General features: G+C 46.8%; 2 protein-coding genes across 3 annotated transcripts; one reads left to right on the forward strand and one right to left on the reverse strand.

The window, feature by feature from the left end:
• Positions 1-320: 320 nt before the first annotated feature.
• On the reverse strand, positions 321-72,905 carry LOC115140282 (zinc finger SWIM domain-containing protein 6-like). The gene is made up of 14 exons (XM_065026778.1): positions 72,040-72,905; positions 24,317-24,673; positions 23,748-23,896; positions 22,542-22,692; positions 19,192-19,371; positions 18,083-18,253; positions 16,062-16,208; positions 15,697-15,843; positions 13,583-13,843; positions 9,022-9,157; positions 4,410-4,567; positions 4,144-4,307; positions 3,976-4,057; positions 321-2,003 (listed from the first exon to the last, which is right to left on the reverse strand). Exons 1-14 carry the CDS (start codon positions 72,464-72,466, stop codon positions 1,138-1,140), a joined length of 3,396 nt encoding a protein of 1,131 aa, XP_064882850.1. The 5' UTR covers positions 72,467-72,905; the 3' UTR covers positions 321-1,137.
• Positions 72,906-76,892: 3,987 nt separating this feature from the next.
• Positions 76,893-78,609, forward strand: LOC115140603 (small integral membrane protein 15-like). 2 transcript variants are annotated; one of them, XM_029678953.2, is made up of 2 exons: positions 76,893-77,004; positions 77,962-78,609. In XM_029678953.2, the coding sequence occupies exons 1-2, from the start codon at positions 76,908-76,910 to the stop codon at positions 78,216-78,218; spliced, it is 354 nt and encodes a 117-aa protein (XP_029534813.1). In that variant the 5' UTR covers positions 76,893-76,907; the 3' UTR covers positions 78,219-78,609. The 2 variants fall into 2 exon arrangements, with proteins under 2 accessions (XP_029534813.1, XP_029534814.1); XM_029678954.2 differs by having other exon boundaries at positions 76,944-77,008.
• Positions 78,610-144,179: the final 65,570 nt, after the last annotated feature.

Raw genomic sequence — 144,179 nt, forward strand, 5'->3', positions numbered from 1 at the left:
CTGGTCAGCCGAACCTCCCCCTCGGGTCCGACCCTGGTCAGCCGAACCTCCCCCTCGGGGCCGACCCTGGTCAGCCGAACCTCCCCCTCGGGGCCGACCCTGGTCAGCCGAACCTCCCCCTCGGGGCCGACCCTGGTCAGCCGAACCTCCCCCTCGGGGCCGACCCTGGTCAGCCGAACCTCCCCCTCCGGGCCGACCCTGGTCAGCCGAACCTCTCACTCGGGGCCGACCCTGGTCAGCCGAACCTCTCCCTAGGGGCCGACCCTGGTCAGCCGAACCTCTCTAGGGGCCGACCCTAGGGGCCGACCCTGGTCAGCCGAACCTCTCCCTAGGGGCCGACCCTGGTCAGCCGAACCTCTCCCTAGGGGCCGACCCTGGTCAGCCGAACCTCTCCCTAGGGGCCGACCCTGGTCAGCCGAACCTCTCCCTAGGGGCCGACCCTGGTCAGCCGAACCTCTCCCTAGGGGCCGACCCTGGTCAGCCGAACCTCTCCCTAGGGGCCGACCCTGGTCAGCCGAACCTCTCCCTCGGGGCCGACCCTGGTCAGCCGAACCTCCCCCTCGGGGCCGACCCTGGTCAGCCGAACCTCCCCCTCGGGGCCGACCCTGGTCAGCCGAACCTCCCCCTCGGGGCCGACCCTGGTCAGCCGAACCTCCCCCTCGGGGCCGACCCTGGTCAGCCGAACCTCTCACTCGGGGCCGACCCTGGTCAGCCGAACCTCTCCCTAGGGGCCGACCCTGGTCAGCCGAACCTCTCCCTAGGGGCCGACCCTGGTCAGCCGAACCTCTCCCTAGGGGCCGACCCTGGTCAGCCGAACCTCTCCCTAGGGGCCGACCCTGGTCAGCCGAACCTGTCCCTAGGGGCCGACCCTGGTCAGCCGAACCTGTCCCTAGGGGCCGACCCTGGTCAGCCGAACCTCTCCCTAGGGGCCGACCCTGGTCAGCCGAACCTGTCCCTAGGAGCCGACCCTGGTCAGCCGAACCTATCCCTAGGGGCCGACTCTGGTCAGCCGAACCTGTCCCTAGGGGCCGACCCTGGTCAGCCGAACCTGTCCCTAGGGGCCGACCCTGGTCAGCCGAACCTGTCCCTAGGAGCCGACCCTGGTCAGCCGAACCTGTCCCTAGGGGCCGACCCTGGTCAGCCGAACCTCTCCCTCACCAGCATCATGAGTTTCTTCTTTCCCTTATAGATCTGTTTGAGGTTGTCTATGAACTGTGTGAACTGGATGTGTCCATCTTGGGCCATGAGGAACGTCTCCCGGGTCTTCACCAGGAACTCTATGAACTCGCTGTAGTGGCGTGGGCTGATGTGCGTGAGGCGAGAGTGCGTGGTGTTGATGTAGGCCCCGATGGTAGCATCCAGCAGCTGCCTGAGAGGAGCTTTGTCCAGTGACATCAGCTTCCCAGAGTTCCTGCGGCTGTGCAGTGCGGACACCAGCCCCGGTGTGGTCAGTGTGCACCGCCGCAAAATATCCGACAGCACCGTGGCACACTTCACACTCTTCACCACCAGGGGGATGACGGCGGCCAGCTCGTTCTTTCCCAGCGAGTGACTCAGAGCGCAGGCCCACAGCACGTCGTTGATGGCTGGGTGGGTATCCTGGTTGTAGCTGAGGCTTAGATGAGCCATGGCTAGCGTGGCTAGCTTGTACGCCCTCATAGGGTACCCCCTGTGCTCCATGTACCTGGCTATCGTGAACAGCTGTGTGTAGCTCATCCCCGTGGCGGCCGCGTCCAGAACGATCTGGTAGGCCGTCTCGAAGGCTATGTGGTCCTTCTCGCAGAGCGTGAGGGCGGAGAGGGCACAGTTCTGGGGGTCCTTCATGGCACACTGCAGGGCCAGGGTCCGGGCGGAGGAGGCCAGGTTCTCCTGCTGGTGACAGTCCAGGTGCAGCCGGACGATGGTGGTGTTGGACATGACGGTGGTGGCCACGATGCTGGTGGCCTCAGTCGGGGTGAAGAGGGTGAACCAACTCTGCATGATGCTGTCCAACGCATACACCCCTGACACACACACAAACACACACACCACACACACACAAGAACGAGAAGTCAGAGAGTTAGCAGAGTAATTTGAATAACAATATTTATTTTGAAGCCCTCATTCTGAACTAAATATATACTTAACTAAATATGAACTAAATACAGTGAGCTCCAAAAGTATTGGGACAGTGACACATTTGATGTTGTTTTGGCTCTGTACTCCAGCACTTTGGATTTGAAATAATAAAAAGGGGGTTCTACTAAAGTAATGTACGGAATTGTTTTAAGATGGCCATAGCAGGGATCATTTAGCTATTTGATATTGAAATGTAAGACCCCTTAAGGGGTTTATTTGATGAAACATTGAATTTGGCATCACTGCTATTAACAGATTCACTACATGGAACAAGATAGTCCCCCCAAAAAATCTAAAGGAAGTTTGTTCTGAAGTGACTGTCCTATATCTGAGTGAGATACAGTATAAGAAAGATCAGGAAACATTTTACACACATTGTAGGCCAAACCGTTTGGATACTACAGACATTTTCGTGAGAAGACCGATTTTCGGGATGTCTCACGGTCTGACGAACACCGCTCTAGCTCTGCCACCTTTCACCACAGATGTCTCACGGTCTGACGAACACCGCTCTAGCTCTGCCACCTTTCACCACAGATGTCTCACGGTCTGACGAACACCGCTCTAGCTCTGCCACCTTTCACCACAGATGTCTCATGGTCTGACGAACACCGCTCTAGCTCTGCCACCTTTCACCACAGATGTCTCATGGTATGACGAACACCGCTCTAGCTCTGCCACCTTTCACCACAGATGTCTCATGGTCTGACGAACCCCGCTCTAGCTCTGCCACCTTTCACCACAGATGTCTCACGGTCTGACGAACACCGCTCTAGCTCTGCCACCTTTCACCACAGATGTCTCGCGGTCTGACGAACACCGCTCTAGCTCTGCCACCTTTCACCACAGATGTCTCGCGGTCTGACGAACACCGCTCTAGCTCTGCCACCTTTCACCACAGATGTCTTATGGTCTGACGAACACCGCTCTAGCTCTGCCACCTTTCACCACAGATGTCTCACGGTCTGACGAACATCGCTCTAGCTCTGCCACCTTTCACCACAGATGTCTCATGGTCTGACGAACACCGCTCTAGCACTGCCACCTTTCACCACAGATGCGTAAGGGCGATATCGGCGGATGCAGTAGATTGAGCCCACGCAAAATAGCAGATATCTCTAGCTTAAACGGGTGTTCATGATGATTTTTGTATTATGTTCATTCAATTTCCGCGGGGCCGGGGAAATTGTCAGCTTTAATTTGGGGGTATTTTTATCCATATTGGGTGAACCATTTAGAATTGAAAGCACTTTTTGTACATAGTCCCCTATTTTAGGGGACCAAAACTAAATGGGACAATTTCACTTGGGTATTAAAAAAAGTATCATATTCATAGCACAAAAAGGTCCCATATTCATAGCACACAATTGTGACTCTACAAATTTGTCAGATGCATTTGCGGTTTGTTTTGGTTGTGTTTCAGATAATGTTTTACGCCCAATAGAAATTAATGTTAAATAATGTATTGTGTCATTTTGGAGTCACTTTTATTGTAAATAAGAATAGAACATGTTTCTGAACACTTCTACATTAATGTGGATGTTACCATGATTACGGATAATCCTGAATTAATTGTGAATAATGATGAGGGAGAAAGTTAGAGGCACAAATATCATACCCCCAAGACATGCTAACCTCTCACCATTACAATAACAGGGGAGGTTAGCATTTTTGGGGTGTATGATATTTATGCCTCTAACTTTTCATACATTTGTTTAGTAGAACCCCCCTTGTATTATTTCAAATCCAAAGTGCTGGAGTAGAGAGCCAAAACAATCCAACATGTGTCACCGTCCTGATCATTCTGGAGCTCACGCTTTGTGGTATATCATAGGAAGGGAAACGTTGTACACTTACCTACTTCAGTGGCACAGGTAACTAACCACCGTACCATCTCCCTCCTCCTCCAGTTCAACGTAGACAGGGTTATCCTCATCACCTGTGAATGAGAGACAGTTAGGGATGGTAGAGAGGTGTAAGTGTGTGTGTGTGTGTGTGTGTGTGTGTGTGTGTGTGTGTGTGTACCTGTAGCCCCAGCTCCAGTGAGACTTTGAGCAGTGTGATGTCTGGCAGGCTGTCCATCAGAGTAGCGATCTTGAAGGCATCCTGGCCCAGTTTAAAGATGTGAGATGAGGAATGGATGTTCTTCTGGATGGACTCTAGTACAGTCTCCAGCTTACGACTATCACCTGGACCAACAGAACAACCACATACAGTACAATGACAAAGGGACCAAAATGTATGTATGTGTGTGTTTGTGTATGTGTGTGTGTGTGTGTATGTGTGTGTACCTTTGGCTGCAGTGAGCATGGTGGAGGCCAGTTCACACTGCTGGGACTCTATGTGGGTGAGTGTGAACCAGCGAGGGTAACGGTTAGGGACCACAGACACCATGTGATGGGGTCGCGACAGGTCACCTGACGAGGCGGTGGACTCCAACACAGGCAACCTGAGGAGCACAGAAAAACCACAAGGCTGATTTGGATCAAACACACACAAACACAAGCACGTGTACAAAGTATAATCAGCAAGATTGTGTCAGTGTTCTGGAGTACATTAAAGGTGTTGGCATACTGCAATTTACTTCCAACCAAGTCCTTCATTACAGAACTGAAGCAACAGTAGCATAATGACTGTTTTCTTGACTTGAATTACTGGTAATTAAGAACATAGGCCTGCTATACCTGCTTGCCAAAATATATCACAATATTTTTCTTATTTTTGATGGCATTTTCTGTTTCTGAATAATAAAAGTCTAAATATGTTATGAGTAGTGCATGACCCTAGGATGGCAGTAAGTTCATTATAAGTTGTTTTAATGTCTTTCTCTATTCTTATGGTTTTATACTCAACCAAACTGACAGTTAAGTAGTCCAATTTGCAGAACTTTTCATTTACTTAGCACTTTATACAAATACCGTTATAGACAGTATTGTAAAGATCCATACCGGTATGTGGATCCATACCAGTGTACATTAAAAGACGATGCATCACCCAGCCCTAGTGTAAACAGGCTTTATAGGTCTTACGCATCAGCAGACAGACAGACATTGAAATATACAATATTCTTGTCTTTATGTGTGCTACTGTGGGCAGCTCATCTCAGTTTCAAACCTCATCTTCCAGCACAGTTGCAAAGGTCTCTCTTGCTGCCTTGGAAAGAGAAGAGAACCTGGGCAGATCTCAACCAATCACAAAGCTAATTGAGTCCATGGGGAAATGAGCGGATTCATCTTCCAGCCCTCTATGCCTGGACACACATCAAACCCATACGCACCCACCCACACACACCCACCCACCCACCCACCCACACACATAAAAGCAACGTTACAAGACTATGCTAAATGGCAATTTGATTTCAGAGAAAAGGGCCAGAGACACTATTGCTACGTGAGGAATACCTCCAAGTCTGGTTCTAATGTTGATTATTAGCTGAAGTATGTCAGGCCCAGACAAGGTAAACGCCTGGCCAACAGTCTGACTAGATAAAGGTGAGCGAAAGCAAGACGAGACTTGGTGTGAAATGGAGACGTGCCGATGCCAAAGCGACAAGGGGTCCGTTCCAAACACATCTAAAGATCTGCTAAAACACTGGGGGATTCTGGACCATTGTGGGGTGGAACTAAGCAAAATGTCTCTCCCTAAAGATGGAACCCTCGTCAACATTCCTACCTTTGTGTGTCTTACAGAGACCCACTGGTGGGGACTGATTGTGGAGATTTTATAAGCCAAGCTTGGAAAGTACTTCATGTTTGAGTCAAAATCTGAACTGTCTGGGCTATTGGCCATCATATCTGCCACCAATTCTCCTTATAGGACACATCACTGCACTCTATACTCCTCTGTAAACTGGTCATCTCTGTATACCCGTCGCAAGAACCACTCGTTGATGCTTATTTATAAAACCCTTTTAGGCCTCATTCCCCCCTATCTGAGATATCTACTGCAGCCCTCATCCTCCACATACAACACCCGTTCTGCCAGTCACATTCTGTTAAAGGTCCCCAAAGCACACACATCCCTGGGTCGCTCCTCTTTTCAGTTCGCTGCAGCTAGTGAATGGAACGAGCTGCAGCAGACACTCAAACTGGACAGTTTTATCTCAATCTCTTCATTCAAAGACTCAGCCATGAACACTCTTACTGACAGTTGTGGCTGCTTTGTGTGATGTATTGTTGTCTCTACCTTCTTGCCCTTTGTGCTGTTGTCTGTGCCCAACAATGTTTGTACCATGTTTTGTGCTGCTACCATGTTGTTATTGTGTTGCTACCATGCTGTGCTGTCATGTGTTGCTGCCTTGCTATGTTGTTGTCTTAGGTCTCTCTTTGTAGTGATGAGTTGTCTCTCTTGTTGTGATGTGTGTTTTGTCCTATATTTATATTGTATTTATTTATTTTAATCCCAGGCCCACGTCCCCGCAGGAGGCCTTTTGCCTTTGGGAGGCCGTCATTGTAAATAACAATTTGTTCTTAACTGACTTGCCAAGTTAAATAAAGGTTCAATACATTTAAAAAATATATATTGTTGTTCAATGCAATGACACAGAAGGGGCATCATCTATTCCACATCAAAACGAATCCATTGCTAGTGTAAAGTACGTCACACTGCTCACTTCCTCCCATACCTAGAGCAAACTCGGGACCTCTGCCTTGTTAGCACACGTGACCGCCCTCCTGATGCGTTTTACCAGTCGGCGTCCGACGAAAAGCTAGCTATTCACTGGCACAAGTGGGAACACACATACTTTCATGAAGACACTTAGCCTTGACTTGAATCCATTTAACAGTAAGCCATAACACACCATCAGTCCCAAGCGACTGATGAGGGCAGCTCTGGTGTCAGATTGGTCCTGAGGCACTATAGCGCCCTGTCACAGCAGGGTGGGATGCTTTGAGAGAGAGGGGGAGAGGAACATATATTGTCCCGAAGCCACTCCTGCGTTGTCTTGGCTGTGTGCTTAGGGTCGTTGTCCTGTTGGAATGTGAACCTTCACCCCACTCTGAGGTCCTGAGCGCTCTGGAGCAGGTTTTCATCAAGGATCTCTCTGTACTTTGCCCCGTTCATCTTTCCCTCGATCCTGACTAGTCTCCAAGTCCCTGCTGCTGAAAAATACCCCAACAGCATGATGCTGCCACCACCATTCCATCTCTGCAAGCGGGCTGTCATGTGCCTTTTACTGAGCAGTGGCTTCCGTCTGGCCTGATTGGTGGAGTGCTGCAGAGATGGTTGTCCTTCTGCAAGGTTCTCCCACCTCCATAGAGGAACTCTGCTGCTCTGTCAGTGACCATAGGGTTATTGGTAACCTCCCTGACCAAGGTCCTTCTCCCCCGATTGCTCAGTTTGGCCAGGCGGATAGCTCTAGGAAGAGTCTTGGTGGTTCCAAACTTCTTCCATTTAAGAATGATGGAGGCCACGGTGTTCTTGCTGACCTTCATTCCTGCAAACATTCTTTGTTACCTTTCCCCATAATCCTGTCTCAGAGCTCTACGGACAAATCCTTCGACCTCGTGCCTTGGTTTTTGCTCTGACATGTACTGTCAACTGTGGGACCTTATGTAGACAGGTGTGGGCCTTTCCAAATCATGTCCAATCACTTGAATTTACCACTGGTGGACTCCAATCAAGTTGTAGAAACATCTCAAGGATGATCAGTGGAAACAGGATGAACCTGAATTCAATATCGAGTCTCATAGCAAAGGGTCTGAATACTTATGTAAATAAGGTTTCTGTTTTTTACATTTGCAACAATAAAAAATGATGGGGTATTGTGATGTCATTATGGGATATTGTGTGTAGGTAGATTGATGAGGGAAAACATGTATTTAATCTATTTTAGAATAAGGCTGTAACGTAACAACATGTGGAAAAAGGGAAGGGGTCAGAATACTTTCAGAATGCAAAATAGATAGAAGTGAAAGAGAGCAACTATATATCCAGTTCTTTCATAGTCTGGTCCTGGTTTCTGGTGAACATCAGTGAGACTACTGAACTCTTTACCTCCTGGTTTTCACCCTCAGACAAAGTAAACACTTCACAAACGTCATTTCACTTCCCCAATCTATCCATCACAGGAGCCGCTGGAAACCTCTTCTCAAGACATCTTCCTGATATACAAAAGCTCCCCAAGCCACCGCAGACTATCAGTGGAGGCTACATGGAACAGTCATTTCACACTAGCGGGATACCAATCTTCATAAATTCAGGTGTTATTCCAACGCCCCTGCACTAGTGAAATCAGCAGGGTGTGTGTTCAGTACATACACACTACTTCCTTGAGCTGAATAGAACTCCTTAGCACTAAGCAGTGGTTTGAATAAGGAGAGGCTGCGTAAGTCTATCATAGTGTTCTAATGGGTTGATAAAAGCCAGTCCTTTTACCTGGCCTCTATATTTAACCAGCAGCCCCTGTCCCGTGGGAGAGGGAAGGTATACGCTGCCATCACATTAAACCAGCACCACATTGAACACATGTATTATGTGACAGACAGACAGACACCCAGGTCCCTGGAGTAGCTAGACGTGGCCACAATATTCTACCTCACCCTCTCCTTACACAGGGCGAGGCGAGGCCTGACTAAGGTATAGTTTGGGCACTACTCAAGCCAAAGTTTTTCGGCTTGCATATTTCAGTGCCCAATGATACGTGACGTAGCTCTCATTCATTGACAATCATTAAGCGTCGCCAGTGTTAGCAGTGTTCACAAAGCATCTCAATGAGAAGCCAATGGCAAAGAGGTTTTGGTGTTAGCCATGTAGCTGTCCTGACACTGTTGACCAGGTGTGTGAGAGCCATCTCATAACACAGTCATTAAAATCTCATTAACATCATTCATCCAGCTCCCCCTTCCAAAAAGAATATCAAAACAGAGCCACTCCGCAACTAATAATAAAAGAGAGCCTCACCGCATGGCTCTGAGTGCAATCTTGTACGCCAGTTCAGCGTCGTGAGGTAGGAGAGAGGTGAAGAGGTAGCGGGTGAAGGTGTGCATGGGAACACTCTCTCTGTGGACAATCTCTCCGTGGCCGCTGTACGGCCCACCTGGAGGTACAAGGAGAGAAGAAGAACACGGGACAGAAGACATGTGGTTCAGACAGGAAGTCAGGGTGACACAGTTCGCTGATGGAACAAAGACAGAAATATCAGTTGCAAAAACAGGAAATGCATTTAATTTAACATTGGTGGAGTTAAGGAGAATGTTTTAATTGCTAAATTGTAATTACTTCGCCACAACGGCCTATTTATTGCCTTACCTCCCTAATCTTACCTCTTTTGCACAAACTGTATGTAGATTTTTTTGCCTATTGACTGTATGTTTGTTTATTCCATGTGTAACTCTGTGTTGTTGTTTGTGTCGCACTGCTTTGCTTTATCTTGGCCAGATCGCAGTTGTAAATGAGAAATTATTCTCAACTGGCCACCTGGTTAAATAAAAGGTGAAATATATAGAGTATAAATATACAGTATGTCACAAAAGTGAGTACACCCCTCACATTTTGTAAATATTTGAGTATATCTTTTCATGTGACAACACTGAAGAAATGACACTTTGCTTCAATGTAAATTAGTGAGTGTACAGCTTGTATAACAGTGTAAATTTGCCGTCCCCTCAAAATAACTCAACACACAGCCATTAATGTCTAAACCGCTGGCAACAAAAGTGAGTACACCCCTAAGTGAAAATGTCCAAATTGCCAATTAGCCATTTTCCTTCCCCGGTGTCATATGACTCATTAGTGTTACAAGGTCTCAGGTGTGAATGGGGAGCAGGTGTGTTCATTTTTTGGTGTCATCGCTCTCACACTCCCTCATACTGACTGGTCACTGGAAGTTCAACATGGCACCTCATGGCAAAGAACTCTCTGAGGATCTGAAAAAAAGAATTGTTGCTCTGCATAAAGATGGCCTGGGCTATAAGAAGATTGCCAAGACCCTGAAACTGAGCTGCAGCACGGTGGCCAAGACCATACAGCGGTTTAACTGGACAGGTTCCACTCAGAACAGGCCTCGCCATGGTCGACCAAATAAGTTGAGTGCACGTGCTCAGCGTCATATCCAGAGGTTGTCTTTGGGAAATAGACGTATGAGTGCTGCCAGCATTGCTGCAGAGGTTGAAGGGGTGGGGGGTCAGCCTGTCAGTGCTCAGACCATACACCGTACACTGCATCAAATTGGTCTGCATGGCTGTCATCCCAGAAGGAAGCCTCTTCTAAAGATGATGCACAAGAAAGCCCACAAACAGTTTGCTGAAGACAAGCAGACTAAGGACATGGATTACTGGAACCATGTCCTGTGGTCTGATGAGACCAAGTTAAACTTATTTGGTTCAGATGGTATCAAGTGTGTGTGGCGGCAACCAGGTGAGGAGAACAAAGACAGGTGTGTCTTGCCTACAGTCAAGCATGGTGGTGGGAGTGTCATGGTCTGAGCCTGCATGAGTGCTGCCGGCACTGGGGAGCTACAGTTCATTGAGGGAACCATGAATGCCAACATGTGCTGTGACATACTGAAGCAGAGCATGATCCCCTCCCTTCGGAGACTGGGCTGCAGGGCAGTATTCCAACATGATAACGACCCCAAACACACCTCCAAGACGACCACTGCCGTGCTAAAGAAGCTGAGGGTAAAGGTGATGGACTGACCAAGCATGTCTCCAGACCTTAACCCTATTGAGCATCTGTGGGGCATCCCCAAGCAGAAGGTGGAGGAGTGCAAGGTCTCTAACATCCACCAGCTCCGTGATGTCGCTATGGAGGAGTGGAAGAGGACTCCAGTGACAACCTGTGAAGCACTGGTGAACTCCATGCCCAAGAGGGTTAAGGCAGTGCTGGAAAATGATGGTGGCCACACAAAATATTGACACTTTGGGCCCAATTTGGACATTTTCACTTGGGGTGTACTCACTTTTGTTGCCAGCGGTTTAGACATTAATGGCTGTGTGTTGAGTTATTTTGAGGGGACAGCAAATTTACACTGTTATACAAGCTGTACACTCACTACTTTACATTGTAGCAAAGTGTCATTTCTTCAGTGTTGTCACATTAAAAGATATACTCAAATATTTACAAAATGTGAGGGGTGTACTCACTTTTGTGATATACTGTATATACACTGCTCAAAAAAATAAAAGGGAACACTTAAACAACACAATGTAACTCCAAGTCAATCACACTTCTGTGAAATCAAACTGTCCACTTAGGAAGCAACACTGATTGACAATACATTCCACATGCTGTTGTGCAAATGGAATAGACAACAGGTGGAAATTATAGGCAATTAGCAAGACACCCCCAATAAAGGAGTGGTTCTGCAGGTGGTGACCACAGACCACATCTCAGTTCCTATGCTTCCTGGCTGATGTTTTGGTCACTTTTGAATGCTGGCGGTGCTTTCACTCTAGTGGTAGCATGAGACAGAGTCTACAACCCACACAAGTGGCTCAGGTAGTGCAGCACATCCAGGATGGCACATCAATGCGAGCTGTGGCATGAAGGTTTGCTGTGTCTGTCAGCGTAGTATCCAGAGCATGGAGGCGCTACCAGGAGACAGGCCAGTACATCAGGAGACGTGGAGGAGGCCGTAGGAGGGCAACAACCCAGCAGCAGGACCGCTACCTCCGCCTTTGTGCAAGGAGGAGCAGGAGGAGCACTGCCAGAGCCCTGCATAATGACCTCCAGCAGGCCACAAACAGAAACCGACTCCATGAGGGTGGTATGAGGGCCCGACGTCCACAGGTGGCCAACACCGTGCAGGACGTTTGGCATTTGCCTGAGAAGACCAAGATTGGCAAATTTGCCACTGGCACCCTGTGCTCTTCACAGATGAAAGCAGGTTCACACTGAGCACATGTGAAAGACGTGACAGAGTCTGGAGATGCCGTAGAGAACATTCTGCTGCTTGCAACATCCTCCAGCATGACCGGTTTGGCGGTGGGTCAGTCATGGTGTGGGGTGGCATTTCTTTGGGGGGCCGCACAGCCCTCCATGTGCTCGCCAGAGGTAGCCTGACTGCCATTAGGTACAGAGATGAGATCCTCAGACCCCTTGTGAGACCATATGCTGGTGCGGTTGGCCCTGGGTTCCTTCTAATGCAAGACCATGCTAGACCTCATGTGGCTGGAGTGTGTCAGCAGTTCCTGCAAGAGGAAGGCATTGATGCTATGGACTGGCCCGCCCGTTCCCCAGACCTGAATCCAGTTGAGCACATCTGGGACATCATGTCTCGCTCCATCCTCCATGGATGCTTTAGTCCAGGTCTGGGAGGAGATCCCTCAGGAGACCATCCTCCGCCTCATCAGGAGCATGCCCAGGCGTTGTAGGGAGGTCATACAGGCACGTGGAGGCCACACACACACTACTGAGCCTCATTTTGACTTGTTTTAAGGACATTACATCAAAGTCGGATCAGCCTGTAGTGTGGTTTTCCACTTTAATTTTGAGTTTGACTCCAAATCCAGACCTCCATGGGTTGATACATTTGATTTCCATTGATAATTTTTGTGTGATTTTGTCAGCACATTCAACCATGTAAAGAAAAAAATATTTCATAAGAATATTTCATTCATTCAGATCTAGGATGTGTTATTTTAGTGTTCCCTTTATTTTTTTGAGCAGTGTATATATATTTTTAAATGTGTTTAAAAAGAATGGAGAATGATTGCATACAGTATACTTGTGTGTGTTTTTAAGTAGCTAGACGGTGGCATTCATAGTTTCCTCCTCCTAGTCCCGACGAGAAAGGGTCACACATCACAAAGCGCTCTCCATGGCAGTGTTGAATGGGAGACTAGGCCTCCCTCCCCTTGCCTCCGCGGGGTTATTTTACACTGAACAGGCCCCCCAACCACAACACACCCACTAGTCTCTCTTAGGCTTTACAGCCTGGGACTCAATTACCAACCAGGCCAAAGGTAGTTGGTTGTCCTAGGCAGAGGCAGAAGTTAGGGTGGGACTGGCAGTTTGAGTGCTGGGTCTCCGAGATGGCCACCATCTCTCCCACAACCAAACCCCAGCAGTCACATTCTGTCCCAGTACAAGATTATAGTACAATCTGTCTGTGTCAACACAATGTCCCCGGTGTTACTTTGTGAGGTGAGGGAAGGAGAAACTATGGAGAGAGGAGAGAGACTTGGAGAGAGTCTTGGAGAGAGGGAAGGATAAGCTATGGAGAGACTAGGAGAGAAGAGAGAGGAGAGAGACTAGGACTGGAGAGAGGGAAGGAGAAACTATGGAGAGACTAAGAGAGAAGAGAGGAGAGAGAGGAGAGAGGGAAGGAGAAACTATGGAGAGAGGAGAGGAGAGACTATGAGAGAGGAAAGGAGAGAATAGGAGAGAGGAAATGACAGACTAGGAGAGAGAGGAAGGAAAGAGAAAAAGCCCTTTCTGCTTTCACAGCTACAGTAACACACATATCCAAAGCAACCCTATGGAAGATTATTGTACACTTTAACCAATAGTGTGTCCTCACTCTCTAACAGGAAGACGGCTTGCTTGCGGAAGATCTTGACCAGCATGTCATCAAGCTCCACTTCCTGCAGCTTGGCTAATAGCTGCTCTTCGTTGCGACACACCTTCTCCTGGGCATACAGCCCGTCAGGCATCACCCTCTGCTGGCCTAAGCCAATCAGAGCAGTCTCTACGGCCAGCGCCACATACGATTCCCCCTCGCCTAGCAAACGCTGCACTGGAAACCGCTGCAGCTCCGCATGACTCACCACGCTGGAACAGTCTGAGAGAGAAGAGAAAGAGAAAAACAAGAGAAAGAGGGGAGAGAGAGGTCAATGTTCAATAGTCAGTTTATCTGTTCTTTGAGGTTTGGAGGCTCCCTCCTATTCCACATCACTGAGGGCCAGGGCGTCCCAAATAGAACCCTATTTCACACCACTGAGGGTCAGGCCGTCCCAAATAGAACCCTATTTCACACCACTGAGGGTCAGGCCGTCCCAAATAGAACCCTATTTCACACCACTGAGGGTCAGGCCGTCCCAAATAGCACCCTATTTCACACCACTGAGGGGCAGGCCGTCCCAAATAGAACCCTATTTCACACCACTGAGGGGCAGGCCGTCCCAAATAGAACCCTATTTCACACCACTGAGGGTCAGGCTGTCCCAAATAGAACCCTATTTCACACCCCAAATAGAACCCTATTTCACACCACTGAGGGTCAGGCCGTCCCAAATAGAACCCTATTTCACACCACTGAGGGTCAGGCCGTCCCAAATAGAACCCTATTTCACACCACTGAGGGTCAGGCCGTCCCAAATAGCACCCTATTTCACACCACTGAGGGGCAGGCCATCCCAAATAGAACCCTATTTCACACCACTGAGGGGCAGGCCGTCCCAAATAGAACCCTATTTCACACCACTGAGGGTCAGGCTGTCCCAAATAGAACCCTATTTCACACCACTGAGGGTCAGGCTGTCCCAAATAGAACCCTATTTCACACCACTGAGGGTCAGGCTGTCCCAAATAGAACCCTATTTCACACCACTGAGGGTCAGGCTGTCCCAAATAGAACCCTATTTCACACCACTGAGGGTCAGGCTGTCCCAAATAGAACCCTATTTCACACCACTGAGGGTCAGGCCGTCCCAAATAGAACCCCATTTCACACCACTGAGGGTCAGGCCGTCCCAAATAGAACCCTATTTCACACCACTGAGGGTCAGGCCGTCCCAAATAGAACCCTATTTCACACCACTGAGGGTCAGGCCGTCCCAAATAGAACCCTATTTCACACCACTGAGGGTCAGGCCGTCCCAAATAGAACCCTATTCCACACCACTGAGGGTCAGGCCGTCCCAAATAGAACCCTATTTCACACCACTGAGGGTCAGGCTGTCCCAAATAGAACCCTATTCCACACCACTGAGGGTCAGGCCGTCCCAAATAGAACCCTATTCCACACCACTGAGGGTCAGGGTCCCTGAACCCTATTCCACACCACTCCTGTCCCAAATAGAACCATATTCCACACCACTGAGGGTCAGGCCGTCCCAAATAGAACCCTATTCCACACCACTGAGGGTCAGGCTGTCCCAAATAGAACCATATTCCACACCACTGAGGGTCAGGCCGTCCCAAATAGAACCATATTCCACACCACTGAGGGTCAGGCCGTTCCAAATAGAACCCTATTTCACACCACTGAGGGTCAGGCCGTTCCAAATAGAACCCTATTCCACACCACTGAGGGTCAGGCCGTTCCAAATAGAACCCTATTCCACACCACTGAGGGTCAGGCCGTCCCAAATAGAACCCTATTCCACACCACTGAGGGTAAGGCTGTCCCAAATAGAACCATATTCCATATATAGTGCACTACCTTTGACCACAGTATTTGGGACAGGCCCGAGATCTCCAGATACTTTTTTTCCATATCACTGGGCCAAGCTTAGGGTATGCCTTGACTATGTTTGACTAGGAGAGGAGAAAAGAGAAAGACAAGAGGAATGTGAGCGAATGGTGAGCGGTGAGAGGTGGAGGAAAGGGACCATCTGAGTGAGGGAGATGAGAAGAAAAAATTCAAAGAGAAGTAGAGAGAGAGACAGAAGACTAGATGAATATGTTTAGTACCTGAAAGGTCAAGGCATGTGTTGGCCCCCTCCTCTGCCCCCCGTCCCATCTCAGTGAGGGTGCTGAACAGGGTGCCGATGGGATCTAGAGGGTGACCCACCCAGCCCTCCATGTTGGTTATGGAGGTGATACCTTTATGGAGCAGCTCTGTCACGAACAGGACAACACATGTAAACTACCGCTCACAACCCTATTAGGCTGCAGCAACGTCCCAATTAGCAACACTGTGTGCCTCAACTATTTATTGTAGAAACGTTTTCAGCAGGTAAAAGTCCCATTAAATTGGTGGACAACACTTTAGTACTTAATGGGGGTATAGAACGGTGGTATAATATTCATATTCGGTCACTTAAGGGCAGTCTGACCTTTCTTATGTCTGCGGAAATGCTCCAGCTGCCTCTGCTGCTGCCGCCGTAGTGTATTCACCACGGCAATGGCCAATCGCAGTGCTTCACGGGGGTAACCATGGGAACGCAGGGCGTCCACCCGAGCACACGCCGTCGGAACGTGTTCTGAGAGCGAAAGAGACAGATGCTACGTGTCTTGATCACATTCTATAAGGCTTTTGGCTTGTGACCACTCATATTGGCAAAGGGCAACAGACACACACACGCACCGTCCACACAGACAGTCACAACGTCCAACCACACACACAGTCACAACATCCACACACACACAGTCACAACGTCCACACACACACACACCGTCACACACACACACACCGTCACAACGTCCACACACACACACACACCGTCACAACGTCCACACACACACACACCGTCACAACGTCCACACACACACACCGTCACAACGTCCACACACACACACACAGTCACAACGTCCCACACACACACACAGTCACAACGTCCAACCACACACACAGTCACAACGTCCACACACACACAGTCACAACGTCCACCACACACACACACCGTCACACACACACACCGTCACAACATCCACACACACACACCCACCGTCACAACATCCACACACACACACACACACACACACCCACCGTCACAACATCCACACACACACACACACACACACCGTCACAACGTCCACACACACACACCGCCACAACACACACACACACACCGTCCACACACACACACAGTCACAACGTCCACACACACACACAGTCACAACGTCCACACACACACAGTCACAACACACACACACAGTCACAACGTCCACACACACACAGTCACAACACCCACACACATAGTCACAACACCCACACACATAGTCACAACGTCCACACACACACAGTCACAACGTCCACACACACAGAGAGAAACACCGTCCACACACACTCTCATTGTCCACACACACCGTCCACACACACAGAAACACCGTCCAGACACACACAGAAAAACCGTCCACACACGCAACCTTCCATACACACACACAACCACACCCTGATAGTCCACACACACAACTACACCCTGATAGTCCACACACACAACCACACCCTGATAGTCCACACACACAACCACACCCCGCCAATCCACACACACACCGACAGTCCAAACACACACCGACAGTCCAAACACACACACCGACAGTCCACACACACACACACCAACAGTCCACACACACACACACCAACAGTCCACCCCCTACCGTCCACACACACACCCCACCCCCTGTCCACCCACACACCCACCCACACCCCGCCCCCACACATATACGTCCAAACAAACACACACCCACGTCCACAATCCACACAAACACGCACCATCCATACACACACCCACCGTCCATCATCACTCAACACACACACACACCCTGCCCACCACACCCCCACAAACACACACACAGCCCTGCCCCCCACACACACCGCACTGCCCCCACACACACACCCCGCCCCCACACACAACGCACCCACACCCCGCCCCCACACACCGCACCCACACCCCGCCCCCACACATATACATACATACACCCCACCCCCACACCCCCTCCACACACACCGCACACAGACACAGCCCCCAAACACACAGCCCCCCACACACACACACACACCACCCCCCCCCACACATATACATACATACACCCCACCCCACACCCCGCACACAGACACAGCCCCCCACACACACACAGCCACCCCACACAGCCCCCCCCACACACACACCCGCCCCCCCCCCACACATACACCCTGCCCCCCACACACACAGACACCCTGCCCCACACAGACACCGCCCCCACACCCCACCCCACACACATACACCCCGCCCCCCACACATCGCCCCCATACCCCACCCCGACACCGCCCCCACACATACGCACACTGCCCCCCACACAAACACCATCCACACTGTCCTCTTTACACACCCATCATCCCGATACACCCCCCCCAAAAAAACACACACACACTCACCGTGCCACATGGGCCATCCGCGTGTGTCGAAGAGCGAGCCATCCTGGTTGTCGTGGTAACAATAGTTGGCGTAGAGGCCACTGGCGATAATGTGCTGCAGGTGACGGTCCTGCCAATGGAGGTCACACGCCTCGATGGCCCGCGTGAACACCGTCCTGTGGGGACGCAACTCTGACAGGAGAGAAACTAGCATTAGATTGAGGGGAGGGAGGGAGAGAGAAACTAGCATTAGATTGAGGGGAGGGAGAGAGAGAGAGAAACTAGCATTAGATTGAGGGGAGGGAGGGAGGGAGAGAGAGAAACTAGCATTATATTGAGGGGAGGGAGGGATTGAGGGGAGGAGGGAGGGAGAGAGAAACTAGCATTATATTGAGGGGAGGGAGGGAGGGAGAGAGAGAAACTAGCATTCAATTGAGTGGAGGGAGGGAAAGAGAGAAACTAGCATTAGATTGAGGGGAGGGAGGGAGAGAGCGAGAGAAACTAGCATTAGATTGAGGGGAGGGAGGGAGAGAGAGAGAGAAACTAGCATTAGATTGAGGGGAGGGAGGGAGAGAGAGAGAGAAACTAGCATTAGATTGAGGGGAGGGAGGGAGAGAGAGAAACTAGCATTAGATTGAGGGGAGGGAGGGAGAGAGATAGAAACTAGCATTAGATTGAAGGGAGGGAGGGAGGGAGGGAGGGAGGGAGGGAGGGAGGGAGGGAGGAGGGAGGGAGGGAGGGAGGTAGAAACTAGCATTAGATTGAGGGGAGGGAGGGAGGGAGAGAGAGAGAAACTAGCATTAGATTGAAAGGAGGGAGGGAGGAGGGAGGGGGAGGGAGGGAGGGAGGGAGGGAGGGGGAGAAACTAACATTAGAATGAGGGGCGGGAGGGAGAGAGAGACACTAGCATTAGAATGAGGGGAGGGAGGGAGAGAGAAACTAGCATTCGATTGAGGGGAGGGAGGGAGAGAGAAACTAGCATTCGATTGAGGGGAGGGAGGGAGAGAGAAACTAGCATTAGATTGAGGGGAGGGAGAGAGAGAGTTCAAACATTAGCTGCAGGCTAACAACAGAGAGAGAAACACAGGGGAGGGGGAGAGAACGAAAGAGAAAAGAGACCTGTCTCGCACCTTGGTTGCCATGGGCACCCTGAGGCAGGGAGTGGGTGAGGTTGGGCAGATCGTTGCCATGGTTACCGTCCTCCCAGGGACACACGTCCACGCTGTTCCACCTCCTCAGCTGTTTTAGCCACCAACACTTCTGCTCCGTCTTACAGTGGGGGTTTAGCACGATGCACATCCACAGAGCACCTGTACACACACACACACACACACACACACACACACACACACACACAAAATGTGTCCAGCGTTGTTATTTAGCGACACTAAAGAAATGGGTTTTAAAGTCCATCCAACTTTTCAAAGTCTAGGGTTTAGAAAGTTATCCGATCAATTCTTTCACTCCAAACAATTTGAAGGTAGTCGCATACTTAGTAGATGCAGTCTTGAACTGACACACATTACAACTGTTCACATACTGTCACAGACACACATCAATACTAGCTAGGTAAACAGAAACAAACTAAAGACTAAAAGTGAAGAAGTCTCAGAGGATATCACAACACATTCAGGGATATATAGGACGATGGTGTCACAAAGACAAACCAAAAACACATGCACGTGTACACACACACAGCTGTTACAACTACAATTGGACATTAGGCAGCGATTGATGGACGAAAGGAGGAGAAAAATGTTGAGAAACGCGGAGATGGACAAGGAGGGAGGGAGAGAAAAAAGAAATGGAGATTAAGTAGAGAAGGAATGAAGGAAGGCTTTGTGTCTGGAGGAGACAAGTAACGGCCCTGAGGTGGAGGGAAAAACAAAAGAAGAAAGCAGCCGAGAGGCAGCATTTGCCACACATCAAGCAGGCAGAGAAGGACTCTGGGAGAGACTGATGTCTGGACTTCAAAGCATCGTTACACTTCCAAAAACACAAACTAAAGCAGCCAAACTTCCACAATGTGGGTGTGTGTTCATCTGTCTGACGAAGCCATCCCTAAAAAGCAGAGAACAAGGCCAGAAGCAAAAGAGACAACTAAAACAAAACAACAAAGGCTGGAGATAAAACAGCAGTCATTGTCATGGTAACAGACCAGTGGGATTCGGAGTTCTGACTGCCCGTCTAGTGATTAGGAGTAAACAACCAGTAATCCATTCAAAGACCGAAGCTTAGTCTCTGCGCCCACCCGCTGGGGCGGTCCTCATTCACACATGAGCAGGAGAGCAGAACCAACATAACACAGGCTACACACGTGTGTGTGTGTGATCTGTACTAACGCGAGTACTTCCTATCCACAGTAGTATGGTGGATAGCATGTGTCGGTGACAGTGGCATAGATTCATAATAAAAACAACAGCAGGCAAGGAAGATCGTTTGTTGTACAGTACATACAATTTGCCTCCAGGACAGCCTGAATTCTTCAGGGCATTCTATAAGTTGTTGGAAACGTCAAGCTGACGCAATGGCATCACGCAATTGCTGCAGATTGGATGACGGTGCATTCATGCTGCGAACAGCCCGTCCCATCTCATCCCAACCATGCGAACAGCCTGTTCCATCTCATCCAAAAGATATTGGGTTGAGGTCTGGGGACTGACCAGGCCACTCAAGTAAACTGAACTCGACGTCATGTTCCAGGCAACGTTTGCCCCTCCTCAATTGTCCAGTGTTGGTGATCACATGCCCACTGGAGACGCTTCTTCCTGTTTTAGCTGATAGGAGTGGAACCCGGTGTGGGCGTCAGCTGCAATAGCCAATCCGTGACAAGGACCGATATGTTGTGTGTGTTCTGAGATGCCATTCTGCACACCACTGTTGTACTGCGCCATTATTTGCCTGTTAGCTTGCACGATTCTTGTCATCATCTTCAACCTCTCATCAAAAAGCTGTTTTTGTCCACAGGACTGCCGCTGACTGGATGTTTTTCGTTTGTTGCACCATTCTCTGTAAACACTAGACACTGTTGTGCGTGAAAAGCCCAGGAGGCCGGCCGTTTCTGAGATACTGGAACAGGTGCGGCTGGCACCAACGATCATACCACTCTCAAAGTCACCTAGGTCCCTCGTTTTGCCCATTCTAACTTTCAATCAAACAGTAACTGAATGCCTCGATATCCGTCTGCCTGCTTTATATAGCAAGCTAAGGCCATGTGGCACACTGTCTGTAGGAGCGATCCATTTTCGTAAACGGGGTTGTGTACCTAATAAACTGTCCGGTGAGTATGTGTGTACTCACCGGCCAGGAAACACCAGTGCTCAGGTCTTTTCAACGCAGGTCTGACCAATCGGATTCCACGCTTCAAAATTGCTTCGATCACGTGGACTGGGATATGTTCCGGATAGCCTCAGACAACATTGATGTATACGCTGACTCGGTGAGCGAGTTTATTAGCAAGTGCATCGGTGATGTTGTATCCATGGTGACTATTAAAACCTTCCCTAACTAGAAACCGTGGCAGCATTCGCGCAAAACAAAGCTCGAACCGCTACTTTTAATCATGGCAAGGCAACCGGAAACATGACCGAATACAAACAGTGTAGCTATTCCCTCTGCAAGGCAATCAAACAAGCTAAGCGTCAGAATAAAGACAAAGTAGAGTCGCAATTCAACGGCTCAGACAAGAGATGCGTGTGGCAGGGTCTACAGTTAATCATGGATTACACACAGTAAATCAGCCCCGTCGCGGACATCAACGTCTTGCTTCCAGAAAAATTAAACAACATCTTTGCTCGCTTTGAGGACAGTGCCACTGACACGGCCCGCAACCAAAAGCTGTGGGCTCTCCTTCACCGCAGCCAATGTGAGTAAAAGCCTGCCGGCCCAGACGGCATCCCTAGCCGCATCCTCAGAGCATGCGCGGACCAGCTGGCTGGTGTGTTTACGGACATATTCTGCAGTCTGCTGTGCCCACATGCTTCAAGAGGGCCACCATTGTTCCTGCACCCAAGAAAGGTAAAGTAACGGAGCTAAACGACTACCGCCCCGTAGCACTCACTTCCGTCATCATGAAGTGCTTTCAGAGACTAGTCAAGGATCATATCACCTCCACCCTACCGGACACCCTAGACCCACTGCAATTTGCTTACCCAATAGGCCCACAGACAACACAATCACAATCACATTGCCCTAACCCATCTGGACAAGAGGAATACCTATGTAAGAATGCTGTTGATCGACTACAGCTCAGCATTTAACACCATAGTACCCTCCAAACTCTCCATTAAACTTGAGACCCTGGGTCTCGACCCCACCCTGTGCAACTGGGTCCTGGACTTCCTGACGTGCAACTAGATGCACAAGCATTTCGCTACACTCGCATTAACATCTGCAAACCATGTGTACGTGAATATTAAACATTTGATTTGAATGAACTCAATCTGAATTAATTATGCTGCTCATTAGTGTGTGTGCTCACCTAGTTCATCCCAGAGCTGTCTGTACTTGTCTGTCATGGTGGTGCCCTGCTGTCTCCACAGTGCCAGGCGAGGGTCGGCCATGAACTGTTCTGTGATCAGTGTTAACATCCTGGCACCATTGGAGTCACGCATACGAAGCATCTCCCTCACCTATGGGACAAGGAGGACAGCATCCGTGTGTGTAAAGGAATCAGAAAGCAGGCAGATATTAAAACCAGGGGTGTTAATGGTCAGCCAGTCTTTACATAACGGTCAAGACATTAGTGCTAACGAAATATTTCCTATTAGCGCTAGGGTTTAGGCTGTGTCCCTAATGGCACCCTATCCCTATGTAATGCACTACTTCTGACCAGAGTCCATAACATATTCATTATGTAATGCACTACTTCTGACCAGAGTCCATAACATATTCATTATGTAATGCACTACTTCTGACCAGAGTCCATAACATATTCATTATGTAATGCACTACTTCTGACCAGAGTCCATAACATATTCATTATGTAATGCACTACTTCTGACCAGAGTCCATAACATATTCATTATGTAATGCACTACTTCTGACCAGAGTCCATAACATATTCATTATGTAATGCACTACTTCTGACCAGAGTCCATAACATATTCATTATGTAATGCACTACTTCTGACCAGAGTCCATAACATATTCATTATGTAATGCACTACTTCTGACCAGAGTCCATAACATATTCATTATGTAATGCACTACTTCTGACCAGAGTCCATAACATATTCATTATGTAATGCACTACTTCTGACCAGATGGGTCCAGATCAAAAGTAGGGAATTGAGTTTCAGGCTATAATTTGACATTAGGTTAAATCTACACTAGAAGTGCATATGACAATGCAGAAGTTGACACAGCATTTAGTCTTCTCTACACAAGAGGAGTGTAAGTGTACATCAAGGACTAAAAACAACGTCAAACCTCAACAATGTCACTGTTTAATGTACATGCCAACTGCCATGGTAATGGGCCTTCAGACTAACAGAGGCTTTGATATGAACAGAAACAACGCAGCATTTTGATGTTAATGAGTTTGTATATGAAAGGAGTTGTTTCAGCTAGTAATACTAGTCGTTTTAAAGTTGTACATAGAGAAGCTGTGAGGAGGAGAGTAAGTACTCTGTACCAGACTGAAAATATTCAGTGTCTAAAGGAGGAGAGAGGGGGGGGGGGTTACCTTACTGAACAGCAGGTTGAGTTGTTTCCCAGAGCCGTGGTATCCTCCCTGAGAGAGGAAGAGTTTCACCTGCTCCTGGACCTGCTCCTCATCCAAGTGCCAACAGTTCTCATCATCTACACTGGCTCCTGCCGTGGGATCCGGGGCCCCTGCACACAGAGATACGACACAATTTATTAATTTAATAAATACCTCTAAAATAATATATCTACTTCAGGCAACTTGTGGAGCTGGGTAAACCTGAGAGAGGAGTCATATTCCTCTGTATATTTGTTCTATTGTTTTCCTCTCTGCCTTGTTGGGAAGGGCCTGTGAGTAACCATTTCACCGGCTACATCGGTTGTTCACCAAGCATGTGACAAATACAATCTGATTATATCCCTCCCTCGACCTCTCCCTCCTTTCTAAGGTAAATAAAACCCAGGTCTATAGTGTTGTTTAGAGATGGACAGAGTGTTTCGTTTGCAGGCAGCATCAGACTAATGAGCAGCATTGAGCTGCCTTTACCTTTAGCTCACAATCAATGTCCTCAGTGGGGCCTACGTGCACACACACACACACACACACACCGTGGACCTGGTTGATCTCGGAGTTAGTTGACAGTATCTCATCAGCCAGTTTCTGTGCGGTGGGCAACACCTCCGTATGATGCACTGATATCAGGTACTGGACAAACTTCTGCAGCTGATCTCGGCTCATCTGGAACAGTGTCTCTGAGATGGGCAGGTGCAGTTTGACCTGATCGGGCTTCCGTACGCGGTACAGGGCCAGCGCTACAACGTGGGCGCAGTAGAAGATGTCCTTGTTGCCGCAGCTACAGGTTACTGCGGTGATCTTACAGCGGTCGAAGCTGACGCTCACGCTGCAGATTATCTCAGGCTGAGAGGACGTGGCCGGGTCTGTTACCGTGCCACTCAGATGAAACCCTGGGAAGGAAACAAAAAGAGTGAGTTTTTAACAAGCCTTTATTGTACAAGCCTTCAACGTGGCATCGACTATAAAATAAAAGTGAAGGAGGGAGAGAAAGAGGGAGGGAGGATATAGAGGGAGAGAAAGGAGGGAGGGAGGATATAGAGGGAGAGAAATGAGGGAATGAGGATATAGAGGGAGGAGGGAGGGAGAGAAAGAGGAAGGATAGAGGAGAGAGGGATAGAAAGGGATAGAAAGAGGAGAGAGGGAGGATATAGAGGGAGACAGAGGAGAGAGGGAGGATATAGAGGAAGGATATAGAGGGAGAGAAATTGGAGAGAGGGGGGAGAGGGGGGATAGAGGGAGAGAGAGAGGAGAGAGTGAGGATATAGAGGGAGAGAAAGAGGAGAGAGGAGAGAGGGAGGATACAGAGGGAGAGAAAAGAGGAGAGAGGGGGAGAGGGGGGATAGAGGGGGGAGAGAGAGAGAGGAGAGAGTGAGGATATAGAGGGAGAGAAAGAGAGGAGAGAGGGGGATAGAGGGGAGAGAGAGAGGAGAGAGTGAGGATATAGAGGGAGAGAAAGAGGAGAGAAAGAGGAGAGGGGGAGGATATAGAGGGAGAGGGAGGATATAGAGGGAGAGGGAGGATAGAGGGAGGATATAGAGGGAGAGGGAGGATATAGAGAGGATATAGAGGGAGAGGGAGGATATAGAGGGAGGATAGAGGGAGAGGGAGGATATAGAGGGAGAGAAAGAGGAGAGAGGGAGGATAGAGGGAGAGAAAGAGGAGAGAGGGAGGATAGAGGGAGAGAAAGAGGGAGGGAGGATATAGAGGGAGAGAAAGAGGAGAGAGGGAGGATAGAGGGAGAGAAAGAGGAGAGAGGGAGGATAGAGGGAGAGAAAGAGGAGAGAGGGAGGATAGAGGGAGAGAGGATACAGAGGGAGAGAAAGAGGGAGAAAAAGAGGAGAGAGGGGGGGTAGAGGGAGAGAGAGAGAGGAGAAAGTGAGGATATAGAGGGAGAGAAAGAGGAGAGAGGGAGGATATAGAGGGAGAGAAAGAGGAGAGAGGATATAGAGGGAGAGAAAGAGGAGAGAGGATAGAGGGAGAGAAAGAGGAGGGAGGGAGGATAGAGGGAGAGAGGATATAGAGGGAGGGGGGATATGGAGGGAGAGAAAGGAGAGAGGGAGGATATAGAGGGAGAGAAAGAGGGAGAAAGAGGAGGGAGAGAGGATAGAGGGAGAGAAAGAGGAGAGGGAGGATATAGAGGGAGAGAAAGAGGAGAGAGGGAGGATAAAGAGGGAGGGAGGAAACAGAGGGAGAGAAAGAGGAGAGAGGGAGGATAGAGGGAGAGACAGCGGAGAGAGAGAGAGGAAATAGAGGGAGAGAGAGGGAGGATATATAAAAAAAAATTACACCTTTATTTAATCTTTATTTAACTAGGCAAGTCAGTTAATGACGGCCTAGTGGGTTAACTGCCTCGTTCAGGGGTAGAAAGACAGATTTTCACCTTGTCAGCTCGGGGGACCCAATCTTGCAACCTTACAGTTAACTAGTCCAACGCAATAACGACCTGCCTCTCTCTCTCATTGCACTCCACAAGGAGACTGCCTGTTACGCAAATGCAGTAAGCCAAGGTAAGTTGCTAGCTAGCATTAAAGTTATCTTTTAAAAAACAATCAATCATAATCACTAGTTAACTACACATGGTTGATGATATTACTAGATATTATCTAGCGTGTCCTGTGTTGCATATAATCTGACTGAGCATACAAGCATACAAGTATCTAAGTATCTGACTGAGCGGTGGTAGGCAGAAGCAGGTGTGTAGACATTCATTCAAACAGCACTTTATTGCGTTTTGCCAGCAACTCTTCGTTGTGCGTCAAGCATTGCGCTGTTTATGACTTCAAACCTATCAACTCCCGAGATGAGGCTGGTGTGACCGAAGTGAAATGGCTGGCTAGTTAGCACGCTAATAGCGTTTCAAACTTCACTCGCCCTGAGCCTTGGGGTCGTTGTTTCCCTTGCTCTGCATGGGTAACGCTGCTTCGATGTGGTGGCTGTTGTCGTTGTGTTGCAGGTTCGAGCCCAGGGAGGAGCGAGGAGAGGGACGGAAACTATACTGTTACACTGGCAATACTAAAAGTGCCTATAAGAACATCCAATAGTCAAAGGTTAATGAAATACAAATGGTATAAAGAGGAAATGGTCCTATAATAACTACAACCTAAAACTTCTTACCTGGGAATATTGAAGACTCATGTTAAAAGGAACCACCAGCTTTCATATGTTCTCATGTTCTGAGCAAGGAACTGAAACGTTAGCTTTCTTACATAGCACATATTGCACTTTTACATTCTTCTCCAACACTTTGTTTTTGCATTATTTAAACCAAATTGAACATGTTTCATTATCTACTTGAGGCTAAATTGATTTTATTGATGTATTATATTAAGTTAAAATAAGTGTTAATTCAGTATTGTTGTAATTGTCATTATTACAAATACATTTTTATTTATTATTATTATAAAAATAAATTAATTTAAAAAAGGCAGATTAATCGGTATTGGCTTTTTTGGTCCTCCAATAATCGGGATCGGTGTTGAAAAATCATAAATCGGTCGAACTCTAGAGGACATAGAAGCCCAAACCTCTAAAACCTTTAAACTTCATACACAAAAACATCAGGCATGGGAGATGTATATTAAATCAAACAATTCATTACAAAGCCATGTCCTCTCAATAAAGGCATGCCATGTGTAACGGAAGACCTTCATAAACCTTATGAAAGAGGTGCAAAGATATATTCCATATACCCCTAACATCAAATTATGACCACATTGAATACAGAGCGAAGTCCTGTGGCACGGAATCAAATCAACGGAAACAGAGACTGCAGGTTGGGTCAGCAATGGTAGCAAGACAGATACTGTGTGTTAGAGTGAATAATAGAGCTGGCTCATTTTAATAGTGTTTGATCTCCTGAGCTCTGCATTTCCAGAGGCGGGGGGTTACTATGCATCTATGAATATGCATGAGGAGGGCGGGGCTGCAAGTGCCAGTCTAGAACACACACTGATGAGCATATGAAAGAGACCCAGCCAGCGTGAGACCATGCATTTATTAATATTGGGGAGGGGCCAGGGAGACAGAGTGTGTTATTAATTAATTTATGCGCTGAGGAGAGAGTTAGAGAGATAAAGATGAAAACGTATCGGGGCCAAGTGGAGACATGCATGTATAAATCCACTTATCAAAGATCTGTGAGTGCTGTGATTTCAGGCGTGTATTAACAGGGATATCTAAGCTGCCACAGCTACTCGACATGGGGCCTGTGTGTGTGTGTGTGTGTGTGTTCTCCAGCCTTTCCCAGTCCAACGAGTTGAATAACAGAACATCAGAAACATGCGGCTCAAAGACAACTTGGCAGCTCTGATACACCCCTTTGGAAATGTAACACCTACTGTAATTTATCTTTAGCAGACCCGAAATCCACAACAGGCTGAATAGGAATAAAAAGTAAAACAAAAAGTTAAAAAGAATACAAAACGTATGCCAATCTCTTACAAGCAGATAAATTCCATAACATAACAAACACCAAGGTGTATCCCATTAAGACTGCTACCGGGGCTCTTTAGTGGGTCCTCCATCCATCTTAGTTCTCTCCCTCTCTGTTTGACAGATGGGTCAGTAATGACCTTTCTTCTTTCTCTCCTGTACATCGGTTTGGCCACCACAAACTAGTCCCACGTGAAAAATGCACTTTTAATTGAGCTAATTGCTGAGCACAGGAATGTAACTATTTACACACCCTTCTCTCCCTCTTCTTCCCATCTGCTGGTTGGTATGAAATCTTCAGTATCTCATGTGCTAGCTATTAGACTGTGTTCCCCTCCCTGCCCCCCTCAGCCCCCTCCCAAAGTGCAGCTAAGGGCTGCTGTGTGTTGGAGAGGCCAGGGCAGACATTTTTAGAACAAGGCCTGTGCGAGGTTGCCCTAGAAACACCCTCATGACCACTCTGGTGAAATCACACTTGGCTTCGAGAGAGAAACATAGAGCGTGAAAGCGCAAGAAGTAGAGAGTGTGTGTGTGTAAATGTACAAGGGCCCCCAGACCACCCATACACTTGGGGGCCCACATCAAAGCACTAGCCCAGATACTCCCTCTGCGCTTTGGAAACTGCATGAGTGGTGATAAGCCAGCAAGCTCTCTTGACCAGCTACAAGCCCTCCTTCCTCACATTCAACAACATGGGGCCCCCAAAATACCAAACCCCTGCTCTCATTTCAGGGAGAAGGAGAGGCCACAGCCCCCTCCAAAATTAACCCATGCAGACCCACAGGAGCAAGAATGTAGCCTTTATATATGGGGTCTTATAATAAAATTGGGTTGAGCATTCCCACATTAAGAGACCTAGTCGAGGCTGGAAGGCTGCTTGCCGAAGCACAAAAGCTCTCAGTGTGCAACCATCCACTAGGATGAATTAGATTGGGGAAATATATGTGTGATACTCAATCAAATTAAGATTCCAAGTCGATGGAGAAAATTCAGCCACAGGGGCAGTTGGCTCATTAACATTATTTGCAGAATTGGTGATGGTCACTTCAAATCTAATATGACAGTCGTGTGTGTGTGTGTGTGTGTCTTTTTCCTCAATTGGATTTGCTCAACTCCTGTGTCCTCTCTCCTCCGTCTTCTCTGGCCTCCTTTAGAAAAAAGGTCAAAGGTAATCGACGAGAGGAGAGGGAAAGTGGTAGAAAATATGCTTGTATGAAATGAGACTCTCCTTCTCCAATCGTGCGGCATCATGCCAATGATGTTTACAGCGTGGAATCCAAAGTATAAAAGGTGATAACTATTTTGCTAGTAGTTGTGTATCGTAAGTGGTGTATCGTTTAAACGTTTGCATGCTTTTCTCCTTCGAAGAAAACAATAGCTGTTTCAAATGGGGTTTGGCAGATTTCAAAACTCTTCCGCAAAAATTTCAGAAAGGATACACTTGTGCTTCCTCACCTAAGGGAGGCTATCGAGGAGGGGAGGACCGTCTGTTGCCTACTAACGAATTCTCCTCAACCACTTAGAGACAGAGGAGAGAAGACAGAGCAGAGAGGACGGAGGAGAGACGGCAGATTTGTCCAAATAAGAAAAGGCCTGTGTGTGAAAGAAAGAAAGATGTAGGCCTATATAGACAAGGATAGAGAGAGGACAAGAGAAGCGAGGCTTTAGCTTTGACATTTAATCACATTACCACATGAGCAACAGACAGACAGGGAACAGCTCAATCCAGTTCTGTACCAAAGCAAGCCAGAGCCAAGGTCCATTTCAGCTCAGTAGAAGACCGCGGTAGAAGGGGAATGGATCCTATGTTAGTCAGAGGAATCGTCCAGTAGATCTAAAAAAGCACAGAGCTCGAATTCCATATGGCCTGAATCAGAGGACCTGAGAGGAGATCTGACCAGCATGTGAAGAATGGTGCTCTACTGCAGGAGAGGAAAGAGGGTGGGGTGGGTGGAACCATAGATGGGATGAATATCCCTATGGGCCCTGGTCAAAAGTAGTGCACTAGATAGGGAACAGGGCGCTATTTGGGATGGACAATTGGAGGTCTAGGGGGAAACGAAGAACCCTTTGAAAAGTGAGTGAGCAATCTGTTCAGCCCTTAGGCCTATATTAGTGATGTCATTATCTAAAACAACCTCCGAAGGGCTGGCTGTATAACTCCAGAGGAAATCTGAGAAGGAAAGATTCAGAGGTTTTAGGGCGTGGGTGTACACCTCAGTCTTACTGGGAGTGGAGGGGCTTATGTGTATTCCAGTGGTGGCTGCTGAGGGGAGGACGGCACATAATAATGGCCAGAACGGCACAAATGGAATGGCATGCATTTGATACTCTTCCACTGATTCCCCTCCAGTCATTACCACGAGCCCCAATTAAGGTGCCACCAACCTGTGGTGTATTCCCATATGAGAGAGAGCCAGAGAATGAGAGTGGTCCTATAAGGAAGCCCTCATACAGAGACCATAAACACTGATCAATACATTTACACAAGGGACGCTGCTTTAGGAGTGCTGTAGTGTGTGCGTGTGTGGTCTAGGTGAAGGTCAAGCTGGAATAGCACAGCTGAGCACCAAGGGTGGCCATGTTTGTGCTATGACCTCTCTGAAACATCAAAGGTCCTCCACAGGAGCAGTCACACCAACCAGAGCCAGCTGTAGCCTAGAAAAGTAACCCTTTTCTGATTTTTTCAATTCCATTACTTCTACATGTGAATTTGACAGCAAATGTGCATATTGATCATCAGGAGGGTGTGTGGTGTGTGTGTGTGTGTGTTTGGAGGTGTCATCCTGCGGCTACTTAACTGACAGTCGACTCTGGTCTAGCCGGGTGAAGCAGCCACGCGATCCATCAGGAATGACTTGCAATTTCCAAACTATCACTTACAAAATGGAGTCTAATTTTGTTGGATTGGACAGTCAGACCCAGTCTGTTTTACTGGCCTGTTGAGTGATTCTGGAGCTTGGCAGAGGACGGCTGTCTGACTAGCCGTGAGACATTCAACTGAATTATTTGGACAGCAGGGTTTTAGCAAGCCTCTTTGAAACCACATGCCTGCTTTGGACTCTCGGTCTATACATCCGTCAAACCATGTGAAGAGTTATGGGGGAAATTAGAGATGTATGGAAATTAGCATGTGTAATTACCAAGAAAAGTCCCTCAAGAGAGTCTCTTGGCTGAAGATGAACGCAAGTGGTTGGTGTTTGTGCGTGTGTGTGTGTGTGTAAGTGTGTCTGAAGATGAATGTACTGAGGATCCATTGAAAAGCCATTGTCAGCTCTTTAAAGCAGGCTAAGTGTGTTTGTAAGGACAAGCCTCTACATCAGGAGGGGGATTACAGACAGTGACACATGAGGCTAGACCTAAACAGCTACAATGTCACGAGACGGGTACAAATCCAAACACAAAAGAAACACATGAAAAATATGGTTGGGTTTTGATGACGATGGCCAAGGGAAATCTGAATGTGCTTCTCACACACCTTCGAACAGAGAATCAGAGGGGAAGTAAAAAGAGCGTGTGTGTTAGGGGCGACTAGTCAGGAAGTAACCTTCCCTTTGCCCCTCCCATTCCGTTGGAAAAATCAACTGACAGGCTAGACTCCCCCAAGCGCGCACACAAAATAAATTGTCCCTAAACCCTATCAAGGATAGTAAAACCAAACACACACACCTACCTGACTACTAAAGTATGCTTCCTACTCCCACAAACACAGCCCCTCTTTCTTTCTCCCTCCTCCCAACAGTCACTCAGTGCTGCCTTGCCCTAAACTGACCTGCTGTGTGTGTGCTGACGTCACACACCAGACAAGAGGCACCACTCCAGACACACACATATAACGGCCTTAGACGAGGGGGAAGCAGCATTCCAGCACTGTGTTCACAAACACACAGGAAGCACTCAGCTGTAGCAAAGGGTGAGGGATGGAGGGATTTGGCCGTGAGCCAGAGTTCCTCTGAGCTCTTCCCCTTTCTGCTCCAGCCAGCCACAGTTTGTGTAAAGCAGCCCTGCCAGTTCGGACTTAACCCCTTCCTTTCTGGAGTCACCCAGGTCATTTACCAGCATCTAGAGTGTTCCAATTCTGATTTACCAACGCCACAACCCCCACACCGCACACACACAAGCAGCCCACAGTCCAAGATAACGATGGCTAAAAGCACACACATACATTTAACAACTAGCAAAAAATATATATTTGACCTTTATTTAACTAGGCAAGTCTGTTAAGAACAAATTCTTATTTTCAAATGATGGCCTAGGAACAGTGGGTTAACTGCCTTGTTCAGGGGCAGAACAACAGATTTTTACCTTGTCAGCTCGGGATTCAATCTTGCAACCTTTCACTTACTAGTCCAACACTCTAACCACTAGGCTACCTGCCGCCCCAATCCAGAATGCATGGGTGAGAGAAGGAGTGGGGATACCTTGGAACACACAAGCACGGAACCCCCGCGTCCTGTCACGCAGAGAGAAAAATGAAACAGATAATGGCAGCTTGGAAGACAACCCCACGAACCCCAATATCTTTGTTTGGCATTTTGCATTCACTGTAGTGGTGCGTTTCCTGCTTACTGTCCTGAGAGCCCATATCAATAAGACTACACCTCTCAAACTCCCACACTACTCAAACATTACTCCTATCATCTCTTGGTTTGCAGTCACACAATGAATATCCATTTATGAATGACATGGTTTCAAGTGGTAGCCTATACACAACTCCTAATTCAAAAGACAAAGAAGGCTGCAGAGGGCTCAGAAGCACAACGTCCCATACACTAATTCCCTCACTGCTCCAGGAGCTGATCATCTCCCATACGAATCACATACGGTGCGAGACACGCGAATCACTACGCCGTCTTATCTTTACATTTAGGCGACTTCACATAGACCTACACTGAGCCCGGTTGCTCAAATGACTCCCTATTCAGTGCACTACTTTCTACCAAAGCCACTGGGGAATTTGTTCAGGATAGGGTGTTATTTGAGCTCGTCTTTGTCCTTCCTGAACCTGCCTTTGTCTAGCTATGTATCCCAGAGTGGGCCGTGCGGCGCTGAACCTGTACCATGTCAGAGGTAATACATCAGACATGACATCTTCTACCCCCAAACAGAGATGACAAGTGTCATTCTTCACACTAACCACACCGGACAAAGCCAGGAACAGGAGGAAGGATGGAATGGAGGACGGGATGGGGGGGGTGCTCACGTTTAATATCACTTGACACGCGTCATCTAGCATCTCTCAGCCCTCCGCTGAGGCTGTGTAAAAGCCTCAGCAGTCATACACACACATCAAACAAAGACCAAAACAAACATCTCACGAGCCCAGCGCTGCTATCGACAGATACTGAAGAGGAGAAGAGAGAGAAATACAGTTCTATTCACCTGCCTGTAAATACTGTGGTCGAAACTCCTGCCTGTAGGCAATTCCTGTAAATACTGTGGTCGAAACTCCTGCCTGTAGGCAATTCCTGTAAAAACTCCTGCCTGTAGGCAATTCCTGTAAATACTGTGGTCGAAACTCCTGCCTGTAGGCACTTCCTGTAAATACTGTGCTCGAAACTCCTGCCTGTAGGCAATTCCTGTAAATACTGTGGTCGAAACTCCTGCCTGTAGGCAATTCCTGTAAATACTGTGGTCGAAACTCCTGCCTGTAGGCAATTCCTGTAAATACTGTGGTCGAAACTCCTGCCTGTAGGCAATTCCTGTAAATATTGACATTGAGGTTAAGGATATTCTCTCATGGGCAGGCGATCAATGGATAGCCAACATTGTCTCTTAACACTGTAAGCATCTTACATTATACAGTACCACTTTTCTTATCTCACACAAACACATGGAGGCAAAGAGTGGGCCTACTAAATGAGTCGATGACTTGCCTAAGAGCGGTTACTAGAATAGGGAACTGAGTCCTCCGAATAAGTCTGTAGATACTTTAGGTTTCGTCTCTCCAGCTAAACGCAGACAGCTGATCTTATCAAAACCCTTTCAGAACCCTATTCCGGTGAAATGGCTCTCATTGCATGTAAATAACTACTCTTTATTGATGGATGATTGAGAGAAATTGCCCACTACTAGAGAGAAGGGAATATTTCCCCTAGAGCTCTTTGTTGACATGGGAGTAGCCATGATAATGCTGTCTGGTTGTCTAAGTGATCCCCCACAGGGAGTGGTATTTGACCATCACCAGGTAGGCAGCCACAACACACCGTCTGGCAGGTCAGCCCACCAATGATTCACAAGTCTAGCTGGTGTCTATTCTATTCTATTCAATTCCATTATATTCCATTAGACAACACAATACTATGTTATTGACTGCTTGAATCAACACCATCTGTAAATATGTTACCTCTGACTAATCATATTAATGAAATGTTTCATCTGTTGTGTGTTTGGAGATCGTCATTAGTTCCATTTGAGATGATACAGTGGATACACAGGGCAGGGATTGGGTGGGGTTGAGAGATCCCCCCCTCCCAGCTGATCAAGATGGCATCCATCCTTGAATTAGGTCAATGAGTTTGTCAAAATGAGAGAGCGAGCGAGATCTCTGGACTAATGGGGTTATGGGAGCAGAACCAAGCAGCTGGTTTAAGCAGAGTTCATCATATTCATCACATTGGTTAGACAGCTAATTACAGATACAGGCCAATACACTCACATGTGGAAACACACACACACTAAGGCTGGGCGATATGGCCTAAAAATCATGGGGGTTCAAAATATGCATCTCGATTTTTGGGCCATATATCTAAAAGGAGCTTTGTTGTACATCTAACTCTAGAGTTTAAGCTGGGGGGGGGGGGGGGGGGGGTCTGCTCAGCTAGCATATAGAATCATTTATAGTGCCTTCAGAATATATTCACACCCTGAATTTGAAATTGATTCAATTGAGATGTTTTGGCCTCCACACAATACCCCATAATGTCATAGTGGAAGTATGTTTTTTTTACTAATGATTTACAAATGCATCAATAAGTATTCAACCCCTTTGTTATGGCAAGCCTAAATTTGCTTAACACGTCACTGTGTGCAATAATAGTGTTTAACATGATTTTTTAATGACTACCTCATCTCTGTACCCCAAACATACAATTATCTGTAATGTCCTCCAGTTGCGCAGTGAATTTCAAACACAGATTAAACCACAAAGACCAGGGATGTTTCTCAATGCATTGCAAAGGGCCCCTCTATTGGTAGATAAACAAAAGCAGACAATGAATATCCCTTTAAGCATGGTGAAGTTATTAATTACACTTTGGATGGTGCATCAACACACCCAGTCACTACAAAGATACAGGCGTCCTTCCAACTCAGATTTCACCATGAGGCCAATGGTGACTTTAAAACAGTTAAATTTCAACAGCTGTGATGGGAGAAAACTGAGGCTGGATCAACCACGTTGTAGTTACTCCACAATACTAACCTAATTGACAGAGTGAAAAGGAAGCCTGTACAGAATAAAATATTCCAAAACATGCATCCTGTTTGCAAAATGGGACTAAAGTAAGTACTGAAAAAAATATGGCAAAGCAATTTTTGTCCTGAATACAAAGTGTTATGTTTGGGGCAAATACAACACATAACTGAGTATCGCTCTCCATATTTTAAAGCATAGTGGTGGCTGCATCAAGTTATGGGAATGCTTGTAATCATTAAGCACTGGTGAGTTTTTCAGGATAAAAAAAATAAAACAGAATAGTGCTAACCACTGTCAAAATCCTAGAGGAAAACATTGTTCAGTCGGCTTTTCACCAGACACTGGGAGATTAATTCACCTATCAGCAGGACAATGTACTAAAAACACAGGAAGTTTATTTTAAAGTGTCTGTCCTATTTCTGAGAGATATAAGATCAGGATATTTTTTAAATGGACACATATTTGACCCCTTTTTAGGCACTACTTCCATATTTAACAGGTACCAGACTACCTTCAGGCAAGTCTTGTGGGTGTCCTAGAGCAAAACAAGCAACATGTACATTCCATATAGGGGCCATAGTTTGTAGGTCAAACCGTACATACATTTTCGTGAGAAGAGCGATTTTTTCTGACACACTTCTGTAGCTCTGCCACCTTTCACCGCAGATGCAGAAGGCCAAAATCGATAACTCTCGCTTAATTAAAGCTACCCCCTACTTTTTTCAATTCCCGCCTGAAGACATACCCAAATCTAACTGCCTGTAGCTCAGGCACAGAACCAAGGATATGCATATTCTTGGTACCATTTGAAAGAAAACACTCTGAAGTTTGTGTAAATGTGAATTGAATGTAGGAGAATATAACACAATAGATATGGTTTCGATAATACAACAATAAAATGAACAATATAAAACAAACATTCAGATAGGATGATGGGGACAATTTCAGTGTAAAATGATTTCAGAATGATAACTTCCAAAATGAGTGTGCTACATGACATTTATCATTAAGTCACCCAGGTGTCCCACACAAGTAGCCCAAATGTACCCAAGTGGCCAAATTGGTTAAGTTATACATTTTGAATGGAACAACTATATACAAAATACCAAAATGGTATTCTAACACACACCCCCAAAAAAATGGAGAAAAAAATAATGGAAAAAAATATATACATTTACAAAAAAACACTTTCAATATTTGGAAGACCCTCAGTCCTCTACATAATATTATGCTGCTGATGCCAGGTGCCATAGCACATCCATGCCTGCAGAAATACATTTGGGCAGATGAACACCACTTGTGGAAGGAACTGGATGAACCAGCTTCAGTGGAGGATGGACACCTTGGCACTGGGGGCTCCCATTCAGAGTCAGTGTCACTGAAAGAAAATGTTCAGTTAGAATAGTTTCACATATGAGCCCTGTATCAACAGGTATAATAAACAGATATATATAGAGTACAGGGAACATAAGGTTGAATATATTATTATAGACCTGCTAGATCTACCGTCTCATTTATATTATGACAGACCAGCTAGATCTACTGTTTCTATTATATTATGACAGACCAGCTAGATCTACTGTCTTTATTATACTACAACAGACCAGCTGTATCTACTGTCTCCATTTCACTTTGGCCATTGTTGTGTAACTGCCCTCCCCTCAACAGCCTCAAATAGGCTATTTCATTTCACATATAATATTTTATATTATTAATTTCAAACAACATTACATTACATTTACATTTAAGTCATTTAGCAGACGCTCTTATCCAGAGCGACTTACAAATTGGTGCATTCACCTTATGACATCCAGTGGAACAGTAGTGCATCTAAATATTTTAAGGGGGGTTAGAGGGATTACTTTATCCTATCCTAGGTATTCCTTAAAGAGGTGGGGTTTCAGGTGTCTCCGGCATTAGCATGAGAAGAACTTACCAGTCCAAAACGATGTCCTCTCCGTTCAAAAAAATATTCCTCCATTTGGGAATCGCTAAATGAATCGTCCTCAATCAATTTCTTCTAAAACTGTGTGTACATCTGTATATCTAGACTTAGATTTCCCTGACTTAGTCGCCATACTGATTGATATACAAACAGCTGAAAATGCGCTTTAACAAAACAACGCTGTGCGTGACTCCTTTGGGTATGAATCGTCAATGGCGAATGACCCTCTTTACGCCGGAGTTTACTACATGGGTTGGTCTTCCAACACATAAACATTACATATTGCCGTTTACCTCAGCTCATAGGCTATCTACCCAGCTAGATTTCAAGACGATCAGTGGTCATTGGGTTAAAATACAGTCAATCAACGAAACAGCGGGCAAATCATTGGTGCACAATGATATCATTACTTGTCAAATCGGTTTCTTTCAGTCAATACGTCCTGCGAAATGACCCATCAGGTTTGCTTGTGTTACAAACAAACCAGTTGATTGCAATGAAACCAAACATGACTGGAAAAGTCACGTTTTGTGTGTGTATTTACCTCGAATGTGTCGTCGAAAATGGAACGAGACGGAATTCACGACACAAGCGGATCACAAAATGTTGTGTTAGGCTATAAAAATGGATTTTATCAAACAAAAGACCATTCATTGTGTAACAAGGAGCATTGGGATTGCAAACAGAGGAAGATCGTCAAAGGTAAACTATTTATTTTATTGCAGTTTGTGATTTTGTTACGCCTGTCCTGGTTGAAATAGTTGTTTTTTTAATGGGGCTCTATCCTCAGATAATCGCATTGTATTCTTTCGCAGTAAATCCTTTTTTAAATCTGACAACGCAGTTAGATTAGCAAGATTCTAGGCTTTCGATACATGTGAGACACTTGTATTTTCATTCATGTTTAATATGACTATTTATGTAGCAATCACCGTATGTTGTCCAATTTCATCCCGCTACCTACCGGGTTCGGTGCGCAGAGGTTAAACAGATAGATTTTTTATGTTTTTTTTTTAAATTATGCAATTAGATTTCCGTGGGGCTGTGGAAATTGACTCAAGAGGGCGTAAAATGTCAAATACACAGCATTTCAAACAGTCAGCAATAATATAATGAATTCAGAGTTCGTGAAATTATACAGAGGCTGAATATAAACCTTCCACAACCTGCTTTCTTTGCTATTCACACGAATCTGGCTTTCAAGTCGGCCTATAAAAATGCCCTTTTTGCTACAAATTTAACCAGAACCATGCATAATACACATTCACTATTGACAAACCTCTTATAGCATTATTGAAAATGAACACAGGCCTCTTAAACAATCTCTCAAGCACCACGTGCTAGTGAGTAGCCAGCTATGTTTTTATATTTGAAGTTTAGCCAACTTGGATCTGCTAGCTAACATGGTAGAACAGTTGAACTGTTACGAACACACCCTTCTGTCCATCTCCAACTTTTAACAGCATGTTCAATTTGTTCACATGTTGAAATCAAGTGGCTTACCTTCTTTCTCAGAATGAGAACGAGTTGCCAATTCCATATATAAAATTGTGTTTTATGATTATTGCACATTTATAAAACAAAGACTAGAAAGCTAGTATAACATTCTTTGGCTAAAATCTTGCAGCGGTATGTGCACACAACAAACTGAACATTTATTTTCCAGAATCAATTCCAGATCAATGAATGGACAAATCTAGATACCGCCCAAGTTTAACAGGCCTTCCTTCATACCCGGATTTAAGGTATTACCAGCATAGCACACAAGGGGCTGCTAAACACACCAGAAAAGCACATCTTTTACCAGAATGCTAAAAGAATTAGCACAAAGTAATAGCGAAATCACATCAACAATGTTAGCTAATTGCTTACTTTTTTATTTTATTTTTTATTTCACCTTTATTTAACCAGGTAGGCTAGTTGAAAACAAGTTCTCATTTGCAACTGTGACCTGGCCAAAATAAAGCAAAGCAGTTTGACACATACAACAAAAGAGAGTTACACATGAAACAAACAAACGTAGTCAATAATACAGTAGAAAAAGTCTATATACAGTATGTGCAAATGAGCTAGGATAAGGGATGTAAGGCACTGGTGACCAGTGAGCTGAGATAGGGCGGGGCTTTACCTAGCAGAGACTTGTAGATGACCTGGAGCCAGGGGGTTTGGCGACGAGTATGAAGCGAGGACCAGCCAACGAGAGCATACAGGTCGCAGTGGTAGGTGGTGTATGGGGCTTTGGTGAGAAAACGGATGGCACTGAGATAGAATGCATCCAATTTGTTGCATAGACTGTGGGGGGCTATTTTGTAAATGACATCGCCAAAGTCGAGGATCGGTAGGATGTCAGTTTTATGGGGGTATGTTTGGCAGCATGAGTGAAGGATGCTTTGTTGCGAAGCCGATTCAATTTTGGATTGGAGATGCTTAAAGTGAGTCTGGAAGGAGAGTTTACAGTCTAACCGTCCAGAGTAGTGATGCTGGACAGGCGGGCAGGTGCAGCAATCGATTGAAGAGCATGCATTTAGTATTACTTGCATTTAAGAGTAGTTGGAGGCCACGGAAGGAGAGGTTTGTTAACACATTTAAGTCATTTACATTTACATTTAAGTAATTTAGCAGACGCTCTTATCCAGAGCGACTTACAAATTGGTGCGTTCACCTTAAGACATCCAGTGGAACAGCCACTTTACAATAGTGCATCTAAATCTTTTAAGGGGGGGTGGTGAGAAGGATTACTTTATCCTATCCTAGGTATTCCTGAAAGAGGTGGGGTTTCAGGTGTCTCCGGAAGGTGGTGATTGACTCCGCTGTCCTGGCGTCGTGAGGGAGTTTGTTCCACCATTGGGGGGCCAGAGCAGCGAACAGTTTTGACTGGGCACAGTGTCCAATGGTGTCAGAATGGTGTCGTCTGCGTAGAGGTGGATCAGAGACTCACCAGCAGCAAGAGCAACATCATTGATGTATACAGAGAAAAGAGTCAGCCCAAGAATTGAACGCTGTGGCACCCCTATAGAGACTGCCAGAAGTCCGGACAACAGGCTCTCCGATTTGACACACTGAACTCTATCAGAGAAGTAGTTGGTAAACCAGGCGAGGCAGTCATTTGAGTATCCAAGGCTGTTGAGTCTGCCGATAAGAATGTGGTGATTGACAGAGTCGAAAGCCTTGGCTAGGTCGATGAATATACGGCTGCACAGTACAGTCTCTTATCAATGGTGGTTATGATATCATTTAGTGGCTGAGGTGCACCCATGACCAGCTCTGAAACCAGATTGCATAGCGTAGAAGGTACGGTGGGATTCGAAATGGTCGGTGATCTGTTTGTTAACTTGGCTTTCGAAGATCTTAGAACAGGCAGGGTAGGATAGATATAGGTCTGTAGCAGTCTGGGTCTAGGATGTAGGGGGATGACTGCAGCAGCTTTCCAATATTTGGGAATCTCAGACGATACGAACGAGAGGTTGAACAGGCTAGTGATAGGGTTTGCAACAATTTCGGCAGATCATTTTAGAAAGAGGGTTCAAATTGTCTAGCCCGGCAGATTTGTAGGGGTCCAGATTTTGCAGCTCTTTCAGCACATCAGCTATCTGGATTTGGGTGAAGGAGAAATGGGGAGGCTTGGGCGAGTTGCTGTGAGGAGTGGAGGGCTGTTGATCGGGGTAGGGGTAGCCAGGTGGAAAGCATGGCCAGCCATTGAAAAATGCTTATTGAAATTCTCAATTATCGTGGATTTATCAGTGGTGACAGTGTTTCCTAGCCTCAGTGCAGTGGGCAGCTGGGAAGAGGTGCTCTTATTCACCGTGGACTTTACAGTGTCCCAGAACCTTTTGGAGTTTGTTCTACAGGATGCAAATTTCTACTTGAAAAAGCTAGCCTTAGCTTTCCTAACTACCTGTGTATATTGGTTCCTAACTTCCCTGAAAAGTTGCATATCATGGGGACTATTCGATGCTAATGCAGAATGCCACAGGATGTTTTGTGCTGGTCAAGGGCAGTCAGGTCTGGTTCTACATTTTCTGAATGGGGCATGCTTATTTAAGATGGTGAGGAAGGCACTTTTAAAGAATATCCGGGCATCCTCTACTGACGGGATTAGGTCAATATCCTTCCAGGATACCCAGGCCAAGTCGAATAAAAGGGCCTGCTCGCTGAAGTGTTTTAGGGAGTGTTTGACAGTGATGAGGGGTGGTCGTTTGACCGCAGACCCATTATAGACACAGGCAATGAGGCAGTGATCGCTGAGATCTTGGTTGAAAACAGCAGAGGTGTATTTGGAGGACAAGTTGGTAAGGATGATATCTATGAGGGGGCCCGTGTTTACGGATTTTGGGTTGTACCATTGTGGTTTCATTGATAATTTGTGTGAGATTGAGGGCATCAAGCTTAGATTGTAGGATGACCGGGGTGTTAAGCATGTCCCAGTTCAGGTCACCTAACAGCACGAGCTCTGAAGATAGATGGGGTGCAATCAATTCACATATGGTGTCCAGGGCACAGCTGGGGGCAGAGGGTGGTCTATAGCAAGCGGTAACGGTGAGAGACATGTTTCTGGGAAGGTGGATTTTTAAAAGTAGAAGCTCGAATTGTTTGGGTACAGACCTGGATAGTAAGAAGGACTCTGCAGGCTCTCTCTGCAGTAGACTGCAACACCGCCCCCTTTGGCAGTTATATCTTGTTGGAAAATGTTATAGTTAGGGATGGAAATTTTAGGGTTTTTGGTAGTCTTCCTAAGCCAGGATTCAGACACGGCTAGGACATCCGGGTTGGCAGAGAATAAAACCAACTTAGGGAGGAAGCTTCTAATGGTATCATGCATGAAACCAAGGCTTTTACGGTTACAGAAGTCAACAAATGAGAGCACCTGGGAAGTAGGAGTGGAGCTAGGCACTGCAGGGTCTGGGTTAACCTCTACATCACCAGAAGAACAGAGGAGTAGGATAAGGGTACGGCTAAAGGCTAAAAGAACTGGTCGTCTAGGACGTTCGGAACAGAGAGTAAAAGAAGCAGGTTTCTTGGCACAATAGAATAGATTCAAGGCATAATGTACAGACAAAGGTATGGTAGGATGCGAGTACATTGGAGGTAAACCTAGGCATTGAGTCATGAGAGATATATTTTCTCTAGAGACGTTTAAACCAGGTGATGTCACCGCATATGTGGGAGGTGGAACTAAATGGTTGGTTAGAATGGTTGGTGAGCAGGGCTAGAGGCTCTACAGTGAAATAAGACAATAATCCCTAACCAGGACAGTAATGGACAAGGCATATTGATATTAATAGGAATTAACAATTAACAGGGCTCCGGGCAGCCGAGCGGAAATGGAGGAAAACTCGCCTCCCTGCGGACCTGGCATCCTTTCACTCCCTCCTCTCTACATTTTCCTCTTCTGTCTCTGCTGCTAAAGCCACTTTCTACCACTCTAAATTCCAAGCATCTGCCTCTAACCCTAGGAAGCTCTTTGCCACCTTCTCCTCCCTCCTGAATCCTCCTCCCCCTCCCCCCCCTCCTCCCTCTCTGCAGATGACTTCGTCAACCATTTTGAAAAGAAGGTCGACGACACTCCCGCTATCTCTCTCAGAATGACCTTCTTGATCCAAATCAGTCAGGTTTCAAGACTAGTCATTCAACTGAGACTGCTCTTCTCTGTATCACGGAGGCCCTCCGCACTGCTAAAGCTAACTCTCTCTCCTCTGCTCTCATCCTTCTAGACCTATCGGCTGCCTTCGATACTGTGAACCATCAGATCCTCCTCTCCACCCTCTCCGAGTTGGGCATCTCCGGCGCGGCCCACGCTTGGATTGCGTCCTACCTGACAGGTCGCTCCTACCAGGTGGCGTGGCGAGAATCTGTCTCCCCACCACGCGCTCTCACCACTGGCGTCCCCCAGGGCTCTGTTCTAGGCCCTCTCCTATTCTCGCTATACACCAAGTCACTTGGCTCTGTCATAACCTCACATGGTCTCTCCTATCATTGCTATGCAGACGACACACAATTCATCTTCTCCTTTCCCCCTTCTGATGACCAGGTGGCGAATCGCATCTCTGCATGTCTGGCAGACATATCAGTGTGGATGACGGATCACCACCTCAAGCTGAACCTCGGCAAGACGGAGCTGCTCTTCCTCCCGGGGAAGGACTGCCCATTCCATGATCTCGCCATCACGGTTGACAACTCCATTGTGTCCTCCTCCCAGAGCGCTAAGAACCTTGGCGTGATCCTGGACAACACCCTGTCGTTCTCAACTAACATCAAGGCGGTGGCCCGTTCTTGTAGGTTCATGCTCTACAACATCCGCAGAGTACGACCCTGCCTCACACAGGAAGCAGCGCAGGTCCTAATCCAGGCACTTGTCAACTCGCAACTCGCTGTTGGCTGGGCTCCCTGCCTGTGCCATTAAACCCCTACAACTCATCCAGAACGCCGCAGCCCGTCTGGTGTTCAACCTTCCCAAGTTCTCTCACGTCACCCCGCTCCTCCGCTCTCTCCACTGGCTTCCAGTTGAAGCTCGCATCCGCTACAAGACCATGGTGCTTGCCTACGGAGCTGTGAGGGGAACGGCACCTCAGTACCTCCAGGCTCTGATCAGGCCCTACACCCAAACAAGGGCACTGCGTTCATCCACCTCTGGCCTGCTCGCCTCCCTACCACTGAGGAAGTACAGTTCCCGCGCAGCCCAGTCAAAACTGTTCGCTGCTTTGGCCCCCAATGGTGGAACAAACTCCCTCACGACGCCAGGACAGCGGAGTCAATCACCACCTTCCGGAGACACCTGAAACCCCACCTCTTTCAGGAATACCTAGGATAGGATAAAGTAATCCTTCTCACCCCTCCCCCTTAAAAGATTTAGATGCACTATTGTAAAGTGGCTGTTCCACTGGATGTCTTAAGGTGAACGCACCAATTTGTAAGTCGCTCTGGATAAGAGCGTCTGCTAAATGACTTAAATGTAAATGTAAATGTAATATTAGGGAGAGGCATGCGTAGCCGGGTGATCATAGGGGTCCAGGGAGTGGTTGGGCTGGCTGGAGACACGGCGATTCAGACAGCTAGCAGGCCAGGGATAGGAAGCTAGCAGAAGGGCCTTAGAAGGACATCTCAATGTAGGAAAGTGTTTTAGCCTCCACGTGCGGTGACGTCGATAGACTAGTCGTGATGGATTAGTAGGGTTCTGAGTAGCAGAGGGGTCCAAGTCCAATTGGAAAAATAGGTATAGTGGCCCAAGAAATTGGCTGATGGATCTATTCAGCTAACAGTCCAATATGCTCTAGACAGCTAGCTGGCCACAGCTAGCAGCTAGCAGGCGGTGGCTAGCAGATTCAGGGGACAATGCGATGTAGAGGCCAGTTGAGTACCCCCCTCGAGCAGATTACGTTGTAATCCAGTTGTGAAGGATCGGCGCGGTTCCGTGCCCCGTACCGGCAGTAGAAGTGGTCTGGGTATTGTAACCCAGGAGTGGCTGATGGGCCTCTTCAGCTAGCCGGGAGAATGGGCCTAGCATGGGCTAGCTTCAGGCTAATTGGTGCTTGCTTCGGGACAGACGTTAGCCAGGAGTAGTCACTCGGGTGGCAGCTAGCTAGCTGCGATGATCCAGGTGAAAAGCTAAAATGAACAAACTAATTGCAGAAACAGGCAAATCCAGCTCATAAAGTTATACAAGCGTAGTTAGTAGCTACGAATGTCATTTTCGGTGTGTGTGGACATATACAAGCGAAAGTGAACAAGAGAAATTGTGCAAATGAACAAAGTTGTGATAGATGCTTTTCTGAAGGAAGAGCAGCATGTGTACATAATGTGACAGGTGAAATGTTCTGGGGAACTACGGTAAGCTTCATCATTTAAAATAATGTGACAGGTGAAATGTTCTGGGGAACTACGGTAAGCTTCATCATTTAAAATAATGTGACAGGTGAAATGAAGAATGCAATCTTTATCTCCTGAGGTATTGCACAAGTCGCCTGCAGTTAATAACTTAAAAAAGGTAACAAAAAATATTTACATTTATTGTAAAACTGCAAATAAATTGTTGACGGTATTGAAAAAACATCCCGTTGCTATTTCCAAATACCCCAGTAAACGCTATATACGGTATACCACCCAAGCCTATTCATTGATACTTCTGTTTTAGTAGTGTCTGCTCTGTGTGCAGTTTGAGGAGTATAATTAGAAAGGTTAACTTGTCATCTACAGTTAAATAATGTCTCTGTATCTCTCTCCATATGACCCATTCTGTTGGACCACACCTTAAATAGCGAGTTGAATCCACTTGTCCGAGAGGCACGACGACTCCCATTGTTAGGGTGGAGACATGAGCATCTCGTCATTATATATAGATCTGTAGTGGAAATGGGAAGGTGCACAGAGCACAGAAGGAGACGAGACCAAAAAGACAACATTAGAACAAGCAGACAAACGCAAAAAAAATGTAAATAAAAACTTGATTCTGTGATAGACATTTGGACATTCGCATAAAAAAATTAATTCGATATATCACCTAGCCCTAACGCACACGTACATACGTATGCATACATAAACACTCCCTAAACCACAAGTTCTGACAAGTCACACAAGTCAACACAAGTCAACACAAGTCAACACAAGTCAACACAAGTCAACACAGGTCAACACAGGTCAACACAGGTCAACACAGGTCAACACAAGTCACCACAAGTCAACACAGGTCAACACAGGTCAACACAAGTCAACACAAGTCACACAAGTCAACACAAGTCAACACAAGTCACCACAAGTCAACACAAGTCACACAAGTCAACACAAGTCAACACAAGTAGGAAAGTTCTTATCATCAACCTTCAGCCAAAACACTTTCTCTGCCCAAAACTCTCTGATCACAAACTCTGCATCACAAACTCTGCATCACAGCTTTGATTTCATTGATCAGTTACAACAGTTTTAGGCCTAACTATTTGCCTCTCCTTTCCCCTCCTTCCCACCCTCTCCTCCTCCCTCCTTTCTGTTTGGTTGTTTTCGTCATCACTTTGTGTGTGTGTGGGGGGGGGGGACAGGCATTTTGAAGAATCCATATATCAGGTGGGAGGTTGTTCTGCGTCGTAGGTAATAAACGGCAGAGCAGTGAAGGCTACGAAGTCCGACAGGTTTGATTGGTTTTCATTGTCAGCGCTGTCAGTGCCTGGTTTGAAATGTTCGAAGTGGGACTCCAAAAGGTGTCCAAAAACAAATTTTGTACTGAGAATGAATATCTAATTATCAGTGTTACTGTACAAGAACTAGGGTTACAACAGTAGGGTATATTACCGGTAACTTTCTAAGTTTACCAGTAAACTACCAGAATTTTGGTACCTTTCAAGGATTTTATCACAAGAAATCGAGTGGCCTTTTTGGGTTCTTCATATTATCACAGGTGTCTAATTATCTCTGGCCCTCTGTCATATATTTACTTGTGATGATGCCACACAATCAAATAAGATGGATTTAAAATACAAAATTCAACGACAAAGATGTAAAACATTCTCCTAAATATAAACCATAAACTTAATGAATACCATTGGTGTTTAATATGAGGGGTTCAGCTTGAAATGTCCTTCCTATTTTTTTTGTAAAGTTTTTTTTTACTATGTCTTTGTTTTAAATGTTTTAGCACAAAACTGGTGGCTGTTGTGAAAAAAGTAAATAGTTGAATGAGCAGAGGTAATAAATAATTACATTTTCAATAATGAGGCTATCTACTAGAAACTCATGGACAATATGGTCATATTTTATTTATTTTTTTATTTTTATTTCACCTTTATTTAACCAGGTAGGCTAGTTGAGAACAAGTTCTCATTTGCAACTGCGACCTGGCCAAGATAAAGCATAGCAGTGTGAACAGACAACACAGAGTTACACATGGAGTAAACAAGTCAATAACACAGTAGAAAAAAGGGGCAGTCTATATACAATGTGTGCAAAAGGCATGAGGAGGTAGGCGAATAATTACAATTTTGCAGATTAACACTGGAGTGATAAATGATCAGATGGTCATGTACAGGTCGAGATATTGGTGTGCAAAAGAGCAGAAAAGTAAATAAATAAAAACAGTATAAAAACAGTATGGGAATGAGGTAGGTGAAAATGGGTGGGCTATTTACCAATAGACTATGTACAGCTGCAGCGATCGGTTAGCTGCTCAGATAGCTGATGTTTGAAGTTGGTGAGGGAGATAAAAGTCTCCAACTTCAGCGATTTTTGCAGTTCGTTCCAGTCACAGGCAGCAGAGTACTGGAACGAAAGGCGGCCAAATGAGGTGTTGGCTTTAGGGATGATCAGTGAGATACACCTGCTGGAGCGCGTGCTACGGATGGGTGTTGCCATCGTGACCAGTGAACTGAGATAAGGCGGAGCTTTACCTAGCATGGACTTGTAGATGACCTGGAGCCAGTGGGTCTGTCGACGAATATGTAGCGAGGGCCAGTCGACTAGCGCATACAAGTCGCAGTGGTGGGTGGTATAAGGTGCTTTAGTGACAAAACGGATGGCACTGTGATAGACTGCATCCAGTTTGCTGAGTAGAGTGTTGGAAGCCATTTTGTAGATGACATCGCCGAAGTCGAGGATCGGTAGGATAGTCAGTTTTACTAGGCGGCGTGAGTGAAGGAGGCTTTGTTGCGGAATAGAAAGCAGACTCTTGATTTGATTTTCGATTGGAGATGTTTGATATGAGTCTGGAAGGAGAGTTTGCAGTCTAGCCAGACACCTAGGTACTTATAGATGTCCACATATTCAAGGTCGGAACCATCCAGGGTGGTGATGCTAGTCGGGTGCAGGCAGCGATCGGTTGAAAAGCATGCATTTGGTTTTACTAGCGTTTAAGAGCAGTTGGAGGCCACGGAAGGAGTGCTGTATGGCATTGAAGCTCGTTTGGAGGTTAGATAGCACAGTGTCCAATGACGGGCCGAAAGTATATAGAATGGTGTCGTCTGCGTAGAGGTGGATCAGGGAATCTCCCGCAGCAAGAGCAACATCATTGATATATACAGAGAAAAGAGTCAGCCCGAGAATTGAACGCTGTGGCACCCCCATAGAGACTGCCAGAGGACCGGACAGCATGCCCTCCGATTTGACACACTGAACTCTGTCTGCAAAGTAATTGATGAACCAGGCAAGGCAGTCATCCGAAAAACCGAGGCTACTGAGTCTGCCGATAAGAATATGGTGATTGACAGAGTCGAAAGCCTTGGCAAGGTCGATGAAGACGGCTGCACAGTACTGTCTTTTATCGATGGCGGTTATGATATCGTTTAGTACCTTGAGTGTGGCTGAGGTGCACCCGTGACCGACTCGGAAACCAGATTGCAGAGCGGAGAAGGTACGGTGGGATTCGAGATGGTCAGTGACCTGTTTGTTGACTTGGCTTTCGAAGACCTTAGATAGGCAGGGCAGGATGGATATAGGTCTGTAACAGTTTGGGTCCAGAAGAGGGGGATGACTGCGGCAGCTTTCCAATCCTTGGGGATCTCAGACGATATGAAAGAGAGGTTGAACAGGCTGGGGTTGCGACAATGGCGGCGGATAGTTTCAGAAATAGAGGGTCCAGATTGTCAAGCCCAGCTGATTTGTACGGGTCCAGGTTTTGCAGCTCTTTCAGAACATCTGCTATCTGGATTTGGGTAAAGGAGAACCTGGAGAGGCTTGGGCGAGGAGCTGCGGGGGGGGGGGGGGCGGAGCTGTTGGCCGAGGTTGGGGTAGCCAGGCGGAAGGCATGGCCAGCCGTTGAGAAATGCTTATTGAAGTTTTCGATAATCATGGATTTATCGGTGGAGACCGTGTTACCTAGCCTCAGTGCAGTGGGCAGCTGGGAGGAGGTGCTCTTGTTCTCCATGGACTTCACAGTGTCCCAGAACTTTTTGGAGTTGGAACTACAGGATGCAAACTTCTGCTTGAAGAAGCTGGCCTTAGCTTTCCTGACTGACTGCGTGTATTGGTTCCTGACTTCCCTGAACAGTTGCATATCACGGGGACTATTCGATGCTATTGCAGTCCGCCACAGGATGTTTTTGTGCTGGTCGAGGGCAGTCAGGTCTGGAGTGAACCAAGGGCTGTATCTGTTCTTGGTTCTGCATTTTTTGAACGGAGCATGCTTATCTAAAATGGTGAGGAAGTTACTTTTAAAGAATGACCAGGCATCCTCAACTGACGGGATGAGGTCAATGTCCTTCCAGGATACCCGGGCCAGGTCGATTAGAAAGGCCTGCTCACAGAAGTGTTTTAGGGAGCGTTTGACAGTGATGAGGGGTGGTCGTTTGACTGCGGCTCCGTGGCGGATACAGGCAATGATCGCTGAGATCCTGGTTGAAGACAGCGGAGGTGTATTTGGAGGGCCAGTTGGTCAGGATGACGTCTATGAGGGTGCCCTTGTTTACAGAGTTAGGGTTGTACCTGGTGGGTTCCTTGATGATTTGAGTGAGATTGAGGGCATCTATCTTAGATTGTAGGACTGCCGGGGTGTTAAGCATATCCCAGTTTAGGTCACCTAACAGAACAAACTCTGAAGCTAGATGGGGGGCGATCAATTCACAAATGGTGTCCAGGGCACAGCTGGGAGCTGAGGGTGGTCGGTAGCAGGCGGCAACAGTGAGAGACTTATTTCTGGAGAGAATAATTTTCAAAATTAGTAGTTCGAACTGTTTGGGTATGGACCTGGAAAGTATGACATTACTTTGCAGGCTATCTCTGCAGTAGACTGCAACTCCTCCCCCTTTGGCAGTTCTATCTTGACGGAAGATGTTATAGTTGGGTATGGAAATCTCTGAATTTTTGGTGGCCTTCCTGAGCCAGGATTCAGACACGGCAAGGACATCAGGGTTAGCAGAGTGTGCTAAAGCAGTGAGTAAAACAAACTTAGGGAGGAGGCTTCTGATGTTGACATGCATAAAACCAAGGCTTTTTCGATCAAATATATATAAAACATGTAAACTGCAGGCCTACGACATGAAGGCACGAGCACTAGTGCTCCAACTGTCAGTTGACCTTGAGGTCAGGAAGAATGTTTCAGGCCTACCAGAGTTACTCATGTAAACTGACAATATAATGCTTATCTATATAATGAATCCTTCCGCACGCCTACATCTGTAAATCAGACTCAGTAGCCTATCTGACAAGGATTTACACACAAAAAAAAATGCATGTTGTCATAGCATCCCACCAACATCTCTGTCTGTCTGGGACTAGGCACAGCTTCTCTTCCTTTAGATGCATGTTTACATGATCATATCAAACAGTGGACTAAGCCTATAGTACTACTCATGCTACATATACATACCCTGATACATTTAGTACTCAAATCTCTGACAGCTGAACAGTGAGGTGGACAATTATTGTTTAAAAAGTAAAAAACAATAGACTATAAAGTTTGGCATATACTACACAACCCCACCCTACACAACCCTATACTACACACGCTACACAACCCCACGCTACACAACCCCACGCTACACAACAATATACTACACAACCATATACTACACAACCCCACACCACCCAACGCTACACAACCCCACAACCATATACTACACAACCCCACGCTATCAACCCCACACTACACAACCATATACTACACAACCCCACGCTACACAACCCCACACTACACAACCCCACCCCACGCTACACAACCCCACAACCATATACTACACAACCCCACACTACACAACCCCATGCTACACAACAATATACTACACAACCATATACTACACAACCCCACACCACACAACCCCACAACCATATACTACACAACCCCACGCTATCAACCCCACACTACACAAACATATACTACACAACCCCACGCTACACAACCCCACCCCACGCTACACAACCCCACAACCCCACGCTACACAACCCCATGCTACACAACCATATATTACACAACCCAACGCTACACAACCCCACGCTACACAACAATATACTACACAACCCTATACTACACACGCTACACAACCCCACGCTACACAACAATATACTACACAACCCCACACCACACAACCATATGCTACACAACCCCACGCTACACAACCCCACAACCATATACTACACAACCCCACGCTACACAACCCCACGCTACACAACCATATACTACACAACGATACACAACCCCACGCTACACAACCATATACTACACAACCCCACACCACCCCACGCTACACAACCCCACAACCATATACTACACAACCCCACGCTACACAACCATATACTACACAACCATATACTACACAACCCAACGCTACACAACCGTATACTACACAACCCCACGCTACACACGCTGCACAACCGTGCTACACAACCCCACGCTACATAACCCCACGCTACACAACCATATACTACACAGCCCCACGCTACACAACCCCACACTACACACGCTACACAAAGCCACGCTACACAACCATATACTACACTAGCCCACGACACAGCCCCACGCTACACAAACACTACACAACCATATACTACACAACAAACCCACGCTACACAACCCTATACTACACAACCCAACGATACACAACCATATACTACACAACCATATCCTACACAACCCAACGCTACACAACCATATCCTACACAACCCAACGCTACACAACCGTATACTACACAACCCAACGCTACACAACCGTATACTACACAACCCCACGCTACACAACCCCACGCTACACAACAATATACTACACAACCATATACTACACAACCCCACACCACCCCACGCTACACAACCCCACAACCATATACTACACAACCCCACGCTATCAACCCCACACTACACAACCCCACAACCATATACTACACAACCCCATGCTACACAACCCCACACTACACAACCCCACTCCACGCTACACAACCCCACAACCATATACTACACAACCCCACACTACACAACCCCATGCTACACAACAATATACTACACAACCATATACTACACAACCCCACACCACACAACCATATACTACACAACCCCACGCTATCAACCCCACACTACACAACCATATACTACACAACCCCACGCTACACAACCCCACGCTACACAACCCCACAACCCCACGCTACACAACCCCATGCTACACAACCATATATTACACAACCCAACGCTACACAACCCCACGCTACACAACAATATACTACACAACCCTATACTACACAACCATATACACAACCCCACGCTACACAACAATATACTACACAACCCCACACCACACAACCATATGCTACACAACCCCACGCTACACAACCCCACAACCATATACTACACAACCCTACACAACCCCACAACCCCACGCTACACAACCCCACAACCATATACTACACAACGATACACAACCCCACGCTACACAACCATATACTACACAACCATATCCTACACAACCCCACACCACCCCACGCTACACAACCCCACAACCATATACTACACAACCCCACGCCACACAACCATATACTACACAACCATATACTACACAACCCAACGCACACAACCGTATACTACACAACCCCACGCTACACACGCTGCACAACCATGCTACACAACCCCACGCTACATAACCCACACGCTACACAACCATATACTACACAGCCCCACGCTACACAACCCCACACTACACACGCTATACACAAAGCCACGCCACACAACCATATACTACACAAGCCCACGCTACACAACCCCACAGCCCCACGCTACACAACCCCACACTACACAACCATATACTACACACGCTACACAAACCCACGCTACACAACCCTATACTACACAACCCAACGATACACAACCATATACTACACAACCCAACGCTACACAACCATATACTACACAACCCCACGCTACACACGCTGCACAACCATGCTACACAACCCCACGCTACACAACCCCACGCTACATAACCCCACGCTACACAACCATATACTACACAGCCCCACGCTACACAACCCCACACTACACACGCTACACAAACCCACGCTACACAACCATATACTACACTAGCCCACGACACAGCCCCACGCTACACAACCCCACACTACACAACCATATACTACACACGCTACACAAACCCACGCTACACAACCCTATACTACACAACCCAACGATACACAACCATATACTACACAACCATATCCTACACAACCCAACGCTACACAACCATATCCTACACAACCCAACGCTACACAACCGTATACTACACAACCCAACGCTACACAACCGTATACTACACAACCCCACGCTACACAACCATATACTACACACGCTGCACAACCATGCTACACAACCCCACGCTACGCAACCATATACTACACACGCTACACAACCCCATGTTACACAACCCCACGCTACACAACCACACGCTACACAACCCCATGCTACACAACCCCACGCTGGGCTAGACAATCTGGACCCTCTCTTTCTAAAATGATCCGCCACAATTCTTGCAAACCCTATTACTAGCCTGTTCGACCTCTCTTTCATATCGTCTGAGGTCCCCAAAGATTGGAAAGCTGCTGCGGTCATCCCCCTCCTATATCCATCCTGCCCTGCCTTTCTAAAGTCTTCAAAAGTCAAGTGAACAATTTTGAATCCCTCTGTACCTTCTCCACTATGCAATCTGGTTTCCGAGCGGGTAATGGGTGCACCTCAGCCACGCTCAAGGTCCGAAACAATATCATAACCGCCATCGATAAAAGACAATACTGTGCAGCCGTATTCATCGACCTGGATTTCAGTGTGTCAAATCGGAGGGCCTGTTGTCCAGACCTCTGGCAGTCTCTATGGGGGTGCCACAGGGTTCAATTCTTGGGCCGGCTCTTTTCTCTGTATACATCAATGATGTTGCTCTTGCTGCTGGTGATTCTCTGATCCACCTCTACGCAGATGACACCATTCTGTATACCTCTGGCCCTTCTTTTAACTAACCTCCAGACGAGCTTCAATGCCATACAACTCTCCTTCCGTGGCCTCCAACTGCTCTTAAATGCAAGTAAAACTAAATGTATGCTCTTCAACCAATCGCTGCCTGCGCCCGCCCGCCGAGCATCACTACTCTGGACGGTTCTGACCTAGGTGTTTGTAGTTGTCCACATATTCTAGACTGTAAGCTCTCCTTCCAGACTCACCTTAAGCATCTCCAATCCAAAATTAAATCTAGAATCGGCTTCCTATTTCACAACAAAGCATCCTTCACTCATGCTGCCAAACATACCCTCATAAAACTGACCATCCTACCAATCCTTGACTTAGCTGATGTCATTTACAAAATAGCCTCCAACACTCAGCAAATTGGATCTCAGTGCCATCCGTTTCGTCACCTAAGCCCCATATACTACCCACCACTGCGACCTGTATGCTCTCGTTGGCTGGCCCTCGCTTCATATTCGTCGCCTAACCCACTGGCTCCAGGTCATCTATAAGTCTTTGCTAGGTAAAGCCCCGCCGCCCTAGCTCACTGGTCACCATAGCAGCACCCACCCGTAGCACGCACTCCAGCAGATATATTTCACTGGTCATCCCCAAAGCGAACTCCTCCTTTGGCTGTCTTTCATTCTAGTTCTCTGCTGCCAATGACTGGAACGAACTGCAAAAATGACTGAAGTGGAGTCATATCTTCCTCACTAACTTTAAGCATCAGCTATCAGAGCAGCTTACATATCATTGCACCTGTACACAGCCCTTCTGTAAATAGCCCATCCAACTACCTCATCCCCATATTGTTATGTTATTTCTCATTTGCACCCTAGTAGCTCTACTTGCACATTCATCTTCTGCATATCTATCACTCCAATGTTTAATTCCTAAATTGTAATTATTTTGCCACTATGGCCTAACTCCCTAATCTTACGACATTTGCACACACTGTATATAGATTTTTACTATTGTTATTGACTGGACATTTGTTTATCACATGTGTAACTCTGTTTGTCGCACTGCTTTGCTTTATCTTGGCCAGGTCGCAGTTGTAAATGAGAACTTGTTCTCAACTGGCCTACCTGGTTAAATGAAATAAATAAAAATATGCTACACAGCCATGTGTTTTATGTATTTGATACCATTCCACTCATTCTGCTCCAGCCATTACAATGAGCCAGTCATCCTCAATTAAGGTGCCACTAACTTCCTGTGTGTCACAGCTATGGGTGTCTCTGAACCTTCCTTCATGTGTCAGTAATACGGTTTGATGTGTCCTGCTGCCGTTGACGAGTCTTACAGTGGGCTGTCAAACACACAGAGAAACACCGACAGGTGTCTTACGTAGTACACGTCTCCCACTGATGTGCCTCCCACTGAGGCCTGGATGGGCCTCGTCACAGCATCCTCCAGTCTGACAGACAGCGATGGGGAATAAAGGCACTCCCCCTCCTGGGCAACCATCAAACTCAAGCCCCTGGTCTGGCTTGCCTCGGGAAGTGACAAGGCCCACTATTCCTGGCCATTGTGTTTCCCTACCTCTCCCACCGTCAAACGTATTTCACATGTTTCATTCCCAAAGAGTGAGTGTGTGTGCGCGTGCGCATGCGTTTCCAAACCTTCCCTGCTGTCAATCATATGTCACATCATATGTACAGTGCCTTGCGAAAGTATTCGGCCCCCTTGAACTTTGCGACCTTTTGCCACATTTCAGGCTTCAAACATAAAGATATAAAACTGTATTTTTTTGTGAAGAATCAACAACAAGTGGGACACAATCATGAAGTGGAACGACATTTATTGGATATTTCAAACTTTTTTAATTAACAAATCAAAAACTGAAAAATTGGGCGTGCAAAATTATTCAGCCCCCTTAAGTTAATACTTTGTAGCGCCACCTTTTGCTGCGATTACAGCTGTAAGTTGCTTGGGGTATGTCTCTATCAGTTTTGCACATCGAGAGACTGAAATTTTTTCCCATTCCTCCTTGCAAAACAGCTCGAGCTCAGTGAGGTTGGATGGAGAGCATTTGTGAACAGCAGTTTTCAGTTCTTTCCACAGATTCTCGATTGGATTCAGGTCTGTACTTTGACTTGGCCATTCTAACACCTGGATATGTTTATTTTTGAACCATTCCATTGTAGATTTTGCTTTATGTTTTGGATCATTGTCTTGTTGGAAGACAAATCTCCGTCCCAGTCTCAGGTCTTTTGCAGACTCCATCAGGTTCTTCCAGAATGGTCCTGTATTTGGCTCCATCCATCTTCCCATCAATTTTAACCATCTTCCCTGTCCCTGCTGAAGAAAAGCAGGCCCAAACCATGATGCTGCCACCACCATGTTTGACAGTGGGGATGGCGTGTTCAGGGTGATGAGCTGTGTTGCTTTTACGCCAAACATAACGTTTTGCATTGTTGCCAAAAAGTTCAATTTTGGTTTCATCTGACCAGAGCACCTTCTTCCACATGTTTGGTGTGTCTCCCAGGTGGCTTGTGGCAAACTTTAAACGACACTTTTTATGGATATCTTTAAGAAATGGCTTTCTTCTTGCCACTCTTCCATAAAGGCCAGATTTGTGCAATATATGACTGATTGTTGTCCTATGGACAGAGTCTCCCACCTCAGCTGTAGATCTCTGCAGTTCATCCAGAGTGATCATGGGCCTCTTGGCTGCATCTCTGATCAGTCTTCTCCTTGTATGAGCTGAAAATTTAGAGAGACGGCCAGGTCTTGGTAGATTTGCAGTGGTCTGATACTCCTTCCATTTCAATATTATCGCTTGCACAGTGCTCCTTGGGATGTTTAAAGCTTGGGAAATCTTTTTGTATCCAAATCCGGCTTTAAACTTCTTCACAACAGTATCTCGGACCTGCCTGGTGTATTCCTTGTTCTTCATGATGCTCTCTGCGCTTTTAACGGACCTCTGAGACTATCACAGTGCAGGTGCATTTATACGGAGACTTGATTACACACAGGTGGATTGTATTTATCATCATTAGTCATTTAGGTCAACATTGGATCATTCAGAGATCCTCACTGAACTTCTGGAGAGAGTTTGCTGCACTGAAAGTAAAGGGGCTGAATAATTTTGCAAGCCCAATTTTTCAGTTTTTGATTTGTTAAAAAAGTTTGAAATATCCAATAAATGTCGTTCCACTTCATGATTGTGTCCCACTTGTTATTGATTCTTCACAAAAAAATACAGTTTTATATCTTTATGTTTGCAGCCTGAAATGTGGCAAAAGGTCACAAAGTTCAAGGGGGCCGAATACTTTCGCAAGGCACTGTATTATTCTCTCTGTGTGTTAGTGTGTGGGGTCAGGGTGGGGGGAGACAGGCAGAACAGGCTGTGTGTGGGGCCAGGGTGGGGGGAGACAGGCAGAACAGGCTGTGTGTGGGGTCAGGGTGGGGGGGGCAGGTAGAACAGGCTGTGTGTGGGGTCAGGGTGGGGGGAGACAGGCAGAACAGGCTGTGTGTGGGGTCAGGGTGGGGGGAGACAGGCAGAACAGGCTGTGTGTGGGGTCAAGGTGGGGGGGACTGGTAGAACAGGCTGTGTGGGTCAGGGTGGGGGAGACAGGTAGAACAGGCTGTGTGTGGGGTCAGGGTGGGGGGGGGGGGTCCCAGACTGTGTTCTTTTTTCGCCCACTGACTGTTGTGTTAACATTGAGGCAGAGAGGCTCAATTGGAAGGTTGGGGCCGGGATTCGATCCCGGGTCAAGTCGTACCGAAGATTTAAAAAGTGGGGGATGCGATGCCTATGCTTGGGACTCAACATGAAGGAGATGGATTGGGGGTAAGACCCAGACTAGCATCCTGTCCAGGGTGTGCACTTGTACAATCTGCCTCACACTAGCCTACATAAACAGGAGATGGGCTCCTGCCCTATGGGCCGTTGTGGCTGGGACTTACTAGAGAAGCAGGGTTGGACCCAGATTGTAGTAGTAGTACTGTACATAACAGTATGTTAGTGGAAGGGAGGACAGTAGTACTGAACATAACAGTATGTTAGTGGAAGGGAGGACAGTAGTACTGAACATAACAGTATGTTAGTGGAAGGGAGGACAGTAGTACTGAACATAACAGTATGTTAGTGGAAGGGAGGACAGTAGTACTGAACATAACAGTATGTTAGTGGAAGGGAGGACAGTAGTACTGAACATAACAGTATGTTAGTGGAAGGGAGGACAGTAGTACTGAGCATAACAGTATGTTAGTGGAAGGGAGGACAGTAGTACTGAACATAACAGTATGTTAGTGGAAGGGAGGACAGTAGTACTGAACATAACAGTATGTTAGTGGAAGGGAGGACAGTAGTACTGAACATAACAGTATGTTAGTGGAAGGGAGGACAGTAGTACTGAACATAACAGTATGTTAGTGGAAGGGAGGACAGTAGTACTGAACATAACAGTATGTTAGTGGAAGGGAGGACAGTAGTACTGAACATAACAGTATGTTAGTGGAAGGGAGGACAGTAGTACTGAACATAACAGTATGTTAGTGGAAGGGAGGACAGTAGTACTGAACATAACAGTATGTTAGTGGAAGGAGGACAGTAGTACTGAACATAACAGTATGTTAGTGGAAGGGAGGACAGTAGTACTGAACATAACAGTATGTTAGTGGAAGGGAGGACAGTAGTACTGAACATAACAGTATGTTAGTGGAAGGGAGGACAGTAGTACTGAACATAACAGTATGTTAGTGGAAGGGAGGACAGTAGTACTGAACATAACAGTATGTTAGTGGAAGGGAGGACAGTAGTACTGAACATAACAGTATGTTAGTGGAAGGGAGGACAGTAGTACTGAACATAACAGTATGTTAGTGGAAGGGAGGACAGTAGTACTGAACATAACAGTATGTTAGTGGAAGGGAGGACAGTAGTACTGAACATAACAGTATGTTAGTGGAAGGGAGGACAGTAGTACTGAACATAACAGTATGTTAGTGGAAGGGAGGACAGTAGTACTGAACATAACAGTATGTTAGTGGAAGGGAGGACAGTAGTACTGAACATAACAGTATGTCAGTGGAAGGGAGGACAGTAGTACTGAACATAACAGTATGTCAGTGGAAGGGAGGACAGTAGTACTGAACATAACAGTATGTCAGTGGAAGGGAGGACAGTAGTACTGAACATAACAGTATGTCAGTGGAAGGGAGGACAGTAGTACTGAACATAACAGTATGTCAGTGGAAGGGAGGACAGTAGTACTGAACATAACAGTATGTCAGTGGAAGGGAGGACAGTAGTACTGAACATAACAGTATGTTAGTGGAAGGGAGGACAGTAGTACTGAACATAACAGTATGTTAGTGGAAGGGAGGACAGTAGTACTGAACATAACAGTATGTTAGTGGAAGGGAGGACAGTAGTACTGAACATAACAGTATGTTAGTGGAAGGGAGGACAGTAGTACTGAACATAACAGTATGTTAGTGGAAGGGAGGACAGTAGTACTGAACATAACAGTATGTTAGTGGAAGGGAGGACAGTAGTACTGAACATAACAGACAGTATGTTAGTGGAAGGGAGGACAGTAGTACTGAACATAACAGTATGTTAGTGGAAGGGAGGACAGTAGTACTGAACATAACAGTATGTTAGTGGAAGGGAGGACAGTAGTACTGAACATAACAGTATGTTAGTGGAAGGGAGGACAGTAGTACAGAACATAACAGTATGTTAGTGGAAGGGAGGACAGTAGTACTGAACATAACAGTATGTTAGTGGAAGGGAGGACAGTAGTACTGAACATAACAGTATGTCAGTGGAAGGGAGGACAGTAGTACTGAACATAACAGTATGTTAGTGGAAGGGAGGACAGTAGTACTGAACATAACAGTATGTTAGTGGAAGGGAGGACAGTAGTACTGAACATAACAGTATGTTAGTGGAAGGGAGGACAGTAGTACTGTACATAACAGTATGTTAGTGGAAGGGAGGACAGTAGTACTGAACATAACAGTATGTTAGTGGAAGGGAGGACAGTAGTACTGAACATAACAGTATGTCAGTGGAAGGGAGGACAGTAGTACTGAACATAACAGTATGTTAGTGGAAGGGAGGACAGTAGTACTGAACATAACAGTATGTTAGTGGAAGGGAGGACAGTAGCAGGATACCCAACTGTTAGTACTATGATTTCCCTTTGTAGCGAAGTCAATTGCAGAAATTCAGTTAACGTTTTTTCAAAATTCTGTTACCAATAACAGAAGAGTTTTAATCAATAATTAATAAACAAAAAAACGCAGGTGTAGGCAACTACATTCAGCCAAGGGCTGATTTATGTCAGAGCAGATGGTCGACCATAATTATAATAATTTGTACACTACAAATTGAACCCCCCAAAAAATAAAAGGCCAACAATAGATTGTATTTGAAAATAACAATAATTTCATAGCTTGATTACATTGAGACACAATCACATGATGAAGAAAACACTGTGTGTGTGTGTGTGTGTGTGTGTGTGTGTGTGTAAATTATTACTAAAAACACTTGTGAGATCATTTTGGCCCACCTGTCACCTGTTGCAGATCCCTACCATAACTAATTAATAGGTGTACCTTTACTTGTTACTTCCGTGTAAAGAAGGGGGGCGGCGTCCAGAACTAGGGCCTCCACAGAGGTTTGATGCCCACACAGACCCTCCCATATCGGTTTAGGTTTGCGGCCGGGAGTCCGAACCTTTTGGGGGGGGGAGGGCTGTGTGGGCATCAAACCTCTGTATCTTTGTTTTCTTTATTATTTTGGCTAGGTCAGGGTGTGACGAGGGTGGTTTGTTTAGTTTTAGCATTGTCTAGGGGTTTTTGTATGTCTAGGGGGTTTTGTATGTCATGGGGTTTTTCTCGTCTAGGGGTTTATATGTCTATGGTTGCCTAGATTGATTGAGAACCAGAGGCAGCTGTTTATCGGTGTCTCTGATCGGGGACCATATTTAGGTATATTCCTTGGATAGAATAACAACCCACCAACTATGTTTAGTTGCCTGTTCTGCACTAGCCAGATTAGCTTCACGGTTCGTTTTATTCAGTATTTGTTCTTTCATTAAATAAGTATGTACGCTTACCACGCTGCGCCTTGGTCTCCTCATTATGACGACTGTGACAGAGACCCATTTTCCATCCGTTTGACAAGAAATGAAAGCCTTTGTTCATTCCAATTTTTCAGGATGGAAAAAATATGTCTTAATATATTTATTTGTATCTTTCATTTGACACCCAGTTTGACATGCACCTACGAACTTCACGTTGGTGCTCATTGGTCTTTTTACATGGAAATGATCATATACTGCATGAGTACGTGCATGCATGTGTGTGTGAGGGAGCTAGCGTGTGGTTGAGGGGTGAAAGTGGGGGCCAGAGAGAATCAGAGCTATAGAGCCAAACGCTCAGCTTAGGCAGGACTATGGCTGGAGCCAAGGCAAGGGGCCAGGAGAGGAGGGAGGGGGCTGGGAACGGGAGGAGGCTGGGGCAGAACCAGGGGCCCCAAGCCAGTTGTGGTTCTGCAGCAGTAAAGCTATTCATTAGGCCTGTAGTCATGACACACTGAGCTCCCAAACAGGTGGAGAGAGAGAGAGAGAGAGAGAGAGAGTTGAAAGGGTGTGTAATTAAGGCAGAGCAGCAGGTATACTGGCCTTGTTTCTAGAAAAGTGTTGAGATGAGATTTGAAGACAAGGAGAGTGGTTGAGGTTTTGCCACAGGACAAGTTGCTGCTGGGAGAAAATCACTTTCCAGGCTATTATATATCCATTCAGATGAGCAAGTCACTGTGATAAAAGCATTTGTCTGTGTGTTCAATTGAGTCAGAAGTTTTGAGCCACTGCAGTTGGACAGTCATAACTACACACTGCATATCAATGAGCTGCAGGTGGACAGTCATAACTACACACTGCATATCAATGAGCTGCAGTTGGACAGTCATAACTACACACTGCATATCAATGAGCTGCAGTTGGACAGTCATAACTACACACTGCATATCAATGAGCTGCAGTTGGACAGTCATAACTACACACTGCATATCAATGAGCTGCAGTTGGACAGTCATAACTACACACTGCATATCAATGAGCTGCAGGTGGACAGTCATAACTACACACTGCATATCAATGAGCTGCAGTTGGACAGTCATAACTACACACTGCATATCAATGAGCTGCAGGTGGACAGTCATAACTACACACTGCATATCAATGAGCTGCATATCACACTGCATATCAATGAGCTGCAGGTGGATCAATGAGTCATAAGTCTACACACTGCATATCAATGAGCTGCAGGTGGACAGTCATAACTACACACTGCATATCAATGAGCTGCAGGTGGACAGTCATAACTACACACTGCATATCAATGAGCTGCAGGTGGACAGTCATAACTACACACTGCATATCAATGAGATAATAGGCTATAGTGAGGGAAATAGTGCATGAGGGAAGGACACACACACACACCCCTCCCCTTGATTGGCATATGCAGAGGGTGCACACAGACCCTCTTCCTTCTCCTTCACAAACTAACCCCTCCACCTCCCCTTCACAAACTAACCCCTCCACCTCCCCTTCACAAACTAACCCCTCCACCTCTCCTTCACAAACTAACCCCTCCACCTCTCCTTCACAAACTAACCCCTCCACCTCTCCTTCACAAACTAACCCCTCCACCTCTCCTTCACAAACTAACCCCTCCACCTCTCCTTCACAAACTAACCCCTCCACCTCTCCTTCACAAACTAACCCCTCCACCTCTCCTTCACAAACTAACCCCTTCCTCATTCCAACTCTCCTCCCCCCCTTCCTCAACAAATAAACCCCTGGTCTCCCCGCCTCTATCCCCATCGCTCCCCTGGTCCTCTTCTCTCCCCCTCTCGCTCTCTCTCTCTCTATGTGGGGGTTGATGGCGGAGGGAGGGTGTGGAATATAGATCATTGGGAGATGGATAGTGGACCAAGAGCTCCGCTCGATCCTGCAGGTCCCAGACCAGAGATGAACTAAATATTAACTGACACAAACACAGGGGACAGACACAGCTGCTGCTGCCTGTAGGACTATGGAGACTGCTTTTATCCTCCATATTCCTCCATGCAAACTGCTGCTGCCTGTAGGACTGCTTTTTATCCTCCATATTCACTGGAGAGAGACGCACACATGCAAACTGCTACTGCCTGTAGGACTATGGAGAATGCTTTTATCCTCCATATTCACTGGAGAGAGACGCACACATGCAAACTGCTACTGCCTGTAGGACTATGGAGAATGCTTTTATCCTCCATATTCACTGGAGAGAGACGCACACATGCAAACTGCTACTGCCAGGACTAAACTGCTTTTATCCTCCATATTCACTGGAGAGAGACGCACACATGCAAACTGCTACTGCCTGTAGGACTATGGAGACTGCTTTTATCCTCCATATTCACTGGAGAGAGACGCACACATGCAAACGCAACACACACACAATACACACAGAGACATGTTAACTGCAAAGTGCACACACACACACCAGGGGCAAGCTGGTAATCACAGTCTCTCCTCCCCCTCCCGGCCAGGGCGAATGGAGCGAATGAAAAAAGGAATAAATCTTTATTAGGAGACATGTCCCTCTACTCTATCGATCGACCGCTCCCTCCCTCCCTCCCTCCCCTCTCTCTCTCTTTGCTTTCTTTTGTTTTTATAGGCGTGTCTGCCATCCATCCAGTCCAATAGACTCTGACTGTAAGTCACAGAGAAGGCCATTACCCATCACTCCCTGGATTACACGTGTCTCAGTAGAGCCCCGAGGAGGCTGGGAGGAGGGCCTGACTGGGTTCTGCTGAGAGGAGGACCTGACTGGGTTCTGCTGAGAGGAGGACCTCACTGGGTTCTGCTGGGAGGAGGGCCTGACTGGGTTCTGCTGGGAGGAGGGCCTGACTGGGTTCTGCTGGGAGGAGGGCCTGCCTGACTGGGTTCTGCTGGGAGGAGGACCTGACTGGGTTCTGCTGGTTAGGGGAACATCCAGGCCAGAATGGGCCACATCAGACAGACACAGCCCACATCTAGATACATGCATCAATTATGCTAATCAAGCACTCCAAATGGTAGCCTGTAACAAATATGGCCACTGGTGTCCCCCACTCCCCACCACTGAATGTTGCTTTGGATAGGAATGGTGTGGTTCAGAGAGCAGAGAGCCCCAGGGCAGGTCTGGCTCATGGTACTAGAGCAGAGTTTCCTGTGGGAGCCTCACGGACACAGGAAGTAGAAAGGCCTACAGTGTATTTCCATTCTAGATGGATGAGCATAAATAAGATATGAGCTTCTATTAACATTACAGGAGGGTAACTAGCTCCGACTTTGCTGATTGCTACTTTGAGGGAAATGTATTTACTATAACTGTGATATGTGCGTCTCCTAAATGACTCAAATGTCAAATGTAAATGGAGAAAAATATATGAGCTTCTATTAACATGCTTACTGGAGGGAAAGTGGAAGACATGAGCTTCTATTAACATGCTTACTGGAGGGAAAGTGGAAGACATGAGCTTCTATTAACATGCTTACTGGAGGGAAAGTGGAAGACATGAGCTTCTATTAACATGCTTACTAGAGGGAAACTGGAAGACATGAGCTTCTATTAACATGCTTACTGGAGGGAAACTGGAAGACATGAGCTTCTATTAACATGCTTACTGGAGGGAAAGTGGAAGACATGAGCTTCTATTAACATGCTTACTGGAGGGAAAGTGGAAGACATGAGCTTCTATTAACATATATTCCACCAGTTAGGATGTGTTTATTAGAAAACAGTCATGTGCCTGTGGACAGTCCCTGGAACGGAATGACACAGCTGGGGACAGTCTGACCTTTGGCCTAGTCCCCGAGGGGTCAAGTGATGAGGTCAGACTGAGGCCAGCTCCGTGGAGGAGGAGAGGGAGTGAACACCTCCACCCCTTGAGTGTGTGTGAGGGGTCATCGCCAGGTAAACTGTTCATTCTAAGGGGCCAAACAAAAAAGGTGCCAAAACAAAACTAAATAACTTGCCTGGCGCCCTGAGGCTATGAGACAAGTGTGTGTGTGTGTGTGTGTGTGTGTGTGTGTGTGTGTGTGAATGAATGGAAACAAGATAGGATGAGAACGAAGATTGACAGGAATGCCATCCACCCTCATCTTTAGAATGCCTAGACTCTATCCAGGCTGAAACACACACAGCCATATTTACAATTTTGCCTACCTTTAACAACATATCAAATTATTTCAGATTTGCATAAAATTCTCCAAACACAACAGTAACCGTTGAGCCGTAAACAACCCAAACCAGTTGTGGTTCAGATAGGGACAGGGAGAAACCTTCACACCACCCAGCCCTCCAGTGGCCCCGGTGGTCGCTCGCCATGTTTGTTTTTGGGCAGATAGAGATGTTTATTCTCAAATCAGTAACGACAGCAGGTAGGATAACCATCAACCACTTTACTCCAGGCTTACAGACTGAGGCAAGGATAGGGGCCCGAACGCACACACACAGAAACGGATGGGGGCCCGAACGCACACACACAGAAACGGGATCCAGGCAGAATGGGGGCAGGGTCCAGCTTAGTGCTTATTTCAGCAGCAGCACATTGGTGCAAAGAGGAATTAATTATCAAGAAAAAGATAGAGCCAAATGCTGAGTTTGGCATTCCTCTGCTGTTATTATTGACAAATCGAGAGAAGAGAGGACTGGTAATAAAAGTAATGAAATGGAGAACATTTAAATGGGGTCTTGTCATTGGTGCTATAGCCATCTCTCTTTCCTCTTTGTTCCCTCCCTCTCTCCTCTGGTTTGAGACGAGAGCATATGAGCGGCATTCTGGGGAAGACCGAATTCTTGGAAAGTGTCATGACACAACCCAGCCACAGGCCAAGACTAGAGACAGGAAAACACCACAGGCTGGGGCTGAAGACTGAGGCTGGAGAATGGAACTGGAGAAGGGGGCTGTATGACTGGTGGTTAGGGCTGGAAGATCCATAACAGTTGGGCTTTTTGGCCACAAATATGAGTATAGGATGAGTCAACAACATTATTTGGGTATGAGTTAACAGAATATAGGGTGAGGAGCTGAGGGCTGGAACATGGAAGGTGGAGAGAGGAACAACAGCTGAGGTCTGGAAGGTGGGGAGGGGAACAGGGGCTGGAAAGAAATAATAATAATAAATAATAATAATAGCCATTTAGCAGATGCTTTTATTCATAGCGACTTACAGTCATGTGTGCATACATTTTACTGGAAGTTGGGGAGGGGAATATGAGCTGGGAACTGGAAGCTGGAATACAGCTGAAGTATCTGTGAGCTTCTTCAGAACTAGGCTACACCCTTTGTGTATCATCTGCCTATCTTTAAGCTCCCACCTCGGTTAATGTGTTTCCATGACAAAGCAGCTGAAACGAAGCCCATCTTGTATCCAGTCAGCCATACGAATGAAACTGAGTCGTAGGATACCGGTTTTCCCTAAAACACTCCTTACCCTTGGATGGTGCTCCCAAAGATGATGGATGAATGAAGATTGTAAACGGCCTGAGTGAACTAATGAAAAGAAATAGTGCGTTCAGGTCTACTTAACTGTGTGTGTATCCCATAGACAACAATGCTATAGCAGCAGGGTCTGGTCTACTTAGTTCATTTACGATTATTGAACCAGAAAAAAGAAAATGAAAAAAAACAAAACTGCAAGTGTGGTGTCTCGCTTCCTCTTCCGTCTCTGGTGTGCTCATGTTCCTTTGGAAAGACAGTTGTTTACACTAACCCAGACCCAGCCATGTTTCTATGACGATAGGATCCCAGGGTCGGTCACATGGCAAGGGGAAAAGGGAGTCCCAGGGTCCAATCCAATCACAACAAGATAACCAGGTTACTGGGTTAACAGAATGGTCTGGGCGTATAGCGGTCATTAAAAATATTCATGCGAGTAGACCGCTGATTGGTCAGCTGATCCTCCTCAGCAAGATGGCATCAGATACAAGTTTGAGGTGGGGGTTTGTGGGTTGTCTCCAATGTATGCTTTGGCCACAAATATGAGTATAGGATGAGTCAACAACATTATTTGGGTATGAGTTAACAGAATATTTCACTGAACAGTTAGCATACTTTAAGAAGTGGCCATGAAGGAGATACATCTAAACAACCCTTAGGCCAGGTGGTTGTTTTAAAAGAAACTGTGCTCAGATAACTAACCTGAAAAAATAATGGAATCAACCATAAGGAAATAAAGGCTCCTCTACAACAGGAGAGTGTAGAGGCCTAGAGCTTTCTGCTTACATAGTGCCCAAATGGAGCCACAGAGACTCAAAGACAACATGGTCATGCAACATTTAAGTTCCAGATCATAAATCATGCACTTCTGTGAACGAAATACCTTTCATTCAATCAATGGAGAACAAACTGGATGAACTCCATCTTATCAACAGGACCTGAAGAACTGTAATATCCGATGTTTCTCGGAGTCGTGGCTTTATGGTAGAGTAGCCAGACTGAAGCCACTCTTCAGTAAAAGGCACATGACAGCCCGCTTGGAGTTTTCCAAAAGGCACCTAAAGGACTCTCAGACCATGAGAAACAAGATTCTCTGGTCTGATGAAACCAAGATGGAACTCTTTGGCCTGAATGCCAAGCGTCACATCTGGAGGAAACCTGGCACCATCCCTACGGTGAAGCATGGTGGTGGCAGCATCATGCTGTGGGGCTGTTTTTCAGCATCAGAGACTGGGAGACAAGTCAGGATCGAGGTAAAGATGAACGGCGCAAAGTACAGAGAGATCCTTGTTGAAAACCTGGAGCTAAGCACAAGCAAAATCCTAGAGGAAAACCTGGTTCAGTCTGCTTTTCACCAGACACTGGAAGGTGAATTCACCTTTCAGCAGGACAATACCTTAAAACACACGGCCAAATCTCCCCTGGAGTTGCTTACCAAGAAGATGGTGAATGTTCCTGCGTGGCAGAGTCACAGTTTTGAATTAAATATTTGTGCAAAGATCTTAAGAGACTTACCCAGATAGACTCAGAGCTGTCATCGCTGCCAAAGGTTATTCTAATATGTATCGACTCTGGAGTGTGAATACTTACGAAAATTAGACGTTTCGTATTTTATTTATTCTATTTATTTATTTATTCTCTGTTTTCACTTTGTCTTTATGTGCATTGTGTGTAGACGGGCGGGGAAAAACAAAAACAATTTCATAAATTTTTGAATAAGACTAACCTTACGAAATGTGGAAAAAGTGAAAGGATCTGAATACTTTCTGAAGACACTATCTACCTCAATTTCCTTGTACCCCTGAACATGGTACGTCCTCTATATAGCCAAGTTATCGTTACTCATTGTGTATGTAATTACTTTTATTATCACACGCTGTTACTTTTCTATTACTTCTTTATTTTTCCTTCTCTCTGCATTGCTGGGAAAGGCCAGTAAGTAAACTTTTCACTGTTCGTAAACACCACATGTAGACTAAGCACGTGACGGATAAAAGGCTTTCATTTGACACTGCCTGAAATGCCAAAGCAGGCCCCTGAAGAACTGAAGAAGCTTTTGCTGAAGAACTGAAGCAGAGAAGTGAGGTTGTGTGTTCTCAATACACACATGCTCAATGTCACTGTCTTAGTCACAGGCAGAGACATTTAAACCCATGAACGCGTACGCCAATTCTCATCCTCTCATGCACATGTGAGTAGTAACCCTAAACCTAGCCGAACTCTGCTAGCCAAACCGACCTTCGCTTGAACAACGAGAAAACAGCCGTAATAGAAATCTGTCATTCCTTTTGACATAGTCAAATAAAAATGTTCCTGAAAACGAGTCATCTCGTTGAATGACAACAAAGACTTTATAGAAGAATGCCTACTGTTGACCAATCACAGATGAAGGGGTGTAGACTTCAGATCTGAACTTCAGCTTGCACAAAAATGTTGTGCCCGAACAGTCAAAAAATAATAATAATAATTACCCAAGTCCAAACCTAACAAAAAAAGTCACATAATGTCACCATAATATAAGCACAAACTCTTCTGAACTATTAAGTATGCGTACGCCTTAAGAGGTCACTGTTGTTTTTTCACCTGCTAATGAGGCTAGTCTCCCCCACCACCTTCCTCCATCTTTCTCTCTGGAGTGATTTACCCCGTTCTGTGCCCATGACATAGTGCCCAACGTTCAGCTCAATGCTGCTGATAAATAAAGGTGATTTATAGGCGATATGAAGTCGATGTGAAGGCCTAAATTGGGATGAAATACAAACTGATGACACTACTGCTTGTGCACTCATTATTGCCGTATAAATGCTTAAGACATGGTTTACTAGGAGGCACACACACGTGCACACGGCAAAAGCATGAAGTCAACTACTTTCAGATAACTGCAACATGATGTCATAATCCACTCCATAGCTCATAATTAGGGCCAGGAGTTTTGGGGCACTTTGAGGCACTGTGCTTTTACAGGCTTTCCAGCATTGTCCACTAGTGTTGCTGCAGGTAGGAATTCCTGGGGGCAGAGTGACAGCTGACAGCTGATCCTATTGCACTGATGAATGCAGGTGTATTAGGGGTCTAGTAAAGGGACTCAAACCTGGGTCCAGCGACTGCCACTGGATTTCTCTCTCTCAAGCAAGTGAAATAGATAAAACAAAAGTTGTTTTTTTACAGTAAACACTACACTCAAAATGCCAAAGGATAGAGACATTTCAAATGTCATATTATGGCTATATATATATATATATATATATATATATATGTGTGTATGTGTATATATGTATTATACAGTGTTGTAACAATGTGCAAATAGTTACTGAGTCTGTACATAGTCAATGCCATATAGCATTTTTGTTTTGTCATGATTTGGTTGGGTCTAATTGTGTTGCTGTCCTGGGGCTCGCTCTCTCTCCATCTCTTCTACCCATTCTCTCCTTATACTGCATCCCCCATCCCTCCCCCTGGTCTACTCTTCAAACTCAGCATTGATGTACAGGGGGGTGATTAATGTCTTTGAGAAACAGATAAATAATCAGGAGACCAGGGGGCTGGTAGTTGGCCTTAGGGGAGTAAATATGGAGCATTTTATAGCTGTTCACCAGGGAGAGGGGGAGAGTACAGACTCATTCAACTAGATTAGCTTTTACACACAACAACCTCTGCCTTCTCGCTCTGTTCATGTACCGTCTTTCATCAACACCCCAATAGTACACACACACACACACACACACACTTTGGACAAATCCTCCAGCGGTTGACAGCCCCCTCCCTCCCATGTCACCCTGCTTTTAAGCCGTTCCTCCTGTGTCAGCCTATCCCCTGGGAGAAGATTGCATCTTTTATTTATCACTTTATTTTACCTGCAAAAAATTGGGGGTGAAAATTGCAATCAGCACAACAGGCCCTCCTTCTGCTGAGGGTTCACCTGTCATCCTCCCTCTCCCTGCTAGCATGCGGAATGAGACAGACAACACACAAACTCCTCTTTCCATCCATCTCCCTCTTTTACACACACACACACACACACACACACACACACACACACACACACACACACACACACACACACACACACACACACACACACCTCACCAAATCTGAACCAACACTCATTTGCTAACATGGCAACATGGCAGGCAGCACACAAATAAGCATTAATGCTAAGGAATCTGGTAAACAGCTAGGAGCTGGTGGAGGGATACTGTTGTGCACAACATATGATCCAAGACCTAAAGAGCTGGAGAAATACAGATCCTTCTGAAGGGAGAGAACCAGGGGAGGAGGGACGGGGAAAGATCCTGCATATGTAATCAAGTTTGCAGATTGCATTAGAATTCAGATGAACTGGGGAGGGTAATGAAATTAAAATGCTGAAGCGTTTCCAAGGGTGGGGAGGCAGGGTGACAGCTGAGCCTATTGCACTGATGAATGCAGGAATATTATGGCTCTGGTAAAGGGAGGCAGGAGGGTTGAGGCCACAGCAGGCTAAATGCCTATATTTATTTAGACTCGATATCCTACAAATAATGCATTATGGAATAGGACGCATAACTGTACGACATTGGCAATGGCATAGCCTACACTAGCTCGTGCCATCTCATAGCCTACTCATTTTCTCGTGCTTGGAAAAATCTCCCACGAAAGCTGAAAAGCAGTAGAAAAAAAGCTTATACATCTCACAAAAGGTGTTTGGCAAACAAAATAGAGGCGCTGTAGCTTTAAATCGCTGTCCCCCCCAACCGTTCTACATATATACAATTTATCCAGTGGTGAACAGATATAGGGGCTTTTGTTTGGTTACCCATTGGAGGTAGACAGAAAGCTGAAAAGACAAACGATCACGAAAATATGAACAAAGTGCTATGCGTTCAAATGGGAACGGCTCAGGGCAATTTTATATGCACACTGGGCAAAAACAAAGGGAAAACTGTTCGTTACTCTGCCCCCTTCACTGGAAATGACAGAATAGCATGGAATGAATGCGGGTAGATAATGTCAATTCTCTCTCCCACATGACAGATATACCAACGTGGGTTAGCTAACTGTTATTCCCCGGCAAGCATCATATTTCCCAGTAGCCTAGCGATAGATACTCACCGACTTGCAGTACGTTGTCCACCCAGCCGCCCTCCAGCAGAGTGACACCCCGTAGGAAAGGCAGCTGAGTCTCTTCATGATTTTCCCCGCTAGTTCCACTCTCTTCTCCTCCGGTGTTGAACGAAGAATACATGCAGATCTCCTTTTCGCTCCTCGGAAAGGACCAGTACACGATCCTTCTCTGGACGGGTTCTGGAATACGTTCGAACCGTTCCTCCACCCGTTGGAAGGGCCACTTCTCCGCGACTCTCCGCGCCGCTATGTCTAGCAGCGATTCGGGGTTGTGTGTTTTTCCCGATCCCCCTGGAGCGGACCCCGGACCGCCACACAGTACTCCTCCAGCCCGCTGCCCCTGTCTGCATGCCGGGTTGTAGCCGGGCCTGCAGCAGAGCCGCTTGGCCGGGGGCTGCTGGACTCGCTCCGCCATGATTGCACCGCTGTAACTTGCAGCACAGTCTCCCCGATCATATAAACGGGATACGGAAGAGAAAAGGGCACTCCAACCGATTGTTTGCCGTACATGGAGAGACGACCCTTATTTGGAATTAGTAGGCGGTTTCTTTTGGGTTCGGCGAAGTCCTTTGTGTTGTCAAATTAACCGAGATGGGTGGGATCCTTGGTCATCCTGGGCCGATTCCAGCGCACAAGTGTCGGTGAAAAAAGGAGCTATAGGCGGAATTCCCAAACGTCGGCAAATCCTTTGTGAAGCCATTCCGGAGCGAGAAGGCGGGGCCCCAGTGTGTGGTGGTGGGGGGATACTAAAAGACGAAAATACTCTGAAGTTTGTTAGTGTTTGAGTTTAAAGGCGGGGTCTTATCCAAGGGCGGTCTTATAGTTTCCCACAGGGGTTAAAGGGGCAAGAGTTGAAGCCGCATTTTTGGTATTGAAGAAGACCTCTACAACCGTAGTCTCTCTCCTCTCAATAACATCACGAGTGACTGGGTTGTTTTCTTAGCAAGTTCAGAGGGCTCAACTGTCAGTGAGGGAGAGGGCGTGGGAGGAACGTAAGGATATGGACGGCTCGTCCATTCTCTAATCATTTTATCAATAAGGGCCTTATTCAATTAACAATGGCCTCTCTCTCTTTCTGTCTAATGAACAAAAGTAAATACCAAGAATACCAAGAATACATTCCAACATTGTATTCTAGCTCAAGGACTCACACTCACACACGTTTGACAAAAGTGCCTTAATTTTCTTTTCCTGTGTTGTAAGTTAACTGGGGTACCTTTTTATGAATGCCCATATTTATAAAGGGTTTGTGAATAGATTAACGTTATAACTAGCCTATAGGCCTAGACTTTGGCATAGGCTGATAGAATAACATGCTATGTTGAAACAATAGGCTGGTTTAGTAATGAGCATTATTAATCCCAACTAAAAGCAAACTCTCTGCTTGGTATGTGCATTTGCCTGTCTGGTTGTCCTGCATGCGTTTCAGGCGAACCCCCTCTCCTCCCCTGTGTGCAGAAGCCTTTGAACTGCAGGTGTGACCAACCCCGATTTGGTTTCAATACTTCCACACAGGAAGTTCAGACAGCCTGATGCTCCTTTGTTGTGGAGTTCAACTTTTTTATTTTCTCATTAAATATCAGAAAACTGGTGACCAAAACTTTTGGCCATCGATTCAAATGACATTTAACACTGCCTTCTACGGTTTAAACTCAAATAAACAAACACGGATGCAGATAAAGTTACATAGGCCTGCGTTTTGAGCACTTTCCAACATTGGCCTACCCCAAACAATTGTCAAAACAGCATGGTCTCAAGATGGTTGCCTTCAAAGAAGCACACTTGTAACCAGTGTTGGGGAGTAATGAACTACATGTAGTTCCACCAGTAAGTTAACTACATTTTGCAGCAGATTGGTGGTAGTTTAACTCATTTCAAATCTAGGTAGTGTTTTCAGTAGTTAAATGTTTTTGCCATTTAAAGGTGTAGCTAACTACTGGAACTGCACTACTTTTTTTTCCTAAAATAAAATATGGGGGAAGTAGGCAATCATTTCCTTTTGCAACACATTTGCCGAATTCTAATTCTCATTGGAAATTTAGTTGTGTTTAATAGGCTAATTTACACCTTATGTTAACATATTTTTGTATGCTCTAGTCGGCTGGCCCTCGCTACATATTCGTCGCCAGACCCACTGGCTCCAGGTCATCTACAAGTCCATGCTAGGTAAAGCTCCGCCTTATCTCAGTTCACTGGTCACGATGGCAACACCCATCCGTAGCACACGCTCCAGCAGGTGTATCTCACTGATCATCCCTAAAGCCAACACCTCATTTGGCCGCCTTTCGTTCCAGTACTCTGCTGCCTGTGACTGGAACGAACTGCAAAAATCGCTGAAGTTGGAGACTTTTATCTCCCTCACCAACTTCAAACATCAGCTATCCGAGCAGCTAACCGATCGCTGCAGCTGTACATAGTCTATTGGTAAATAGCCCACCCATTTTCACCTACCTCATTCCCATACTGTTTTTATACTGTTTTTTATTTTTTATTTATTTATTTACTTTTCTGCTCTTTTGCACACCAATATCTCTACCTGTACATGACCATCTGATCATTTATCACCCCAGTGTTAATCTGCAAAATTGTATTATTCGCCTACCTCATGCCTTTTGCACACATTGTATATAGACTGCCCATTTTTTTCTACTGTGTTATTGACTTGTTAATTGTTTACTCCATGTGTAACTCTGTGTTTTCTGTTCACACTGCTATGCTTTATCTTGGCCAGGTCGCAGTTGCAAATGAGAACTTGTTCTCAACTAGCCTACCTGGTTAAATAAAGGTGAAATAAAAATAAAAATAAATATGACTGCAAAATGATTTGTTCTTGCAATTTGTAGTCATTGACATTTCAGATTTACGCATGATCATTTTTCAGAAAGTCATTTGGAGGTAGTGAACTACTTTTTCAAAGTAACTTTGCTCAAGTAAATTATATTTACCGTAAGGGTAGCTTAAATAAAAGTTGTTCCTTTTAATGTCGAAATAAAAATGTCTCCAACCCCCTGATCACACAATCACAAACTGAAATATATGTGCGTCAGGGGAGGATGACTCATAATAATGTCTGGAATGGCGAGAATGAAATAGCATCGAACACATGGGAAGCCATGTGTTTAATGTATTATTTACCATTCCACTAATTCCACTCCAGCCATTACCACGAGCCCGTTCTCCCAAGTTAAGGTGCCACCAACCTCCTGTGGTGTGTGTACATTGTATAATCAATTAGTGAGAGAGAGCCTCAAATATCACATAAAATTTGTATATCCACTCTATTGTTGATAATAGAGCCTCCCACAATGCAGGCGATTGACTGCAGCATGAAGTTGGTTAACAGCAAATGCTGAAACTTGCAGTAAATTGCAGTCAAAACTTCAAATCAAATCAAACTTTATTTGTCACATGTGGGGTCAATATAATAGTACAAAACCAAATGGGGGGGGGGGGGTCAATGTAATATTCCGGTGGCCATTTGATTAGTTGTTCAGCAGTCTTATGGCTTGGGGGTAGAAGCTGTTAAGGAGTCTTTTGGTCCTAGACTTGGCGCTCTGGTACCGCTTGCCGTGCGGTTGCAGAGAAAACTATCTATGACTTGGGTGACTGGAGTCTCTGACTATTTTATGGGCTTTCCTCTGACACCGCCTATTATATAGGTCTTGGACTGCAGGAAGCTTGGCCCCAGTGATGTACTGGGCCGTACGTACTACTCTCTGTAGTGCCTTGAGGTCAGATGCCGAGCAGTTGCCATACCAGGCGGTGATGCAACCATGCTCTTGATTGGGCAGCTGTAGGACATTTTGAGGATCTGAGGACCCATGCCAAATCTTTTCAGTCTCCTGAGGGGGAAAAGGTTTTGTCGTGCCCTCTTCACGACTGTCTTGGTGTGTTTGGACCATGATAGATCGTTGGCGATCTTCATGCAGTCGACATTTAGGTGCAAGTCAGACTATTTTTATTCCCACAATGCAACACACTTTGAAAGTCAGTGACTAACGATGGTCACCGACTTGACAAAAGTGATCCACTCAAAAGCACCCAATAGGCCGTGTTCGATAGCATCAAATCCATGATGTATTGTTGGTAAATGGTGACTGAATGAGCTACAAATAATAATGAGTAGCGTGATTTGAGTAGTAGACGGCACAATATATATTTATATATATAAAAATAAGAATAACCAGGGGCACACTCAGACATAATTTACAAACAAAGCATTTGTGTTTAGTGAATCTGCCAGATCAGAGGCAGCAGGGATGACCAGGGATGTTCTCTTGATAAGTGTGAGAATTTGACAATTTTCCTGTCCTGCTAAGCATTTGTAATGTAATGAGTACTTTTTGGTGTCAGTGAAAATGTATGGAGTAAAAAGTAGATTATTTTCTTTAGGAATGCAGTGGAGTAAAAGTTGTCAAAAATAGTAAAGTACAGATACCCCCCAAAACTACTTAAGTAGTATTTTACTACTTTTTTTCTTAAGTACTTTACACAACTCTCAGTCAATCAGCAGTCGCCTGTACTATCGGCTTCCACATCGAACAATACCAATTTTGGTACCTATAATACAATACACTTTGAAAGGTAGTGACCGACGATTGTCACCGACTTGACAAAAGTGATCAGCTCAAGACCATCAAATCCATGATGCATTGTGGGTAAATGGTGATTGACTGACTGATCTACAATTTCGAACAAGCCCACTTTTGGTCCAGTAGTGCAACACAATGAAAAGCGGCTTGACAAAAGGGATCTGCTCAAACGCACGCATGAACTTTCTTGAAAAGTTCTCTCTAGTTGTCTAGAGTCTGAGGTCACTGGTATCCTTCCATCACAATAAAACTACAATTCCATACATGCCATGCCAGGCTGTACACGTCATAACCACTAGCAAGAACCAACTTCCTGGTGGTAGGGTGCCGGATCAGCGTGGGATAAAAACAAAAATCTCTGGTAAGTGAGTATGTTAAACTAATTATACCACTGTTATATAGCCTTGATTTAAATAGTTGTCGCTGTGTTTACTGCGAAACTAGATCAAAGTTGCTAGGGCGATGAGGCTGTTTTACAATGCAAATAAGCTAGCTAGCTACCTACCTAACGTTAGCGTAATTGATTACATTTACATTTACATTTAAGTCATTTAGCAGACGCTCTTATCCAGAGCGACTTACAAATTGGTGCATTCACCTTATGACCTCCAGTGGAACAGTAGTGCATCTAAATCTTTACAGACGCTAACTGAGTTTGTTATGTAGCTAACGGTTAGTGGCTAAGCTAATGTTAGTTGTAAAGAGGCAATCTGTCTTTTGCTTCTCCAGTACTAAAGTAATGTGTATATTCAGTGCGTTGTGCATAGGCTATTTCATGCTCATGGAATAACTATTTTGGGCGTGGAACTATCTGTGGTTGAGACTTTAAAATTACAGAGGCAGTTTGACTGTTTTTCACTTGTATACCAGTACACGGTAGGTATATAATCTAGCATACAAGACATCCAATGTAAACATAACATTGGTTAGATTTGAAATTAAAAGATGTCACCAGATTCTGAAACTGTGTGGCTGTAGCAACAGAGCCTAGGCTACTTCCATTTGACATTTTAAGTCATTTAGCAGAGGCTCTTATCCAGAGCAACTTACAATTAGTGCATTCATCTTAAGATAGGTGAGACCACATCATTCGTATAAAGTACATTTCCCCTCAACAATTTATCAAAGTCTGTGCTAGTAGGAAAAGATAAGTGTGTTTATTTTGGGGGGGAGTAGCAGCACCTGTTGGTGGTGAGTAAATTGTACCCAGTCAGCAGTTTAATGTTCAGCAGGGCAACAGTGTGTAGGCAGTGACAATGTTTTGTTGCAAGCTTCTTATGTTTAAATAATAAACCTTCTCCTCATTCCCATGTTCCAGGTTTGGGATTGGAGTTGCTGTTGGCGATCAGGATGATTGACATGCGGGCGTGGGCGGAGTACCTGGTGGAATGGGCGGCCAAGGACCCGTACGGCTTTCTGACCACTGTCATCCTGGCACTTACACCCCTCTTCATCGCCAGCGCCCTGTTGTCGTGGAAACTGGCCAAGATGATTGAAGTGCGCGACCGCGAACAGAAGAAGAAGCAGAAACGTCAGGAGAATATCGCCAAGGCCAAGAGGACCAAGAAAGACTGAACTGTGGAGGGAGAGAGAATAGCTACAGTACACAGCTATGCTCAACACTCTCTTCACTTGCAACACCGCTCCCCCTCGCCTCCTCAACCCAGTCCAGTGCAGGACCACAGACCATCACTCCTGTCCAGTGTAGGAAGGATTGTAGGCCCTACATGGTGGCCTTACAGAGCTGAGAGGGAACTGTATAGACAGAGGAGGCTCATTTGATTGGGCTATCAGCGTGTGAACCGGGATTCTGATTATGGTGGTGTTGCAGTACTTAGCATTCCATTTGTAACAACTCCATTCCAATGATTTCATAAACTACTTTGATTGTTTATCTCCATTTTAAATGACTTGTTAAATTTCTGAATCACTTGCATGTTTTTATTAAATGAACTTCTAAATAAAATAGGCTTGTATTTCTTTGCAAAACATAATTCCCCATAATCCTGCCTGTATGACGCTTAATTGAAAACGGTTGAGTTCCGACCCGACTTGATGCGCAGGCATTGTACTGCATCAACCAATGGTTTTATGTCATCAACTGTTCAGTCGGGCATAGACTGCTATATCATAGCTGATAATTAAACACCTATCCAATCGTTTTGAGATCTGACAGGAGTCTGGTATGAACTCGGGCAGGAACTCGACCAAGATATGTTCCAGGCAGTTGTCATGCATGGGCTTCATGTAGTTAAAAAAAAAAATGGTTAAAAGGTTTGTAGTGTCAGATGATGAGGTGTATATCATACATATGTAAAGACATAAAAAATAAATGTGTCACACTGAAAATATATGTATGCCATTTGGGCAAACACTTTATCCAAATCAACTTACAATAGTGTGCATACCTTTTTATATGGGTGGCCCCAGTGGGAATCAAACCCACCATTATGACATTGCAATCGCCATGATCTACCAACTGAGAAACACTACCACCTACTTGCCAGCACTTACATCACATCCCAGTTTGCTCAAGCCTGGTAGTTTAATTTACAAACCACAAAAAAATCATCAAATATACCTTGATTACCTACAACACAACTCGTATACAACGCCTTTATAGTTGGAGATCAGAAAATGTGTCTTCTACACCCCATGAATGCCACGCACTATATCAAGTTTCCCTGATTCAACACAAAAGGTTTTTCATGTAAGAGAGTATACATCATGTCCGTTGTATTCATTACTGCAAACCGTAATAAAACGTGTTGCGGTTGGAAACCACTTATGTCAAACTTGTTTGAAATGACCGGTTTCCATTGCCAAGCATTTTGCTAAGGTGTGCACTAATGAATACGATCCAGTCCATCTTCCAGCCCCAAGTTCCCTATACTAAAGGAGAGGGATTATGAAGCTTCCTTCCTCTACCTTGCTGCTTTCAATTGACCAGTCTTTTCAGGTGGGTCACTGAACAATGGTGGTGAGGATGGAAGGAAACTTGTGAAGTTCTATTTTGTGTATATAATGTGTTGTGTGTGTGTACCATAGTGTGCGTTAGGTACCAGTATCATGGCAAGGAAATAAGGATCCAAACATAGGCAGACATTTCTTAATAAGGTAAACAGTTCACACAACAGCAGGTTTTTAAAAGACCATAGAGTTCAGACTGCTTCGGGTTTTATGTTTTACCCTGGAAAATCCAGTATCGCAATACTGTTTTTTTGTGTGTGTGTGTGTGTATATCTTGGCTGTGGGTGTCCAGGAGTCAGGCTGGAATATGTTAGCTGTTCTGACATGCTCCTCGCTGGTCACTGGCTGGCCAAAGCTGAAGGCGGCGTGGCCCTCGGCTATGGTCTGAGTAGGCCAAGCCACCAGCCCCTCCTCATACTCCTTAGGAAGCAGCTGTCTCTCTCTTCCACCTCCCTCGCCTTGCCTTCTGTGTGCTCCCTGTAGTTCTGGTTCCTCACCAGCTACTGTGAAGGGCGCGCACACACACAAATCAAATCAAATTTATTTATATAGCCCTTCGTACATCAGCTGATATCTCAAAGTGCTGTACAGAAACCCAGCCTAAAACCCCAAACAGCAAGCAATGCAGGTGTAGAAGCACAGTGGCTAGGAAAAACACCCTAGAAAGGCCAAAACCTAGGAAGAAACTTAGAGAGGAACCAGGCTATGTGGGGTGGCCAGTCCTCTTTTGGCTGTGCCGGGTGGAGATTATAACAGAACATGGCCAAGATGTTCAAATGTTCATAAATGACCAGCATGGTCGAATAATAATAAGGCAGAACAGTTGAAACTGGAGCAGCAGCACGGCCAGGTGGACTGGGGACAGCAAGGAGTCATCATGTCAGGTAGTCCTGGGGCATGATCCTAGGGCTCAGGTCCTCCGAGAGAGAGAAAGAAAGAGAGAAAGAGAGAATTAGAGAGAGCACATGTGGGGTGGCCAGTCCTCTTCGGGCTGTGCCGGGTGGAGATTATAACAGAACATGGCCAAGATGTTCAAATGTTCATAAATGACCAGCATGGTCGAATAATAATAAGGCAGAACAGTTGAAACTGGAGCAGCAGCACGGCCAGGTGGACTGGTGACAGCAAGGAGTCATCATGTCAGGTAGTCCTGGGGCATGGTCCTAGGGCTCAGGTCCTCCGAGAGAGAGAAAGAAAGAGAGAATTAGAGAAAGCACACTTAAATTCACACAGGACACCAAATAGGACAGGAGAAGTACTCCAGATATAAAAAACTGACCCTAGCCCCCCGACACATAAACTACTGCAGCATAAATACTGGAGGCTGAGACAGGAGGGGTCAGGAGACACTGTGGCCCCATCCGAGGACACCCCCGGACAGGGCCAAACAGGAAGGATATAACCCCACCCACTTTGCCAAAGCACAGCCCCCACACCACTAGAGGGATATCTTCAACCACCAACTTACCATCCTGAGACAAGGCAAAGTATAGCCCACAAAGATCTCCGCCATGGCACAACCCAAGGGGGGGCGCCAACCCAGACAGGATGACCACATCAGTGAATCAACCCACTCAGGTGACGCACCCCTTCCAGGGACGGCGTGAGAGAGCCCCAGTAAAGCCAGTGACTCAGCCCCTGTAATAGGGTTAGAGGCAGAGAATCCCAGTGGAAAGAGGGGAACTGGCCAGGCAGAGACAGCAAGGGCGGTTCGTTGCTCCAGAGCCTTTCCGTTCACCTTTCCACTCCTGGGCCAGACTACACTCAATCATATGACCCACTGAAGAGATGAGTCTTCAGTAAAGACTTAAAGGTTGAGACCGAGTTTGCGTCTCTGACATGGGTAGGCAGACCGTTCCATAAAAATGGAGCTCTATAGGAGAAAGCCCTGCCTCCAGCTGTTTGCTTAGAAATTCTAGGGACAATTAGGAGGCCTGCGTCTTGTGACCGTAGCGTACGTGTAGGTATGTACGGCAGGACCAAATCAGAGAGATAGGTAGGAGCAAGCCCATGTAATGCTTTGTAGGTTAGCAGTAAAACCTTGAAATCAGCCCTTGCTTTGACAGGAAGCCAGTGTAGGGAGGCTAGCACTGGAGTAATATGATCAATTTTTTTGGTTCTAGTCAGGATTCTAGCAGCCGTATTTAGCACTAACTGAAGTTTATTTAGTGCTTTATCCGGGTAGCCGGAAAGTAGAGCATTGCAGTAGTCTAACCTAGAAGTGACAAAAGCATGGATTAATATTTCTGCATCATTTTTGGACAGAAAGTTTCTGATTTTTGCAATGTTACGTAGATGGAAAAAAGCTGTTACGTAGACACACACACACACACACACACACAAAAACGCTGTCCACACACACACACGCACGCACGCACGCACACACACACACACACACACACACACACACACACACACACACACACACACACACACACACAGATTTAATATCAGAGGTAAAACCAAGGCTTTTGAACACACTATTTTTGAGGGGATAGTTAGGAGTCCTCTAACAACTCATCTATAAGAGTTCAACCCTGAACGTCACACATCAGCGGCAGCTAAAGCTACTATCCAGTCCATGGTGTTAGTTTTGCCTTGGCAGAGCCAGAGAGCCATGGCCAGGGAGGGATGTCTGGACTTCTTGCTGTTGTGTGTTGGCAGCTGAACTAGCAGGCTGTGAAGGGAGAGGGGAGACCAGGGCCAAACAGCTCTGCTTCGGGGAGCGAGGCGAGCATATGCAACCGCTTTTCCAGCCTGTTAATGACATGATTTAATCCAATCAATTTATGTCAACTTGGACAGGGACAAAATTAAGCGTTAAGGAAGGGGGGGGGCATAAAGTGCCAGGGGAGCGGTTTTGGCTACACCACTGTCCAGCTGTGGACGACTGCACTGGGCAGACAGTACACAGAAAATTGGAATAGAATGTTCTGGCAACACTGAGGTAGGAACGGCATTGGCCATTGGCATGGAGTATACAGAGAGGGGCTGCCTGGGTATTAGCCTTGTAGAGGCTTTCCCATAGCCTCCATGTTTGAGAATAGGAAAATTAGCAGGCTAACCCTTTGATCCTGTTCTGTGACGTAGGCATAGCCTTTGACGTCTAGCTATGGGCCCTGGTCTAAAGTAATGCACCACATAGGGAATAGGGTGCCATTTGGGACACCACCAAAATGAGAAGTGTGACTGTTGAGCCTATAGAGATAGATAGAGGGCTCATCTTTGTATCTGTGCCATTATAGCGTCTGTGACAGCATGGGCAGCGCCATTGAGGCAATCTCCCTTTTGAAGTAGTCAATTATCTTCTTCACGATTGGCTGATCCTTCCTGATGACCCGGTTGGACATGACTCCAACAGGGTCACCAGGAGGGATCAGACAATGAAGTTGAAAGTCCCACCCAGTTGACTACATTAAAATGGTGGAAGTCCTCAATGGTGCTACCCATGCTAACACAGCCTTTTAGCCACTAGAGGCCTCTATCATTCTCTATGATTTACTCCCACCACAACCTGTCCCATCGTCTGCCAAACAGACAGACGGACACAGAAAGACAGAGCTATTTACTCAACACCCGTCCCCCAAAATTTCGTGGCTCTGTTGAAAATGGAGAAAAAGCTAAACAAAGTGTTTCTCCTAGACTCTTCCCTCCCCATACCCAGTCCCCAAGATCTCCCACAAACATAGCAGGGGTACGCACTTCAATGGAGGGGGCTGCTTCCTTGCTTCCTGGAGAAGGGAACAGACAGACGAGAGTTAGAACACCCATACCACTGCACAAACAAAATGAACAGTTACCGGTCATTTACACTATAGAAGCAGCACTGGCTTGGCCACGCTAGTCTCGCCCTCATGTGGGTGCTACGTATCAACAGCCATTGTCAGTCAATCCAGCAGGGGTTGAAAGCTATGGTCAGTCGCGTTGCAATATCGCAGAGGATTTGAATAAAGTTCAGCTTTCCCTAATTTTAGTCCGGCCCTGTTCAGCTCCCTCGCCCTTGCTCGGATCGCTCAACGGTCCCATTCCCACTCCGTTCTCTCGCTTTCCTACCATTGAAAGGGAATAGCGGGCCTCCCGAGTGGCGCAGTGGTTAAGGGCGCTGTACTGCAGCGCCAGCTGTGCCATCATAGACTCTGGGTTCGCGCCCAGGCTCTGTCGTAACCGTCCGCGACCGGGAGGTCCGTGGGGCGACGCACAATTGGCCTAGCGTCGTCCGGGTTAGGGAGGGCTTGGTCGGTAGGGATGTCCTTGTCTCATTGCGCACCAGCGACTCCTGTGGCGGGATGGGCGCAGTGCGCGCTAACCAAGGTTGCCAGGTACACAGTGTTTCCTCCGGCACATTGGTGCGGCTGGCTTCCGGGTTGGATGTGCGCTGTGTTAAGAAACAGTATGGCTGGGTTGTGTTTTGGAGGATGCATGGCTTTCAACCTTCGTCTCTCCCGAGCCCGTACGGGAGTTGTAGCGATGAGACAAGATAGTAGCTACTACAACAATTGGATACCATGAAAAAGGGGTAAAAAAAAGAAGGAAAAAAAGAAGAAAAAAAAGAAAAAGGGAATAGCTTCAGATGTTTCACCGTGCGATGCCGCTTCATAGTGTAAACGGTCCGTTACACGTGACATCCAATGTAACGGTATTGAATCACTTGTTTAACTGTGTAGTTAAAGTAACACAATATCTAACTAAATAGTAAGTGATCTGAACATAATTTTGCCTGTTTCCTTTCTTTAGAATTCCAGTGTGATACATGACACGATAACATCTAGAATATGGCATCTCTGTGATTTACCAGTCTAAGCAGAGAGGATACTGTAGTAATGTACACATTTAAACTACTATACAGCATAAAGAAAGAGACAGTAGATCTCTTCTACTCTGATCCTTGGATTAACCTCTCTCTCTCCATCTATCGCTCCCTCCTTCTCCAAAGCAAGTCAGAGACAGAGAACTTTTCCTATCTAGTTGTCTGGAAAATGGAAACAGTTTTGGAGATTGTCAGATAGGGTGCCCTTGATACATTCATGAATACATTTCTGAATAAATAGGTGATTCATGTTTGTTCTAGTACAGTTTGTTGTTGCCTAGCACTATTGTGTAATCTGTACTACAGTGGTATTCCGAGCCCCAGATTCACAGGTCCCTTGACTTAGACTGTAGCATGGAGACTAGCAGGCATCCATATAGCATACAGCTAAAGTGTCAGTACCCCACCCAGAGATGTCCCCACATTACCATCCCACTCTGAGGATATGCTGCCTTCCAGGTACTCAAACTCTGTAGCGTTAACCGCCACCACCACCCACTTGGCCCAGACTATCCACCCTGAGAAAACAATGAGAGAGAGAAAGAGAGATCATTTTTAAAACATCAATACAGGAAAATAGACATGTAATCAAGTGCATAAAAAACAACCCACACAGACAAACACAATTGAGATCTCACACACATGCATGCACGTACGCGAAACGCACGCACGCACACACACACACGAGGGGTGACAGTGTTCTGACAGGCCATGGATGATTAGCTCGTGGCCCTCAGGCCTGCTCCTCAGATCTCTCAGAGTGTGTCCAAATCTGGGCTAAGCCTTATGTAAATCAGCCCCCCTAAATGTAAATCAGCCCCCCTAACCCACCAACCACAGCCCCCTAAATGTAAATCAGCCCCCTAACCCACCAACCACAGCCCCCCCCGCCCCTCACTGACACCCTCATCTAATTGCAGCCCTCCGCTAACAATGCCCTCCAAATCAACGTCAAGCCATATAGGAGACAAGATAGGTCAGATATCACAGGCAACAGAAGAGAGACGAGCTGAGAGGCATACTAAAACCCTCTGTCCCATTCTGTATTCTACAGCACTACTAGCAGGACCAACACCAATTATTTGGGGGGGAAACTGCTGATTAAACAAGTCGAGCAGGCACAGTCACATCCAGATGAAGAGAGGGATAAAGGGATGAAGAGAAAATTATTGAGCAGTAAAGGTTCTCATAACATTCCTTAATGATGTCTGTTTCACATTCCCAGAAGTGTGTGTGTGAGAGTAAGAGTGAGAGTAAGAGTAAGAGTGAGAGTGAGAGTGAGAGTGAGAGTGAGAGTGAGAGTGAGAGTAACGATCGTAGTTCGAACGAGACCAAGATGCAGCGTGAGGTAGGTTACTCATATTCTTTAATGATAACCAGGAAAAACAAGAAAGAGAAAACCAACGAAACGTACAGCCTTGTAGGGCTCAACAGCAACAATACAAGAACAAGATCCCACAACATAGGTGGGAAAAAAAGGCTACCTAAGTATGATTCCCAATCAGAGACAACGATAGACAGCTGCCTCTGATTGGGAACCAAGCTCGGCCAAACATAAAGAAATACAAAACATAGAATGCCCACCCAAATCACACCCTGACCAAACCAAATAGAGACATAAAAAGGCTCTCTAAGGTCAGGGCGTGACAGTGAGAGTAAGAGTGAGAGTAAGAGAGTGAGAGAGTTAGAGAATGAGAGAGTGAGTGAGAGTGAGAGTGAGAGTTAGTTAGAGAGAGGTTGGACTTTACATTATGATTGTAGCGGCTAGAGAGAGATGATCTGTGGCGAATGCAATGCACATTTGCTGTTGTGAAGGATGAATGGATGGACAAACTTCAAGCAACATCAATCTGTCAACATTCCATCACCATTCCACTCCAGCCGAATCCATTAGTCTTCACAGAGCTGAAGACAGTGGACATTGACAAATGGCACCACTACACAGACACACACGCTACCCACGCGCGCGCTGTTGGTCCAGGGAAAACAGATAGATTAGACGTGTGGATGGATGAGGCAGTAGAGGACTATGTCCAACATACATGGCCTCTTCTCTTCATCTCCTTTCCTTCGTTTGCACGGATCTTAAGACACAGGACAGGTGAAAGCAATAAGATTCAGGCCAAGGAGGTCTATTTGTTTCACCTGTCACATTTTCCATCACATCAGTGCAGATCAAATCAAATCAAATTTTATTTGTCAAACACATGGTTAGCAGATGTTAATGCGAGTGTAGCGAAACGCCTGTGCTTCTAGTTCCGACAATGCAGAAATAACCAACGAGTAATCTAACCTAACAATTCCACAACTACTACCTTATACACACAAGTGTAAAGGGTTAAAGAATATGTACATAAAGAAATATGAATGAGTGATGGAACAGAACGGCATAGGCAAGATGCAGTAGATGGTATCGAGTACAGTATATACATATGAGATGAGTAATATAGGGTATGTAAACAAAGTAGCATAGTTTAAAGTGGCTAGTGATACATGTATTACATAAAGATGCAGTAGATGAAAAAGAGTACAGTATATACATACTGTATGACATGAGGAATGTAGGGTATATAAACATAAAAGTGGCATAGTTTAAAGTGGCTAGTGATACATGTATTACATAAAGATGGCAAGATGCAGTAGATGATATAGAGTACAGTATATACAGTGGGGCAAAAATGTATTTAGTCAGCCACCAATTGTGCAAGTTCTCCCACTTAAAAATATGAGAGATGCCTGTAATTATCATCATAGGTACACTTCAACTATGACAGACAAAATGAGGAAAAAGATTCCATTCCACATTGTAGGATTTTTAATGAATTTATTTGCAAATTATGGTGGAAAATAAGTATTTGGTCAATAACAAAAGTTTATCTCAATACTTTGTTATATACCCTTTGTTGGCAATGACAGAGGTCAAACGTTTTCTGTAAGTCTTCACAAGGGTTTCACACACTGCTGCTGGTATTTTGGCCCATTCCTCCATGCAGATCTCCTCTAGAGCAGTGATGTTTTGGGGCTGTTGCTGGGCAACACGGACTTTCAACTCCCTCCAAAGATTTTCTATGGGGTTGAGATCTGGAGACTGGCTAGGCCACTCCAGGACCTTGAAATGCTTCTTACGAAGCCACTCATTACATTTACATTACATTTAAGTCATTTAGCAGACGCTCTTATCCAGAGCGACTTACAAATTGGTGCATTCACCTTATGACATCCAGTGGAGCAGCCACTTACAATAGTGCATCTAAATCTTTTAAGGGGGTGAGAAGGATTACTTTATCCTATCCTAGGTATACTCCTTCGTTGCCCGGGCGGTGTGTTTGGGATCATTGTCATGCTGAAAGACCCAGCAACGTTGATGGAAGGAGGTTTTCACTCAAAATCTCACGATACATGGCCCCATTCATTCTTTCCTTTACACGGATCAGTCGTCCTGGTCCCGTTGCAGAAAAACAGCCCAAAAGCATGATGTTTCCAGCCCCATGCTTCACAGTAGGTATGGTGTTCTTTGGATGCAACTAGGCATTCTTTGTCCTCCAAACACGACAAGTTGAGTTTTTACCAAAAAGTTATATTTTGGTTTCATCTGGCCATATGACATTCTCCGAATCTTCTTCTGGATCATCCAAATGCTCTCTAGCAAACTTCAGACGGGCCTGGACATGTACTGGCTTAAGCAGGGGGACACGTCTGACACTGCAGGATTTGAGTCCCTGGTGGCGTAGTGTGTTACTGATGGTAGGCTTTGTTACTTTGGTCCCAGCTCTCTGCAGGTCATTCACTAGGTCCCCCGTGTGGTTCAGGGATTTTTGCTCACCGTTCTTGTGATCATTTTGACCCCACGGGGTGAGATCTTGCGTGGAGCCCCAGATCGAGGGAGATGATCAGTGGTCTTGTATGTCTTCCATTTCCTAATAATTGCTCCCACAGTTGATTTCTTCAAACCAAGCTGCTTACCTATTGCAGATTCAGTCTTCCCAGCCTGGTGCAGGTCTACAATTTTGTTTCTGGTGTCCTTTGACAGCTCTTTGGTCTTGGCCATAGTGGAGTTTGGAGTGTGACTGTTTGAGGTTGTGGACAGGTGTCTTTTATACTGATAACAAGTTCAAACAGGTGCCATTAATACAGGTAACGAGTGGAGGACAGAGGAGCCTCTAAAAGAAGAAGTTACAGGTCTGTGAGAGCCAGAAATCTTGCTTGTTTGTAGGTGACCAAATACTTATTTTCCACCATAATTTGCAAATAAATTCATTAAAATCCTACAATGTGATTTTCTGGATTTTCTTTCCTCATTTTGTCTGTCATAGTTGAAATATACCTATGATGACAATTACAGGCCTCTCTCATCTTTTTAAGTGGGAGAACTTCCACAATTGGTGGCTGACTAAATACTTTTTTGCCCCACTGTACATATACAGTGCCTTGCGAAAGTATTCGGCCCCCTTGAACTTTGCGACCTTTTGCCACATTTCAGGCTTCAAACATAAAGATATAAAACTGTATTTTTTTGTGAAGAATCAACAACAAGTGGGACACAATCATGAAGTGGAACGACATTTATTGGATATTTCAAACTTTTTTAACAAATCAAAAACTGAAAAATTGGTCGTGCAAAATTATTCAGCCCCCTTAAGTTAATACTTTGTAGCGCCACCTTTTGCTGCGATTACAGCCGTAAGTCGCTTGGGGTATGTCTCTATCAGTTTTGCACATCGAGAGACTGTAATTTCTTCCCATTCCTCCTTGCAAAACAGCTCGAGCTCAGTGAGGTTGGATGGAGAGCATTTGTGAACAGCAGTTTTCAGTTCTTTCCACAGATTCTCGATTGGATTCAGGTCTGTACTTTGACTTGGCCATTCTAACACCTGGATATGTTTATTTTTGAACCATTCCATTGTAGATTTTGCTTTATGTTTTGGATCATTGTCTTGTTGGAAGACAAATCTCCGTCCCAGTCTCAGGTCTTTTGCAGACTCCATCAGGTTTTCTTCCAGAATGGTCCTGTATTTGGCTCCATCCATCTCCCCATCAATTTTAACCATCTTCCCTGTCCCTGCTGAAGAAAAGCAGGCCCAAACCATGATGCTGCCACCACCATGTTTGACAGTGGGGATGGCGTGTTCAGGGTGATGAGCTGTGTTGCTTTTACGCCAAACATAACGGTTTGCATTGTTGCCAAAAAGTTCAATTTTGGTTGCATCTGACCAGAGCACCTTCTTCCACATGTTTGGTGTGTCTCCCAGGTGGCTTGTGGCAAACTTTAAACGACACTTTTTATGGATATCTTTAAGAAATGGCTTTCTTCTTGCCACTCTTCCATAAAGGCCAGATTTGTGCAATATACGACTGATTGTTGTCCTATGGACAGAGTCTCCCACCTCAGCTGTAGATCTCTGCAGTTCATCCAGAGTGATCATGGGCCTCTTGGCTGCATCTCTGATCAGTCTTCTCCTTGTATGAGCTGAAAGTTTAGAGGGACAGCCAGGTCTTGGTAGATTTGCAGTGGTCTGATACTCCTTCCATTTCAATATTATCGCTTGCACAGTGCTCCTTGGGATGTTTAAAGCTTGGGAAATCTTTTTGTATCCAAAAAGCTTTAAACTTCTTCACAACAGTATCTCGGACCTGCCTGGTGTGTTCCTTGTTCTTCATGATGCTCTCTGCGCTTTTAACGGACCTCTGAGACTATCACAGTGCAGGTGCATTTATACGGAGACTTGATTACACACAGGTGGATTGTATTTATCATCATTAGTCATTTAGGTCAACATTTGATCATTCAGAGATCCTCAGTGAACTTCTGGAGAGACTTTGCTGCACTGAAAGTAAAGGGGCTGAATAATTTTGTTCGATTTGTTATAAAAGTTTGAAATATCCAATAAATGTTGTTCCACTTCATGATTGTGTCCCACTTGTTGTTGATTCTTCACAAAAAAATACAGTTTTATATCTTTATGTTTGAAGCCTGAAATGTGGCAAAAGGTCGCAAAGTTCAAGGGGGCCGAATACTTTCGCAAGGCACTGTAGTTATTCCTCTTGTCCAGATGGGTTAGGGCAGTGTGCAGTGTGGTTGCGATTGCGTCGTCTGTGGACCTATTGGGGCGGTAAGCAAATTGGAGTGGGTCTAGGGTGTCAAGTAGGGTGGAGGTTATATGGTCCTTGACTTGTCTCTCAAAGCACTTCATGATGACGGAAGTGAGTGCACGGGGCGGTAGTCGTTTAGCTCAGTTACCTTAGCTTTCTTGGGAACAGGAACAATGGTGGGCCTCTTGAAGCATTTGGGAACAGCAGACTGGGATAAGGATTGATTGAATATGTCCGTAAACACACCAGGCAGCCGGTCTACGCATGCTCTGAGGAAGCGGCTGGGGATGCCGTCTGGGCCTGCAGCCTTGCGAGGGTTAACACGTTTAAATGTTTTACTCACATCAGCTGCAGTGAAGGAGAGTCCGCAGGTTTTGGTAGCGGGCCATGTCAGTGGCACTGTATTGTCCTCAAAGCGAGCAAAGAAGTTATTTAGTCTGTCTGAGAGCAAGACATCCTGGTCCGCGGCGGGGCTGGTTTTCTTTTTGTAATCAGTGATTAACTGTAGACCCTGCCAAATACCTCTTGTGTCTGAGTCATTGAATTGCAACTCTACTTGTATTCGGTCATGTCTCCGGTCACCTTGCCCTGGTTAAAAGCAGTGGTTCACGCTTTCAGTTTTGCGTGAATGCTGCCAGTAATCCACAGTTTCTGATTTGGGAATGTTTTAATCCTTGCTGTGGGTACGACATCGCCGATGCACTTTCTAATGAACTGGCTCACTGAATCAGTGTGAAGAAAAGGAGACGAGGAAAGGAAGAAGACGAGGAAAGGAAGGAGATGAGGAAAGGAAAGTCCATAACGCTATTGAGATACACCCATAATAATCAGGCTAAATAGCCTACCTCTCTTTAGTTCTTAGCTATTGTCAAGACTAATGGATCATTTTAAAGGCAGAAAAAATCTTGAGACCCCTGGTCTAGACCCCTGGTGTACAGTAGTTACTAAGCTATATAGACCCACTGCAGGGTAGCCTACATAGTAGCTGGGCCTATCAATTGGTTCAGCCTATGAGAATAGAGATTGTATAATCGTTCTATTTGTTTACATACATATCTTTATCATTCAGCTTAGAGCAGCTTCATAGAAAAACCGCCACGACCTACAATTCAAACATAAGCCTGGCATCTCTAGGCAATACCAACAAATACATTAAAACAGGTAGTAAGCTAATTATAAACAGGTCTTATCCACATTTGCATTGGGTGTGTGTGGTGGAGGATAAATTTATGGTGGAATTATCCTACAGTCCCTACAAGCGTTATATTTAGCTAGCGCTTAGCTAATAAGAATGAATAGAAGTAATCACTCCCTCTTTCTCTAACACATCTACCTCTCTCTCTCTCTCTCTCTCTCTCTCTCTCTCTCTCTCTCTCTCCAACACCCTCCCTCTAGCATGGCTTACATGTACATTTGACATTTTACTCATTTAGCAGACACTCTTATCCAGAGTGATTTACAGGAGCAATTAGGGTTAAGTACCTTGCTCAAAGGCACATAGACAGTTTTCACCTAGTTGGCTCTGAGATTCAGTTACCGGGCCAATGCTCTTAACTGCGAGGCTACCTGCCGCCCTAGGCTTCCCTAGGGTCCCCTCGCCTTGCATTGCAGGCATGACTAAATCCTTCCACCATGGCTTTTATTCTTGGATTTGAATAACAAATATGTACATATATATTTATGAAACAAGCCCATTCCTCCCACCACACTGAAACCCGTGCCCACATGCACATGCACACAAACACACACACATAGACACGCACACGCACGCACGCACGCACACACACACACGGGAGGTCCGTCCATCCGTCTGTACATCTGTCAGGGGTAAACCTCTCTCCGCTGTCTGTTTCAGGGTAAGATAAACACATTTTATTATGCACTCCATCCAATTACAGCTGCAACAGAACCCACAATCAAAACAGATCCTCCTAAATAACTATGGCTTGATTTGATTTAATAGGGTCGTCCCTTCTGAACATTGACCTTATTGTAATACAAATACTCCTTCTAATAATACATAATACAGGCGAAAATATAATAATGCACAACAATACTACCCAAACAGGCTCACAGAGGAGGAACAGTATAGGCTACACACACTGTTACATGTTCTTGTGCTTCACCAGAGAAGAGAGTTAACAAATCATCACATGAAAAATGGATCTACGCCAGTTTGAAGAAAGGAGCATTCTGAGACAATAACGTGAAAAATCCCCCACAGTATTTCTGTCAGCCATTTTCATCACAACCACCTCAGAGCGGAGCTCTCAGTCTCAACAAAGCATGCAGGCAGGCTACACACTGAGTATGCCTACCTTTAGTGAATAGACTATATACCTTAGCCCATGGGCTAGGCAACCCTGGTCCTGGAGTGCTGCAGGCACTTCATATTTTTGTTTTAACCGACCTGGTGAGTGGGGGAGGGGTGTGCGGTGCTCTTTCTCTCAGCGGGACCATATGACAGGCCTGCCTCACCCACCCTCACTAGGGGGGCACAGAGTCACCCATCACACACACACACACACACACACACACACACACACACACACACACACACACACACACACACACACACACACACACACACACACACACACACACACAGAAGGCCCAGGTTAACCTGCAGGATGGAAGGGACGACACAGTGCTGCTCACCATGAAGGACGAACGCAGGGCAGTGGAGAAGAGTGGAGAGGGGAAGGGGCCACGTACAGTCAGATGAAGTCCCTCCTCATGAATATTGATGAGCCATCTCACCTGTCTGAGCGATTCATCTGCCAGGCTGTGATGAGTCCAGGGGGAGGAGGGAGGAGCAGAAGGGAGGAGGGAGGAGGGGAACGGATGCTTGAGGGGTTGCTGTGGCAGTAGGGATGGCAGCCAGTCAGTGATTCTCCTCTGTTACGAGGGATGAGCTGTGTGTGCTCGTTGAACCCTGAACAGACCCTGTTAAACTCCATCACCTGCTTTAACACACCCCTAAGCCTTTTTAAAGTAAAATTCCTGCAAAAGGGTCAATGCAGATAGTTAAATAGTAAACCAAATAGCTACCCGGATGAACTATTACCAAGCGGTGATGAAGCCAGTCAAGATGCTCTCAATGGTACAGCTGTATAACTTTTTGAGGATCTTTGCGGTCAAATGCCAAATAATTTCAGCATTTCAGAGTGAGAAGAGGCCATTAATGTTGTGCCCTCTACATGACTGCGTTGGTGTGTGTGGACCATGACAGATCCTTAGTGATGTGGACACAGAGGAACTCTCGACCCACTTCACTACAGCCCCTTTGATGTTAATGGGGGCATGCTCTGCCTTCCGTTTCCTGTAGTCAACTATCAGCTCCTTAGTCTTGCTGACGTTGGAGAGGTTATTGTCCTGACACCACACGGGCAATTCTCTGACCTCCTCTCTTCAGGCAGTCTCATCGTTTTCGGTGATCAGGCCTACCACTGTTGTGTCTTCAGCAAACTTAATGATGGTGTTGGAGTTGTGCGTGGCCACGCAGTCGTGGGGGAACAGGGAGTAAAGGAGGGGACTAAGAACGCACCCGTTTTGAGGGTCAGCATGGTGGCTGTGTTGTTGCCTACCACCTAGGAGTGGCCCATAAGGAAGTCCAGGATCCAGGTGCAGAGGTAGGTGTTCAGTCCCATGGTCCTTAGCTTAGTGATAAGCTTGGAGGGCACTATGGTGTTGAACACTGAGATGTAGTCAATGAAAAGCATTCTCACAGGTGTTCCTCTTGTCCAGGTGGGAGAGTGCAGTGCGGAGTGCAATAGAGATTGCCTCATCTGTGGATCTGTTGGAGCAGTATGCAAATTGGAGTGGGTCCAGGGTGTCTGGGATTACGGTGTTGATGTGAGCCATGACCCAACCTTTCAAAGCATTTCATGGCTACAGATGTGAGTGCTATGGGGCGATATTCATTTACCCTGGCATTCTTGGTACAGGGATTATGGTGGTCTGCTTGAAACATGTAGGTATTACAGACTCTGTCAGGGAGAGGATGAAAATGTCAGTGAAGACACTTGCCAGCTGGTCAGCGCAAGCTCTGAGTACGTGTCCTGTTAATCCATCTGACGAGCGTCAGAGCCGGCATAGTAGGATACGATCTTAGTCCTGTATTGATGCTTTGCCTGTTTGATAGCTGTTCAGAGGTCGTAGCGGGATTTCTTATAAGTGTCCCTATTAATTTCCCATTCTTTGAAAGTGGCAACTCTAGCCTTTAGCTCAGTGTGGATTTTGCCTGTAATCCATTGCTTCTGTATGGGATATGTACGTATGGTCATTTTTGGGACGACATCGTTGATGCACTTATTAATGAAGCTGGTGACTGATGTGGTAAACTCCTCAATGCCATCGAATGAATCCCAGAACATATTCCAGTCTGTGCTAGCGAAACAGTCCTGTAGCTTAGCATCCGCTTCATTGGACTACTTCCTTATCGGACGCATCACTGGTACTTCCTGTTTGAGTTTTTGCTTGTAAGCAGGAATCAGGAGGATAGAGTCATGGTCAGATTTTCCAAATGGAGGACGAGAGAGAGCTTTGTATGCGATTCTGTGTGGGAGGTAAAGTTGATCTAGAGTTTCTTACCCAAAGCTACTGTTCTGTCCTGCCGATGCATAGAAAAACAGTTAGATGTATATAATCCATGTCCTTGTTCAGCCACGACTCTGAGAAACAGGATATTTCAGTTCTTCAGGTCCTGTTGATAGGATAGTCTCGAACAGAGCTTGTCCAGTTTGTTCTCCAGTGATTGTACGTTCGCCAATAGAACAGAGGCTAGAGGCGATTTATCTACTCGCCGACGTAGTTTTGTCAGGGTGCCCGCATGTCGTCCTCTCTTGCACTGTCTCTTTCTCTTCCAAGTCTCTAAGATTAGGGCCTGATCCCAGGTAAGTAGTATGTCCTGCGCCGCAGACTAGAAGTAGAAATCTTCATCCAAATTTTTGGTCAAAGGAAACAGGAGAGAAATGGGGGAAACATGTTTAAAAAAAATAGCTAAGATCAGTGTAAAAAACACAAAATTGCATAATTGTTTAGGAGCCGTAAAGTGGTAGCTATCCATTCCAGCGCCATTCTTTCCTGGGCATGTGCCCAGTCAGTATTGCGTGCCCGGTCAGTATTCGGCCATGGTTACTACAAGTTTAGATAGCTGGCTAGACTAACTTACCAATCTAAAAATTGTTAGCTGACATGGCTAATTCAATGACTGTGTGAAAAACTGCTCATGCACCAAATATCTGAATTGCATTTTGTGTATTCTACTTTTCTAACTCTAACAGTTATTTGAGACCTCAACTGAGTTCCCAATTATTCTTTTTTATTATTATTAACATCCATCCATCCAGGCAGCACTCCAAATCTTGAATTTAAGACAAACAAGTTGCCACCAAATGTTACATATTTTATTGTATTTTTTTTCTCCATAAACCTTGACCAGGACCTTTCTCCTGCCTTAGCTGTGTGCTGTAGAGTGAGTAGTCCTGTCCTGTCTAAACCCTCTGTATGGCAATGGACAGCTTCATGAAGACAGAGTGACCTGATAAGAAGAAGAAATACGGGTGCCACCCCACCTCACCCACCCAGCCTGCCAACTAGTGTAGTATAGGTTACCCTACCCCCTAGTACCCTACCTTACCCACACCTTCCCCTAAATATCCTCCCTGGAAAAAGTTGCTGCAAGGGGCAGTTGCCATGGTGACTGCTTTGCCCTGACAGGATGAGGTTTGATGGTTGTAACTAACAGTGAGTGATCAGGAAAACAAAGAAAAGCAAGGAAAAGAAGACATGGGTTTTAGAGGTAGGTCAGTTTCATGTCTGTGTTCATATTTGAACTCACAGTGTGAATGAACTACTGTGACCTCAGGCTGGTTTCACAGGGCTAGAAAATGTCAGAAAAGCACAAACACATAGACACTACTGCTTGCACACTCAACATTGGTGTATAAGTGCTTAAGACATGGTTTACAAGGAAGCACATACACATACTTTTCAGTCAGATAAATAGCCTAGATTATGATGCAACCTTCATATGTAATCTGTAGCGGTGAGCTCCACTCCGAAGCAGCCTGTAGTGTCATTGTTCACCTAATAACACACTCTAAAGGGCAGTCGGTATCATTCACCCCTCAAACCACTGCATCTTACTGTTATGTTGTTGTGGAACATTGACTATACAGCAGGTAGTGAATCCAGTCTTGTATGGTTACTGACCTCTTTCTCTCTCTGAGCTGTATGTTGCTTCTCCCTCCCAGCACATGATGTCCATGAAGAGAGCTGTCCACCCCTTTCTATTCTCCTCCAACCATCACACCATTCAACTAACCCCTCTCTTTCTGCTTCCTTCACCTTCCCTCTATCTGTCAGCTTGCCCCCTCACTCTCTCTCTCTCTCTCTGTACTCATCCGTGTCCTCCAACCTCTCATTTCATCCTCTATCTGTCAGCATGCCCCCTCTCTCTCTGTACTCATCCGTGTCCTCCAACCTCTCATTTCATCCTCTATCTGCCAGCATGCCCCCCTCTCTCTCTGTACTCATCCGTGTCCTCCAACCTCTCATTTCATCCTCTATCTGTCAGCATGGCCCCCTCTCTCTCTGTACTCATCCGTGTCCTCCAACCTCTCATTTCATCCTCTATCTGTCAGCATGGCCCCCTCTCTCTCTGTACTCATCCGTGTCCTCCAACCTCTCATTTCATCCTCTATCTGTCAGCATGCCCCCTCTCTCTCTGTACTCATCCGTGTCCTCCAACCTCTCATTTCATCCTCTATCTGCCAGCATGCCCCCTCTCTCTCTGTACTCATCCATGTCCTCCAACCTCTCATTTCATCCTCTATCTGCCAGCATGCCCCCCTCTCTCTCTGTACTCATCCGTGTCCTCCAACCTCTCATTTCATCCTCTATCTGTCAGTATCCCCCTTCTCTCTCTGTACTCATCCGTGTCCTCCAACCTCTCATTTCATCCTCTATCTGTCAGTATCCCCCCTCTCTCTCTGTACTCATCCGTGTCCTCCAACCTCTCATTTCATCCTCTATCTGCCAGCATGCCCCCCTCTCTCTCTGTACTCATCCGTGTCCTCCAACCTCTCATTTCATCCTCTATCTGTCAGTATCCCCCTTCTCTCTCTGTACTCATCCGTGTCCTCCAACCTCTCATTTCATCTTCTATCTGCCAGCATGCCCCCCTCTCTCTCTGTACTCATCCGTGTCCTCCAACCTCTAATTTCATCCTCTATCTGCCAGCATGCCCCCCTCTCTCTCTGTACTCATCCGTGTCCTCCAACCTCTCATTTCATCCTCTATCTGTCAGTATCCCCCTCTCTCTCTGTACTCATCCGTGTCCTCCAACCTCTCATTTCATCCTCTATCTGTCAGTATCCCCCTCTCTCTCTGTACTCATCCGTGTCCTCCAACCTCTCATTTCATCCTCTATCTGCCAGCATGCCCCCCTCTCTCTCTGTACTCATCCGTGTCCTCCAACCTCTCATTTCATCCTCTATCTGTCAGTATCCCCCTTCTCTCTCTGTACTCATCCGTGTCCTCCAACCTCTCATTTCATCCTCTATCTGCCAGCATGCCCCCCTCTCTCTCTGTACTCATCCGTGTCCTCCAACCTCTCATTTCATCCTCTATCTGTCAGAATCCCCCCTCTCTCTCTGTACTCATCCGTGTCCTCCAACCTCTCATTTCATCCTCTATCTGTCAGTATCCCCCTCTCTCTCTGTACTCATCCGTGTCCTCCAACCTCTCATTTCATCCTCTATCTGTCAGTATCCCCCTCTCTCTCTGTACTCATCCGTGTCCTCCAACCTCTCATTTCATCCTCTATCTGTCAGTATCCCCCTCTCTCTCTGTACTCATCCGTGTCCTCCAACATCTCATTTCATCCTCTATCTGCCAGCATGCCCCCCTCTCTCTCTGTACTCATCCGTGTCCTCCAACCTCTCATTTCATCCTCTATCTGTCAGTATCCCCCTCTCTCTCTGTACTCATCCGTGTCCTCCAACCTCTCATTTCATCCTCTATCTGTCAGTATCCCCCCTCTCTCTCTGTACTCATCCGTGTCCTCCAACCTCTCATTTCATCCTCTATCTGTCAGTATCCCCCCTCTCTCTCTGTACTCATCCGTGTCCTCCAACCTCTCATTTCATCCTCTATCTGTCAGTATCCCCCTCTCTCTCTGTACTCATCCGTGTCCTCCAACCTCTCATTTCATCCTCTATCTGTCAGTATCCCCCTCTCTCTCTGTACTCATCCGTGTCCTCCAACCTCTCATTTCATCCTCTATCTGTCAGTATCCCCCTCTCTCTCTGTACTCATCCGTGTCCTCCAACCTCTCATTTCATCCTCTATCTGTCAGTATCCCCCTCTCTCTCTGTACTCATCCGTGTCCTCCAACCTCTCATTTCATCCTCTATCTGTCAGTATCCCCCTCTCTCTCTGTACTCATCCGTGTCCTCCAACCTCTCATTTCATCCTCTATCTGCCAGCATGCCCCCTCTCTCTCTGTACTCATCCGTGTCCTCCAACCTCTCATTTCATCCTCTATCTGTCAGTATCCCCCTCTCTCTCTGTACTCATCCGTGTCCTCCAACCTCTCATTTCATCCTCTATCTGCCAGCATGCCCCCCTCTCTCTCTGTACTCATCCGTGTCCTCCAACCTCTCATTTCATCCTCTATCTGTCAGTATCCCCCTCTCTCTCTGTACTCATCCGTGTCCTCCAACCTCTCATTTCATCCTCTATCTGCCAGCATGCCCCCTCTCTCTCTGTACTCATCCGTGTCCTCCAACCTCTCATTTCATCCTCTATCTGTCAGTATCCCCCCTCTCTCTCTGTACTCATCCGTGTCCTCCAACCTCTCATTTCATCCTCTATCTGTCAGTATCCCCCTCTCTCTCTGTACTCATCCGTGTCCTCCAACCTCTCATTTCATCCTCTATCTGTCAGTATCCCCCTCTCTCTCTGTACTCATCCGTGTCCTCCAACCTCTCATTTCATCCTCTATCTGTCAGTATCCCCTTCTCTCTCTGTACTCATCCGTGTCCTCCAACCTCTCATTTCATCCTCTATCTGTCAGTATCCCCCTCTCTCTCTGTACTCATCCGTGTCCTCCAACCTCTCATTTCATCCTCTATCTGTCAGTATCCCCCTCTCTCTCTGTACTCATCCGTGTCCTCCAACCTCTCATTTCATCCTCTATCTGTCAGTATCCCCCTCTCTCTCTGTACTCATCCGTGTCCTCCAACCTCTCATTTCATCCTCTATCTGTCAGTATCCCCCTCTCTCTCTGTACTCATCCGTGTCCTCCAACCTCTGATTTCATCCTCTATCTGCCAGCATGCCCCCCTCTCTCTCTGTACTCATCCGTGTCCTCCAACCTCTCATTTCATCCTCTATCTGTCAGTATCCCCCTTCTCTCTCTGTACTCATCCGTGTCCTCCAACCTCTCATTTCATCCTCTATCTGTCAGTATCCCCCCTCTCTCTCTGTACTCATCCGTGTCCTCCAACCTCTCATTTCATCCTCTATCTGTCAGTATCCCCCTCTCTCTCTGTACTCATCCGTGTCCTCCAACCTCTCATTTCATCCTCTATCTGTCAGTATCCCCCTCTCTCTCTGTACTCATCCGTGTCCTCCAACCTCTCATTTCATCCTCTATCTGTCAGTATCCCCCTCTCTCTCTGTACTCATCCGTGTCCTCCAACCTCTCATTTCATCCTCTATCTGTCAGTATCCCCTCTCTCTCTGTACTCATCCGTGTCCTCCAACCTCTCATTTCATCCTCTATCTGTCAGTATCCCCCTCTCTCTCTGTACTCATCCGTGTCCTCCAACCTCTCATTTCATCCTCTATCTGTCAGTATCCCCCTCTCTCTCTGTACTCATCCGTGTCCTCCAACCTCTCATTTCATCCTCTATCTGTCAGTATGCCCCCCTCTCGCTCTGTACTCATCCGTGTCCTCCAACCTCTCATTTCATCCTCTATCTGTCAGTATCCCCCTCTCTCTCTGTACTCATCCGTGTCCTCCAACCTCTCATTTCATCCTCTATCTGTCAGTATCCCCCTCTCTCTCTGTACTCATCCGTGTCCTCCAACCTCTCATTTCATCCTCTATCTGTCAGTATCCCCCTCTCTCTCTGTACTCATCCGTGTCCTCCAACCTCTCATTTCATCCTCTATCTGTCAGTATCCCCCCCTCTCTCTCTGTACTCATCCGTGTCCTCCAACCTCTCATTTCATCCTCTATCTGTCAGTATCCCCCTCTCTCTCTGTACTCATCCGTGTCCTCCAACCTCTCATTTCATCCTCTATCTGTCAGTATCCCCCTCTCTCTCTGTACTCATCCGTGTCCTCCAACCTCTCATTTCATCCTCTATCTGTCAGTATCCCCCTCTCTCTCTGTACTCATCCGTGTCCTCCAACCTCTCATTTCATCCTCTATCTGTCAGTATCCCCTCTCTCTCTGTACTCATCCGTGTCCTCCAACCTCTCATTTCATCCTCTATCTGTCAGTATCCCCCTCTCTCTCTGTACTCATCCGTGTCCTCCAACCTCTCATTTCATCCTCTATCTGTCAGTATCCCCCTCTCTCTCTGTACTCATCCGTGTCCTCCAACCTCTCATTTCATCCTCTATCTGTCAGTATCCCCCTCTCTCTCTGTACTCATCCGTGTCCTCCAACCTCTCATTTCATCCTCTATCTGTCAGTATCCCCTCTCTCTCTGTACTCATCCGTGTCCTCCAACCTCTCATTTCATCCTCTATCTGTCAGTATCCCCCTCTCTCTCTGTACTCATCCGTGTCCTCCAACCTCTCATTTCATCCTCTATCTGTCAGTATCCCCCTCTCTCTCTGTACTCATCCGTGTCCTCCAACCTCTCATTTCATCCTCTATCTGTCAGTATCCCCCTCTCTCTCTGTACTCATCCGTGTCCTCCAACCTCTCATTTCATCCTCTATCTGTCAGTATCCCCCTCTCTCTCTGTACTCATCCGTGTCCTCCAACCTCTTATTTCATCCTCTATCTGTCAGTATCCCCCCTCTCTCTCTGTACTCATCCGTGTCCTCCAACCTCTCATTTCATCCTCTATCTGTCAGTATCCCCCCTCTCTCTGTACTCATCCGTGTCCTCCAACCTCTCATTTCATCCTCTATCTGTCAGTATCCCCCTCTCTCTCTCTTTACTCATCTGTGTCCTCCAACCTCTCATTTCATCCTCTATCTGTCAGTATCCCCCTCTCTCTCTGTACTCATCCGTGTCCTCCAACCTCTCATTTCATCCTCTATCTGCCAGCATGCCCCCCTCTCTCTCTGTACTCATCCGTGTCCTCCAACCTCTCATTTCATCCTCTATCTGTCAGTATCCCCCTCTCTCTCTGTACTCATCCGTGTCCTCCAACCTCTCATTTCATCCTCTATCTGTCAGTATCCCCCTCTCTCTCTGTACTCATCCGTGTCCTCCAACCTCTCATTTCATCTATCTCTATCTGTCAGTATCCCCCTCTCTCTCTGTACTCATCCGTGTCCTCCAACCTCTCATTTCACCTCTCATTTCATCCTCTATCTGTCAGTATCCCCCTCTCTCTCTGTACTCATCCGTGTCCTCCAACCTCTCATTTCATCCTCTATCTGTCAGTATCCCCCTCTCTCTCTGTACTCATCCGTGTCCTCCAACCTCTCATTTCATCCTCTATCTGTCAGTATCCCCCTCTCTCTCTGTACTCATCCGTGTCCTCCAACCTCTCATTTCATCCTCTATCTGTCAGTATCCCCCTCTCTCTCTGTACTCATCCGTGTCCTCCAACCTCTCATTTCATCCTCTATCTGTCAGTATCCCCCTCTCTCTCTGTACTCATCCGTGTCCTCCAACCTCTCATTTCATCCTCTATCTGTCAGTATCCCCCCTCTCTCTGTACTCATCCGTGTCCTCCAACCTCTCATTTCATCCTCTATCTGTCAGTATCCCCCTCTCTCTCTGTACTCATCCGTGTCCTCCAACCTCTCATTTCATCCTCTATCTGTCAGTATCCCCCTCTCTCTCTGTACTCATCCGTGTCCTCCAACCTCTCATTTCATCCTCTATCTGTCAGTATCCCCCTCTCTCTCTGTACTCATCCGTGTCCTCCAACCTCTCATTTCATCCTCTATCTGTCAGTATCCCCCTCTCTCTCTGTACTCATCCGTGTCCTCCAACCTCTCATTTCATCCTCTATCTGTCAGTATCCCCCTCTCTCTCTGTACTCATCCGTGTCCTCCAACCTCTCATTTCATCCTCTATCTGTCAGTATCCCCCTCTCTCTCTGTACTCATCCGTGTCCTCCAACCTCTCATTTCATCCTCTATCTGTCAGTATCCCCCTCTCTCTCTGTACTCATCCGTGTCCTCCAACCTCTCATTTCATCCTCTATCTGTCAGTATCCCCCTCTCTCTCTGTACTCATCCGTGTCCTCCAACCTCTCATTTCATCCTCTATCTGTCAGTATCCCCCTCTCTCTCTGTACTCATCCGTGTCCTCCAACCTCTCATTTCATCCTCTATCTGTCAGTATCCCCCTCTCTCTCTGTACTCATCCGTGTCCTCCAACCTCTCATTTCATCCTCTATCTGTCAGTATCCCCCTCTCTCTCTGTACTCATCCGTGTCCTCCAACCTCTCATTTCATCCTCTATCTGTCAGTATCCCCCTCTCTCTCTGTACTCATCCGTGTCCTCCAACCTCTCATTTCATCCTCTATCTGTCAGTATCCCCCTCTCTCTCTGTACTCATCCGTGTCCTCCAACCTCTCATTTCATCCTCTATCTGTCAGTATCCCCCTCTCTCTCTGTACTCATCCGTGTCCTCCAACCTCTCATTTCATCCTCTATCTGTCAGTATCCCCCTCTCTCTCTGTACTCATCCGTGTCCTCCAACCTCTCATTTCATCCTCTATCTGTCAGTATCCCCCTCTCTCTCTGTACTCATCCGTGTCCTCCAACCTCTCATTTCATCCTCTATCTGTCAGTATCCCCCCTCTCTCTCTGTACTCATCCGTGTCCTCCAACCTCTCATTTCATCTCTATCTGTCAGTATGCCCCCTCTCTCTCTGTACTCATCCGTGTCCTCCAACCTCTCATTTCATCCTCTATCTGTCAGTATCCCCCTCTCTCTCTGTACTCATCCGTGTCCTCCAACCTCTCATTTCATCCTCTATCTGTCAGTATCCCCCTCTCTCTCTGTACTCATCCGTGTCCTCCAACCTCTCATTTCATCCTCTATCTGTCAGTATCCCCCTCTCTCTCTGTACTCATCCGTGTCCTCCAACCTCTCATTTCATCCTCTATCTGTCAGTATCCCCCTCTCTCTCTGTACTCATCCGTGTCCTCCAACCTCTCATTTCATCCTCTATCTGTCAGTATCCCCCTCTCTCTCTGTACTCATCCGTGTCCTCCAACCTCTCATTTCATCCTCTATCTGTCAGTATCCCCCTCTCTCTCTGTACTCATCCGTGTCCTCCAACCTCTCATTTCATCCTCTATCTGTCAGTATCCCCCTCTCTCTCTGTACTCATCCGTGTCCTCCAACCTCTCATTTCATCCTCTATCTGTCAGTATCCCCCTCTCTCTCTGTACTCATCCGTGTCCTCCAACCTCTCATTTCATCCTCTATCTGTCAGTATCCCCCTCTCTCTCTGTACTCATCCGTGTCCTCCAACCTCTCATTTCATCCTCTATCTGTCAGTATCCCCCTCTCTCTCTGTACTCATCCGTGTCCTCCAACCTCTCATTTCATCCTCTATCTGTCAGTATCCCCCTCTCTCTCTGTACTCATCCGTGTCCTCCAACCTCTCATTTCATCCTCTATCTGTCAGTATCCCCCCTCTCTCTCTGTACTCATCCGTGTCCTCCAACCTCTCATTTCATCCTCTATCTGTCAGTATCCCCCTCTCTCTCTGTACTCATCCGTGTCCTCCAACCTCTCATTTCATCCTCTATCTGTCAGTATCCCCCTCTCTCTCTGTACTCATCCGTGTCCTCCAACCTCTCATTTCATCCTCTATCTGTCAGTATCCCCCTCTCTCTCTGTACTCATCCGTGTCCTCCAACCTCTCATTTCATCCTCTATCTGTCAGTATCCCCCTCTCTCTCTGTACTCATCCGTGTCCTCCAACCTCTCATTTCATCCTCTATCTGTCAGTATCCCCCTCTCTCTCTGTACTCATCCGTGTCCTCCAACCTCTCATTTCATCCTCTATCTGTCAGTATCCCCCTCTCTCTCTGTACTCATCCGTGTCCTCCAACCTCTCATTTCATCCTCTATCTGTCAGTATCCCCCTCTCTCTCTGTACTCATCCGTGTCCTCCAACCTCTCATTTCATCCTCTATCTGTCAGTATCCCCCTCTCTCTCTGTACTCATCCGTGTCCTCCAACCTCTCATTTCATCCTCTATCTGTCAGTATCCCCCTCTCTCTCTGTACTCATCCGTGTCCTCCAACCTCTCATTTCATCCTCTATCTGTCAGTATCCCCCTCTCTCTCTGTACTCATCCGTGTCCTCCAACCTCTCATTTCATCCTCTATCTGTCAGTATCCCCCTCTCTCTCTGTACTCATCCGTGTCCTCCAACCTCTCATTTCATCCTCTATCTGTCAGTATCCCCCTCTCTCTCTGTACTCATCCGTGTCCTCCAACCTCTCATTTCATCCTCTATCTGTCAGTATCCCCCCTCTCTCTGTACTCATCCGTGTCCTCCAACCTCTCATTTCATCCTCTATCTGTCAGTATCCCCCTCTCTCTCTGTACTCATCCGTGTCCTCCAACCTCTCATTTCATCCTCTATCTGTCAGTATCCCCCTCTCTCTCTGTACTCATCCGTGTCCTCCAACCTCTCATTTCATCCTCTATCTGTCAGTATCCCCCTCTCTCTCTGTACTCATCCGTGTCCTCCAACCTCTCATTTCATCCTCTATCTGTCAGTATCCCCTCTCTCTCTGTACTCATCCGTGTCCTCCAACCTCTCATTTCATCCTCTATCTGTCAGTATCCCCCTCTCTCTCTGTACTCATCCGTGTCCTCCAACCTCTCATTTCATCCTCTATCTGTCAGTATCCCCCTCTCTCTCTGTACTCATCCGTGTCCTCCAACCTCTCATTTCATCCTCTATCTGTCAGTATCCCCCTCTCTCTCTGTACTCATCCGTGTCCTCCAACCTCTCATTTCATCCTCTATCTGTCAGTATCCCCCTCTCTCTCTGTACTCATCCGTGTCCTCCAACCTCTCATTTCATCCTCTATCTGTCAGTATCCCCCTCTCTCTCTGTACTCATCCGTGTCCTCCAACCTCTCATTTCATCCTCTATCTGTCAGTATCCCCCTCTCTCTCTGTACTCATCCGTGTCCTCCAACCTCTCATTTCATCCTCTATCTGTCAGTATCCCCCTCTCTCTCTGTACTCATCCGTGTCCTCCAACCTCTCATTTCATCCTCTATCTGTCAGTATCCCCTCTCTCTCTGTACTCATCCGTGTCCTCCAACCTCTCATTTCATCCTCTATCTGTCAGTATCCCCTCTCTCTCTGTACTCATCCGTGTCCTCCAACCTCTCATTTCATCCTCTATCTGTCAGTATCCCCCTCTCTCTCTGTACTCATCCGTGTCCTCCAACCTCTCATTTCATCCTCTATCTGTCAGTATCCCCCTCTCTCTCTGTACTCATCCGTGTCCTCCAACCTCTCATTTCATCCTCTATCTGTCAGTATCCCCCTCTCTCTCTGTACTCATCCGTGTCCTCCAACCTCTCATTTCATCCTCTATCTGTCAGTATCCCCTCTCTCTCTGTACTCATCCGTGTCCTCCAACCTCTCATTTCATCCTCTATCTGTCAGTATCCCCCTCTCTCTCTGTACTCATCCGTGTCCTCCAACCTCTCATTTCATCCTCTATCTGTCAGTATCCCCCTCTCTCTCTGTACTCATCCGTGTCCTCCAACCTCTCATTTCATCCTCTATCTGTCAGTATCCCCCTCTCTCTCTGTACTCATCCGTGTCCTCCAACCTCTCATTTCATCCTCTATCTGTCAGTATCCCCCTCTCTCTCTGTACTCATCCGTGTCCTCCAACCTCTCATTTCATCCTCTATCTGTCAGTATCCCCCTCTCTCTCTGTACTCATCCGTGTCCTCCAACCTCTCATTTCATCCTCTATCTGTCAGTATCCCCTCTCTCTCTGTACTCATCCGTGTCCTCCAACCTCTCATTTCATCCTCTATCTGTCAGTATCCCCCCTCTCTCTCTGTACTCATCCGTGTCCTCCAACCTCTCATTTCATCCTCTATCTGTCAGTATCCCCCTCTCTCTCTGTACTCATCCGTGTCCTCCAACCTCTCATTTCATCCTCTATCTGTCAGTATCCCCTCTCTCTCTGTACTCATCCGTGTCCTCCAACCTCTCATTTCATCCTCTATCTGTCAGTATCCCCCTCTCTCTCTGTACTCATCCGTGTCCTCCAACCTCTCATTTCATCCTCTATCTGTCAGTATCCCCCTCTCTCTCTGTACTCATCCGTGTCCTCCAACCTCTCATTTCATCCTCTATCTGTCAGTATCCCCCTCTCTCTCTGTACTCATCCGTGTCCTCCAACCTCTCATTTCATCCTCTATCTGTCAGTATCCCCCTCTCTCTCTGTACTCATCCGTGTCCTCCAACCTCTCATTTCATCCTCTATCTGTCAGTATCCCCCTCTCTCTCTGTACTCATCCGTGTCCTCCAACCTCTCATTTCATCCTCTATCTGTCAGTATCCCCCTCTCTCTCTGTACTCATCCGTGTCCTCCAACCTCTCATTTCATCCTCTATCTGTCAGTATCCCCCTCTCTCTCTGTACTCATCCGTGTCCTCCAACCTCTCATTTCATCCTCTATCTGTCAGTATCCCCCTCTCTCTCTGTACTCATCCGTGTCCTCCAACCTCTCATTTCATCCTCTATCTGTCAGTATCCCCCTCTCTCTCTGTACTCATCCGTGTCCTCCAACCTCTCATTTCATCCTCTATCTGTCAGTATCCCCTCTCTCTCTGTACTCATCCGTGTCCTCCAACCTCTCATTTCATCCTCTATCTGTCAGTATCCCCCTCTCTCTGTACTCATCCGTGTCCTCCAACCTCTCATTTCATCCTCTATCTGTCAGTATCCCCCTCTCTCTCTGTACTCATCCGTGTCCTCCAACCTCTCATTTCATCCTCTATCTGTCAGTATCCCCTCTCTCTCTGTACTCATCCGTGTCCTCCAACCTCTCATTTCATCCTCTATCTGTCAGTATCCCCCTCTCTCTCTGTACTCATCCGTGTCCTCCAACCTCTCATTTCATCCTCTATCTGTCAGTATCCCCCTCTCTCTCTGTACTCATCCGTGTCCTCCAACCTCTCATTTCATCCTCTATCTGTCAGTATCCCCCTCTCTCTCTGTACTCATCCGTGTCCTCCAACCTCTCATTTCATCCTCTATCTGTCAGTATCCCCCCTCTCTCTCTGTACTCATCCGTGTCCTCCAACCTCTCATTTCATCCTCTATCTGTCAGTATCCCCCTCTCTCTCTGTACTCATCCGTGTCCTCCAACCTCTCATTTCATCCTCTATCTGTCAGTATCCCCCTCTCTCTCTGTACTCATCCGTGTCCTCCAACCTCTCATTTCATCCTCTATCTGTCAGTATCCCCTCTCTCTCTGTACTCATCCGTGTCCTCCAACCTCTCATTTCATCCTCTATCTGTCAGTATCCCCCTCTCTCTCTGTACTCATCCGTGTCCTCCAACCTCTCATTTCATCCTCTATCTGTCAGTATCCCCCTCTCTCTCTGTACTCATCCGTGTCCTCCAACCTCTCATTTCATCCTCTATCTGTCAGTATCCCCTCTCTCTCTGTACTCATCCGTGTCCTCCAACCTCTCATTTCATCCTCTATCTGTCAGTATCCCCCTCTCTCTCTGTACTCATCCGTGTCCTCCAACCTCTCATTTCATCCTCTATCTGTCAGTATCCCCTCTCTCTCTGTACTCATCCGTGTCCTCCAACCTCTCATTTCATCCTCTATCTGTCAGTATCCCCCTCTCTCTCTGTACTCATCCGTGTCCTCCAACCTCTCATTTCATCCTCTATCTGTCAGTATCCCCCTCTCTCTCTGTACTCATCCGTGTCCTCCAACCTCTCATTTCATCCTCTATCTGTCAGTATCCCCCTCTCTCTCTGTACTCATCCGTGTCCTCCAACCTCTCATTTCATCCTCTATCTGTCAGTATCCCCCTCTCTCTCTGTACTCATCCGTGTCCTCCAACCTCTCATTTCATCCTCTATCTGTCAGTATCCCCCTCTCTCTCTGTACTCATCCGTGTCCTCCAACCTCTCATTTCATCCTCTATCTGTCAGTATCCCCCTCTCTCTCTGTACTCATCCGTGTCCTCCAACCTCTCATTTCATCCTCTATCTGTCAGTATCCCCCCTCTCTCTGTACTCATCCGTGTCCTCCAACCTCTCATTTCATCCTCTATCTGTCAGTATCCCCCTCTCTCTCTGTACTCATCCGTGTCCTCCAACCTCTCATTTCATCCTCTATCTGTCAGTATCCCCCTCTCTCTCTGTACTCATCCGTGTCCTCCAACCTCTCATTTCATCCTCTATCTGTCAGTATCCCCCTCTCTCTCTGTACTCATCCGTGTCCTCCAACCTCTCATTTCATCCTCTATCTGTCAGTATCCCCCTCTCTCTCTGTACTCATCCGTGTCCTCCAACCTCTCATTTCATCCTCTATCTGTCAGTATCCCCCTCTCTCTCTGTACTCATCCGTGTCCTCCAACCTCTCATTTCATCCTCTATCTGTCAGTATCCCCCCTCTCTCTCTGTACTCATCCGTGTCCTCCAACCTCTCATTTCATCCTCTATCTGTCAGTATCCCCCTCTCTCTCTGTACTCATCCGTGTCCTCCAACCTCTCATTTCATCCTCTATCTGTCAGTATCCCCCATTTCTCTCTCTGTACTCATCCGTGTCCTCCAACCTCTCATTTCATCCTCTATCTGTCAGTATCCCCCTCTCTCTCTGTACTCATCCGTGTCCTCCAACCTCTCATTTCATCCTCTATCTGTCAGTATCCCCTCTCTCTCTGTACTCATCCGTGTCCTCCAACCTCTCATTTCATCCTCTATCTGTCAGTATCCCCTCTCTCTCTGTACTCATCCGTGTCCTCCAACCTCTCATTTCATCCTCTATCTGTCAGTATCCCCCTCTCTCTCTGTACTCATCGTGTCCTCCAACCTCTCATTTCATCCTCTATCTGTCAGTATCCCCTCTCTCTCTGTACTCATCCGTGTCCTCCAACCTCTCATTTCATCCTCTATCTGTCAGTATCCCCTCTCTCTCTGTACTCATCCGTGTCCTCCAACCTCTCATTTCATCCTCTATCTGTCAGTATCCCCCTCTCTCTCTGTACTCATCCGTGTCCTCCAACCTCTCATTTCATCCTCTATCTGTCAGTATCCCCCTCTCTCTCTGTACTCATCCGTGTCCTCCAACCTCTCATTTCATCCTCTATCTGTCAGTATCCCCCTCTCTCTCTGTACTCATCCGTGTCCTCCAACCTCTCATTTCATCCTCTATCTGTCAGTATCCCCCTCTCTCTCTGTACTCATCCGTGTCCTCCAACCTCTCATTTCATCCTCTATCTGTCAGTATCCCCTCTCTCTCTGTACTCATCCGTGTCCTCCAACCTCTCATTTCATCCTCTATCTGTCAGTATCCCCCTCTCTCTCTGTACTCATCCGTGTCCTCCAACCTCTCATTTCATCCTCTATCTGTCAGTATCCCCCTCTCTCTCTGTACTCATCCGTGTCCTCCAACCTCTCATTTCATCCTCTATCTGTCAGTATCCCCCTCTCTCTCTGTACTCATCCGTGTCCTCCAACCTCTCATTTCATCCTCTATCTGTCAGTATCCCCCTCTCTCTCTGTACTCATCCGTGTCCTCCAACCTCTCATTTCATCCTCTATCTGTCAGTATCCCCCTCTCTCTCTGTACTCATCCGTGTCCTCCAACCTCTCATTTCATCCTCTATCTGTCAGTATCCCCCTCTCTCTCTGTACTCATCCGTGTCCTCCAACCTCTCATTTCATCCTCTATCTGTCAGTATCCCCCTCTCTCTCTGTACTCATCCGTGTCCTCCAACCTCTCATTTCATCCTCTATCTGTCAGTATCCCCTCTCTCTCTGTACTCATCCGTGTCCTCCAACCTCTCATTTCATCCTCTATCTGTCAGTATCCCCCTCTCTCTCTGTACTCATCCGTGTCCTCCAACCTCTCATTTCATCCTCTATCTGTCAGTATCCCCCTCTCTCTCTGTACTCATCCGTGTCCTCCAACCTCTCATTTCATCCTCTATCTGTCAGTATCCCCCTCTCTCTCTGTACTCATCCGTGTCCTCCAACCTCTCATTTCATCCTCTATCTGTCAGTATCCCCCTCTCTCTCTGTACTCATCCGTGTCCTCCAACCTCTCATTTCATCCTCTATCTGTCAGTATCCCCCTCTCTCTCTGTACTCATCCGTGTCCTCCAACCTCTCATTTCATCCTCTATCTGTCAGTATCCCCCTCTCTCTCTGTACTCATCCGTGTCCTCCAACCTCTCATTTCATCCTCTATCTGTCAGTATCCCCCTCTCTCTCTGTACTCATCCGTGTCCTCCAACCTCTCATTTCATCCTCTATCTGTCAGTATCCCCCTCTCTCTCTGTACTCATCCGTGTCCTCCAACCTCTCATTTCATCCTCTATCTGTCAGTATCCCCCTCTCTCTCTGTACTCATCCGTGTCCTCCAACCTCTCATTTCATCCTCTATCTGTCAGTATCCCCCTCTCTCTCTGTACTCATCCGTGTCCTCCAACCTCTCATTTCATCCTCTATCTGTCAGTATCCCCCTCTCTCTCTGTACTCATCCGTGTCCTCCAACCTCTCATTTCATCCTCTATCTGTCAGTATCCCCCTCTCTCTCTGTACTCATCCGTGTCCTCCAACCTCTCATTTCATCCTCTATCTGTCAGTATCCCCCCTCTCTCTCTGTACTCATCCGTGTCCTCCAACCTCTCATTTCATCCTCTATCTGTCAGTATCCCCCTCTCTCTCTGTACTCATCCGTGTCCTCCAACCTCTCATTTCATCCTCTATCTGTCAGTATCCCCCTCTCTCTCTGTACTCATCCGTGTCCTCCAACCTCTCATTTCATCCTCTATCTGTCAGTATCCCCCTCTCTCTCTGTACTCATCCGTGTCCTCCAACCTCTCATTTCATCCTCTATCTGTCAGTATCCCCCTCTCTCTCTGTACTCATCCGTGTCCTCCAACCTCTCATTTCATCCTCTATCTGTCAGTATCCCCCTCTCTCTCTGTACTCATCCGTGTCCTCCAACCTCTCATTTCATCCTCTATCTGTCAGTATCCCCCTCTCTCTCTGTACTCATCCGTGTCCTCCAACCTCTCATTTCATCCTCTATCTGTCAGTATCCCCCTCTCTCTCTGTACTCATCCGTGTCCTCCAACCTCTCATTTCATCCTCTATCTGTCAGTATCCCCCTCTCTCTCTGTACTCATCCGTGTCCTCCAACCTCTCATTTCATCCTCTATCTGTCAGTATCCCCCTCTCTCTCTGTACTCATCCGTGTCCTCCAACCTCTCATTTCATCCTCTATCTGTCAGTATCCCCCTCTCTCTCTGTACTCATCCGTGTCCTCCAACCTCTCATTTCATCCTCTATCTGTCAGTATCCCCCTCTCTCTCTGTACTCATCCGTGTCCTCCAACCTCTCATTTCATCCTCTATCTGTCAGTATCCCCCTCTCTCTCTGTACTCATCCGTGTCCTCCAACCTCTCATTTCATCCTCTATCTGTCAGTATCCCCCTCTCTCTCTGTACTCATCCGTGTCCTCCAACCTCTCATTTCATCCTCTATCTGTCAGTATCCCCCTCTCTCTCTGTACTCATCCGTGTCCTCCAACCTCTCATTTCATCCTCTATCTGTCAGTATCCCCCTCTCTCTCTGTACTCATCCGTGTCCTCCAACCTCTCATTTCATCCTCTATCTGTCAGTATCCCCCTCTCTCTCTGTACTCATCCGTGTCCTCCAACCTCTCATTTCATCCTCTATCTGTCAGTATCCCCCTCTCTCTCTGTACTCATCCGTGTCCTCCAACCTCTCATTTCATCCTCTATCTGTCAGTATCCCCTCTCTCTCTGTACTCATCCGTGTCCTCCAACCTCTCATTTCATCCTCTATCTGTCAGTATCCCCCTCTCTCTCTGTACTCATCCGTGTCCTCCAACCTCTCATTTCATCCTCTATCTGTCAGTATCCCCCTCTCTCTCTGTACTCATCCGTGTCCTCCAACCTCTCATTTCATCCTCTATCTGTCAGTATCCCCCTCTCTCTCTGTACTCATCCGTGTCCTCCAACCTCTCATTTCATCCTCTATCTGTCAGTATCCCCCTCTCTCTCTGTACTCATCCGTGTCCTCCAACCTCTCATTTCATCCTCTATCTGTCAGTATCCCCCTCTCTCTCTGTACTCATCCGTGTCCTCCAACCTCTCATTTCATCCTCTATCTGTCAGTATCCCCCTCTCTCTCTGTACTCATCCGTGTCCTCCAACCTCTCATTTCATCCTCTATCTGTCAGTATCCCCCTCTCTCTCTGTACTCATCCGTGTCCTCCAACCTCTCATTTCATCCTCTATCTGTCAGTATCCCCCTCTCTCTCTGTACTCATCCGTGTCCTCCAACCTCTCATTTCATCCTCTATCTGTCAGTATCCCCCTCTCTCTCTGTACTCATCCGTGTCCTCCAACCTCTCATTTCATCCTCTATCTGTCAGTATCCCCCTCTCTCTCTGTACTCATCCGTGTCCTCCAACCTCTCATTTCATCCTCTATCTGTCAGTATCCCCCTCTCTCTCTGTACTCATCCGTGTCCTCCAACCTCTCATTTCATCCTCTATCTGTCAGTATCCCCTCTCTCTCTGTACTCATCCGTGTCCTCCAACCTCTCATTTCATCCTCTATCTGTCAGTATCCCCCTCTCTCTCTGTACTCATCCGTGTCCTCCAACCTCTCATTTCATCCTCTATCTGTCAGTATCCCCCTCTCTCTCTGTACTCATCCGTGTCCTCCAACCTCTCATTTCATCCTCTATCTGTCAGTATCCCCCTCTCTCTCTGTACTCATCCGTGTCCTCCAACCTCTCATTTCATCCTCTATCTGTCAGTATCCCCCTCTCTCTCTGTACTCATCCGTGTCCTCCAACCTCTCATTTCATCCTCTATCTGTCAGTATCCCCCTCTCTCTCTGTACTCATCCGTGTCCTCCAACCTCTCATTTCATCCTCTATCTGTCAGTATCCCCCTCTCTCTCTGTACTCATCCGTGTCCTCCAACCTCTCATTTCATCCTCTATCTGTCAGTATCCCCCTCTCTCTCTGTACTCATCCGTGTCCTCCAACCTCTCATTTCATCCTCTATCTGTCAGTATCCCCTCTCTCTCTGTACTCATCCGTGTCCTCCAACCTCTCATTTCATCCTCTATCTGTCAGTATCCCCCTCTCTCTCTGTACTCATCCGTGTCCTCCAACCTCTCATTTCATCCTCTATCTGTCAGTATCCCCCTCTCTCTCTGTACTCATCCGTGTCCTCCAACCTCTCATTTCATCCTCTATCTGTCAGTATCCCTCTCTCTCTCCGTGTCCTCAACCTCTATTTCATCCTCTATCTGTCAGTATCCCCTCTCTCTCTGTACTCATCCGTGTCCTCCAACCTCTCATTTCATCCTCTATCTGTCAGTATCCCCCTCTCTCTCTGTACTCATCCGTGTCCTCCAACCTCTCATTTCATCCTCTATCTGTCAGTATCCCCCTCTCTCTCTGTACTCATCCGTGTCCTCCAACCTCTCATTTCATCCTCTATCTGTCAGTATCCCCCTCTCTCTCTGTACTCATCCGTGTCCTCCAACCTCTCATTTCATCCTCTATCTGTCAGTATCCCCCTCTCTCTCTGTACTCATCCGTGTCCTCCAACCTCTCATTTCATCCTCTATCTGTCAGTATCCCCCTCTCTCTCTGTACTCATCCGTGTCCTCCAACCTCTCATTTCATCCTCTATCTGTCAGTATCCCCCTCTCTCTCTGTACTCATCCGTGTCCTCCAACCTCTCATTTCATCCTCTATCTGTCAGTATCCCCTCTCTCTCTGTACTCATCCGTGTCCTCCAACCTCTCATTTCATCCTCTATCTGTCAGTATCCCCCTCTCTCTCTGTACTCATCCGTGTCCTCCAACCTCTCATTTCATCCTCTATCTGTCAGTATCCCCCTCTCTCTCTGTACTCATCCGTGTCCTCCAACCTCTCATTTCATCCTCTATCTGTCAGTATCCCCTCTCTCTCTGTACTCATCCGTGTCCTCCAACCTCTCATTTCATCCTCTATCTGTCAGTATCCCCCTCTCTCTCTGTACTCATCCGTGTCCTCCAACCTCTCATTTCATCCTCTATCTGTCAGTATCCCCCTCTCTCTCTGTACTCATCCGTGTCCTCCAACCTCTCATTTCATCCTCTATCTGTCAGTATCCCCCTCTCTCTCTGTACTCATCCGTGTCCTCCAACCTCTCATTTCATCCTCTATCTGTCAGTATCCCCCTCTCTCTCTGTACTCATCCGTGTCCTCCAACCTCTCATTTCATCTCTATCTGTCAGTATCCCCCTCTCTCTCTGTACTCATCCGTGTCCTCCAACCTCTCATTTCATCCTCTATCTGTCAGTATCCCCCTCTCTCTCTGTACTCATCCGTGTCCTCCAACCTCTCATTTCATCCTCTATCTGTCAGTATCCCCCTCTCTCTCTGTACTCATCCGTGTCCTCCAACCTCTCATTTCATCCTCTATCTGTCAGTATCCCCTCTCTCTCTGTACTCATCCGTGTCCTCCAACCTCTCATTTCATCCTCTATCTGTCAGTATCCCCCTCTCTCTCTGTACTCATCCGTGTCCTCCAACCTCTCATTTCATCCTCTATCTGTCAGTATCCCCCTCTCTCTCTGTACTCATCCGTGTCCTCCAACCTCTCATTTCATCCTCTATCTGTCAGTATCCCCCTCTCTCTCTGTACTCATCCGTGTCCTCCAACCTCTCATTTCATCCTCTATCTGTCAGTATCCCCCTCTCTCTCTGTACTCATCCGTGTCCTCCAACCTCTCATTTCATCCTCTATCTGTCAGTATCCCCCTCTCTCTCTGTACTCATCCGTGTCCTCCAACCTCTCATTTCATCCTCTATCTGTCAGTATCCCCCTCTCTCTCTGTACTCATCCGTGTCCTCCAACCTCTCATTTCATCCTCTATCTGTCAGTATCCCCTCTCTCTCTGTACTCATCCGTGTCCTCCAACCTCTCATTTCATCCTCTATCTGTCAGTATCCCCCTCTCTCTCTGTACTCATCCGTGTCCTCCAACCTCTCATTTCATCCTCTATCTGTCAGTATCCCCCTCTCTCTCTGTACTCATCCGTGTCCTCCAACCTCTCATTTCATCCTCTATCTGTCAGTATCCCCCTCTCTCTCTGTACTCATCCGTGTCCTCCAACCTCTCATTTCATCCTCTATCTGTCAGTATCCCCCTCTCTCTCTGTACTCATCCGTGTCCTCCAACCTCTCATTTCATCCTCTATCTGTCAGTATCCCCCTCTCTCTGTACTCATCCGTGTCCTCCAACCTCTCATTTCATCCTCTATCTGTCATCCCCCTCTCTCTCTGTACTCATCGTGTCCCCAACCTCTCATTTCATCCTCTATCTGTCAGTATCCCCCTCTCTCTCTGTACTCATCCGTGTCCTCCAACCTCTCATTTCATCCTCTATCTGTCAGTATCCCCCTCTCTCTCTGTACTCATCCGTGTCCTCCAACCTCTCATTTCATCCTCTATCTGTCAGTATCCCCCTCTCTCTCTGTACTCATCCGTGTCCTCCAACCTCTCATTTCATCCTCTATCTGTCAGTATCCCCCTCTCTCTCTGTACTCATCCGTGTCCTCCAACCTCTCATTTCATCCTCTATCTGTCAGTATCCCCCTCTCTCTCTGTACTCATCCGTGTCCTCCAACCTCTCATTTCATCCTCTATCTGTCAGTATCCCCCTCTCTCTCTGTACTCATCCGTGTCCTCCAACCTCTCATTTCATCCTCTATCTGTCAGTATCCCCCTCTCTCTCTGTACTCATCCGTGTCCTCCAACCTCTCATTTCATCCTCTATCTGTCAGTATCCCCCTCTCTCTCTGTACTCATCCGTGTCCTCCAACCTCTCATTTCATCCTCTATCTGTCAGTATCCCCCTCTCTCTCTGTACTCATCCGTGTCCTCCAACCTCTCATTTCATCCTCTATCTGTCAGTATCCCCCTCTCTCTCTGTACTCATCCGTGTCCTCCAACCTCTCATTTCATCCTCTATCTGTCAGTATCCCCCTCTCTCTCTGTACTCATCCGTGTCCTCCAACCTCTCATTTCATCCTCTATCTGTCAGTATCCCCCTCTCTCTCTGTACTCATCCGTGTCCTCCAACCTCTCATTTCATCCTCTATCTGTCAGTATCCCCCTCTCTCTCTGTACTCATCCGTGTCCTCCAACCTCTCATTTCATCCTCTATCTGTCAGTATCCCCCTCTCTCTCTGTACTCATCCGTGTCCTCCAACCTCTCATTTCATCCTCTATCTGTCAGTATCCCCCTCTCTCTCTGTACTCATCCGTGTCCTCCAACCTCTCATTTCATCCTCTATCTGTCAGTATCCCCCTCTCTCTCTGTACTCATCCGTGTCCTCCAACCTCTCATTTCATCCTCTATCTGTCAGTATCCCCCTCTCTCTCTGTACTCATCCGTGTCCTCCAACCTCTCATTTCATCCTCTATCTGTCAGTATCCCCCTCTCTCTCTGTACTCATCCGTGTCCTCCAACCTCTCATTTCATCCTCTATCTGTCAGTATCCCCCTCTCTCTCTGTACTCATCCGTGTCCTCCAACCTCTCATTTCATCCTCTATCTGTCAGTATCCCCCTCTCTCTCTGTACTCATCCGTGTCCTCCAACCTCTCATTTCATCCTCTATCTGTCAGTATCCCCCTCTCTCTCTGTACTCATCCGTGTCCTCCAACCTCTCATTTCATCCTCTATCTGTCAGTATCCCCCTCTCTCTCTGTACTCATCCGTGTCCTCCAACCTCTCATTTCATCCTCTATCTGTCAGTATCCCCCTCTCTCTCTGTACTCATCCGTGTCCTCCAACCTCTCATTTCATCCTCTATCTGTCAGTATCCCCCTCTCTCTGTACTCATCCGTGTCCTCCAACCTCTCATTTCATCCTCTATCTGTCAGTATCCCCCTCTCTCTCTGTACTCATCCGTGTCCTCCAACCTCTCATTTCATCCTCTATCTGTCAGTATCCCCCTCTCTCTCTGTACTCATCCGTGTCCTCCAACCTCTCATTTCATCCTCTATCTGTCAGTATCCCCCTCTCTCTCTGTACTCATCCGTGTCCTCCAACCTCTCATTTCATCCTCTATCTGTCAGTATCCCCCTCTCTCTCTGTACTCATCCGTGTCCTCCAACCTCTCATTTCATCCTCTATCTGTCAGTATCCCCCTCTCTCTCTGTACTCATCCGTGTCCTCCAACCTCTCATTTCATCCTCTATCTGTCAGTATCCCCCCTCTCTCTCTGTACTCATCCGTGTCCTCCAACCTCTCATTTCATCCTCTATCTGTCAGTATCCCCCTCTCTCTCTGTACTCATCCGTGTCCTCCAACCTCTCATTTCATCCTCTATCTGTCAGTATCCCCCTCTCTCTCTGTACTCATCCGTGTCCTCCAACCTCTCATTTCATCCTCTATCTGTCAGTATCCCCCTCTCTCTCTGTACTCATCCGTGTCCTCCAACCTCTCATTTCATCCTCTATCTGTCAGTATCCCCCTCTCTCTCTGTACTCATCCGTGTCCTCCAACCTCTCATTTCATCCTCTATCTGTCAGTATCCCCCTCTCTCTCTGTACTCATCCGTGTCCTCCAACCTCTCATTTCATCCTCTATCTGTCAGTATCCCCTCTCTCTCTGTACTCATCCGTGTCCTCCAACCTCTCATTTCATCCTCTATCTGTCAGTATCCCCCTCTCTCTCTGTACTCATCCGTGTCCTCCAACCTCTCATTTCATCCTCTATCTGTCAGTATCCCCCTCTCTCTCTGTACTCATCCGTGTCCTCCAACCTCTCATTTCATCCTCTATCTGTCAGTATCCCCTCTCTCTCTGTACTCATCCGTGTCCTCCAACCTCTCATTTCATCCTCTATCTGTCAGTATCCCCCTCTCTCTCTGTACTCATCCGTGTCCTCCAACCTCTCATTTCATCCTCTATCTGTCAGTATCCCCCTCTCTCTCTGTACTCATCCGTGTCCTCCAACCTCTCATTTCATCCTCTATCTGTCAGTATCCCCCTCTCTCTCTGTACTCATCCGTGTCCTCCAACCTCTCATTTCATCCTCTATCTGTCAGTATCCCCCTCTCTCTCTGTACTCATCCGTGTCCTCCAACCTCTCATTTCATCCTCTATCTGTCAGTATCCCCCTCTCTCTCTGTACTCATCCGTGTCCTCCAACCTCTCATTTCATCCTCTATCTGTCAGTATCCCCCTCTCTCTCTGTACTCATCCGTGTCCTCCAACCTCTCATTTCATCCTCTATCTGTCAGTATCCCCCTCTCTCTCTGTACTCATCCGTGTCCTCCAACCTCTCATTTCATCCTCTATCTGTCAGTATCCCCCTCTCTCTCTGTACTCATCCGTGTCCTCCAACCTCTCATTTCATCCTCTATCTGTCAGTATCCCCCTCTCTCTCTGTACTCATCCGTGTCCTCCAACCTCTCATTTCATCCTCTATCTGTCAGTATCCCCTCTCTCTCTGTACTCATCCGTGTCCTCCAACCTCTCATTTCATCCTCTATCTGTCAGTATCCCCCTCTCTCTCTGTACTCATCCGTGTCCTCCAACCTCTCATTTCATCCTCTATCTGTCAGTATCCCCCTCTCTCTCTGTACTCATCCGTGTCCTCCAACCTCTCATTTCATCCTCTATCTGTCAGTATCCCCCTCTCTCTCTGTACTCATCCGTGTCCTCCAACCTCTCATTTCATCCTCTATCTGTCAGTATCCCCCTCTCTCTCTGTACTCATCCGTGTCCTCCAACCTCTCATTTCATCCTCTATCTGTCAGTATCCCCCTCTCTCTCTGTACTCATCCGTGTCCTCCAACCTCTCATTTCATCCTCTATCTGTCAGTATCCCCCTCTCTCTCTGTACTCATCCGTGTCCTCCAACCTCTCATTTCATCCTCTATCTGTCAGTATCCCCCTCTCTCTCTGTACTCATCCGTGTCCTCCAACCTCTCATTTCATCCTCTATCTGTCAGTATCCCCCTCTCTCTCTGTACTCATCCGTGTCCTCCAACCTCTCATTTCATCCTCTATCTGTCAGTATCCCCCTCTCTCTCTGTACTCATCCGTGTCCTCCAACCTCTCATTTCATCCTCTATCTGTCAGTATCCCCCTCTCTCTCTGTACTCATCCGTGTCCTCCAACCTCTCATTTCATCCTCTATCTGTCAGTATCCCCCTCTCTCTCTGTACTCATCCGTGTCCTCCAACCTCTCATTTCATCCTCTATCTGTCAGTATCCCCCTCTCTCTCTGTACTCATCCGTGTCCTCCAACCTCTCATTTCATCCTCTATCTGTCAGTATCCCCCTCTCTCTCTGTACTCATCCGTGTCCTCCAACCTCTCATTTCATCCTCTATCTGTCAGTATCCCCCTCTCTCTCTGTACTCATCCGTGTCCTCCAACCTCTCATTTCATCCTCTATCTGTCAGTATCCCCCTCTCTCTCTGTACTCATCCGTGTCCTCCAACCTCTCATTTCATCCTCTATCTGTCAGTATCCCCCCTCTCTCTCTGTACTCATCCGTGTCCTCCAACCTCTCATTTCATCCTCTATCTGTCAGTATCCCCCTCTCTCTCTGTACTCATCCGTGTCCTCCAACCTCTCATTTCATCCTCTATCTGTCAGTATCCCCCTCTCTCTCTGTACTCATCCGTGTCCTCCAACCTCTCATTTCATCCTCTATCTGTCAGTATCCCCCTCTCTCTCTGTACTCATCCGTGTCCTCCAACCTCTCATTTCATCCTCTATCTGTCAGTATCCCCCCTCTCTCTCTGTACTCATCTGTGTCCTCCAACCTCTCATTTCATCCTCTATCTGTCAGTATCCCCTCTCTCTCTGTACTCATCCGTGTCCTCCAACCTCTCATTTCATCCTCTATCTGTCAGTATCCCCCTCTCTCTCTGTACTCATCCGTGTCCTCCAACCTCTCATTTCATCCTCTATCTGTCAGTATCCCCCTCTCTCTCTGTACTCATCCGTGTCCTCCAACCTCTCATTTCATCCTCTATCTGTCAGTATCCCCCTCTCTCTCTGTACTCATCCGTGTCCTCCAACCTCTCATTTCATCCTCTATCTGTCAGTATCCCCCTCTCTCTCTGTACTCATCCGTGTCCTCCAACCTCTCATTTCATCCTCTATCTGTCAGTATCCCCCCTCTCTCTCTGTACTCATCCGTGTCCTCCAACCTCTCATTTCATCCTCTATCTGTCAGTATCCCCCTCTCTCTCTGTACTCATCCGTGTCCTCCAACCTCTCATTTCATCCTCTATCTGTCAGTATCCCCCTCTCTCTCTGTACTCATCCGTGTCCTCCAACCTCTCATTTCATCCTCTATCTGTCAGTATCCCCTCTCTCTCTGTACTCATCCGTGTCCTCCAACCTCTCATTTCATCCTCTATCTGTCAGTATCCCCCTCTCTCTCTGTACTCATCCGTGTCCTCCAACCTCTCATTTCATCCTCTATCTGTCAGTATCCCCCTCTCTCTCTGTACTCATCCGTGTCCTCCAACCTCTCATTTCATCCTCTATCTGTCAGTATCCCCCTCTCTCTCTGTACTCATCCGTGTCCTCCAACCTCTCATTTCATCCTCTATCTGTCAGTATCCCCCTCTCTCTCTGTACTCATCCGTGTCCTCCAACCTCTCATTTCATCCTCTATCTGTCAGTATCCCCTCTCTCTCTGTACTCATCCGTGTCCTCCAACCTCTCATTTCATCCTCTATCTGTCAGTATCCCCCTCTCTCTCTGTACTCATCCGTGTCCTCCAACCTCTCATTTCATCCTCTATCTGTCAGTATCCCCCTCTCTCTCTGTACTCATCCGTGTCCTCCAACCTCTCATTTCATCCTCTATCTGTCAGTATCCCCCTCTCTCTCTGTACTCATCCGTGTCCTCCAACCTCTCATTTCATCCTCTATCTGTCAGTATCCCCTCTCTCTCTGTACTCATCCGTGTCCTCCAACCTCTCATTTCATCCTCTATCTGTCAGTATCCCCCTCTCTCTCTGTACTCATCCGTGTCCTCCAACCTCTCATTTCATCCTCTATCTGTCAGTATCCCCCTCTCTCTCTGTACTCATCTATCTGTGTCCTCCAACCTCTCATTTCATCCTCTATCTGTCAGTATCCCCCTCTCTCTCTGTACTCATCCGTGTCCTCCAACCTCTCATTTCATCCTCTATCTGTCAGTATCCCCCTCTCTCTCTGTACTCATCCGTGTCCTCCAACCTCTCATTTCATCCTCTATCTGTCAGTATCCCCTCTCTCTCTGTACTCATCCGTGTCCTCCAACCTCTCATTTCATCCTCTATCTGTCAGTATCCCCCTCTCTCTCTGTACTCATCCGTGTCCTCCAACCTCTCATTTCATCCTCTATCTGTCAGTATCCCCCTCTCTCTCTGTACTCATCCGTGTCCTCCAACCTCTCATTTCATCCTCTATCTGTCAGTATCCCCCTCTCTCTCTGTACTCATCCGTGTCCTCCAACCTCTCATTTCATCCTCTATCTGTCAGTATCCCCCTCTCTCTCTGTACTCATCCGTGTCCTCCAACCTCTCATTTCATCCTCTATCTGTCAGTATCCCCCTCTCTCTCTGTACTCATCCGTGTCCTCCAACCTCTCATTTCATCCTCTATCTGTCAGTATCCCCCTCTCTCTCTGTACTCATCCGTGTCCTCCAACCTCTCATTTCATCCTCTATCTGTCAGTATCCCCTCTCTCTCTGTACTCATCCGTGTCCTCCAACCTCTCATTTCATCCTCTATCTGTCAGTATCCCCCTCTCTCTCTGTACTCATCCGTGTCCTCCAACCTCTCATTTCATCCTCTATCTGTCAGTATCCCCCTCTCTCTCTGTACTCATCCGTGTCCTCCAACCTCTCATTTCATCCTCTATCTGTCAGTATCCCCCTCTCTCTCTGTACTCATCCGTGTCCTCCAACCTCTCATTTCATCCTCTATCTGTCAGTATCCCCCTCTCTCTCTGTACTCATCCGTGTCCTCCAACCTCTCATTTCATCCTCTATCTGTCAGTATCCCCCCTCTCTCTCTGTACTCATCCGTGTCCTCCAACCTCTCATTTCATCCTCTATCTGTCAGTATCCCCTTCTCTCTCTGTACTCATCCGTGTCCTCCAACCTCTCATTTCATCCTCTATCTGTCAGTATCCCCCTCTCTCTCTGTACTCATCCGTGTCCTCCAACCTCTCATTTCATCCTCTATCTGTCAGTATCCCCCTCTCTCTCTGTACTCATCCGTGTCCTCCAACCTCTCATTTCATCCTCTATCTGTCAGTATCCCCCTCTCTCTCTGTACTCATCCGTGTCCTCCAACCTCTCATTTCATCCTCTATCTGTCAGTATCCCCCTCTCTCTCTGTACTCATCCGTGTCCTCCAACCTCTCATTTCATCCTCTATCTGTCAGTATCCCCCTCTCTCTGTACTCATCCGTGTCCTCCAACCTCTCATTTCATCCTCTATCTGTCAGTATCCCCTCTCTCTCTGTACTCATCCGTGTCCTCCAACCTCTCATTTCATCCTCTATCTGTCAGTATCCCCCTCTCTCTCTGTACTCATCCGTGTCCTCCAACCTCTCATTTCATCCTCTATCTGTCAGTATCCCCCTCTCTCTCTGTACTCATCCGTGTCCTCCAACCTCTCATTTCATCCTCTATCTGTCAGTATCCCCCTCTCTCTCTGTACTCATCCGTGTCCTCCAACCTCTCATTTCATCCTCTATCTGTCAGTATCCCCCTCTCTCTCTGTACTCATCCGTGTCCTCCAACCTCTCATTTCATCCTCTATCTGTCAGTATCCCCCTCTCTCTCTGTACTCATCCGTGTCCTCCAACCTCTCATTTCATCCTCTATCTGTCAGTATCCCCCTTCTCTCTCTGTACTCATCCGTGTCCTCCAACCTCTCATTTCATCCTCTATCTGTCAGTATCCCCCTCTCTCTCTGTACTCATCCGTGTCCTCCAACCTCTCATTTCATCCTCTATCTGTCAGTATCCCCCTCTCTCTCTGTACTCATCCGTGTCCTCCAACCTCTCATTTCATCCTCTATCTGTCAGTATCCCCCTCTCTCTCTGTACTCATCCGTGTCCTCCAACCTCTCATTTCATCCTCTATCTGTCAGTATCCCCCTCTCTCTCTGTACTCATCCGTGTCCTCCAACCTCTCATTTCATCCTCTATCTGTCAGTATCCCCCTCTCTCTCTGTACTCATCCGTGTCCTCCAACCTCTCATTTCATCCTCTATCTGTCAGTATCCCCCTCTCTCTCTGTACTCATCCGTGTCCTCCAACCTCTCATTTCATCCTCTATCTGTCAGTATCCCCCTCTCTCTCTGTACTCATCCGTGTCCTCCAACCTCTCATTTCATCCTCTATCTGTCAGTATCCCCCTCTCTCTCTGTACTCATCCGTGTCCTCCAACCTCTCATTTCATCCTCTATCTGTCAGTATCCCCCTCTCTCTCTGTACTCATCCGTGTCCTCCAACCTCTCATTTCATCCTCTATCTGTCAGTATCCCCCTCTCTCTCTGTACTCATCCGTGTCCTCCAACCTCTCATTTCATCCTCTATCTGTCAGTATCCCCCTCTCTCTCTGTACTCATCCGTGTCCTCCAACCTCTCATTTCATCCTCTATCTGTCAGTATCCCCCTCTCTCTCTGTACTCATCCGTGTCCTCCAACCTCTCATTTCATCCTCTATCTGTCAGTATCCCCCTCTCTCTCTGTACTCATCCGTGTCCTCCAACCTCTCATTTCATCCTCTATCTGTCAGTATCCCCCTTCTCTCTATTTCTCTTCCACCACATTATCATTTCCCCCTTTTTGTCAGTAATCCTCCCTCTCTCCCCCTACCGTCTCATTTCACCTTCTCTGTTAGAATTCCATGTGTATCTCTCTCCCTGTATCTCTCTCCCTGTATCTCTCTCGCTGTATCTCGCAGCCTGTCTGTTTTAAGAGAATACTGTGAATTCGATAAGCAGAGAAGGTTTGAGGAGGGGAGGAGGCTGTCTGTCTCTAGTGGTGAAGCAATAACCATTGAGGCCAGCCTACAGCATAGCCTACGTAGCCTACATGCTACCACATCTACTGAGCCACACTCACACAGGCCTGGCTTATATAGCTCTTTTCTGTCAATCATGTCCTTTTGGGGCAGGACCAAAGGAGAGGGCAAACCAATGAGAGAAGCTTGTCAGAACTGGCTTCACAGGAAATACACAAGGTTCAGTAAAATATGTGAACTCCAATTTACTTCTATGGTCATAATGTAGGCTTACTCCTAATGCATTTGTAATACAGCCAAGTTATTAACTCTGAGCCAGTTCCTATAAAAGAACACTTACGGCCTGGCTAATGTGTGTCCATATCACTGCTAGATGAAATGTAGTTTATGAAAGATCAATAAGGAAGGTTGGTCTGAATGTTCATTTAACTTCATCCAGTAAGAATAACATAACACTTTTGTTTCCTATTCTAAGGGCATAGTGGGTGTGAATAGAAACGTATCACTGTCAGCATAGCCTCCTGTTCCTTCTCCTCTTTCCTGTTTTTATTTTTATTATTTTTATTTCACCTTTATTTAACCAGGTAGGCTAGTGGAGAACAAGTTACCATTTGCAACTGCCACCTGTCCAAGATAAAGCATAGCAATTCGGCACATACAACAACACAAGGTTACACATGGAATAAACAAAACATAGTCAATAATACAGTAGAACAAAAGAAAACAAAAGTATATATACAGTGAGTGCAAATGAGGTAAGATAAGGGAGTTAAGGCAATAAATAGGCCATGGTGGCAAAGTAATTACAATATAGCAATTAAACACTGGAATGGTAGATGTGCAGAAGATGAATGTGCAAGTAGAGATACTAGGGTGCAAAGGAGCAAGATGTTTATGTACAGGTGTAGTGAGCTGTGAGCTGCTCTGACAGCTGGTGCTTAAAGCTAGTGAGGGAGATATGAGTCTCCAGCTTCAGAGATGTTTGCAGTTTGTTCCAGTCATTGGCGGCAGAGAACTGGAAGGGAAGACGACCAAAGGAGGAATTGGCTTTGGGGGTGACCAGTGAGATATACCTGCTGGAGCTCGTGCTACGAGTGGGTGCTATTATGGTGACCAGTGAGCTACGGCGGGGCTTTACCTAGCAGAGACTTGTAGATGACCTGTAGCCAGTGGGTTTGGCGACGAGTATGAAGCGAGGGCCAACCAACGAGAGCGTACAGGTCGCAATGGTGGGTAGTGTATGGGGCTTTGGTGACAAAACGGATGGCACTGTGATAGATTGCATCCAGTTTGTTGAGTAGAGTGTTGGAGGCTATTTTATAGATGACAACACCGAAGTCGAGGATCGGTAGGATGGTCAGTTTTACGAGGGTATGTTTAGCAGCATGAGTGAAGGAGGCTTTGTTGCGATATAAGAAGCCAATTCTAGATTTAATTTTGGATTGGAGATGCTTAATGTGAGTCTAGAAGGAGAGTTTACAGTCTAACCAGACACCTAGGTATTTGTAGTTGTCCACGTATTCTAAGTCAGAGCCATCCAGAGTAGTGACGCTGGATGGGCGAGCAGGTGCAGGCAGTGATCGGTTGAATAGCATGCATTTAGTTTTACTTGCGTTTAAGAGCAGTTGGAGGCCACGGAAGGAGAGTTGTATGGCATTGAAGTTCGTCTGGAGGTTAGTTAACACAGTGTCCAACGAGGGGTCAGAAGTATACAGAATGGTGTCGTCTGCATCGAGGTGTACCAGAGAATCACCAGCAGCAAGAGTAACATCCTTGATGTATACAGAGAAGAGAGTCGGCCCGAGGGTTGAACCTTGTGGCACCCCCATAGAGACTGCCAGAGGTCCGGACAACAGGCCCTCCGATTTGACACACTGAACTCTATCCAAGAGGTAGTTGGTAAACCAGGCGAGGCAATCATTTGAGAAACCAAGGCTGTCGAGTCTGCCAATAAGAATGTGGTGAATGACAGAGTCGAAAGCCTTGGCCAGGTCGATGAATACGGCTCCACAGTAATGTCTCTTATCGATGGCGGTTATGATTTCGTTTAGGACCTTGAGCGTGGCTGAAGTGCACCCATGACCAGCTCTGAAATCAGATTGCATAGCGTAGAAGGTACGGTGGGATTCGAAATGGTCGGTGATCTGTTTGTTAACTTGGCTTTCGAAGACCTTAGAAAGACAGGGGAGGATAGATATAGGTCTGTAGCAGTTTGGGTTTAGAGTGTCACCCCCTTTGAAGAGGAGGATGACTGCGGCAGCTTTCCAATCTTTGGGGACCTCAGACGATACGAAAGAGAGTTGAACAGGCTAGTAATAGGGGTTGCAACATCAGCTATCTGGATTTGGGTAAAGGAGAAATGGTGGGGGCTTTGGCGGGTTGCTGTGGAGGGTGCCGGCCAGTTGACCGGGGTAGGGGTAGCCAGGTGGAAAGCATGGCCAGCCGTAGAGAAATGCTTATTGAAATTCTCAATTATAGTGGATTTATCGATGGTGACAGTGTTTCCTAGCCTCAGTGCAGTGGGCAGCTGGGAGGAGGTGCTCTTATTCTCCATGGACTTTACAGTGTCCCAGAACCTTTTGGAGTTTGTGTTACAGGATACAAATTACTGTTTGAAAAAGCTAGCTTTAGCTTTCCTAACTGCCTGTGTATATTTCTTCCTAACTTCCCTGAAAAGTTGCATATCACGGGGGCTATTCGATGCAAATGCAGAATACCACAGGATGTTTTTGTGCTGGTCAAGGGCAGACAGGTCTGGAGTGAACCAAGGACTATATCTATTCCTAGTTATACATTATTTGAATGGTGCATGCTAATTTAAGATGGTGAGGAAGGCACTTTTAAAGAATAGCCAGGCATCATCTACTGACGGGATGAGGTCAATGTCATTCCAGGATACCCCGGCTAGGTCAATTAGAAAGGCCTACCCACATACTGTAAGTGTTTTAGGGAGCGTTTGACAGTGACGAAGGGTGGTCGTTTGGTCGCAGACCCATTACGGATGCAGGCAATGAGGCAGTGATCGCTGAGATCTTGATTGAAAGCAGCAGAAGTGTATTTGGAGAGCGAGTTAGTTAAGATGACATCTATGAGGGTGCACGTGTTTACGGATTTGGAGTCGTACCTTGTAGGTTCATTGACAATTTGTGTGAGATTGAGGGCATCAAGCTTGGATTGTAGGATGGCCGGGGTGTTAAGCATGTCCCAGTTTAGGTCACCTAGTAGCACGAGCTCAGAAGATAGATGGGGGGGAAATCAATTCACATATGGTATCGAGAGCACAGCTGGGGGCAGAGGAAGGTCTATAAGCAAGCGGCAACAGTGAGAGACTTGTTTCTGGAAAGGTGCATTTTTAGAAGTAGATGCTCAAATTGTTTGAGTACAGACGTGGATAGTAATACAGAACTCTGCAGGCTATCTTTGCAGTAGATTGCAACACCGCCCCCTTTGGCAGTTCTATCTTGGCGGAAAATGTTATAGTTAGCGATGGAGATTTCAAGGTTTTTGGTGGTTTTCCTTAGCCAGGATTCAGACATGACTAAGACATCCGGGTTGGCAGAGTGTGCTAAAGCAGTGAGTAAAACAAAATTAGGGAGTATGTTAACATGCATGAAACCAAAGCTTTTATGGTTACAGAAGTCAACAAATGAGAGCACCTGGGGAGTGGAGCTAGGCACTGTAGGACCTGGATTAACCTCTACATCACCAGAGGAACAGAGGAGAAGTAGGATAAGGGTACGGCTAAATGCTATGCGAACTGGCCGTCTAGCACGTTCGGAACAGAGAGTAAAAGGAGCAGGTTTCTGGGCATGATAGCATAGATTCAAGGCATAGTGTACAGACAAAGGTAAGGTAGGATGTGAGTACATTGGAGGTAAACCTGGGCATTGAGTAATGATGAGCGAGATATAGTCTCTAGAGACATTTAAACCAGGTGTTGTCATCGCATATGTAGGAGGTGGAACAACATGGTTGTTAGCCGTGTGTGGAATGTCATTCACTATTTACCTCATTACCTACACTACCATTCAAAAGTTTCGGGTCACTTAGAAATGTTCTTGTTTTTGAAAGAAAAGCACATTTTTGGTCCATTAAAATAACATCAAATTGATAAGAAATGTATTGTAAATGACTATTGTAGCTGTAAATGGCTGATTTGTAATGGAATATCTATGTACAGAGGCCCATTATCAGCAACCATCACACCTGTGTTCCAATGGCACATTTTATCATTTTAAAAGGCTAATTGTAAGTCGCTCTGGATAAGAGCGTCTGCTAAATGACTTAAATGTAAATGTAAATGTAATTGATCATTAGAAAACCCTTTTGCAATTATGTTAGCACAGCTGAAAAACGTTGTCCTGATTAAAGAAGCAATAAAACTTCTTTAGACTAGTTGAGTATCTGGAACATCAGCATTTGTGGGTTCGATTACAGGCTCAAAATGGCCAGAAACAAAGACTCTTCTGAAACTCGTCAGTCTATTCTTGTTCTGAGAAATTAAGGCAATTCCATGCGAGAAATTGCCAAGAAACTGAAGATCTCGTACAATGCTATGTACTACTCCTTTCACAGAATAGAGCAAACTGGCTCGAACCAAAATAGAAAGAGGAGTGGGAGGCCCCGGTGCGCAACTGAGCAAGAGGACAAGTACACTAGAGTGTCTAGTTTGAGAAACAGACGCCTCACAAGTCCTCAACTGGCAGCTTCATTAACTAGTATCCGCAATACACCAGTCTCAACATCAACAGTGAAGAGGTGACTCCGGGATGCTGGCCTTCTAGGCAGAGATCCTCTGTCCAGTGTCTGTGTTCTTTTGCCCATCTTAATCTTTTATTTTTATTGGCCAGTCTGAGATATGGCAGAGTCGCCTCTGTGGAGTATCTGGCTGCTCTAACAAGGCAGGAAAGACAACAGGGGAAAAAAACATGTTTACAGATTCCCCGCAATCATGAAACACCATTGGTGACACAAGACTCAAGAACTGTCAGAAAAGTGAAGAAACATTTTTGCCCGTCAAGACCTGAACCCAGGCAGCTGTCAAAACAGGGTTTGCTTTATAATTTAATCGCTGGGAAATAAAGTCTGATCGATTTCGAGTTTAGTTTTGCAGTTAAGCTAACCAGGTGTTAACAACAACACTAAATTAGCCAAAATGACCTCGATAACGTGTAGTCTAGCTATTAGCATGTGTCGCGTGAGTTTTTTCACCATTGAAATTCCCCTTTATAACAAAGGATTGTATGCCTCTATCATTGCATTACAGACTAATGTAAGCCTACTATTCCTAATATGATGAGTAGATTGGATAGTGATCATTTAGGTTATTAATTAGTGTGCAGTAGCATAGGTTTATAGGCTGTCAGATACATTTCTTTCCTTTGCACAGAAGAAATGTGGCCTTTCATAAACATTTCATGCAATTCTTCTACACTTTATATGACTGGAGACATTAGCAGAATCTTTTTTAATACGATGGTATTCTAGGCCTACTCTGACACTGACAACAGATCAACCAAAATTACCTCGTTTTGAAAGAAACCATGTATTCTAGGGAAAAGGGTCCTAGCTAAAAGGGATATATAGCTTTTGTCAAATTAATGTAAAAAGTTATATTTTTGCATTTTTAGCTACGTAACGTAACTTTTTTTCCAAACCTGCTAAATTATTCTAATCTACTATGAAATTTCAAATATTACTTTCATTTGACAAAAACTGGAACCATTCTAGCCATGACTGTGAAAAGGGGAGAAGCAAATTGTACAATATGATGTCCATATAGCCGGAAGGACATTATTATCCAATAAAAGTCCAACACAATGATAATGTGATAACTTCATTCATGAGGGAAGATGTATGGACATTACAGCATAGGACAAAGGCCTCAATGAGATAACACATCATGTTATCCAAGCCCAACAATAGATTCCATCTTTAACACTAAAACACCTTGAATGAATTTAAAACAACCCTGATAGTGTAGGTGACCTGAAGAAGACACCCATGTCGACTGGATTCCCACTGTGAAAATGAGCAATTCTGCAGCAGAATCAGTTTCTACTTTGTCCTTTTCCAGATATGAAAGAAGAAAACCCTCAGTTATATGAGATGGTTGTTATAGGCTGTGCTTCGGACAATCTGAATGACTTTGTTGTGTCATTTACGTAGAGAGCAGCTTCACCTTGTCATCATGACAAAAGTGCCGCCTTAAACCAAAAGTGCCGCCTTAAACTATTAATATATGTCATGTATTTTGTCACGTTTATTAGAATAACTGGACCAAAGCACAGCGTGATCTGGATTCCACATCTTTTTATTTCTAGGTGAAACTCACAGCAAAACAAAAACAATACATCTCAAAATGAAACGTGATGCTAACAATAGTGCTAACAGGCAACTATACATAGTCAAGATCCCACAAAGCACAAAGGGGAAATGGCTGCCTAAATATGATCCCCAATCAGAGACAACGACAAACAGCTGCCTCTGATTGGGAACCATACCAGGCCAACATAGAAATATAATTACCTAGATGACCCACCCTATTCACACCCCGACCTAACCAACATAGAGAATAAAATGCTCACTATGGTCAGGGCGTGACAAATTTAGGATGTGTAAAAGACAATTGTTGATATTGTAAACATTCTGTACTTTAATAATAGACTATTGTTGTATAAAATCAAATCAAATCAAATGTATTTATATAGCTCTTCGTACATCAGCTGATATCTCAAAGTGCTGTACAGAAACCCAGCCTAAAACCCCAAACAGCAAGCAATGCAGGTGTAGAAGCACGGTGGCTAGGAAAAACTCCCTAGAAAGGCCAAAACCTAGGAAGAAACCTAGAGAGGAACCAGGCTATGTGGGGTGGCCAGTCCTCTTCTGGCTGTGCCGGGTGGAGATTATAACAGAACATGGCCAAGATGTTCAAATGTTCATAAATGACCAGCATGGTCGAATAATAGTAAGGCAGAACAGTTGAAACTGGAGCAGCAGCATGGCCAGGTGGACTGGGGACAGCAAGGAGTCATCATGTCAGGTAGTCCTGGGGCATGGTCCTAGGGCTCAGGTCAGTTGAAACTGGAGCAGCAGCATGGCCATGTGGACTGGGGACAGCAAGGAGTCATCATGTCAGGTAGTCCTGGGGCATGGTCCTAGGGCTCAGGTCCTCCGAGAGAGAGAAAGAAAGAGAGAATTAGAGAGAGCATATGTGGGGTGGCCAGTACTCTTCTGGCTATGCCGGGTGAAGATCTATACCTTCCGGGTTGGAGCGAGCGGTCGCATCTGCACTCGGTCCGCAGGTAGTATTACATTTCATTATAGTACAACGGTTTGATTTGTCTAATCTTAGCAATTTCTTCTTAGCTAGCTACATAGCCGTCTTTGTATCATAGATAATTGCGTAATTATCGTATTTCGTCGTCCTAACGCAGTCTACACTGCCCCGCAGCTAGCAAGCTAGCTAACGTCCACCGTTAGCTAGTCCACCGTCTACCGATTAGCAGCACAACTATTACACTCAACTGAACGACTTGATTAGTGTAGTGTTAGCTAGCTACATAGTTGTCTTTGCTGTCTTCGTATCCAAGATAATTGTGTAGTTTAGAGTGTGTAGTTTTAGAGTGATTATCTTAATTTACCGAGGTTAGCTAGCCAGCTATTTGTCGTCCTTAACGTAGGAGACACTGCAACCGAATTGAACTTCCTCACTCAACAACCCGGTCGCATTTTTCGCTTCACAGGTAGTATCACATTTTCATTTCATTTCATTACAGTACAACGGCTTGATTTGTTTGATCGTAGCTAGCTACATAGCTAGCTACATTGCCGTCTTTGTATCAAAGATAATTGTGTAGTCTTGAGCGATTTCCTAGGTTAGCTAGCCAGCTATTGTCGTTCTTTTAACGCAACGTAACGTAATCAACACTGCTAGCTAGCCAGCTAGCCCCGAATAGCAGCACAGTAGCACAGTAGAAACTATTACACTCAACGGAACGACTTGATTAGTGTAGTGTCAACAACGCAGCCACTGCCAGCTAGCCTACATAGTCAACAACGCAGCCTCTGCCAGCTAGCCTACTTCAGCAGTACTGTATCATTTTAATCATTTTAGTCAATAAGATTCTTGCTACGTAAGCTTAACTTTCTGAACACTCGAGACGTGTAGTCCACTTGTCATTCCAATCTCCTTTGCATTAGCGTAGCCTCTTGTGTAGCCTGTCAACTATGTGTCTGTCTATCCCTGTTCTCTCCTCTCTGCACAGACCATACAAACGCTCCACACCGCATGGCCGCGGCCACCTAATCTGGTGGTCCCAGCGCGCACGACCCACGTGGAGTTCCAGGTCTCCGGTAGCCTCTGGAACTGCCGATCTGCGGCCAACAAGGCAGAGTTCATCTCAGCCTATGCCTCCCTCCAGTCCTCGACTTCTTGGCACTGACGGAAACATGGATCACCACAAACAACACTGCTACTCCTACTGCTCTCTCTTCGTCTGCCCACGTGTTCTCGCACACCCGAGAGCTTCTGGTCAGCGGGGTGGTGGCACCGGGATCCTCATCTCTCCCAAGTGGTCATTCTCTCTTTCTCCCCTTACCCATCTGTCTATCGCCTCCTTTGAATTCCATGCTGTCACATTTACCAGCCCTTTCAACCTTAACATCCTTATCATTTATCGCCCTCCAGGTTCCCTCGGAGAGTTCATCAATGAGCTTGATGCCTTGATAAGCTCCTTTCCTGAGGACGACTCACCTCTCACAGTTCTGGGCGACTTTAACCTCCCCACGTCTACCTTTGACTCATTCCTCTCTGCCTCCTTCTTTCCACTCCTCTCCTCTTTTGACCTCACCCTCTCACCTTCCCCCCTACTCACAAGGCAGGCAATACGCTCGACCTCATCTTTACTAGATGCTGTTCTTCCACTAACCTCATTGCAACTCCCCTCCAAGTCTCCGACCACTACCTTGTATCCTTTTCCCTCTCGCTCTCATCCAACACTTCCCACACTGCCCCTACTCGGATGGTATCGCGCCGTCCCAACCTTCGCTCTCTCTCCCCGCTACTCTCTCCTCTTCCATCCTATCATCTCTTCCCTCTGCTCAAACCTTCTCCAACCTATCTCCTGATTCTGCCTCCTCAACCCTCCTCTCCTCCCTTTCTGCATCCTTTGACTCTCTATGTCCCCTATCCTCCAGGCCGGCTCGGTCCTCCCCTCCCGCTCCGTGGCTCGACGACTCATTGCGAGCTCACAGAACAGGGCTCCGGGCAGCCGAGCGGAAATGGAGGAAAACTCGCCTCCCCCTGCGGACCTGACATCCTTTCACTCCCTCCTCTCTACATTTTCCTCTTCTCTCTCTGCTGCTAAAGCCACTTTCTACCACTCTAAATTCCAAGCATCTGCCTCTAACCCTAGGAAGCTCTTTGCCACCTTCTCCTCCCTCCTGAATCCTCCTCCCCCTCCCCCTCCTCCCTCTCTGCAGATGACTTCGTCAACCATTTTGAAAAGAAGGTCGACGACATCCGATCCTCGTTTGCTAAGTCAAACGACACCGCTGGTTCTGCTCACACTGCCCTACCCTGTGCTCTGACCTCTTTCTCCCCTCTCTCTCCAGATGAAATCTCGCGTCTTGTGACGGCCGGCCGCCCAACAACCTGCCCGCTTGACCCTATCCCCTCCTCTCTTCTCCAGACCATTTCCGTTGACCTTCTCCCTTACCTCACCTCGCTCATCAACTCATCCCTGACCGCTGGCTACGTCCCTTCCATCTTCAAGAGAGCGAGAGTTGCACCCCTTCTGAAAAAACCTACACTCGATCCCTCCGATGTCAACAACTACAGACCAGTATCCCTTCTTTCTTTTCTCTCCAAAACCCTTGAACGTGCCATCCTTGGCCAGCTCTCCCGCTATCTCTCTCAGAATGACCTTCTTGATCCAAATCAGTCAGGTTTCAAGACTAGTCATTCAACTGAGACTGCTCTTCTCTGTATCACGGAGGCGCTCCGCACTGCTAAAGCTAACTCTCTCTCCTCTGCTCTCATCCTTCTAGACCTATCGGCTGCCTTCGATACTGTGAACCATCAGATCCTCCTCTCCACCCTCTCCGAGTTGGGCATCTCCGGCACGGCCCACGCTTGGATTGCGTCCTACCTGACAGGTCGCTCCTACCAGGTGGCGTGGCGAGAATCCGTCTCCACACCACGTGCTCTCACCACTGGTGTCCCCAGGGCTCTGTTCTAGGCCCTCTCCTATTCTCGCTATACACCAAGTCACTTGGCTCTGTCATAACCTCACATGGTCTCTCCTATCATTGCTATGCAGACGACACACAATTAATCTTCTCCTTTCCCCCTTCTGATGACCAGGTGGCGAATCGCATCTCTGCATGTCTGGCAGACATATCAGTGTGGATGACGGATCACCACCTCAAGCTGAACCTCGGCAAGACGGAGCTGCTCTTCCTCCCGGGGAAGGACTGCCCGTTCCATGATCTCGCCATCACGGTTGCAACTCCATTGTGTCCTCCTCCCAGAGCGCTAAGAACCTTGGCGTGATCCTGGACAACACCCTGTCGTTCTCAACTAACATCAAGGCGGTGGCCCGTTCCTGTAGGTTCATGCTCTACAACATCCGCAGAGTACGACCCTGCCTCACACAGGAAGCGGCGCAGGTCCTAATCCAGGCACTTGTCATCTCCCGTCTGGATTACTGCAACTCGCTGTTGGCTGGGCTCCCTGCCTGTGCCATTAAACCCCTACAACTCATCCAGAACGCCGCAGCCCGTCTGGTGTTCAACCTTCCCAAGTTCTCTCACGTCACCCCGCTCCTCCGCTCTCTCCACTGGCTTCCAGTTGAAGCTCGCATCCGCTACAAGACCATGGTGCTTGCCTACGGAGCTGTGAGGGGAACGGCACCTCAGTACCTCCAGGCTCTGATCAGGCCCTACACCCAAACAAGGGCACTGCGTTCATCCACCTCTGGCCTGCTCGCCTCCCTACCACTGAGGAAGTACAGTTCCCGCTCAGCCCAGTCAAAACTGTTCGCTGCTCTGGCCCGCCAATGGTAGAACAAACTCCCTCACGACGCCAGGACAGCGGAGTCAATCACCACCTTCCGGAGACACCTGAAACCCCACCTCTTTAAGGAATACCTAGGATAGGATGAAGTAATCCCTCTCACCCCCCCCCTTAAAAGATTTAGATGCACTACTGTTCCACTGGATGTCATAAGGTGAATGCACCAATTTGTAAGTCGCTCTGGATAAGAGCGTCTGCTAAATGACTTAAATGTAAATGTAAATGTAATAACAGAACATGGCCAAGATGTTCAAATGTTCATAAATGACCAGCATGGTCGAATAATAGTAAGGCAGAACAGTTGAAACTGGAGCAGCAGCATGGCCAGGTGGACTGGGGACAGCAAGGAGTCATCATGTCAGGTAGTCCTGGGGCATGGTCCTAGGGCTCAGGTCAGTTGAAACTGGAGCAGCAGCATGGCCAGGTGGACTGGGGACAGCAAGGAGTCATCATGTCAGGTAGTCCTGGGGCATGGTCCTAGGGCTCAGGTCCTCCGAGAGAGAGAAAGAAAGAGAGAAGGAGATAATTAGATAACGCACACTTAGATTCACACAGGACACCGAATAGGACAGGAGAAGTACTCCAGATATAACAAACTGACCCCAGCCCCCCGACACAAACTACTGCAGCATAAATACTGGAGGCTGAGACAGGAGTGGTCAGGAGACACTGTGGCCCCATCCGAGGACACCCCCGGACAGGGCCAAACAGGAAGGATAAACCCCACCCACTTTGCCAAAGCACAGCCCCCACACCACTAGAGGGATATCTTCAACCACCAACTTACCATCCTGAGACAAGGCTGAGTATAGCCCACAAAGATCTCCGCCACGGCACAACCCAGGGGGGGGGGGGGGGGCGCCAACCCAGACAGGATGACCACAACAGTGAATCAACCCACTCAGGTGACGCACCCCCTCCAGGGACGGCATGAGAGAGCCCCAGTAAGCCAGTGACAGCCCCTGTAATAGGGTTAGAGGAAGAGAATCCCAGTGGAAAGAGGGGAACCGGCCAGGCAGAGACAGCAAGGGCGGTTCGTTGCTCCAGAGCATTTCCGTTCACCTTCCCACTCCTGGGCCAGACTACACTCAATCATATGACCCACTGAAGAGATGAGTCTTCAGTAAAGACTTAAAGGTTGAGACCGAGTTTGCGTCTCTGACATGGGTAGGCAGACCGTTCCATAAAAATGGAGCTCTATAGGAGAAAGCCCTGCCTCCAGCTGTTTGCTTAGAAATTCTAGGGACAATTAGGAGGCCTGCGTCTTGTGACTGTAGCGTACGTGTAGGTATGTACGGCAGGACCAAATCAGAGAGATAGGTAGGAGCAAGCCCATGTAATGCTTTGTAGGTTAGCAGAAAAACCTTGAAATCAGCCCTTGCTTTGACAGGAAGCCAGTGTAGAGAGGCTAGCACTGGAGTAATATGATCAAATTTTTTGGTTCTAGTCAGGATTCTAGCAGCCGTATTTAGCACTAACTGAAGTTTATTTAGTGCTTTATAAAATAGAGCATTGCAGTAGTCTAACCTAGAAGTGACAAAAGCATGGACCCCATCATCTCCTGCTTCAAGACATTTCACAACCTAGATCACAAGGGTTGGATTTGCACTAAACAATTTCATGTCAGCACAAGGCATGTACAAAATCCAGTATAATGATTAGCCTCATACATTGTCTACTGGTATCGTTTTTAAAATGAGAACATATAGCTGAACAATTCAAACAATGTGTGAGTTAAACTATTCTCTAACAGTAGCAAACATTACATTAGCAGCTCATTTGAGTTAGCTAGTTAATAATACATCATTTTTTATGCATATTATGGGATTTATTTACAGTGTCTTCAGAATGTTTTCAGACCCCTTGACTTTTTCCACATTTCGTTAGGTTACATGGTGACAGGTTTCCCTCCAGATGTGATGCTTGGCATTCAGAGTTCAATCTTGGTTTCATCAGATCAGAGCATCTTGTTTCTCATGTGCCGTTTGGCAAATTCCAAGCGGGCTGTCATGTGCCTTTTCCTGAGGAGTGGCTTCCGTCTGGCCACTCTACCATAAAGGTCTGATTGGTGGAGTACTGCAGAGATGCTTGTCCTTCTGGAAGGTTCTCCCATCACCACAGAGGAACTCTGGAGCTATGTCAGAGTGACCATCGGGTTCTTGATCACCTCCCTGATCAACGCCCTTCTCCCCGATTGCTGTTTGGCCGGGTGGCCAGCTCTAGGAAGAGTCTTGAAGGTTCCAAACTTCTTCCATTTAACAATGATGGAGGCCACTGTGTTCTTGGGGACCTTCAATGCTGCAGAAATGTTTTGGTACCCTTGACCAGATCTGTGCCTCGACACAATCCTGTCTTGGCGCTGTAGAGACAATTCCTTCGACCTCATGGCTTGGTTTTTGCTATGACATGCACTGTCAACTGTGGGACTTTATATAGACAGGTGTGTGCCTTTCCAAATCATGTCCAATCAATTGAATTTACCACAGTTAGACTCCAATCAAGTTGTAGAAACATCTCAAGGATGATCAATGGAAACAGGATGCACCTGAGCTCAATTTCGAGTTTCATAGCAGACGGTCTGAATACTTATGTAAATAAGATCTCTTTTTTATTTTTAATGAATGTGCAAAAAATTCTTACAACTTGTTTTTGCTTTGTCATCATGGGGTATTGAGTAGATTGCTGAGGATTTTTATATTGTTTATCCATTTTAGAATAAGGCTGTAACTTAACAAATGTGGAAAAAGTCAAGGGGTCTGAATACTGATTTTATATGTCAACTTCCCCTCGTTCTCTCACTTGCTGTTTTTCAGCAGCAGTTTTTGACAGCCATCCAACTCCCCACCATCACCAGCTATAATAACCTTAAGACTCGTCATTGGAACTCCTTTTCCCCAGCAGGTTTTTTTTATGCCAGCAGCACTGCGTAGAGCACCTGCCATCACATCATCTGCCTCTGAGGATCTTCCCTTGGAGATGTCATATTCAATCTTTGTTGTTCATTCAGTTAAGCCTGTACTCGATTGAACTTGGCATGATGATGGGTATTGGAAAAACAAACTTAATTGAAAGCCCATGCATGGCAACGTTGCTAATCAATGAAGATTAAGTCCCAAGCAGCTCTGGCCATAGGCCTCCATGATAAACTCAGTGCTGAAAAGAGGCCTACATCTTCCTTCATCTACCCCTAGGGACAGCTTGTGGTGGAGTAAACAGTCTCCCTCTGCTGTTACTTCTTCCATGCATACTGTATGTGCAGCCTGAATGAATGCTCTGATGACACACAGCCATCTGTTGTTGTGTTAAGTGTGCTGAGGCATGGAGTGTTGAGAATTCACTAGCTCTCTCTCTCTCTCGTTTGCACGCACACACAGTCGCACAACAACAACCAAAGAATATCACAACTGGAAGTATAAAACGCACACTTACTTCCTGGAACAGGGCCTCAGAATCACCTAATCACTCCTAGGGGCGCGGCTCTGTTGCATCTTGCAGTGTGTGTGATGTTTGGTGTGGCGTTCTTTTATGTTTTTAATCAGGCCTGGATGAGATCTTTAAGGTCAGGTCCCTCCGCAAGGCTCACAAAATAATTTTAGATCCAAGCCACCCCCTGTACCCGGACTTTGAAATACTCCCCTCTGGTATAGGGCACACCGTAGCAGTAAAAACAAAACCAGACAATCATTTGTGCCAGGTGTGATATCCCTCCTAAATAGCTCGGGCTAATGTTCCTATCGACTCAGTAAGGCCAGCAGGCTAGTTTTTATTATTTTTAAAATGTTTTATTGGTATGTAACTGTTATGAAAGTTGTATTGTCAATTTTGTCTTGTATTTAAATGCCACTTTAAATGTGTACATGACACTGCAAGAAAATTTCCCCATGGGGACAATAAAGTCAGTAAGTAAGTAAGTAAATAAGAGAGAGACAAGTCAATATCTCTTTTCTCTCACACATCGTGGTGCACCTCTGAAGCCCTCGGATCCAAATCAAAGTTTATTGGTCACAAACACAGAGTAACAGATGTTATAGTGCTTCTGTTACTAGCGCCTAACAATGCAGTAAAATGGCAAATCCATTTAAAAACCTGAAAGAACAACAAGAAATCAAGAAATGTATACGTATCTACACCAGATGAATGTACACAAGATATACTAGGAATGATATGTACAGCATTAGATATATTAGAGTGAGCTATGTCAAGAATCCAGCAGATAAATACACAGTACAAGGCTACTTAGCAAAATGGATAGAATTTCATTAAATTATACAGTCCAGGCTGTAATATGTCTGTGAATGGTGTGTATAGACAGTATGTGAATAGAAAAGGTCTGTATAGCAGTAGTTATATAGGATGAGTCTTGACTAGAATACAGTAAAACAAATCTGAAGTGGGTAAAACTGTATGTAAACATTATTAAAGTGATCAGTGCTCAATAACTATGTACATAGGGCAGCGGTCTCTCAGGTGCAGAGTTGAGTACCGGGTGGTAGCCGGCTAGTGACAGTGTTTAAGGTTCAGGGCAGGGTACTGGGCGGAGGCCGGCTAGTGACAGTGTTTAAGGTTCAGGGCAGGGTACTGGGTGGTAGCCGGCTAGTGACAGTGTTTAAGGTTCAGGGCAGGGTACTGGGCGGAGGCCGGCTAGTGACAGTGTTTAAGGTTCAGGGCAGGGTACTGGGCGGAGGCATGCTAGTGACAGTGTTTAAGGTTCAGGGCAGGGTACTGGGCGGAGGCAGGCTAGTGACAGTGTTTAAGGTTCAGGGCAGGGTACTGGGCGGAGGCCGGCTAGTGACAGTGTTTAAGGTTCAGGGCAGGGTACTGGGCGGAGGCCGGCTAGTGACAGTGTTTAAGGTTCAGGGCAGGGTACTGGGCGGAGGCCGGCTAGTGACAGTGTTTAAGGTTCAGGGCAGGGTACTGGGCGGAGGCCGGCTAGTGACAGTGTTTAAGGTTCAGGGCAGGGTACTGGGTGGTAGCCGGCTAGTGACAGTGTTTAAGGTTCAGGGCAGGGTACTGGGCGGAGGCAGGCTAGTGACAGTGTTTAAGGTTCAGGGCAGGGTACTGGGCGGAGGCAGGCTAGTGACAGTGTTTAAGGTTCAGGGCAGGGTACTGGGTGGTAGCCGGCTAGTGACAGTGTTTAAGGTTCAGGGCAGGGTACTGGGTGGTAGCCGGCTAGTGACAGTGTTTAAGGTTCAGGGCAGGGTACTGGGTGGTAGCCAGCTAGTGACAGTGTTTAAGGTTCAGGGCAGGGTACTGGGTGGTAGCCGGCTAGTGACAGTGTTTAAGGTTCAGGGCAGGGTACTGGGTGGTAGCCGGCTAGTGACAGTGTTTAAGGTTCAGGGCAGGGTACTGGGCGGTAGCTGGCTAGTGACAGTGTTTAAGGTTCAGGGCAGGGTACTGACAGGCGGAGGGCTGGGCGGCTAGTGACAGTGTTTAAGGTTCAGGGCAGGGTACTGGGCGGAGGCCGGCTAGTGACAGTGTTTAAGGTTCAGGGCAGGGTACTGGGTGGAGGCAGGGTACTGGGCGGGCTAGTGACAGTGTTTAAGGTTCAGGGCAGGGTACTGGGCGGAGGCCGGCTAGTGACAGTGTTTAAGGTTCAGGGCAGGGTACTGGGCGGTAGCCGGCTAGTGACAGTGTTTAAGGTTCAGGGCAGGGTACTGGGTGGTAGCCGGCTAGTGACAGTGTTTAAGGTTCAGGGCAGGGTACTGGGTGGTAGCCGGCTAGTGACAGTGTTTAAGGTTCAGGGCAGGGTACTGGGTGGTAGCCGGCTAGTGACAGTGTTTAAGGTTCAGGGCAGGGTACTGGGTGGTAGCCGGCTAGTGACAGTGTTTAAGGTTCAGGGCAGGGTACTGGGTGGTAGCCGGCTAGTGACAGTGTTTAAGGTTCAGGGCAGGGTACTGGGCGGAGGCCGGCTAGTGACAGTGTTTAAGGTTCAGGGCAGGGTACTGGGCGGTGGCCGGCTAGTGACAGTGTTTAAGGTTCAGGGCAGGGTACTGGGCGGAGGCAGGCTAGTGACAGTGTTTAAGGTTCAGGGCAGGGTACTGGGCGGAGGCAGGCTAGTGACAGTGTTTAAGGTTCAGGGCAGGGTACTGGGCGGAGGCAGGCTAGTGACAGTGTTTAAGGTTCAGGGCAGGGTACTGGGTGGTAGCCGGCTAGTGACAGTGTTTAAGGTTCAGGGCAGGGTACTGGGTGGTAGCCGGCTAGTGACAGTGTTTAAGGTTCAGGGCAGGGTACTGGGTGGTAACCGGCTAGTGAAAGTGTTTAAGGTTCAGGGCAGGGTACTGGGTGGTAGCCGGCTAGTGACAGTGTTTAAGGTTCAGGGCAGGGTACTGGGTGGTAGCCGGCTAGTGACAGTGTTTAAGGTTCAGGGCAGGGTACTGGGCGGTAGCTGGCTAGTGACAGTGTTTAAGGTTCAGGGCAGGGTACTGGGCGGAGGCCGGCTAGTGACAGTGTTTAAGGTTCAGGGCAGGGTACTGGGCGGAGGCCGGCTAGTGACAGTGTTTAAGGTTCAGGGCAGGGTACTGGGCGGAGGCCGGCTAGTGACAGTGTTTAAGGTTCAGGGCAGGGTACTGGGCGGAGGCCGGCTAGTGACAGTGTTTAAGGTTCAGGGCAGGGTACTGGGCGGAGGCCGGCTAGTGACAGTGTTTAAGGTTCAGGGCAGGGTACTGGGCGGAGGCCGGCTAGTGACAGTGTTTAAGGTTCAGGGCAGGGTACTGGGTGGTAGCCGGCTAGTGACAGTGTTTAAGGTTCAGGGCAGGGTACTGGGCGGTAGCCGGCTAGTGACAGTGTTTAAGGTTCAGGGCAGGGTACTGGGTGGTAGCCGGCTAGTGACAGTGTTTAAGGTTCAGGGCAGGGTACTGGGCGGTAGCCGGCTAGTGACAGTGTTTAAGGTTCAGGGCAGGGTACTGGGCGGTAGCTGGCTAGTGACAGTGTTTAAGGTTCAGGGCAGGGTACTGGGCGGTAGCTGGCTAGTGACAGTGTTTAAGGTTCAGGGCAGGGTACTGGGCGGAGGCCGGCTAGTGACAGTGTTTAAGGTTCAGGGCAGGGTACTGGGCGGAGGCCGGCTAGTGACAGTGTTTAAGGTTCAGGGCAGGGTACTGGGTGGTAGCCGGCTAGTGACAGTGTTTAAGGTTCAGGGCAGGGTACTGGGTGGTAGCCGGCTAGTGACAGTGTTTAAGGTTCAGGGCAGGGTACTGGGTGGTAGCCGGCTAGTGACAGTGTTTAAGGTTCAGGGCAGGGTACTGGGTGGTAGCCGGCTAGTGACAGTGTTTAAGGTTCAGGGCAGGGTACTGGGAGGTAGCCGGCTAGTGACAGTGTTTAAGGTTCAGGGCAGGGTACTGGGCGGTAGCCGGCTAGTGACAGTGTTTAAGGTTCAGGGCAGGGTACTGGGCGGTAGCCGGCTAGTGACAGTGTTTAAGGTTCAGGGCAGGGTACTGGGCGGTAGCCGGCTAGTGACAGTGTTTAAGGTTCAGGGCAGGGTACTGGGCGGAGTCCGGCTAGTGACAGTGTTTAAGGTTCAGGGCAGGGTACTGGGCGGAGGCCGGCTAGTGACAGTGTTTAAGGTTCAGGGCAGGGTACTGGGCGGAGGCCGGCTAGTGACAGTGTTTAAGGTTCAGGGCAGGGTACTGGGCGGAGGCCGGCTAGTGACAGTGTTTAAGGTTCAGGGCAGGGTACTGGGCGGAGGCCGGCTAGTGACAGTGTTTAAGGGGTTCAGGTTCAGGGCAGGGTACTGGGTGGAGGCAGGCTAGTGACAGTGTTTAAGGTTCAGGGCAGGGTACTGGGCGGAGGCCGGCTAGTGACAGTGTTTAAGGTTCAGGGCAGGGTACTGGGCGGAGGCCGGCTAGTGACAGTGTTTAAGGTTCAGGGCAGGGTACTGGGCGGAGGCAGGCTAGTGACAGTGTTTAAGGTTCAGGGCAGGGTACTGGGCGGAGGCCGGCTAGTGACAGTGTTTAAGGTTCAGGGCAGGGTACTGGGCGGAGGCAGGCTAGTGACAGTGTTTAAGGTTCAGGGCAGGGTACTGGGTGGTAGCCGGCTAGTGACAGTGTTTAAGGTTCAGGGCAGGGTACTGGGCGGAGGCAGGCTAGTGA

The sequence above is a fragment of the Oncorhynchus nerka genome, linkage group LG13, assembly GCF_034236695.1.
Source record: "Oncorhynchus nerka isolate Pitt River linkage group LG13, Oner_Uvic_2.0, whole genome shotgun sequence".
In the NCBI taxonomy this organism is placed as follows: domain Eukaryota; kingdom Metazoa; phylum Chordata; class Actinopteri; order Salmoniformes; family Salmonidae; genus Oncorhynchus; species Oncorhynchus nerka.

What these genes read in the sequence shown, in the direction of transcription:
- LOC115140282 (XM_065026778.1), bottom strand. Translation starts at nt 72,466, where the DNA reads ATGGCGGAGCGAGTCCAGCAGCCCCCGGCCAAGCGGCTCTGCTGCAGG. An exon ending in GGGTGCCCATGGCAACCAAG is followed by an intron (nt 18,254 to 19,191) that starts GTGCGAGACAGG and finishes CTCTCCTGTCAG; the next exon opens with AGTTGCGTCCCCACAGGACG. An exon ending in ATTGCACTCAGAGCCATGCG is followed by an intron (nt 4,568 to 9,021) that starts GTGAGGCTCTCT and finishes TGTGCTCCTCAG; the next exon opens with GTTGCCTGTGTTGGAGTCCA.
- LOC115140603 (XM_029678953.2), top strand. Translation starts at nt 76,908, where the DNA reads ATGCCATGCCAGGCTGTACACGTCATAACCACTAGCAAGAACCAACTT. An exon ending in GATAAAAACAAAAATCTCTG is followed by an intron (nt 77,005 to 77,961) that starts GTAAGTGAGTAT and finishes CCCATGTTCCAG; the next exon opens with GTTTGGGATTGGAGTTGCTG.